This window comes from Amblyomma mixtum, chromosome 2 (genome assembly GCF_055824585.1).
Source record: "Amblyomma mixtum isolate Tamu chromosome 2, ASM5582458v1, whole genome shotgun sequence".
Taxonomy (NCBI): Eukaryota; Metazoa; Arthropoda; class Arachnida; order Ixodida; family Ixodidae; genus Amblyomma; species Amblyomma mixtum.
The window spans coordinates 150,561,780-150,687,823 of NC_143013.1; the positions used below are offsets into that span (position 1 = coordinate 150,561,780).

At 46.6% G+C, this 126,044-nt stretch overlaps 2 protein-coding genes and 1 pseudogene across 2 annotated transcripts; 1 reads left to right on the forward strand and 2 right to left on the reverse strand.

Moving 5' to 3' along the window:
* Positions 1-9,746: 9,746 nt before the first annotated feature.
* Positions 9,747-78,373, reverse strand: LOC149361265 (uncharacterized). The gene is made up of 2 exons (XM_089572641.1): positions 78,248-78,373; positions 9,747-10,454 (listed from the first exon to the last, which is right to left on the reverse strand). The coding sequence occupies exons 1-2, from the start codon at positions 78,275-78,277 to the stop codon at positions 10,095-10,097; spliced, it is 390 nt and encodes a 129-aa protein (XP_089428767.1). The 5' UTR covers positions 78,278-78,373; the 3' UTR covers positions 9,747-10,094.
* Positions 52,871-78,378, reverse strand: LOC149361266 (uncharacterized). The gene is made up of 2 exons (XM_089572640.1): positions 78,248-78,378; positions 52,871-53,801 (listed from the first exon to the last, which is right to left on the reverse strand). Exons 1-2 carry the CDS (start codon positions 78,275-78,277, stop codon positions 53,313-53,315), a joined length of 519 nt encoding a protein of 172 aa, XP_089428766.1. The 5' UTR covers positions 78,278-78,378; the 3' UTR covers positions 52,871-53,312.
* On the forward strand, positions 67,805-77,840 carry LOC149361267 (uncharacterized; annotated as a pseudogene).
* Positions 78,379-126,044: the final 47,666 nt, after the last annotated feature.

The window sequence follows — 126,044 nt, forward strand, 5'->3', positions numbered from 1 at the left end:
CAAAAAACACTGACTACTGCCGATGTTCGCAATAACAAAATCTTCTACGCACGGTTTTTAACTGCAGGCAATTTCTGATTGGAATTCCCTTCCAGAATGTGCAACTCCGGCCTCAGACTTGCTCTAGGCAATTCAAAAATATCTATTTGATTGCAGTATTATGCATTCATTTCTTCTGCGTTGACATTATTCTTGCATTACTTTTTTTCTGTAAAATGGCTTTGCGCCCAGAAAGGCATCGCACAGTAAGAGAAACGGGGTTTTGTATTGGTTACTTTGATGTACTGGTATTTTTTTTCTTCTCCAGCTCTCGGTGTACTGAATTCATGCCATTACATTGCCTATGGTGGTAAGTTCTGTAGTTGACTTGTGCCGTGGTCATTATCCCACTTGTATGCTGTATTCATGCATGTAGCTCCTGCTGAAGTCATAATACTGGTCTACAGCATTGTTAAATAAATAAAAATGATATCTCTTCTTTTTCTGCCCAAAAATGTGTTCTAGCAAAACCACAAATATTTGTCTAATGTTCTGACTGTTTTGCAACGTCAGCAAAAAAAAGTTATGCGGAACGTCACGCATCCCCATTACTACACTACAGATAAGGCAAACAGAAGCATAAAACTGAGGAGAACGGCAAGTTTTATTGAATTTATGATGAAAGTAACTGCTCCTCTCAGGAAAGTGGACGGCAAAACAAATTTGGTCAAAATACTCACTTCGTTTTGTACGCACAGTTCAAAACGTAAAACATGTCAAAAGAATGAAAAATACTCCGTCCTTATTACCTCCGAAGAAGGAGAAACGCTAGCACGAAATTTTCATAATAGTTGGGTTGATCTTCGTTGCTTACGAATTGTGCGCTACGGTAATTGCTTGTAAAATCATAACAATGTTACACTTAAATGTGAGACGGAAAAAAAATACATTTTTTTTCGTTGAGCACTTGGCAAAAGACAATTTCTCTCGCCAGCGGTAAAGCTATGGGGAAATGGTTATATTATAACCGGCTACACTAAATAGATTTCATACACTGCGGAAGAAGCATTTGATTTAGCGAAAATCGTAGCCCTGCCCGCATAAGTCACAGGCGAAATAGAGAATGGTGCTAAGTAAACGCGCTGGAAAATGTGCACAGGCACGGCCGTTGAGTCCTTGTCGGCTGCTAGAATACCAGTAAGGAAGGATGTGAGGATTGTACATTTGTGTAGATCACGGTGAAGAATTTCCCCGAGAGCTTAAAAGCCTAACTAAGGGAAGTGCAGCGACAAGTTAAACTAACGTTGAAATTTAATCAGTGGTCAAACATTTGACACGGAAACAGTTTACAGCAAAAAGCAAGGGTCTCGGAGCGTCAAATGACCGCATCTATCTGAGCGGAGACCGTAGGTTCGGAACAGGGTAGTGGATTGGGATGGGCCGGTGCAGATACGAAAAAATAACTCGAAATTATGACCGGTAAGTATTTTCATTACGGCGAGCTGGTACATTGTGCTTGAAAATGACCATAATTGTGTGAAAAATGGAGAAGAGACGTCATTGTGCACTGTCCTTTATTCACGTGTCTTCTTTTCCATATTTTTCGCATAAGTGTGCTAGATTTAAAGCAGTATGACCGGCAGATTGCTTTCATCAATTTAAAGCAAATTATATAACAATGGCGTCAGCGTCAGTCAGCGTGTGCGCATGCTTGTGCCGGGATTGCCGTGACTGTCACAAGGATGCATATTTAGACTCATGTATACTGTAGCTGCTGTGTAATAATTTATATAAAAACTTCAAGCGGGATTCTTTTGCCCTAGCAATGGAACACCATATGATGCGGCAAAATCGGTAGGGGTGTCAGAGGATTTGAATTTGTTACGAATGAACCTTACAGCTTTTCGTTGCACTCGTTCAAGCCGAGTGATGTTAGCGATAGATTGCGGGAACTAAACAGTGCTTGCGCATTCTAAGAGTGGCCTTATGAGGGTAGTTTAGGCAAAAAGCTTCTTATTTTGAGGGGCCAAATGTAAGCATTTTCTAATTAATAGTAGCTTTCGCAAGGCAGCAGTGGTAACATTGGTGTTATGCGTGTCCCATCTTAGGTCAGAAGTTAAAGTTAATCCTAGGTATTTATGTTCACAGGGCCTTGAAAGCGTTGATTCATTGGTACTCTAGGCATAATTATAAGGCTGCTTTTTCCTGGTGACTGTCATGAAAACGGATTTTTTATTGTTTAATGTCATCTCCCAAGTGTTACACCATTCAACAATTGTCTTAAGAGAGCTGCTTTGCATAGGGTGGTCTTCAGGATTTTTTATCGTTTTGTGCAGAATGCAATAATCGGCGAAAAGTTTTGTTACCGTCAATATGGTTAGTAATATATTTGATAAAAAAATAAAAACAAAACTGGTCCTAGGACAGATCCCTGCGGGACTCCTGATGTAACAGGAACTGGTCTTGATTGAACTTGTTCGAAAGTAACAATATATGAGCGGTCCGTCAAACATCCGTGATCAAATGTAACACATGGCCATCTCCAATCATAATGCGTAGTTTTGATATTAGTTTGGTGTGGTTGACACTGTCAGATGCTTTAGAGAAGTCTAGTAGTATTATATCTGTTTGACTCCCGTCGTCAATACTAAGGGCTAGGTCATGCACAACCTCTGTTAGTTGGGTGACAGTTGATAAGCCACGAAGAAAGCTATGTTGATGGGGCGATAATAAGTTTTCAGTCTCTAGAAAGTGCTTTAAGTGTTTTGCTACAATGTGCTCCATGATTTTGCACGACGTACTGGTAAGTGAAATGGGTCGATAGTTAGAAGGTGAGATTGAGTGTCCGGAGTTTTGAATGCGTAGAACCTTTGCTTTTTTTTCAATCGCAGGTAGCTTCAAGGTTGACGAAATGATACCCAGGTATTTACTGCACCATTCTGCATATGGTTTAAGGAACTGATTTGGGAGGTCATCTGGACCACTTGTTTTCTTTATGTCTAGGTTTAGCAGCAAGTTAGGAACACCATCATCTTTTATATGTAGAGGAACGATACATGGCGCAGATGGGCGGAAACTGTTAGGGAGAATGCCTTTGTCTTCTGTAAAAACAGATTTAAAGAAATCGTTGTGCATAATAGCTTTCGTTTTTTTTCCTCCATTGACAGGTTGGATGTGGCTGTTTTGTATTTCCGAAAGTATTTCCTGAATATATGGGGATTATTCTTAGAAGTGAAGGGAAGGTAACGTTAAAGTACTGTTCCTTAGCATGCTTTGAAATTTGTTTTAGCCTTGCGAGACCACTCGTTAGTTTCAATGATATGGTAACGTTTTGCCCTTTTTCTTGAATTGATCTACGGAGCCGCTTGACTTGCCTTTGTGCGTGAATTACGTCTATTGTAATCCACGAGTTGTTTTTCTTAGGCTCTTATATTTTTCGCGGAACGAATGCACCTATAGAGTAGGTTACGGTATTTCTAAACTGTTCCCACGAGGTGTTCACTTCGGTTGTCTCAGACGAAGTAACGTCGACAAATGGTTGGAATTCGTGCTCAAAATGTGTTTCGATTCTAATGTCGTCTACTTTAGCAAAACTAGTTACGATATGCATGCTTTTCTGACATATTATACTGCTCTGTAATAATAATCGGCAGGTAGGTATACTGTGGTCCGAGATGCCTCCATGACGTGAACCTGAGCACGGTTTTCAGGAAAGTGATCACTGATTAGTATCAAAACTAGGATAATACCAATTCTTCCGTGGGTACGTGTGGGTGTTGAAACAATTTGATGGAGATTAAAATTGAACATTAAATCGATGAGGACCTCTGCAGCTCTTCATGTATAGGACATTGTTGTTCAGTTTATGTCGGGGATGTTGAAATCACCCATGATAATACTCCATGAATTTCGGGCATGGTTCTGAAGGAATTCATGAATTGCATGCTGGCTTCATGTCCGGTAGAAGGACTTGTGTAAGTGCAGCCGGTAACTATGTCTGTATCTTTACAAATTATCTTGCAGAAAACTTCTTTTTCCTATTGTTGCAGGTTAGCGCCCTGTGTGCACATTAGTTGGCTTTTCGCGCCTTCCAAACTGTCGCGCGCGCACTTGTGTGTGTGTGTGTGTGTTTGTGTGTGTGTGTGAGTGTGTGCGTGCGCGTGCGCGTGCGTTCGCGCGTGTGTGTGTGTGTGTGTGTGTGTGTTACTTTGTTGCGCGGATCACGCTGAATTTGATAAGAACTTGGGCAAGCTCGAAGAGAAAATAAGAGCAGATTTTAAAAAGCTCAAAATGTGAGCTACTCGAGAGCAACGCAGGTGAACCCGACAAGAGAATCGTTGGCTTGGAGCAATACTCAAGAAATGCAGACATTGAGATGAAAGAAATCGATATCAACGAAAACGAAGATGTTCTAGACATGGTCTCAGAAATAGGTGGGGCCATTGAAATTACCATCAGTCCAGATCATGTCGAAGCTTGCCACCGAGTACCAACTCGAAACGAAATGAAGCCAACATCATCGTTAAGTTTAGATCGCAAGCGAAGCGCGATGCAACTCTCCGAAAGGCGAAAAGGGCAGGGTTACTTATGCTGACTTGCGATGTGCTGACTTCGAATCCAATTCTGGTTCCAGGCCAGTGTATGTGAATGAGCATCTGTGTCCGGCACTCAAGAAACTGCTTGGGGCGGCAAGCTAAAGGAAAATTCAGCACAAGTGGAAATCGGTTTGGTCATTCAATGAGAAAATCCGCGCCACAGCCACAGCCTTTAGCCTCTGCCGCTGCAGCAGATGCTGTAACTGCTCTGCTCAAATAAATCTTTTCAATTCAATTCAATTAAATTCAAAGCAGACACAAAAATCAAAGATCATACAGATAGCAAAAGAACGCGACCTTGACTGATAACTAGCCCAGAAGTAGCTCGGTAGTAAAATAGTATACTATCAGAATTGTTTATCAAGCCTTTCCTCCACCAGAATCAGTTCCAACCCCTTCCTCACAGAGCGTTTCTCTCCTTCATATTACCACCCAATCAGCAACTAATAAGGATGACGCCATCTGTCACAAAATTCGACGCACTTTTGAAGCAGAGAAACAAAAACAGCGCCGCGCGGACGCATCGCGCCAGCGAGCGCCGTAAAACGGGGGAGGAGGAAACCCCTGGAGAACGACTAGCCTTGTGTGTGTGTGACTGCCCCCTCCACCACCGCTCGCCGGAAGGAATGAGTCAGCCACGGCGCCGATTTCTCTAGAACGTCGAAGTTGTTTGTGCGCGATGTTGGCGGAAAGGGCGTAAGCCTTGCGTGCGCTATGACATGTCCCCCTCCTCTTCACTTGCACGTTGGCGGCGGCGCTAAGCCAGAAATTACGCGAAGCTCCACGAAGTGACTCCCGGCTTTTGAACAATGAGTACGCGCGTCCGGCTCGACAAGGGAAAGGAGACTGCACGGCCGACGTTGCCTCTACGTGCGCGCCTACTTTGGCGCCTTGAAGAAACAGACGCGGACCAAGCCTATATAAGAAGGGCATTGACCGCTGTCAGTAATGGAGTCGAGATAATTGAAGGATCAGAGCAAAAAACTCGCTGTCCCCATTCCCTTCCCACGCCCCATTTCCCTTTCCGCTACTTCCCAGGGGAGGTCAGGGGAGCCTCCCCGGGCCCGCTCTCTCGGCTGTGGGTCGCTAATGTAGCATTTTCCCTAATATTTTATTTTTCCACCCACGGGTGGTCAAATTACAACTTGCCTACGGGCCTCCTCTTTTATTTTGCAATTGGGTTAAGCCTGTTGTGTGTAAACGGTGCAGGCAGGGGCCTATTATTTTTATTTCCTTTTCGGTTGCTCCAACCTATTCAATGTCAGTTTAGTCTGAGCCGCACTTTAAGCTTCGGAGAAGCGCGCCCCTTCGACTCCCGGGAAAAACACCACTCGGCCAGCCACGGACCAACGAGGCAACGTGCGCCAGTCTGCGGGACGGCATCGTCATGGACCTCTGGTCGTCGGACGTCGCAGTGCCCGCAGAACAAATTTTGTTTTATTTTGTGGCCTCTCTCATGTGTTAGTGCACTTTAGGTGCAATATCCTCTTTGTATTGTAATCTCTTTCGAGTTTTACTTCGCAGGAGTTGAATTGTTTTGTTAATCACTTTGTATGTGTTTGTACTAGTGATGAAGTTCAGAAGTGCAAGATGCCAGGCTAGTTGGTAATCCATGATCAAAAACAGCGCAAGGAACGGGACGAAAACACGAAGGAAGAAGACACAGACACGGGCGCTGACTAACAACTGAAATTTTATTTCGATGCAGGACACATATATAAAGTACAAAGAGGGGGGTGTGTCCAAGGCGATCCTGCACAATCACCGAAACAGTGTAGTCACGTCCAAGGGTAAAACCGATAAAAAGGTGAAAAGGCCGAAAGAAAGACAAAAACCAATGAGTACGCAACCAGGTCGAGCGCCTGTCAACCGCCGGATATCCCCTGAACGTTCTGATGTCCGTGGCCGGGTCCGTCGCCAAGAAACAAGGATCACATGACGCGCAGGAGGCGTCCAACAGGGAGAACAGAAGAGTGGTCGTAATGCCCTACATTCATGAGGTCAGCCACCGCCTCAAAAAGGTCGCGAAACGTTCAGGGGTTGACGTCGTCTTTTCAGCGCCAAACAAGCTTTCCGCCCTATGCCCGAAGGTGAACAAACCTCTGATCGCCCGTGGTTGTGGGCAGACTCATTCGGAACAACTGGTCCCCTGCAAAACCGGCGTAGTCTACTCTCTGCCCGTATCCAGTGGGAAGAGACACATTGGCCAAACAGGCAGGTGCCTCAACATTAGGCTTCAAGAGCACAGGAACAATGTAGACAGTATTGCAATTTCCGGGCACCTTGCCAAGCACTGCAAAAAGTGCAAACGTAAGGATGATGATCCGGACAAAACCTGTTACCCAGATTTCAATCGCTGCACAATTCTTACTAGAGGACGGGATAGGATATCCAGGGAAATCGCAGAAGCATTCGAAACCCACAACGCAAAGGAACAATGTGTGAGTACACCCTCCCTGTGCTTGTCGCAAAAAGAATTGGATTTTCTTAGAGGCAGGGTAAATGTTTAATCCTGTTCTTAAATGCCACTCTCTGTCATTTTTGTTAATCACACTGCGCCGCGATTTTAGTCCCGTTTTTTCACCTTTAGTTTAACGCTGTTTTTTTGACTTTGGGCTATGTGCATATCTGTTTTCATCGTTTTCATCGCTTTCATTCACCGTCCCGGCCTCTTACACCTTGGTTTTATCGCTTTTTGTCTTTCTTTCGGCGTTTTCACCTTTTTGTCGGTTTTACCCTTGGACGTGACTACACTGTTTCGGTGATTGTGCAGGATCGCCTTGGACACACCCCCCTCTTTGTACTTTATATATGTGTCCTGCATCGAAATAAAATTTCAGTTGTTATTCAGCGCCCATGTCTGTGTCTTCTTCCTTCGTGTTTTCGTCCCGTTCCTTGGGCTGTTTTTGATCATTTTGTACTAGTGATTATGGAATCCTCTGTATCGTCTCATTGCTGTATAAACTTTATTTTGTTTGTCAACCTTTGACTCCGACCTATTCTCTGGCTTGCGACCGGCGAAAGCTGGACATCAAACCAGCAAAAACCTCTTGTCGCTTGTAGCTGATATCCGCTGAGCTTGTCACGCTGAGTCGAGGGCATCTCCTTTGAGTCCGAGACCGCTACCCCGACACACTCTAAGGGTATCTGGGAACGCACACTAAAGTGCGCGAAGTTGGTTGATACCGTCAGTAATCTTTTCAACCAGTTCCACTTTCAATTCAATACTATAATGTTCACCGAAACTTGGTATTTGTAGCTCATATATAACATTGACGGACACAAGGGGTTCTTTCTAAACCGACCAGGACAGAGAGGTTGCGGTACTGCCATTTATACTGAAAACTCCAAAAAGATACAAGCTATTGATGGAATATACAAAACTAACCGTGGATTATGAAATATTGTCAATATAAAACAATAACTGAATATTATCAGTTGTGTACCGCCCACCCAGCGGCAATATGATTCGCTTTTTGAACTTCTTTGAAGAGCTTTTTGAATATACCTCTGCAATGCATTTACAACTTATATGTTCTGGAGACCAACATAAATGCGCTATAGCGCATTTATGTTTTCTCCAGAACATATAACACAACACAACTTTCGACTTTATTGCTAGGCTGTCTGCAACTGGTTTCATGAACATAATTTCTACGCTACTCATATGACATTCTCAATCGTGTCTGAAGTAGATTTAATTATCATGCACATCGAAACGACTGTTCAGTGTGCCGGTAGAGTCGCGTCTGATGTAAGCGATCATTTTCCGGTATTCATGTTTTATTCCAGACAAACAAATGGCAAAAAAAGATTCATTCGCGGAAGTGTTCTGTTTTCAGTGCATAACACCTGACGCAATAGAATCGTTTAGAAGTGATATAAATGCTTGTGGATTTGTCTTTTCTACTCGAAAAAAAGAAACATGGCAAAGGCATATTCCGTTCTGTCAAAACGTTTGCACGTATATAATGAAAGCACATTCCCTTTAGAGCTGGTACGCCATCGAGGAAAATAATAAAACCATGGTGGCCAGATATCAGTGCTGATGATAAAGCATAAAAACAGTCTATACCGCGCTTTTTTGCGCCCGCGCACTGCAGAATCCCTTGAAAATTGCATGAAATTCAGCAATAAACTCAATGCTGACCTAAGGCGGGCTAAGTTCGCGTATTATCACCAGCTATTCTCTAATGTTTCAAGCAAACACCGTAACATTGCCTGGAATGTCACAAACAAAGTCTTGGACTGAAGTGGTTCCCACTATCACTCTGATAGCATCGTTGTTAATGGGCAGGAATATACTTGCAGTAGCTAGCTGATTACTTTAACCAACACTTTGTCACTAAAGGTCATACATGAAATACAATACATCCCGCGACACATAAACCGGATATAGTCTTCAACACATTTCACAGCTTTTTCCTCGAACCAACTGACTTAACGGATGTGTACACAGCATTGAGTCAGCTAAATAACTCTGCTGCTTTAGATTGCGACAACTTACAAATCGTCTCTGTGAGATCGGCAGAGACGATAGCTTAATGCTCTCGTGCAGTGGCCAACGATGCTCATGTGTTCACGTTTCCGTGGGTTCGAATTCCAGTCTTTCTTTCATTCAGCTATTTATGGTTGGCCGAAGGTCACCCCCAACGTCAAGCATCGCACAATCTGGAGGGCCGGTTTGACTTCGTGATGTAGTGGTTCGAGCAATAAGATTTGCGCAATGACGGCATCGGAGCGACGAAAATCGCACCGCACAGCGGCGCAGCACCATCATTTGCGCACACACCTGGCACTTTTGTTATCGGCGTGTTCTTCACCGCTGCGCCGAGCGTTGCTGTATGCCGCTCTAGTGGCAGGTAACTAATGGTACTCTTATCTTATCCGCTAGATTAAGCACACAGGGTCCAAATAACGACCATTTTTGTTGCCATTGTAAGGTTTCCAGCAGCCGGGTGTTCCTCTTTTGAAGAGGCAAGCAGAACCCGAGCAAAAACAAAACAGGAAGCGCAGTTTGGTGGAAATAATTTATTGCATACTTTTCAAGACCAAAGATTATTGACGATGCACGTCCTTTATTTTTTGCATCAAGAGTGTGTAAATGAATGATTTCGTAAACATTCCTATTTATTTGTTGTATATACACTGTAAACATTTCTTCGTATACATTATTGCATATATTAAACTAAAAATAAAAGCACTGTACTGCCCCACGCCCACCTAAAATTACAAATCATTCCGTGTGCATGAAGGCAGACAAGCTGAATGTGCCTGCACGATGAGAGCTCCATCCAGCGTTAAAATTAAAACACTGCACATTGCATGCTATGCTACTGTGACGAAAAATTTACAGAAATATTAAGCTAGCGTTGGCCGTTTGATACACCATGTCGGTGTGAGGTAGACTATCGCCGTGATATTCCAGAGCCGAAGTCTCCAACCAGGAAGCTGTTCAGGTCGTAGACAGCATCCATGCTTCACATGAAAACAAACAGTAGCGATCACTAAATCAATAAATCACCCCTTGTAGCCATGGCCGCCGTATCCGCCGTATCCGCCGTAGCCCCCTCCGTACCCGTAGCCGAGGCCGGAGTGGGCGAGCAGAGCACCTCCGCCGCTGACCTTGTGGACGTGGTGCACCGTCTTCACCAGGAAAGCCGGCCCAGCCACAGCCTTAGCAAATCCGGGGCCTCCACTCAGAAGGGCCACGCTGCTGCCGATGCCCACGCCGCCAACGCCTCCGTAGCCAAGGCCTCCATATCCGGCACCACCGTATCCGACTCCGCCGTAACCAATGGCCCCGTAGCCGCCACCGTATCCGACCTTTGGAACAGCTGTGACCACGGCCAGTGCAGCGAGGAGGGCAAAGAGAGTAGCCTGCGTATATTTTTGTTTTTAATTCTTGAGTCGTAAAAGCTTAGGTATGGAAAATAAGCCTCACATCACTAATATGGTATCGTAAGATTTCACAGTAACAATCAATATATCCATCGATGCCAAATAAATAACACACACCTTTTAATGGAAAAAAGAAGAATAGCCTGCTACATGAGGATACATTTTCAGCGGAACCTGTTTCCATGCAGCAAGCCACGAATAACAATTCGGCTTATGGTAAATCGAACTTTGAGAGCTTATGCTTAGTTGCGTGATAGCTGCAACAACTATACAGCTTTTTCCCTGGCTGTCCTCGCAACACCGAGTTGCGGAAATAAACCTTCAACCTTAAATATTCACAAAACTTCGAAAGTGCATTTCCGTTCCCATCCTTAATTTTTTTTTTTTGAGATGCCGTACAGTGACAGCGTATTTGGGATGCTTAATCGCTTAAGTGTAATATCTTTACAGCACCTTCAATCTGCGATTGTCTGCCCATGAAATGCTCAAAAGCAACTCCCGATATGAAATTAATTGTTCAAACGAGAAAGAGCCGGAAATAAAAGGCACTTTTAGTAGTTCATCAATCAATAAGGATTTTCAAATCATTCCAGATTTCCGAAAAACATCACTGTTGGAGGACGAGCACTACCTACAGGTAACCATACAGGCCTAGAAGGAATCAGTGTGCATATGTTACGAGACAGAGTATGACCACACGAGGAGTAACACTAGACGCAGCGCTCACAACGGGCTGTCGATCAGAAACCACGTGCATAAATCCTCTCGCAAGACCTTCGGCTTGCCGCCGTTTAACAAGATCTGGTGCAGGCCTGATAGGCCGCCATCTGACCCAGGCGTAGAATTTTGCAGTGATCCCTAATTGGAATGTTGAGCTGTGAAGACACTCATATCTTACGCCTGGAAATCTTACTCAGGGATATTTTCCAAATAAGGAAAGCACTTCCATAATTTAAGATATTAAGTTCACGAAGCCTGTTCTTGGCCACAAATTCTTGAGAAGCGCATTTTTTGACGAGAAATTGTTTACGAACCAAGTTTTTTCATATATTGTAGGATTCCGCAATAACAACCCATATATTGGCGTATCTTCTCTCGGCTGGCTGGCATTTTTTTCAGATTCACATATTTAGGGCGTCAAAAACATTCCCCTTTGTTTTTCTTTGACAGGCTTAAATACTAGGTCTATCGATTGACAAACTTTAAGAGAATAATATTGCTTCGTATCGGAATAGACCATTCCCTTTAATATTTTCGCAACAGATTATTCTAATACTAAACATGTGTTTGACACATTGGTGTCAAACAATCCAGATCTTGTTAAAAGTGCGCTTTCATATGCCAGGGTGTAATGAAGAAGGGCTCGGAATTAAAGCTACTTGAATTAAAACTGTCATTTTGTGGGAAACATTTCTGTTTGATTCCGCATCGTACAGCACTTTTCACACAAGTAAAATTTGTAACAATAAACTGTCATCCCACATTAATCCTTACCAAGGAGTTCATGGTGGACGTAGCAGTAACCAAAATGGCGTCAACTGTGTTCTCAGAATGACCCAGGTGCGCATATATACTCTATGGGAAGATTGTTATCAAGGGAGAGGTCAGAATGGCGCCATTGCATCGGGGTAAAGGCGGTAAAAAAAAAAGGCGCCACACGCGAACGAAAAGAGGACATTTGGACTGCACGTTCTTGGCGGCTATCTTTACGGATGGCACGTGCATCACAGCTGAACCTTGAGAGATGGTGTCCAATGAAGGAAGGGTGCATCCCAGGACGTCTGAGAGGCCTGCATGTGATGCAAAAGGAAGGACTGCTTTTCCCCGTGAGTTTCCATGCTTCTAGGTAGGCCGGCAAGCACGTCATCGGGAAGACAACCAAAGTGCAGTAAGGTCGGAAAGAAAAAGTCTCGAAATAGCGACACACCAACGACCGCAGCAGATGCCTGCACGGCTTTGTAATCAGCTCTACTGTTGCTCACGGAAGCGCCTGTTTGGGGTGAGCTGGAAAGCAGAAAGAGGCTAGGAAGAGCGGAGGGGGGAGGGGGGGATGCATCGGAGACTGGCTGACATGTTTTCTTGTTCACAACACGCAAAACGATTGCTGTAGCTAGCCTGACTTTATCAAAGGTAGCTTTCTCCAAGTAAACAGGCGTTTCTCGAGGTTAAAGAAGTAAAACCGATTACATGTATTACATAAGCGCTGCGCTGATGTGGAACGCAGACTTTGTATTTCCGCCTATCAGAAAAAAATTTTGTAGCCTCATCAGCGTGATATTAGGAAAGGGATGTCCCCTTTTACGCAATTAATTGCAACTGTAGATGAATTAACAATGACATTAAGAAGAACAGAAAGGTGGGCGAGTTGGTTGTTATCCATTTTTTAACAGCGCGAAAAGACGACGACGTTTACACACACACAAGCGCAGCGCTCGTGTTGTTGTGTGTGTAAACGTCGTCGTCTTTTCGCGCTGTTAAAAATGGATAACAATGACACTTGGTGATGGTGATTCTCGTTGAGTAAACGTGCTACCGATAAAAATTTCTAAAGCGTTCGATAAATTTGAGCACGGAAAATCACTCTGTATTTTAGAATTCATTCTTGACACTAATTTGCTGCGTCAGTTAATAAGTTCATACGTCAAGGACAAAGGCGAATAACTAGATTTGAGCAAGTTGGTGCAAAACCTGCGTGGGTCGTCTTTTTCAACAAGGATCAAATCGCAGAAAAGAATTAAAATTTTTGAATTTCTTGGATGTAATCTCCAGTGTGCCGCAGGGCAATGTATTAGGCAGTGTGCTCTTCCGTTACGTGACCGCGTATGAAGCTCATTCGGGCGAAAATCTATTTGCGTTGAAGTAGTTGGCACCAAGTATCGGAATCAATCGATGGCTGTGAAACATTTGCCGCCCAATGTTCCGGATATTGTCATACGATTCAGCGTTCCGTGCAGCACAAACTTACTAGTTATGTTAGAGCCAAGCTCGTGGCAAGGATTGGAACCAGCGTCCTATAATGGGCGGAACCAGCGACCTATAATGAGGGCTGCGAAAAAAAAGTACCATGCACCGTTCGGGTGTCCACCAAGAAAAGAGAGAGTCTTACTGCGTTATTTCTCTTCCCCAAAAAAGTCATTTTCAGTTTGTCCAACGGGCAAGACGACGCGCCTTACGGGCGATGCCGTTCCGTCGACTCCCAGGCAGCGCTGCAACAGGCTGTCGTGTTCCACTCATAAAGCCGAAGCTTAAACGCCCTCCAAAATTTAACATATTGTTCAATAAACGGAGATAATTACTGACTACGTTTGCATTCCCCTGTTTGCAGCTGACTGAATTTTTTATATAAGCATAGCCTCAGCTACTTACCACAAGGTTTCTCCAGCCATCTATATATTTTTTTTATAGAAAAGTGGTGCAAAGATTGGGGTATGTACCTTAACACGCAGTGAACAGTGCTTCTAAGAGTGATGCGTAAGAAGTATATCAGTTCAATTCTGTATCTCTTGCACAACTGTCTTATTTTCGTAAATATATGTACCTTGGTGGCACTTTTGCCAGTAATCTATCTTGGAGTACCCATATTTTAAATATTTGTTCTGCTTTCGCAAAACTTTGATTTCTACGGCGTAAAGTCAAAGAATTTCCACCCAGTCTTAAAGTTCTAGCTTAGAACGCATATGTCATGTCTAAACTTGCGTGTCCGTTGATCGTCTAGGGCGCTGACACTGAAACAGATAACTGAGCAGGCGCAGAGAAAAGGTTTGATGTTCATGCAGGAACAGTATTTCACTACGGCTATGATTGCCAACAATATACCTTCACTAGCAACCCGCAGGAGGATGACTGGTCTGCAGTTCGTATATAAAATTTTAAACATCCAGCTAAACCTCAGCCACCCGCCGTGCCTGACTGTTCCCAACACTAGGCATCACTGAAAATATCATCACAAAATACGCTGACTACAGTCAATGTTCGAAAAAACAAATTTTTTTACGGACCGTTTTTAACTGCAGACAAATTTTGATTTGAATTCCCTTCCAGAATGCGCATTTGAGTCATCAAGCTTTCATTAGGCAATTCAACAATATCTATTTGGTTACAGTATGATGCATTCACTTCTTCTGCCTTTACATTGTTCTTGCATTTTAAGGCCAAAGCCTTTAATGGCTCATGCTCGCGGTGTACGTCCTTACGCTGGAATCGTGCAACTGTGGCCGCTCCTCCGCGCAGCGGCGCAACCTCTTCTGTAATTTCTTCTTTTTCTTCTTCACCTCTTTATCTTTCCTCAAATTCATTTTCTTCATTACGGATTCTCTTTCTGTTTCTTCTTTCACTCCCAGTTCCTCCTTTCCTCTGAAAACGGAAGACGGGTGTCCACCAAGATATGCGATACAGTTACTGTGTAATTTCCTCTCCTCAAATACAATTTTTATTTTCTTCACTATGGCCCCCCTTTGTCTTTCTTCTTTCACTCCCACTTCCGCCCTTCCTGTACGCCACGGATCGGGTGTCCACCGCGACGGTTGCTAGGCAACGGTTCTTGCGGCCGTAACAACAACACAAAAGCGCGATTCAAGCGTCCACTGACCAAGGTAGCCAGTTATGCGCGCTTCCTTTCCTTAAAATGATCGGAGTGTAAAACGTCAACACCAAAGCCAATGAACGCAATGAAAGCCGAACGGACAACGGCGACGGCGACGCCGCAAAATGGGCGTCAAAGAGCTGCACTCTAAAACACTGCATCAAAAAAGCGACCGCAGTCGCCGAAGACCATAAAAACCGCACATTCGGGAAGCCCGCCACGCGCCAAGCGGTTTGGGGAAGCGGCGGTGGGTTGGCCACGTGGCTTTAGCCAAGCACACTTTAGAATTTGTAAAGTGTGTTCGGTAATTTTTCTTTTTTTGTAAAAGGACTTATCGCCAAAAAAGACAGCACACAGTAAGAGAAACAGGGTTATATATCGGATACTTGGATCTGCTGCGATGGCGTAGAGGTAGAGCATCCGCCTCGCGTGCAACAAGACCGGGGTTCGAATCCCGGTGCAACGCAATTCTCCACAGGATTTAAAAAAAAAACTCCGCATGTCGATGGAATTGCATAACCAGGCCTGGAGTGCAGCCTGATTTCGGTGACCAGAACCGACAACGCACTTCCTCATCAGAACGGGATTTATCCACCCTGGTGTAGTACCTGGCCGCAACCTTCTATGAGCAAACCAATTAACCCTCGGCCCTCAGTCCCCAGCGGCTGCGGACCAACTGACCAAGGCGGCGATCAGATCTGTGAAGCAGCGGAGGGTGATAAGAATCTCTGGCTCCGGACAGGCCGCCATTGGAAACTGAACCTGGCAACGTTTAACGCAAGAACCTTATCAAGTGAGGCTAGCTTAGCAGTGCTGCTGGAGGAATTAGCGGATGTTAAATGGGCCGTCATAGTGCTTCATAGACGTCATAGGGACGTCATAGACCAGGTGGTAGGTGACTATGGCATAGGTTCTAGGAATAGTAGGGGAGAGTTGTTAGTAGAGTTCGCAGATAGAAATAATTTACGGATCAGGAATACCTTCCTCCGCAAACGAGGAAACAGGAAGTTGACGTGGAAGAGCGCCAATTGTAAGACTAAACTTAAATAAACTTCATAATGTCACGACCGACGTTGTGCCCGAGCATCAATGTCTGACGTTCGCCCAAGCGGCACTTCCTTGAATTAGGCACCAGACAAGCCCGTTTCAGGCAGTCCAGTGAGGCGTTCGTTGTTCTCGTTGAACGTCTGGCCAAAAATGGCGACATCATCGAAGCAGCACATATAAATCTGCCATTTCAAGCCTCGTAGGATCGCGTCCATAAATCGCTCGACAGTTGTACGAGCGTTGCAGAGGCCGGAATTCATTACGTTAAACTAAAAAAAAATCATCCGGTATGATAAAAGCAGTTTTCTGTTTGTGTTCAGGGTGTACAAGGATCTGCCAATAGCCCGACCGTACATCGACGCTGTCTATAGCATCATCAGACCGGGGAAATGAATACACTTCTTTCTTTATGTCAGCATTCAGGGAGCGATAGTCCACGAAAAAACACCATTTGCCATCTTTCTTCTTGACCAGAATGACCGGGGCTGCCGAAGAACTCTTGGACAACACCCTTTTGCAACATATCCGAACTTGTTCACTGATGACCTGGCGTTTTGTTCGCGACACTGTATACGATTTCTTTCGAATGGAGAGTGAGTAACCGGAGTCAATCCGATGCCCCGTGTGTGACATGGCAATGCTACGTGAACCGCTGGGCTCAAAAAAGTAAAAAAAAAATGGACGAGTATTTGACTAGCTAGGCTCCGAAGGCATCACGCTCGGCACTTTTCAGAGATATTCTAATCATCCGACAAAGTTGTAAGAGAGTGGCTGGAGTAGCAGCAAGTTCGTTTGGAGTGTCAACAACCAAAGCCACCGAAGCATTGCCGTCTTGGTTAAACGTGGTGATCATCACGTCAACAGGAAATACCATCAGTTGCAAAGAACAGTTGATGGCCCACAGTTGTGCCGGCCCTGGAACACCGACACCGGACAATGCGGAACCGCAATGAGTTTCTTGGTGAATTTAGAGTAGAGAGGTGCCAAGGAATCGGAAGCACGACTGGGGCATGAAAGTGGGACGCACATTATAGAAAGCGGTGGCACAATGGTATCTTTGTATACGCAAAACTCATCTCGAGCCGGCTTCTCCTATAAGAGGCAAGACGTAAGGTAACCGCGAACGCCGAGTCCACCAGAGCGACAGTCGACATTTGCGCCACAAACTAGCAGAAACTCAATACCTACGATAACATCATGCGCACAACTCGGAAGCACTGCAGATTCCGCGGCACGGCGAACACCCCGCGCCTAGCAGCACCCTTAGTGCAGATGATGCTGGAATTTTCTATCATTGAGGCTGGTGGTAGCATAGGAAAAAAAAATAGATTTTTTTTACATTACAAGTGTCAGAAAGCAGTGCGTGTAATGCGTCCCAGCTTATCAGATGTCAAAGTTCGTGAAATGTAAAAAAGCACACTTTGCTTGCGGCTGACTTTTTGAATGCCCATATTAAATGCCCTTTCAGTCTTCAATAGTATACTAAATGATCATTGTGTTGATCTGTTATGAATCATATTCATTATATGGGCTTTATTTAGGTCTGTCGTATATTCTCATACAGAACCAAATGCAGAGCAACTGATATTCAGTGCGATAGCGTTAAAGGCGCCGTTCGCCTGAAAATTTGGTGTCGGCGTTGTGAGAGAAAAAGCACGGACATGGCTTTCACAGTTGGTCTTATTATCTCTCTACCCTCCTCCTGTGTGTTACCTCCGAGGCTGTTCGGGGTCCTGCTGCAAGGGGGTGCCTTTGAGTGCAGGCTCCCATGCATGCGACCACCGGAAAAAGAAAAGCGGCGGCCGCCAAAATTCACGCAGTAATCGAGACTAGCCGACTCCATTCTTCCATAACTGCCACCATATGTGTTTCAGAACTAAGTGATTTTCTTTAGGCAGCGTTCAGTGCCGCAGAAACAACCCTACAACAACGTACCACTGCCAGGGAGGCATCGCTCAACACCTGCCGCCGCGCACGGAGAGAAGTTGCTGTCATTCATCCGCGCTCCGTTCTTTCCGTCAGCGACGCGGGTGCCGCCGCAGCCGGAGTTCGCCTTCGGGAGGTCATTGGACCAAGGCACGGGACGACCCTGGCTGGCTTCCTGCAGTGCCATCTGCTGCTGATTGAATAAAAGCCAGCTACGTGTGGTAAATTACACGCCCACTTGTCGGTGGCAAGGCGACCTCAGGAAAGGACCGTTTAGGGAGAGTTATCCCTCTGCCTCAGCCGTGGAAGAAGATGGAGAGTGGAGGGCTGTCAATGAATGCCCAGCTCCGGCAAGCTTGAGAAACCAGCCAGTGAGCGTCGTTGACTGGACCCAAAGGCAGCGGCCAAGACAAAGTGCCTGCGATTGGACAAAACAAGGCGGGAAGACGACGGGAGAGACTATCAAAAGCGCCTCGATGCGTTCATCGAGGAGCGATTTACGGAGCCCCTTCCCTGCTTTTAATTTCTTTGTCTATGTATGTAACCCATGTTGGAAGTATGGGAGTTTTCGCTTGCTTCTCCAACTCCCCGTATCCTGCCCACGTTCCTTCCTTTCCCGGCACGGCAGCGGTGTTCCTCTACCCGATGCCTGGTGAAACACGCTACCAGCACTGCGAGTTCTAGCAACTACAGGTTTTCCCACTGAATTTGATCCTAGTGCCAGTGGAAATAATCTACGCGCTGACTGATATAATCTGCGCGCCATGAATTTACTCCGAGTGCAAAACATTTAATCCACGCGCCAGCGTATTTAATCCAAGCGCCAACTCAAACAATGTGAGCGCCAACCAATTTAATCCCAGTGCCAACGCAAATAATACGTGCGCCAGCTGTTTTAATCCAGGTGCCAACCAATTTAATCCACACTCGAAAAACGAATGCTGTGGAAGACTCCAAAGCATAGAACACGAATGCCAGGAATAAAGATGAGATAATTTTTCAAACCACTGAGCGAAGTGTCCACATATTGCATAGCTTTCATCAATATTATAACCAACACTGCTTTGATACAAGCGCCGTTTAAAGCGCACAATATCAGCATTAAACAGCTGCACAGGGGCTCAGTGCTATGGCTTACTGGCTCTTTATTATGACCATAGAACGGAGGAGGGCACAAATGCACACACTGTTTATAATGGAACATTGAGTCCACTGTCTTCAATAAAAGGTGCGATTATTTTGTCAGATAGCCAAAGAAAGTGTTAATAAAGCGTACCTTAGATTAGCCCTACGTATTTTCGTGTGAAAAACTGTCTCTCCTGCAACCGAGAGTAGAGTAAGCATGAAATGTTTACGGGCATAACACGGCTTAGGTAGGCAGCCGCGAACCCTGGCGGCCTTGTCGCTTTCGGGAGCGGCCGCATAATCATGGCGTTGTCGGCAGGGGCGAGCAGTCTTCTGCTGTGGCCTATCACTCGCAAAGCCATCGCTTTCCGCAAGACGCTTCCTACCTCTCCTTTCATCAGGCTCCATTGCTCGGCTTAAGCAGCTGTGACGGTGGCGGCATTGAAATGCAGGACGACGCAGAAGCGTACGCGGACACGAAGAGACGCAGGCCTGACAAGAATGTATATGCAGCGCGTTCGAAACTGCCTAAAGTGCGTAGAGGCGAAACCGTTTTCCGCACCACTTTGCCTGTGTGATACTGGTGACGTCACCACTGGATTACATCCTCCTCCCCACCCCCGCCTATACCACTCCCAACAAATCCTCTGGAGGCCACTCCAGACCCGAACTCTTCCTACCCCTCAGCTTCTATCCTACTTCCGCCATGTTTCCCCAGAGTGCACTCTCTGCGGAGAATCGCACGCCACCCTGGACCACATCCTCTTCGGCTGCCCTGCCGATCCTCCCCCGCAGGGACAGCCCGCCATCGGTACATGGGAGGAATGGGAGGCCCTCCTTGCGTCGCAGGACCCGGACGCGCAACTTCGCTGTGTGAACCGGGGTGCCAGTGCCATGGCCCTGCGCGGCCTGGACACATGCGCGTAATGTGAGGGCTGTGCGGTGGCCCTGAGACCTTGCACGGTCCAAACTCGCTTGCTTAATAAAGTTTTCCATCCATACGTCACACATAATTGATGAAATAATGACAAATTACTAATTAGTGACTAATTACTGATTAATGTCTAAATACTAATTAACTGCTAATTAATGACGCTTAAGCTTTGCCTTAAGGAGTGGAACGCGACAGTGTTTTGTAGCGCTGCCAGGAAGTCCACGGAACGCCTCCACCGGTTCTGCGCGATGCCTTGCCCTTTGAACGCGGCGCTTTTTGAGGAAAGGAAATTACGCAGTAATTCACTGTCATCTCGGTGGACACCCGAACTAGACACCCTACCCGAACCGCACCGTACAGGAAGGGAGGAACGCCACCACCCGTTCGGCGCGATGCCTTGCCCTTTGAACGCAAGGCTTTTTGAGGAAAGGAAATGGCGCAGTAATTCTCTGTCATCTCGGTGGACACCCGAATCGCACCATACAGGAAGGGAGGAACGCCACCACCCGTTCGGCGCGAAGCTACCGGCGCTTTGATGCCGGTCCTGTAGGAGGGCTTAGAGAGTCTCGTTAAATCTCGTGTGGTGCCCGGATGCTCTCGTTTCAGCTCCCGGATGTGTGGAATTGAGTGCCCGGATGAGTGGAATTCAGTGTCCGGATGTTGGCTCTCAGTCTCGGCGTGACGTCACCACACTGCCGACAACGGGAGCTAAAAGCATTTCATGCTTAAAAGGTACGCAGCCAATGATGGAAAGTTCCAAAGCAGAAGGCAAGTTTTGCGCTTCCATTTCCTGTGGATTGTCGTCTGCTTTTGCAAAATATGCTAGGACAACAGAAAAAGACATAGATATGTGCACACGTTACTAGAAATCTGTGAACTTTCTTTTTCAAGAAATGAGATTTATTTCACAGGCACGTAAAAAGCATTGTTAAAAACACAGAAGACAAGAAAGTTTCAAAGCAGACGGCTTTGTGTGTGCCGCATTGTGGCTGCATTTGCACAACGGAGTAGAGCCGGAGGGTGGTGGTACGCACTCGTATACTATAAGCAGGTGATAGTGTACGACTTTTCCTTCATCTCGCATGGGCATTAACGCACAGTATTTTCTTCCATGGAAGCCGATGAGCCGTGCTCTTACGTCCTAATTGAACACCGAAAACGAGGGTCGCCAATCAAGCCCCCAGATGCACCAAGAAGAAAGAACAGCAAAGTCTCTGAACATGACAGGGCCAGAATTCTCGACGTGTCAAGACGTGGATGAGATGTGAAAAAAATGGCAGACACGCTGGGCATCAATTTAAAGACAACAAGGTCCATTGCAGCTACCGATAGAGAGGTGCTGAAGAAAGGCGGAACGTCGAAGAAATTCGGAAATGAGGTTGTAGCGGCTCTCAAAAATATTGTGGACAACAACCCTGCTTTCACGCTAAAGCAAATAAAGCAGCTGGTGGAAGAAGAATTGCCCAGACTTGCCATCAGCTCAAGTAGCATTGATCGCCTACTGGATGCGCATGGCTACTCTATGAAGTTGGTGACTCAGAGGCCGATCGATCGCAACAGAGAAGACGTGAAACGCACCCGCAAAGCATATGCGCAGTGGCTGCAGTGTCAAGGACCCCGCTTGTGCAGGTTTTACGTTGATGAGACCAACTATAACGTATGGTTCAGTAGCGTGGCTTTTTGGGCTTGTTGGTACATAGTTCCAATATACTGTAGCGCAGCAAAAGACGAGGACACAAGAGACGAGAGACGAACACGTATGGTGTTCAAGGAGCTTCGGCCGTGCGGTTAAGGGGCAACCTGCAGTGCAGACGACGACTGGCACCAGAGGCGCAAACCTTAACATTATCGCCTGTATGTCATCAAATGGTGTCATACATTGGACTGCTGTCGACAAGGTTCACTGGGTCGTGTTTAACGAATTTTTGAGCGATATATCAGCCCGTGTTGAAAGTGAAGAGCCTGGTTCAGAAGCAGTTTTTATTTTTGATAATGCCCCCGCTCACAGCCATGCGGAACAGGCAATCCTGGCCAGTCAGCTGCACTCAATATAGAGGCTGCCTCCCTACAGCCCATTTTTTAACCCTATAGAGGAAGTGTTTTCGAAGTTAAAGTCTGAAGTCAAAGCTTTCCTCAGCAAGCGGAGAGACTTGGCGCACACCACTCCGCCCGGACTGACTAAAAGGGAGCATCGGCGCAGTTTGTTGCTCGACGCTGCTCGACACTGTATGCAGCAAGTACAGCGAGTAGAGTGCGCTGCTTTCGACCGCCATAACTTTTTTACACCAGCAGCTTTGCGTCAAGATGACATGTAAAAAGTGTGAGGTCCCACTTTGCGCTACCTAATGTCCTACCGAAAATAAAACTGCATTTCAAAGACGGCCGCTTCTGTGCTTGTATAAACTTAGATTGTTAACACCGCTATAAGGCAGCCGCCAGTAGCTATTCTTGACCTAGGCTGTGAGCTCCGGTGTAGCTTCGCTCACTTTCCCCTTTAAAACTAAATAAACCGTAAAGTGAAGAACAGTTACTCCGGTTCTATGACTCGTCCCACCTGGAAGAACTCTGTATTACACTACTACCGTTTTGTTTCTGCTAGTGGTGTTGAATCTTTATCACAGCCTCCCGAAAACATTTCGCACCGGTTGCATGAAAACGGCCGGCAATATGAAAACAGTATGAAGGCCGTAATTGTAACTAGCATGCAGATTCAGCGCATAAGACAACCCAGAATCAGCAGTGCTTTTCCAACTAATTAATACACGACAGTCACAAGCCGCAAGAGTTGCATCAAATACTGGGGTTTAACAGCTGCTAGTGGCTCTTTGATGTTGCAAGGTATGCGAAGAAAACGAAATAGTTCATGAGAATGTGACTCACAGGCTCGCATGGTGTCAGAAATTATCTTCGCTTTATTTCTGGCATTCGTGCTCTGCGCTCTGGAATCTTCTACCGCATTCGTTTTCTGCATGCGGATTAAATTGGTTGGCACCTGGAATAAAACAGCTGGCGCTTGTATTATTTGCGTTGGCACTGGGATTAAATTGGTTGGCGCTGGTATTGTTTGAGTTGGCGCTTGAATTAGATACGCTGGCGCTTAGATTAAGTGCATGGCACTGAGATTAAATTACATGGCAGGCAGATTATATCTGTTGGCGCTCAGATTATTTCTTTTGGCACTAGGATTGAATTCAGTGGGAAAACCTGTAGTGGCCAGCGATGGTGTGAAAGACGAGTCGTACCAGTACCACAAGAGCAACCTAGGAAACAGGTGGTCCGCCTAGGTCGCTTCACCTTGTGGCGTCACCCCAACCTTCCCACCGGATAGTGAGCTAACTGCCCACCGTGGAAGGTGGCAGTTAATGATTGGTCACTCGGAAAGAACTAGGTGGTAAGCACAAGAACCTCCTTTGGCAGCACCTGCCATCGTAGGGCAGTGGCGCATTGCTTAACCGCTGCACCACTGCGCCGGGAGGGGTATGAGGACTCCCAGGGATATACGAATGTAAATTAGAGAATGACCGTCTGCATATATGGGAATTGACCTATTGCGCTATCGCGGCTTACCCTTAAGGCGGAGCTTAAGTGTGCCCTTAATTTATTTTTTTGTGCTTAACTTGCGTTATGGCATGCAGAGGTAGTGCATCTTTCTGAAAAATACAGTAGTTGGCACTTGAAGGCCGGTGCGTGGATTGTTTAAATAAAGTAGCGGTTTAATCCTTTCCGCCCCAGTATTTACTCACTGCTTGAGCGCATTCGTGCTGTGCCGTGTCTAGTCAGGCGTACACAGGCGTAAACAAAAACGTAGGAATTTTCACGGCAAGCAACGCGACAGACGGTCGACAACTTTGGATGGGCCCACCCGAAGTGGACGGCTTCCAGAGTTGCACGTGATACTCCGCTTTTCCCGCGCGCTCAGTAGCAAGGGTGCTGTGCCGACAAGTACTCATGCGGTAGGGTTTTATGGCGAAAGCCTTTAATGGCTCATACTCTCATCCGTTAACAAAGGGCGTCACGCGCATTTAACTCGGAAAATAAAAAAATAAAACTAATGGTCGCTTCAGATAGAGGAGAAAAAAATGAACCTAGAAGCCAAGTTTGATGACTTCATGTTAATTAGTTAATTAACTATAGGCAAAAATGTCCAAGTTTCGTGGAAGTAGCGCGGTCGTTGATATAGCCACGGTAAAGGTGTGACGTCACATTCACCGGAAATCTTCGCGGCATAGCGACAATTCTCCAAGAATATTCAGAAAAACGTCGAATTTGTGCCAAATTACATAGAGAAATGTGTAATTAAGCGTCATTAACACTTAAGATCTCCGAAAGATGTACAATTGGGTATCGATATAGCCACGGGAACGGTGTGACGTCACATCCACCGGAAGTCATCACGGCATAATATCGTCGGCTTTCGCCTCTGAACACTCCAGTTGCAAAGTGTCCACGCAATTTTCTGCAAATTATACGAATGGTGGTTCTGCTGCACAATGCATAAACATTTTTATTTGCGCTAAGGACTCTTCATGTGCAGATGAGTTACGTCTTCTCGTTCCTTAGCTCCAAGCCGGGGCACAGAAACAAAACATTTACGGTGTAAACGACCTCTCACCCTCCCGTCGTATTGCTCATTGGTCGGCTGGCAGAGAAATTTAGAGAACATTGAAATCAGTGGCAAGCCGAGCCGTACGGCGGCTTCGAAAATATGAGACGCAGGAATTTCAGCAAGCTCAACAACAGACGTAATGCTTTCCGCTGGCTCCAGTGTTCCCAGCATACTTCGGCCTCAAGGCAGAACTTTCAGAGGCTCGCAAAGAGTTATTTCATTCACGGCACGCCGGATGATTTCGCATGCGTCGATTTTATGACACTAGTACTGGAGCCCGCATGCAAACTCTAGAATTGCAATTGACGTGACAACTGTGTGCACGTATTTACTTTACTGTAACTCTCCTTTCTACAGCCGAGTATTTGGCCACGATGAAAAGGCAGCTCCAGAAATGATATACTGGCATATACTTGATTTTGAAAAGAAGAAATAAATGCGGAATCAAAAGAACAGTAAAGGACTAGTACCTTGTTTCCCGAACTAATGTCCGCACCTGGTGTATAGACGACAGGTATGAATTTATGCTCAAATTAAGTTTTTTAGATCGTCTGCAGATGTTTCAGGGAAGTAGACCACATACGTGCACTTGTCACATCGATGCAAAATTCTTTTGCTGCTACTCGATTTTCCTTCACTTCTTCGCACGCTCGGCTACACAAATGTTGAATGAATTATTAGCGTGACATTTTTTCTGCTGGTCCTCAAATGTCTCCACTGCAGCGTGCGCGTACTTTTCGTCACGCTGGGTATTGTTTCAAAACTTACTGTGACAAATTGAGCTATCCTGTCGATATTTCTTCATGTTCACTAAAGAACTAAGATCTTTTGAAGATATATTAGGGAGCTAAGAGCTCAATATTGTTATGTTGTTAACTTTTGTTTTATTTTTTTACAATACTGCGAGCCGCCTTTTGGCGGCTAAAGCAGGAATGGGCAGAGTATAGTGCATTAACAAACAAACAGGCACGCACTTGGTGTACATTGCGTTATGGGAGAAAAATAAACAGAAAAAAAGATACAAGGGACCATAGACGCGAGGCCGGCGCATAGTTTACGTAACTGCTGTGCAATTTACGAAGATAAGGGACCGCCGCCGATGATTCACACGAGAAGAGAACAGAAGGGATGCAAAGAAAGCATAAATGTTCCTACTGATTCGGATTCAGTAACGTCGGGAGGCAGTGTGTTCCATTCGAGGATGGATCTCGGGAAAAAAGAATGGCTATATGAATTTGTTTTACATTGAGGAATTAAAATGTTTTGGTATGTTTTCGTAGAGCAGGGCTTGTAGTATTATAGTGCACGTAATGATAAAATCCAGTCTGTTGTTGCTGTTAGTGATATTGTACAGTTGTTCTAGGCGGTGTGTTTTGCGGCGCTACTCGAGCTGTGAAAGGTCCGATAGCGTAAGAAGACCGCTAACTGAGATAAGCCCGCCGTAGGCATGATAGATAAACTGGAGAGCTTCACGTTGCACTCACGCAATATGGTTGACTTTTGTTTTACTATGCCTACCCCAGACGACGTCGCTATGCTCGAGTAGTGCACATATGAGGGCATGTGTAAGCAACTAGTTTTGTCTTTGACGTGCATTGTTTTAATTTATGTGTTTGCGTCCAGAGCCTTTGAGTGGCGCCTGAGACTACCTTCTTAATGTGAGCGCTCCATCTTAAATTTTGTTCAAGTATAAGTCCTAAATATTTATATTGGCTAACAGATGTAATTTCATTATTGTTAATTTTGTACCTGAAGGCAAGCGGTTTATTCTGCGCGATAAAGTCATGTGGGCCTACTTAGCCGTATTCAAGCTCATGTCCCATTTGCGACACCAGTCAGCGACAGCCGTAAGGTTATCGTTCAACACCTTAAGATCCTCAACTGTTCCGATGCTAAAGTAGGCAACACAATCATCGGCAAAGGAACGGCAGCGCACAGGAGATTCAAATGACAGATCATTGAGATAAATAAGGAAGAGTAACGGGCCCAGCACAGATCCTTGTGGGACCCCTGATAGGACAGCCGCCAGGTCAAGTGTGGACGTACCAAGTTTGAGGTATTGATAACGATCGGATAGGTAAAAATGGAGCCCCTGCCTGATGTTGTTAGTGTTTTAACTGGTTTTTTAGCTTCATTTGTAACTTGGGATGTGAGACAGAATCGATGTAGGTGGATGTTCCCTATTGTCTTCTAGTTCGTTGCTGACAGCTCATTAATGTTATCCAAGGGGATATTTTCTATTGTTTTGTAGTTCGCAACTGAGAGCTCAATAATGGCATGTAAAGGGATGTTTCCTGCTCTTATGTAGTTCGCACAAGTTCCATTGTGTCCGCGTGCATGTGCTGTACGCAGCGTCCAAAGAAGAGTGTATTAAAATGCAAGAAGGAGCAACAGTGTGAGCGTTTTCTCCGCAGGAAGCACCCCAAGGGAATTTCAGCAAATGAGCGTGGATCATTGTGGGAAAATATTCGCTTCGAATCATTCCAATAGGAAGCATCCATGCGTCAAGGAATAATAGCGCTCCACGAAAGTGGTAGCGAAATGAAATGAGTGAGGATTTGTTACTTTAAGCGGAATAACGTGATTTGTTCATTTTATTATTACGAGTAATTTCTTTCCTCGACAGGCGCGATAATCTCCGGTCTCATCGGCGCTTTAAATCATTTGTCTTCGTAACCTTCGGCTCGAGATGGTCCGTACGTCTGGCGCGGCTGGTGACGACGTAAGCACATTCTAACGCGATTTGAAGATGATGACATCAAGCTTAATCTACCCGGATTACACTCCTTTAACGGGGCTTATTTTCTCTAAAATGCTGCAATAAATGCATGAGCTGAGATAGCCGATAAATTCCTCTTTCCTGCACCGTCAAGCCTGTAGTGGCGTAAGCGACCAACACGCCGGGAAAAAAAAATCTGTTTCAGACTGAATTAACGTGATAACCTTCAAATCGCCTTAGGCTGTACCAACCGAATTCTAACGGAGTCTGCTTGCGGGAAGCGTAACAAATTCCTGAATGCTAAAGAAACCGAGATCCAGGAAGGGTGGCCTTGCTAGTTTCGTGGCCGAACCCCGAGGGTCTCTTTTTTTCGCGTAACCGTGCCTTCCTCCGTTGGCCCAGTCTTGGAGCGCTTGCCTTCTCTTCTTCCGTCGCGCTGTCCTGTTTTCTCACTCTCTGCCCGTTCTTTTTACAGTTCTCTGTTTTTTTGTGGCGGAAGCTGTCCTTCCCTGTGGTGAGCGCCGTGTTCGCCTCCAGGTATCAATGCTCGGCCTACATACTAGGCCAAAAGACGCCTTTGTATACGTACGGGAGGGAGAGCCTGATTTTAAAACTTGCTACGCGCTACTGTCCTGCGCTTTGCGCTTGTTACTTTTCCTCACCTTGAACAGGAAAATTCTTATTCTGCTCTTGCGTAATAAGAGTCATTTAATCAACTTTTATAAAACCTGAATAGCAGCCTCGTTACACCTTCTGACGTAGAATTGTTCGAACCACTGCAAATCTTTCAACGGCGCTGAAACAAGGGATGCATGCGCTCCCTGTGCTCCTAACGCTTCCAGAAAAGCTCATCCAGAGCAACACACTCATTCTTTAACGTAAAAATTTTCATTCGCGCGTTGCCTGCGATAGACGAAAACAGGGCAGGTGTGGCAGTTACTTGGTACGAGCCTTGAGATATACGAGGGGGGACCCAAAAGAAACCGAACTGAGAGCGCGCTGCCACTCGTAGACTTAGTAGAGAGTTCTACCGCTAGATGGGGTTAGTAGAGGCCTTCACGAAATAGCTGTGCAGACGACATAAATTTGTAGGCAAACATTCGAGCGTAGTGTTGTGTTTCGCTTGCAGTTATTTTGTTCTGCCTGCGAAATCTTTATGGCAAATTTAAAAGAACAGAGAGTGTGTTCGAAGTTTTGTTTCCTGCTTGAAAAATCGGCAACGGAAGCTTACCAAATGTTGCAACGGGCTTTTAAAGAGGATGCTATGAGCCGCACACAAGTTTTTGAGTGGTTTGGGCGCTTCAAACGTGGTGAGATGAGTGTCGAAGACCATGCTCGTTCTGGGCGTCCTTCAACGTCTCGAAACGACGAAAACGTTGAAAAAATCCGTCAAAAAATGAACAAAGATCATCGTTTCACGATCGACCAAATTTCAGAAGAGACAGGGATGAGTTGGAGCTCGTGTCAGCGAATTTTGACTGAGTAGTTGCAAATGAGACGTGTTTCTGCTAAATTTCTTCCTCGCATTCTCACACAGGATCAAAAGAACATTCCATTAAATTTGAGTCGGGATTTAAAAAAAGAGATTGAAAGTGATCCAAACTTCCTGACCAAAGTCATTACAGGTGATGGGAGTTGGTGTTAGGGGTATGACCCAGAAACTATGCGAGCGTCAAGCCAGTGGAAGTCTGCCAACTCTCCGAGACCAAAAAAAAACAAGGCAGTTGAAGTCGAATGTGAAGACAATAATGATCATTGTCTTTTGCGACGTTCGTGGAATTGTGCACCAAGAATTTGTTCCCCCTCTCCAGACTGTTAACCGGCACTTTTATTTAGAAGCTCTAAGACGTCTGCGAGAGGATGTGCGGAGGAAACGCAAGGAACGTTGGCGATCAGGTGACTGGTTCCTTCATCACGACAACGCCCCCGCACACACGGCCTTACGAGTGACCCCCTATTTGGCCTCTCAGGGATGGACTGTCATTCCCCACCCTCCATATTCACCAGACCTAGCCCCGTGCGACTTTTTCTCTTTCCGACAATGAAGAAAAGTCTAAAAGGGAAGCGTTTTGGTGATGTGGAGGCCGTACAAACAGCTTCGCAAAGTGCACTGAATGATATCAAAGTTGAAGAGTTCCAGAGATGCTTCAAACAGTGGGAAGGAAGACTTGACAAGTGCGTCGCACTTAATGGAGAGTACTTTGAAGGTGACTGAAGGAATTTTGTGCAATAGTTAATAAATAAAGTTTTTATGCACAAAATCCGGTTTCTTTTGGGTCCCCCCTCGTATACCGTTCCAAAGGTCTGCAATTTTTTTTTCTAATAGTAGCGCCATGAATTCTGTGAAGAAACGTCGGCAGGATTCTGCTTTTCCGCAGAGCAACAACGCATGCGGTTACTGAAACCACTCCCGTACAGCTCCTAACAACCCGGCAGTAACAAACCACTGTTCCCCGAATGCACTAGGCACAGCGAGAGGGCACGTCGACTTCAAGCACTTAAAGCAAACGCTGCAGTATCACACGTGCAAAAGTTCTAAAACCTCGTCCAAGGAATATTTCTATGTTTGCAGCTTTCTACTTAGACCTGCTTTGATCCACGGAAAGATTAGAAAACCTACCAGCCCTTCGCTTAGAGTAGAGCTCGAAGGCGGAACGCAATGTAACCTAAATGCCGAAGGTGAGCGATCGCGGTGTACGCCTGCTGATAGTTCGGACGACAAGGAGTCCCTTCTTGCAGCACTCTCGACACAACATGGCCAGCTGTCACCACCTCTCTGCTGATTAGGCGCTTGGCCATTGCCGATGCGCCCAAAGCTCACAGCTTCGCCGATGGGCTCACAGCTGTGTCGCTGTATATCGGGTGTTTCTGCTAATATTTTACACAATTTTCAAAAACAAGTTTGTTGAGTTAGAAGAGCGCATTTGTCGGCACAGCGGTGTCGTCACCATTATCAGCCTGACTACGCCCACTGCAGGGCAAAGGTCTCTTTCATCTCTCTCCAATTAACCCTGACCTTCGCCAGTTGCGGCCACCGTATCCCCGCAAACTTCTTTATCTCATCCACCCACCTAACTTTCTGCCGCCCCCAGCTACGTTTGCCTTCTCTTGGAATCCACTCCGTTACCCTTAAGGACCAGCGGTTATCTCTAATTCGCATTACGTGCCCTGTTCAAGCCCATTTCTTCATCTTGATTTCACCTAGGATATCATTAACTCGCGTTTATTTCATCACCCAATCTGCCCACTTCCGGTCTCTTAACGTTACGCCTATAATTTTTCTTTCCATAGCTGACTGCGCTGTCCTTAACTTAAGCTCTACCTTCTTTGTCAGCCAACATGTTACTGGCCCATACGTGGGTACCGGTAAGATACAGCTGTTGTATACTTTTCTCTTCAGGGATATCGGTAAACTGCCATTCATGATCTCAGGGAACCTGCTATATGTGATCCACTCCATTCTTATTCTTCTAGTTATTTTCCTCTCATGATTCCTATCAACGGCCACTACCTGCCCTTTGTAGACATATTTCCTTACTACTTCCAGCCCCTCCCTAGCATTTGCGAACTGCTGTTGCCTAGGTAGACTGTTGAATAAAGTTTCCGACAATTTATTTTTTAACCCCACCGTTCGGCGCTGCTAAACTTTTAATCGCGCTTTGCAGTTCATGTCCTGAGTGACTTAGCATTGCAATGTCTTCAATGAATCACCGATAATTGAGGTATTCTCCATAAACTCGTATCCTCAACTGTTCCCAATTCAGGCCTTCGAATGCCTCCTCTAAAAAGGCGATGAATAGCATTGGCGAGATCGTGTCTCCCTGCTTGACGCCTTTTCGTATTGGAATTATATTGCTGGCTATTAGCGATGTACCAAATCACAAAACAGAGTATGCGTGGTTGCGTGCTAATCCCGTTTCCTAACAACCAGCTCTCCTTTTAAGGACGGCTTGTCGGTTCTACTCTCTTATGTGCAGAAACGTTTTTAAATAGTCTATTACGTATTGTAAAGGACATGCCTTCTTCTGCCTAGAAATGTCCCCATATTTTTTAACCAACTACCACCGCGTTTGTTTTGCGCGACTGGCACCAGTTACCTATCCTTCTGGCGGATTGAAGGGATAACCAACTATACGACAACTTTTCTCTCAATATGCCCCGTGGGTTGGAATGAAGACACCATCGGCGCTCTGTAACTACCATGGCCCAACGTTACTGGCGAGTGGGTCAAAATGTGGATGCTCTTGACGCATTTTACGCAGCATGAGAGTACCACGAACAGGCAGCGTCTGTAAGCTCAAGTTTGGAGAGAAGTGAAAAAGTGAATTAATTCTTACCAGACAACACCTGGTTGCTGCGCGGGTGAAGCTGCTGGTTTGTTGTTTCAGATATGCTCCTTACACGATGACTTTAAGGGCAGCCATGCTCATCTCGTCTTAAATTGCCCACATTATAATTGCTCACACACGGATGAAATTATTTTCGGTGCAGTTACTTTATTTTTGTTATATGCAAATTTGCAGAGTTAAGTACGCTATTGCGGAGTCTGTTGCGAGATAAGTGGCAGCTATGCTCTTACAACCGCTCCCTTTCCGGTGCCACGGGCTCGTGGACGCGTGAGAACTGCTTCCCTGGCAGCGGTCGCTTCGAGTTCGGAGCTTACGTCCTACTGGAAACAGATTGTGAAACGGAACACACTAAACGCTGTCTTTTTAGACTTGTGCGTTGTGATCAGCCCTTCGTTTGCTTGCATTATTTCAGTTTTTGCGCAAAGCGATTTCGTTTTCTTCAGTATTCAAGCGCTGATTCTTTGAATTCCAAATTGAGGAGATACTTATTTTGTCTAATATATGAATTTCAACTATTTAAATCTCAGTGCGGGAACCCATGACAGCGGGTAGAGCACTGGACGAGACATGCAGATGTTATAAACTCATTTGACACTGGTGTGGCGTGCTTTCTTTTGTTGTACTGTAAAAACGAGTCCTCGAATGTTTCCCGGTTCTGAAATAATTTCACTAATTTGACAAGTTTGCTCTGGTTGACTTTGTTTCGTAAGATCTTGCGTGTTTTCACATCATATATACAATTTATTGAGATATGAGACGCAGAACTGAAATGTGCCATTGATTACTGAGCACGCAGTGTACACCAGCGCCGCATACTGCAAAGCACTTCGCTGTGCGGTTCATAAACGCAGGCTTTTTTGTCCCAATCTCTGTTTTTTATAGGCGTTCTTACGATGCTGCCAAATACACAAGATATCTGGTTACACTTCTGGCACCAAAGATCAAGGGCGCAATGAAATATTACGAACCAGCGACAGCTCTAAAAACGCATACCACGTGAAAATTGTTTTGTTATAGCCACTGAGGAAGCAACAGCAAGAGGTTTCTTTTCTCATCAAAATTATAAAGACTGCTTTTGCAAGCAGAAGGCAAGCATACCGCGAACAGCGCAGCTTGCTAATTCTGTTGATGTTACATGTCTCGGTGTGCTAGTTTCACGCGCACGAAACGTGTTTAAGCGCTATTTCGAAACGCGCATGCGCAGAGTATGCGCTAATTAGATCTATTCTCTTGATACCTCTTGTCACATTTCGGAAGTCTACACAATCTCATTTTGCAGCTCGGTCTATCCTTCACAGCATTTCTGTTAAAGCCGCGGCGTCAGTATACACGGCGCTGCTGGGGTGGTAGTTTTGAATCCTACGTTTGATGCGCACCGTGCGTGGTAACGCTTTCGGTACATGCACTTTTGGTCCCTATTCGGTGGAATGTGGCGCCGCATTTTCGGCCGTAACAGTCGCTCAGGGAGCCGACTGCGCATGAGTTGAGCGCTTTTTCCTGGCAATAGACGCCCCCGACATCTTCTCGCGCCAATCAACCTGTACCCTTCTTTCCTTCATTTGAGCCATCATTCAACATTCAACAATACAAAGGGGAACAGCAATGCGAAGTAGACTTGAATTTTTAGGTGGACGAAAACAACACTGTGGAACTGGCCTTCGCAGTTCCACAAGTATTTACCCGCACGAGGTGTAAGGTGCAACCAGCTTCGTAGCCGGCGTGTTATATCTCTCGGAAAGATGCACTCTCTGCAGACGGTGCATTGACTACGTACAAATAAAAAAATTCAAAAGCATAGTGAACGGTAAAAAGTTTTATTCCTTTTTCCGTAAAGTGAGAATCATAGATGATGCACAAGCCATGTATTATACACGAGTCATATGTATGTTGAGTATTTTTCCGTGAATGTCGATGTACACAAAAGTATAAATAAATGTAAAAGGCGGTGGATACATCAAATTAAAGAAAAAACCTTTTTTTGCAACCATAACTTTAAAAATTAACAAACCTTTGCTGTCGATACTTGAAGCAGCCATCAGCCACTAAATACGTGGAATGCTGGAGAAGGACTAGTGTTACCAAAGCAGTTCGCTTTCAGGTACTGCGCAGTACATCATGGCATGCTGCTGTGACCGAACTCTAGGTGTTGTATAACCCAAAACTTGCCGATTAGACAGGCCGTATCGGCGACAAGCGGGTTTTCGGCAGTCATATTCCGGAGCCTGGAATACGGTTGAATTACATCCCGGAAGGCACCACGCTGACGCCAGGGTCGTATTCGGGGCCTACGTTATCCATGAACAGAGCGTGAAATAGATGGTAATTTGATAAACAGTGGAACTAGCCCTTTTAGCCGTAGCCTCCGTAGCCGCCCCCGTATCCCACGTAGCTGGCCCCGTAGCCTCCGTAACCGTCTCCGTAGCCATAGCCCAGGCCACAGTGTGCGACGAGCGCTCCTCCGCCGCTGACCTTGTTGACAAGGTGCACTGTCTTCACCGCGAAGGCCGGCCCAGTCACTGCCTTAGCGAACCTGGGGGCCTCCCCTCAGAAGGCCCAGGCAGCTGCGGATGCCCACACCTCCGACGCCGCCGAAGCCACCAGCACCAAAGCCTCCGTAACCCATGCCGTCATATCCGAGACCACCGTATCCTAGACCGCCGTATCCGAGACCGCCATATCCGATTCCGCCGTAACCGGCTGCTCCGTAGCCGCCCCCGTATCGTACCTTTGGAAGGGAACGGCTCTTACCATAGCCAGGCAGCCAGGAAGGCGAAGAGAGTAGCCTGCGTATTTTTCGTGTCTTACTGTTAAATGGCAAACATTTCTCATTTAAGGACAGTACAGAGCCCCTCATTTCTGCTGGGTTAGATCCGGAGGATTTTCGCCCACTTTATGTTAAGAAACAATGCTATACTCTAATGTCTGAATGTGCTGTGTGACAAGTGTTCTAAAAGCCACTAATGAGGAACGGGTTTCCGATCTTTTGTCGGTTTTTTTTTTAAAGATTATTCCAGAACTCGTGTACTTATCTCCCCATTAGCGTTGCCGTCATTTTCTCGTGAACGCTATCGGGCAGCTTTGCATAATTTTTCCTGTTTTCGAAATTAAATGACAATGGCGCGCATATGGGGTGAGCGTGGGTCGAAGCTGTCAATTTCTACAGCGACGTTTAGGTGGAACCTGAAGGCCATACTAGACGCTTGATGTACTGCAGTAAGCTGATTGCATGAAATGCATTGCCGTACGAGGGGAAAAGTGCATACACAAAACATATCGAGAAAAATTACACAATTTTTTTCACTACTACCACAACCGTAACATGAGAAACGAGGTACGACATTTAACATCACAGATCTCGTAAATATTACTATATTAATACCTAGAAAGGACAGATGAAAAAAACATCAGAACAGGCTAGAGAACTGGTTGGCTAGAGCTGCCGGCTCGTGAAAATTACAGCATCTCCATTACTGCGTCCTTCTGCTTGCCGCGCGTGACACTAGCCACTGCGGATTGACAAAAATTAGTGTGGGCTATTAAAAGAAATAAAAATAATAGCGCTCGGCCCGCACCGCTTAAAGCACAACGGGCTACTGCGGATTGACAGAGAGAACGCATTGTTAGCTCTGTAAATAACAAGCAACTTTAAAAAAAAGCATGAGGCAATAAAATATAAAGCTAAATATAGAAGCCACAATGCTTATCGCTGGTATTCAGAAAAGTATATCACGAGATTGAAGTTATTATTTATGAGTTAGGTATATTGAAAGAAATAAATAATATTCATCTCGGAAACCTAAGCAGAATTTACTTAAAGCAGACAAAATAAGGATCAAGACAGACTCCGAATAGCTACGAGAGTTCTTGCTGGAGTATATAAAATAGGCCATTTAGGCGCCAAAACCTGCTTTAAACGCTCTTTCATATGCAAACTGAAATGGTAGATAACACCGTGCAACACAGATGGATCCATGCCGAAGAGTTCATCTTTGAAGTGGCAGTACCCAAGACTGCGTAAGCTGTGGTCACAGCGCTTTCACGCCAAATATACAGGCCGTTTAAAGTTAGATTTACTGATCTCTAGAAAAAAAAAGCGAAACGCCGTACGCTAATGCCGCTTTTGCGCCTTGGTAATACGGCCAGGCGGACACATATTGGGGTAATAATTGTCGGTATAAATTCAGTGATTAGCTAAAAATCATTAATTAAATTCTTGTTGCCTGAAGTTAGCATGCATATTTATATTGACAACTTGCAGGCATTTGCTTTTCAGGGCTATTTCCTTTCGTACAATTTTAGTAACACGCCTGTTCCCTGAGATACGCACGTCTAAAATTTCGTCCAAGTTCGTCTAACTACGCATGCCAGACCGCGGTTGTCGGCGTGAAGCACCTGCCTCGAGTGAAGCAGCCGTTGCGTATGGCACTCTGCCTTGCAAGAGTGTACAGAGAGCGGCGACGCGGAAGTCTTTTCGTTCTTGTCAGCGTTTTCCTTCTTGGCACGCGAAACCGATGAACCACTGTTCGGTCGACGAGAAAGGAGCGCTACTTCTTTAAGCAACTGCTTCAGTTGGTGGAAAGACGCGATGCCGCTCCGCTTTAGATTTGGCAGGCAGTGAAACACCGCCATACCACATTGCCCATTTTTCTTTGTTACTGTCGAAGGCCTTGACCTATTAGAATCATTTAAGTGTGCAGCCCACAACGAAGGCAATACATGCCGGAGGGCACTACCTCAAATTATTAAGTCAGGTTTCCAGGTCATCGGGCACATGCGGAAAACTAACCTTGACGGTTTTGTTACGCTCATTGACTGGAAAAGCAGAGTATGACGGACTGGTCTATTGCACTGGTTCTTTTTGAAGTAAAACAACATTTGCAAGCGGTCATCACAGAACAAAAGTGTTCCTCGTATTTGTCTGCCGGCAGCTTGACTTCCGTCATTATAGTGGCGGAGGGGAACAAAAAACTCGCGAAAAGAGCAGTGTCAGTACAAGCTTTACGTATAAACATTTCATAAATAGTATAGCACAAATGGTCATCAAATTCCGTGAGTTATAATGCTTGTTACCATTACTTTGAAAGGGAAGTTTTGGAGAAGCTCCTACGGTTAAAAATGCTCGAAATACCGGCCTGCCACGCCAACACTGCACATGAGCCGCTATCGCATCTTGTTAACAATTCTACAGAGTACTCGGCCCATGCTCCTACAGGCAGACACAATTAAGCTCTTCATGTAGTTGATATCAGCGGGCTCCATGGCATATACTTAATTTTTCACACAGCCCAGCGAAAGAAGTCTAATAGGGAAAGATCAGGAGATCTGGGAGGCCAAAATATCTCTCCTTCTCGACCAATCCCCTGCGTAGGAATGTCTCTATTTAACAAATTCTTCGCAGTAGAAGAGAAGTGTGGTGGGGTTCCGTCGTGCTGCAACCACAGTTGCCGTAGTTCCCGAAGAGAAAGGCTGGAGGTGAATTCATCGACGACTCCAGCAAGAATGTAACATGCATACTTTTTTTCCATTTAGGCTGTCTTCGAAGAAGTATGGCCCAACAAGCCTGTCCTCGATTAAGCCACAGCAAATAGTTATCCCCCAGCCGATTTGATGATTTTGCTGAAGCAGCCAGTGGAGATTTTCTGGGGACCAGTAGTGAGCATTGTGCATGTCCACACTTTCATTTCTTCAAAATCCAGCCTCGTCAGTCCCCATCACTTTTTCTAGGAAATGCTCATCTTGGTCAAGCTTTATTAATACCGGAAATGTACTTGTTTCTGAATATGAGTGCAACTCAAGTCGTGATGAAGGCTGACATGGTAATAAGGATGATAGTTGAGCTTTTTGAGGACATTCAGTATTGTTGTGACACTTTTCCCGCATAGTTCAGAAATCTCCCTGACACTTGAATTTGGCGGTAGACTCACATAGACAAGGACATAAATTTCGAAGTCCTCATTGATGATCTTCTTCTTTCGCTATCTTTTTCGGTGAACTGAGCCTCTTTTACATAAACGTCTGAAAATATTGTAAAATGTTGGCTTAAATGGAACTTGCGTATTCGGATGGCGAGACGCGTATAGGCTCATCGCCTCTAAGGCGTTCCCATTCATCTCTGCCATCGACAGCACAGCATCGACCTTTTCTACTGTAGAGTGCCTTGACCCAGCCATTTGGCAACGCAGAAGACTCGAACGCAGGCCTTGGTTCTTTCAATGGCATGGCGGTAGCAGATGCAGTCGTTCGCAAAGCCCGCTCAAAACAAAAAAAAATTAAGTTGTTACCACTGGTTACAAAACGAGACCCGTCGCTTTCACCACTTTTGTGAAAATACAAATGCTCGTCCCGTATATTACAAAAAAAAGCGCATTCAGCACATCACCTCATAGTCGTTCTTCGATTTTCCAGCAGTTGCTCAGATGAAGACAATGAAGGGCACTCAAATCCGACGTGTGTGCCGTATATCTTCGCTGCCACAGTACAGCACTCTAACAGCAGGTCGCAGCGAGCCTCGCCGCGAAGTTACAAAGCCATCTAATCCACCAGAACAGTGATTCATCGGCTTCGCGCGCCAAGAAGGAAAACGCTGCCGAGAACGAAAAGACATTCGCATCGTCGCTCGCTGTACACTCTTGCAAGGCAGAGTGCTTCACGAGGCAGGTGTTTCACGCCGAGAGCCACGGTCTCGCATACGTAATTGGACGAACTTGGACGAAATTTTAGACGTGCGCATCTCAGGACACAAGCGTGATAGAAAAATTGTACAAAATAGAAAAGCACTGAAAAGCAAATGCCTCCAAGTTCTCAGTATAGATATGCGTGCTAACTGCAGGCAACAAAAAGTTAATGTTTTTTAGCCTATTATTGAATTTATGCGGACAATTATTACCCCAATTTTTGTCCGCCTGGCCGCATTGCCAAGGACCAAAAGCTGCCTTAGCGTGCGGTGTTTCGCATTAAAAAAAAAACAGCAAAGGCTAACTTTGAACACCCTGTATATATCCTTAGGCGAGGTTCGCGGTCATACGGATTGAAGAATGGCGTGATTGCACTGCGGAAAGTGCGGTCGAAAAAAAATGAACCCTGTGAGGAAAATCGGCGCCTTGATGTTGCACGCATTCGACCGCTATCTTAGATGAGGATGCCTACTGTAACGTCAACTGCATGGAGAGCACGCCCGTCGAGAGGAGGAGGCTTTCCGTGTGCGTGTACCGAAAAAGCAAATCCAGCTTCAGAACGCGGCTTCGTACGGAGTTCAGTGCATTAGCATATACGTGATCGGGAAGAAACCCGATTTCAGCACAGTTCCGGCGGGGGACGCCATCTGGAAATAGCCATATACCAGGTACTACGCATGACGACCAAGCCAAACGTTCGCCACTCCTGTCGCAGGTGAAGGGTAAGTATTTCTACAGGGTTGGTGGCAAAAGCTAGTGGTGGTAGACGTTTCTGAAAGGTTTGCCTTTTTTTGTAATTTTGTTAGCGTGATGGAGACCACTGCAGTTGCTAACGGTGCTGCTGTCACACGAAACGCTCTCCTAGTAGACCGGCCGGCGTAAAGATGGAAACAAACAAAATTGATTGCTGCTGTTGCGTAATTAATGCCGCAATCGAAAGCACAGATTCTGAAGTTTGATTTTTTGAGCGGATAACAGCGCCTTTCGAATACTATACAGAACTAAAACAACTTGCATTATATCGTGTCTTCAGTGCAGCTCCAACAAAGAGGAGCAAATTAAGCCATGCCTTAGGTTTTCGACTTAGCAATCTGCAAGGAATGAAACGAGAAGCACGCGGGGGATGGCAATTTTTTAATCGAACTGATTAAAAAATTTAAGAGTAAGTGCGAAATACGCCAACCGGTAAATCAACTGAAAGTTTGATGATTACGTTTTTTTTAAGTAATGCAGCAAGGCTACTCTTTCTTTAGGCAACTAGCCTTTTAGAGTGACCGTTTAAATTATATTATTATAGGTTCTATCCACAAAGGCTATTTACATAGGCATGTCAACCGCAGCCTGGTGCGTCAGCGGCAGGATACTGAACGTTCTCTATTTTGTTCTGCGCTCGCACTTCGTTGTTCCTCAGGGCCGATGCGTAGTGCGTGACAATATTTTAGTAGCGGAATGTGTCTCTAAATAAAACAGAAGATATTTTATTTTCCAAACGCATGTATTATGCTTAGGAATCCAACAACTATGGTGACGACCGCGGGCGGCAGCATGATGAGATATTAAACACCTCCAGAACAACCGAAATTGAAGACGATATTGTTACGTAGCCGTTGGGGCTCGTAACCGAAAGGCATTAATGGGGGGTTGACCTGGACGGCACCGGAGAGCAAGCCAAGAGCACCCAGAGGAGGCCGGGACCGATCCTCCTCTTCTTTCGCCCGCCGGTGCACGCGACTTGCGAAGAGCAGCCGCCCAGCGGCTGCTTGTGGAAACGTGGCAATATTTGTGCCATCATTAAAGTGACATAGATTTTAGTGTCATCTTTACCAGCCCTGCTGCATGCACTGCCGGACAGAAGCGTTTCCCATTGATCTGCAATAAGGCCGTCCAGCACCAGCTGCCAGCCGCAACAAAATTTCTACTCATCGGTCCACCTAACTCTGACTCGGATTTTTACATTTATTTCCTCTTCACTTTAACTCCACCACCGCAAGGAAGCTTTGGTTGTTTCCTCGTTGCATCACAGTCACTGGCTATGCGAGCCTTCTTTCGACTAGAATAGAATCAGCCAATGAGTGATGTAAGTTCAGGTTCTTTCTGGCTGGAGTTAATATGAAAAAAAAATGGCTTTTGGGAAAAGAAATGGCGCAGTATCTGTCTCACATATCTCACTGGACACCTGAACCACGCCGTAAGGGAAGGGATAAAGGAGAGACATAGAGAAGAAAGGAAGGACGTGGTGCCGCAGTGGAGGGCTCGTGAATAATTTCCATCACTTGGTGATCTTTAACATACACTGCCTGCACACCACACGGGCGCCTTTTGCGTTGCGCTTCGATCGAAACGCTGCCGGCGTGGTCGGGTTCGAACCCGGGTACTCCAGCTAAGTAGCTACCGCGGCGGGTGAGTTAGTATAACCTTTCTGTAAATCTGGCTGCAATTGCTGCTCTTGCCTAATTACCTTGAGTGTGATCCGTAACCGACTATGCTTTCATCTTATCTCAATAAGGTTACCTTGGTCATTTTCATGTCCGTCGCCCTCTGCTTGGCGCTCTTTTTAATACCAAGCTTTATAATCAACTATGATTGTTCTCCTATTAGGTAAGTGCTGAAAACAAGCAGAAGTTCAGACTCCTTTGTAGGGATGTTTGGAAAGCTCTCACTCATGACATAAGAATACTACTTCTTTATTCTCGTTCTACCAGCTGTCTTTCTTCGCAGGGTCCTCATCTGCGGTGATTACTTGGCGTGCATAGATCTGCACAGTTACCGAATGCTACGCTGCTTTCATGAATGGTGTTTCTCACCCGTACTATAAAATCTGGGAAAATATTTTTTGCCCTTACATACAGCTCTTATATATTAGAGAAAAGCATTTGATTAACAAGCGATATTAGCATTCGCGATGACATAGTTTAAGCGGGGTTTAGTGAAAGCCTGTAAATATGCTAGGAAATATCTACAGAGAGTGCACAGTTGCCGTCGTCTATTGCGAAAGTATTGGCAGAGTGACATTTAAAAGTGCTGTCATGCAAAGCGGCATTCTTCGCGCTGTTGTTGACAGATTGCTAATAAGAAGCATAATATGTTCAGTTGTGTTCAGTTTTATGACACATAAGCAGCTTACGCTTTTATAGGCAATGTAGCGGCGAAAATATCTCTGTTTTGAGTCATATGGCACGACATGTTTCGAAATTAGAGGATATGTAAACCAGTTCATTCCTATGGCAATCGAAAGGCATAATGCAAATCTGTTATTTCACTTTCTCCTAGAAGCAATCTGAGATGGAACAGAACGTGTTTGTTGTAAAATTGAGTAAAGTGCTTTTTTTGTAGTTGCCGAGGTTCTGAGCGTGAGAATGAACTGGGGTTTACTGTGACCATGCCTCTGCGTGCTTTATATGTTGTTTTCTCTCGTATCGCTAGTAAAACTTTCACAAGGGTGGAAATTTGGGCAAGCGCCTGTGCTGTTGGTGTGTGTTCTCTCCCCTTGTGTCCGTCGTCCTGGTTTCGCGCTACTCTTATGTTACGCTAGTAAAACATTGAGCGCAAAATTCTGTGTGTGCTGTTCGAAGGCAGCATAAAACCCCTTCAATAAGGCGTTCTTGTTGTATACACGGTTTCTATTCTCCTAGGATCGTGTTTATCATGTGAAATTTGTTATCTCATTATAGGATTCGAGTATCTATCATTTAATTTGCTTGTTACCTACGCAGTCATTGAAAGGCAGGTTGACTTTTTCCACTTAGGCTTTCTGAGCATGCGCAGTACATTAGTTTGTTCTTTCATTGTCACCCATGCCAATAATACTCAGGGCTTAATCTGATTGTTTGTTCCTTCGTTGTGTCCGTTGCTTGACTGCGGATTATGTGTCCTATTCGTGCGCTTCAAACATTTTCTGTCGACTGTGAACCGTCTAGGTTGAGAGGTGTGCAATTCTGGCTTTTTTTCGAATTCAGGGTAATTTTCAATATTTTTTTCTGGTGAGGGGAAGTGTGTGAGAAAGAAATCGCAGAATGCCGGCCCACTGTACCATGGAGTAGGTGAGTTGACCTTATGGCCAATACCTGGCAGCGCGTCCAGGAAATCCATTTGCGGGCATATATCTTCCCAGCACATTAGCAAGGTTCTAATTGTTAAACTTTTTTTTTCTGATTGTTAGAACTCATTAGGAACAGTTGTTTCGCTTAAAAACCACGTATGCGGATATCTCCTAACGTCACCCGCGATGCCGAGCATCACCGTGCATCTTTGTTCTTCAGCGCCTGTCGTGAAAACAGTGACGCTTTGAGAGCCCTTGAAGTCCACAGCAGAACTTTTTGGCACATCCAAACAGACTGATCTGCATCAGCGATCTGTCTCAGCTCGCATCCCTGTTTTATTCTACGCACTTTGAAAGAACCATGGAACTACAGTAACTTATCCTCTTATTCGACTTGTAGCCTCTGGCAAAGCGTCGTTCGTCGTTCGACATCGTTCGCTGGTTCCGGGTGAACTTTGGCTTGCCTTGAAGTCCGGTGGCGTGACATCCATATGGCGGAAGATATAGACAGGGCTTCAAGGGTACTGTCTCAGTTGATTACTCGCAGCAGTTACTCCTGGTGCCGCGAACGTAAGTGGCGAGCTCCTTCTCAAGTTCCGGGGTATTTCCTGGTTTTCCGCGTAACTCTCAACCTGTTTGCTGAGGCGCAACGAGGTGATCTTTTTGGTGATTCCAAAAGCGCACGTACTTTCCGTCGAGGTCGTACCTGAGCGCAGCCAACCGACTGCGTTCTCCGGCGTAGCCGTTTCACGGTTCGCACTCCACATCACCCAGTCCGCTACACGACACCTCAGTACTACCCGGGCACGGTACTACTAGGCGCAACGCACGCTGCGCATTTTAGTTCGGAGCAGTCCAGTTTTCTTTTATTCCTTAAAGGCCCCCATTCAATGCGTGTTGTATAAGGGATGGGATTAAAGTTGAGTATAAGAAAACGAACACCGGTGATTATTTAACAGTGAAAATGATCAGTTACACAATATTTAAAAGTAGGTTGCGAAGCAATGGTGACAATGTCATAGGGTAGCCCGTTGAAGTCTATAGCTGCTTGAAAAAAGAACGAGGCAGAAAACGTAGTACTATAGGATGGCGGGCACTAAACATGAAATGGATGACTGGTGCGGTGAACTATGTGCGCTGCGGGTGTGATATACAGTGCTTGATTGAGAGCGGAATAAAAAACGTGATAAAGGATGAGGCTTGCAATGCGGCGACGTAAAGAGAGGGGCGTAAGTCCAGATTTTGTTTTCAACGATGAAACACGCCATATGAATATGCGGAATGAGTGAGTCAGGTGACACGAACTGGAAGAGCTTCCAATGCAGTGATTAGATATGCTTGATGTGGGCTCCAGATGGGAGATGCATATTGTAATTTAGGTCTTTAAAGGAACTTATACGCAAGCAATTTTACAGGTGATGGAGCAGATGGAGGTGCCGCTTAAAAAAACGCAGTATTTTGTTCGATGCTGAAATGATGTTAGTCATATGAGCGCGCGAAAATAAACTCGAAGACAGGGTGTCTTCTGGATATTTATGTATAACGCTCCTAGCTGAACTGGTGTATAGAAATAAGTAACGAATGGGATAGATAGGGATTTTGACGGCATTTGAAGGACATCAGTTTACATTTGGTAGGATTGAGGGACATCAGCCAATCATCCCACCAATTCAGTACGCCGTTAAGAACTGTCTGGAGAGCGTGTTGACCATGGCAATCATTAATGGTGTGAGGAATAAGAAAATCATCAGCGAACACACGAATTCTAAAGGAAGCATGCAGGGGTAAGTCGGTAATATATATTATAAATAGAAGAGGACCGAGGGGAAGCCCGTGCAGAACGCCTGTGGTAACTTCGAGGGATTCACAGAAGTGGCTGTTAAAACAGACTGGCTGAAGATTGGTTAGGAATTGTTCAATAGATTTAAAAATATCGGGATGTAAGTTCAGGTGGGCAAATTTAAATTGTAGACGCCGTTGAGAACCTTGTCAAAAGCTTTCTCATAATCTGTAAAATTTATACGAATGATTATGAAAGATTACTCATTTCTGCACAGCCACAATAAGTAATCGTCCCGTGTGTGTCGTTTGTAAATGTAACGTCCTGAGGATGTTTAGGATTTAGAACTTGCTAGAATTGCTTAGATTGCCGATTATTAGGTTCTGTATGTCATGATGATAAAATTAGTATTTCTCGTTACGAAGAGAAAGTGGGATTCTGCGGCTTTGAAGTATTTTTTTTTTTCATGCGGTAGGCGTGTCGTAGCGTTTGGCTGTATGAAACAAACAGCAAAGCGGAAAGTTGGGCAAGTCCGTCCCGTGTGTTCCCTGTGCGCTATTTTTTACATCATGAACTGTATGAAACAATCATTTCTTTCTGTTTTCGATTCGTTTACGCTCCCGGTAAAACATGGTGCACATGAGAACAATATAAACAAGGTTTATATTATTCTTTAAGATTAACTAGTTTTCATGAATAGAGACAGTGTGAAATGCGGATTCGTATTCAGGAATAAAGGCGTTAAGACCTTCAGTTATTCTGTAATGGGTTTTTCGGGCACAGAACACAAAGCACAGCACGGCACAGAGCACAAAGCGCTGAACGGTGTCCACCGGCAGTCGGTCGTTCCAACAGCACCAACAGGAAGCGCACCATCACAATTCCAATATAATGGCCCTTACTGCAGAGACGCATTGTTTTGTCGGATGTCTGTTTTTGGTAGAGGTAAACGAGTATAGAGCAAGCATCACTTTGTGATGCCTCATTTTAGAGATCACAAAGATCATGTAGACTCTAATAGAGGATTTACGTGACTGGACAGCCATGTAGCAGTGACAGTGATGATGATGGACTGGAAAAGCAGCTGGCAGGATGCAGTATTGCGATAAGGGGGCTAGGTCGTGACGGTTCGTATTGTTTTCTGTTCTTCCTAGTGTCTAGGTTGGCGCCTTACTCATTACCATGTCCTGCACGAGCATATGTGTTACTTTTCACTGAGACGAGAAGAGTATAGTGCAGGTGTCACCTCTTCGCACACTTGCGCGTGCACTCCCAGACACCCTTAGAGCGTGTGGGAAAAGCGGTCTCGGTCTCAAAGGAGATGCCTCTCGACTCAGCGTGGCAAGCTCAGCCAGAAGTCAGCTACAAAAGTCACAAGGGGGGTGGTCATCGGGAGCTCAGCTTTCGCCGGTCGCAAGCCAGAGAAGGGGCCGGAGCCAAATGTTCGCACACAAAACAAAGTTTATACAGCAAGGAAGAGGACAGAGAGGATTTCACAATTACTCGCACGAGCATATGAAAGTGATTTACATTACTATGCAACTCGTGCAGAGTAACATTGGAGAGCTGTTCGCATAGGAAATAATAATTGCGCCTATAGTGCACTAACACAAAAGAGAGGTAAACAAGCAAACACAAATTGTTCACAGGGCAGTGCGACATGCCGACGACCAGAGGTTCGCGAAGAAGCCGTCCCGCCGGCTGGCGCAGGCTGCCGTGCTGGACCATAGCTGGGCGAAAAGCGGGCGAGCTTCTCTGAAGCTAGAACTGCGGCTCGGGCTGACAGAGCGGTCAACGCCCTTTATATATAGATGCGCTCCGCCATCTAATCATTCTTCGCACCAAGGCAGGCGCACACATGCACACAGAATGAGCTGTGTAATTTCGTGCTCCTTTTGGCGCCGGGCGCGAGTCCCCATTGGTCAGGCGCGTAGACTGGCTTCGAGAAGCTTCCAGATCTTTCTCGCGTTGCGCTGCCGCCGGAGCGCGAGTGAAGGGGAGAGGACTTCACTTAGCATGGTCAAGGCTACGCCCTCTCCGTCAGCACTGAGTAGAAATTACTCCAACACTCCGGAAGAAACGACGATCCCCGCTGACGTCGTTCCTTTGGTTCGCACTGCCCAGCGAGGTGGAGAGGGCAAGCAACACACGCAAGATTGTGCGCTATCCTTGGTTTCCTTCTCTCCTGTTCTAGCGGCGTGCGCTGGCGAGATTGGTTCCGCGCGTCGCCTGTTTTTTCGAATATGCGCCGAATTTTGGGGCAGCATGGCACCTGAATAATTGAGACCACACACGTGGGATTACTCAATGTGAGCTGACATCGCGCAGCACTCTGCAATATTTTGTTTCGCATTCTCGAAATACAGGCAGCGCGCCTGTGGCCAAACTTGCGACCATGGGATAAGCAGCCGGGCGCCAAGGCCACTGAGTCACCGAGGCGGGTAACCGGGCATGACAGCCGAGCAACTGTGTAGGAGAGGCAGTGTTGTTTTGCTTACGGACTTGCGCTGACATTGTACTTTATGCGAGAGAACTCTAATACTTGGGACAATATTTTTCTGCATTTTTGCTGCTGCGTGTTGTATGTAGCTCCAGTTCCATTAAATAATATGAGGTTTTCTAGCATTGATAATCCCAAAAACACACCTCACGCTTTCTTTGGTAGTTCTTTGCTTCTCTCCTGTTTGCAAACCATGTTTTGTCAACGCTTAAGAATTCCCGATGACTGGATTATTGATAGCTTGGCTGCATATGTAACGCATGCTTTAAATGTTTTATTTATTTCGCCTTTTCTAAAGTTTTCTAAGTGCTCTTAGTATAACTTCAGGGGTTGCCCTATACAAAGCCTCGTCGGCTAGGTGAGCTGTCGAGCACCAGGGTTTGTGAGTAGAGAGTGACCTTGTACTCATATCCAGGTAGCTCATTTCGTTGAAAACATTATCGAATTAAATATACCCTTTATAGCTTCACCTTCCCTACATATATGTTTTATTCCCCCCAAACATGAATGTGCGCTAAAATTTCCAGCTGCAAGGTGTGGCTCTGGTAATAACTGCAAAAGTTCATACATTGTTGCTTTTACGATGAGTGCACGATAAACAGAGAATATTGTTGTCGTTTTGATACTTCGAATAGGCTCTGTGATCGATACTAATTTCGTTTCGATTTTCACTTCGCGAGTAGCGATGTTATTTTCCACACTAATAGAGTCTCCTCGCCTGGTCTAGGTAGCCACGAAATGTTTATTACATTGTTGTACTCCTGTGCTGGCGATTTAATTAATCTCTAAAAAGCATAAAGCTACAGAAGATAGGAACTCTGAAGTAAGAATTACTGAACTGTATTTATTTAGCTCTCCGCCAAATTCATTCCAGCAGGGTATGTTTAAATGCTCTTTGGCTTTGGTTTGGTTAATGCTGTTTTACAACGAGATCCAACTCAAGCTAAAAGAGACTGCATTGTGGAGGGCTACAGGTAATTTCGATCACCAGGGGTCCTTTAATGTGCGCTGAAATCGCGCAGTACGTGGATCGCAGGCATTTCGCCTCCATCGAAACGCGGCCCCCGCGGCCGACATCGAACCTCCGTTTTTCGGGTCAGCATCCGAGCATCATAACTAGTGAGGCACCGCTGCTGCTCGTGGCTGCTTGGGGTGTAGGAGCGCAGTAAAAATAACATTTGTGGCGCACGGGATGCGTGCTTTTTGGTATCTGTCCCCCTACAAGGGCCTCACCACCCCTACGACGGCGATATTGTGAAAGCAGTTTGGGTAGTATCCAGAGACTTGAGACAATATAGGTTGCTGAACAGTTGCGGAGGTACAAAGTTGTGCGATCTCTCCTCCCCTCTGTGGTTTCCAGCCCCAGAGTACAAAGGTCGGTAAGGAATTCACACGGACGACGCTGGTGACACACCTGAAAATTTGTGCTGGATCTAGAATCGCGAAGAGCAGGGAGCACGTGCGTGTAAGAAGGCAATGCTGATAAAAAGAAAAAAAAAGTGGAAAGTTCAGTGATTAAAAATATCTGCCTCTCCCGTAACCGAGAGTAGAGTAAGCATGAAATGTTTACGGGCATAACACATTGGTTGTAGATGGTACTAGTCACAATCTTGAAATGAGTCTAGCGTTCAACACGCCACATCACACAAACTGTGCACTGGTCCATGTGGACGCAATCGTTTCCTGTGAGTGTCTGAGAAATCTCTTCCGCCCTGCCTCGTCAGCTGTATCCGGTTTCTGCCAGGCTATATTGCTCGGCTTAAGCAACTGTGACGGTGGCGGCATTGAAATGCAGGACGATGCAGAAGCGTACTCGTACACGACGAGACGCAGGCCTGGCAAGTATGTATATGCAGCGCGTTCGAATACTCCGCGAGTGTGTATACATCTGCCTGCCAAAGGAGGAAACGTCATGAACTGAAGTCCCAGCGGCCGGTCTTTTACATGCGTGAGTGTGGGACCGCTGCGCCATCCTTGGAGACGGCGTGGAAGCATTTTTCCGCCCAAATCCCTTCTCGCCCTGTAGCTCCCCTCTTGCTCTAAGCGTCCCTCGCTCTTAAAGAGCCGTGAAATCGCGCACGGTGCTCGGATGCTCTCGTTTCAGCTCCCGAATGTGTGGAATTCAGTGCCGGTATGAATGGAATTCAGTGCCGGGATGTTGGCTCTCGGGATCGGCGTGCCGTCGCCACACTGCCGACAACGGGAGCTGAAAGCATTTCATGCTTAAAACACTGTTATCTTGCACTATGTCCCATTCACGAATCGGTATTCTTTACAAGAGAATTTGACAGATATATCGCTAACGCAATCAGTGCCTGACTTTTATTTCAAAAGCTTCCAAGATTTCGCATTCAATCTGCGTTTTGCCTCGGCCGATGATTTCACATTGCTAAGTGTGGGAGTAGAGTTTTGGCATTTGTTGCAATGTTTTGGGAGGTTGGTGCTATTATCTGGTTGCAGGGATGTGCGGTGCTGTGTTAACCGGTTCTCCTGTGGGTGGCTAAGAAGCGCTAGCACTTCCACCGGTTAACAAGTGCTTTTGACGATGATAGCTGGAAGATGATCACATGCAAGACCGTTCATGTTGTCGTTAACCCTGTCAGTGCACGTCTTGCATATGATACTTCCACTGAGGCCTGGGTGGCTCTGCCGATATCACAGTGTATGTAGTCTCGGCAGGCACCAAAGGCCGTTGTGGTGCAGCGTCCCTACGCTCCGTGCCAGTGTATGTGGTGTTTTGAAGTATGTTCAACCGCCTTCTTGGTTCTCGAAAAGTGGTGTTCTCTTACCTTGAGGTACATGCTTCGGCACGGCATACGTCGGAGGTGCCGTCGTGAGCAGCACATTTACGCTAGACTGGCTGACCAAGGCCTTCGTCCTGTTAGTAACATTCTTGGATGCCTGTGTGTAAAAAAGATTCTAAAAGCAGTCGTGACCATAAAGATTTTATTGTGTCCAGTATTCATTGTGCCCAGTATTATGACCTTTTCTCAGTCCGGGGACGGAAATGAACTGTAGAAGGACGGCAGACTGGGCGAGTAGGTGTTCCACGGTGAAAAGAAAATTCAAATAGCGCCAGACAACAGGATCAGAAAGAGGAGCAGACAAAAACCTCCTCCTCCTCTTTCTGGTCCTGTTGTCTGGCGCTGTTTGAATTTTCTTGTCACGACTAAAATCAGCAGTACTGGACGCATACACAAGAGATGGAATTCACACAGACGACGCTGCAGACGCACCTGAAAATTATTACTAGATCTAGAATCGGGTAGAGCACTAGACATATGCGCCTGAAAACGCAATGCTGATAAAAAAGCTAAAAAAAGTGGAAAGGTCAGTGATTAAAATTACTGTTATCTTGCACGTGGAGCTTACGACCCATTCACGAATCGATCTTCTTTAGAAGAGAATGTGACAGAGGTATCGCTAGCGCAATCAGTGCGTGACTTTTATTTTAAAAGCTTCCACGATTTCGCATTCAATCCGCGTTGTGCCTCGGCCGATGATTTTCACATTGCTGAACAGGGGAGTACAGTATTGAAAATTGTTGCAGTGTTTTCGGAGGTTGGTCGTATTACGTGCTTGCAGTGATGTGCGATGCTGTGTTAACCGGTCATTAATGCATTGGCCAGCCTGGCCGATTAAGGCCTTACCACATGACAGGGGGAAATAGTAAGTAACGTTGGTAGCACATTTCGTGAACATTGTTTGGTGTTTGACTTTACAATCTTCTTTTGTGTTCTTCGCAGAGATACGGGCACATAATGACGAAAGTTTTGTGGTTGCTGAAAACACAACGCCCACACCGTTTTCATTGCCACTTTCTGATGCTATGCGAGTAGCGTAGTTGTCTTTGTCCAATCCTTTTTGCACCTTCCTGCACAGTCCGGTCGGTAATTCGCGTATTGGTCGACTCACTCGATTGTACAGCGCGAATTAGAAAGAAAAAAACAAGGTCACCTAGAATGAATAAATAAGGCAGTTAAGAACACTGAAAACAATGTCACCATCAGCACCTTGACTTCCAAGCCACGACCTTCAGCTGAAGGCATTTGCAAGCTTGTTGTGATTCTGTTTGCTTCATTGTGGCCAGGAAGAAAAACTGAATTGAAAATTAATATATCTGAAGGTCTGGGGGCCTTCCGATTACCTTCAGCCGTTTTTTTTCCATTGCATGCTGAAATGCGTCAAAGCGGGTTTCGGAAACGAGAGCGAGGACCGAATAAGGAAATCCGGCAGCCGAAAGCCGGCTTATCTGCGCATTAAAATTCTCAGCCATGAGACGAAAGCAAGAGGGAAATTAATAAAAATATTTTATCTGCTACACGCTTACTTGCCTGCGCGTACTTTTTGGGCTGCTGGCTCTAACACTAACACTTGTTAAGCGTCTTTCCCATCTTTCATTTATTTACCCGCATGTGTTTCTTCCTCTATTAGATTATTTGCTGATAACTGTGTGCTTTATCATAACACCTCCAGTGACAGCGACACCTTCACTTCACAATCCGATCTAAACGCAACAGGTGAATGGTGCTCTTCTTGGTTAATGTCTTTAAGTCTTTCTAAAACCAAAACCGCTTCCTTCACCAGTCAAGTAACCCGGTTTGAAAGTTCTTATAAGATTAGCACTCAAGCAATCGAACTTACAAATACATATAAATATCTTGGACTCCACTTACAGTCATACTGATATTGGCATCACCACATCAATCTGACCCTTGTCTCTGCTAACCGCTTATTCGGCCTTCTTAAACGCAACCTTCAACACGCTTCTGCCCACTTACGCAAACTTGACTTCACCACCTTAATCCGCCCTAAAATAGAATACGCATCTGCCATCGGAGACCCCGACCAAACTTGCCCCCATAAATAACATGGAAGGCTTGCAAAAGCGTGCGGCAAGTTTCATTTATTCAAAATATTCAGGAAATCCCACTGCCACAGCTTAAAACGCACACGCTCAATAAAAAGACCTTGCTTTCCGCCGTAAACTTGCCCGTCTTTCACTTTTTTATAAACGTTATCATCACCCATCGCTGCATGAAGATTTGTTTCAGGTACCTGCCGCCAATTTTCCACGCCGTGATCATCCTTTTAATGTGAAGCGCACGCCATGCCGCACATTCTTTTTCGCAAAATCATTCATACCACGCACGATCATCGTTGGAACAGCTTACCATCCAAAATCGCTACTGAATTTAACACACCTAAATTTCAAGAACACACCTCCGCTTTGGATACCATCTAACGACATCAACAGTTCTATCAATGCCATCTTTTGCCATCCCATATGTTATGATGCGCATGTTACTCTATATATTTAGATTTAGTAATTCACCTGTTGTTGTTATTGCACTCGGCGTATTTCTTGTTCGTATTTGAAATTTATTTGCATGACCGAGTGTAATAATTTGTGTTTTATTGTGTGCTCTTTTTTCATGTCCCATTAAGTTTCCTTTCTATTGCCCTCCCCCCCCCTCTTCCTTATGTAGTACCCTCAAAAGAGGGCCTTTAAGGGTATTTTGAGTAAATAAATAAATAAATAAATAAATAAATAACGCTTCACTCGTACAAGGTGTGACCTTCTGCCAACAAAACCACTTGTCCTCGCTTGTGTGTGTTTATCCCCTTCCCCGTAGCCGGTGTCGTTTGGACTCAAACTTTTTATTCAATTTTTTAAAGGTGTTAGGGCTGAAAATGAGAGACGAACGATAAGTTTTCGTATTCCTGAATGTATTGCCTCTTCTTTAGTGTCTCATGAGATCCGTACATCTGCTCAGAGCACTTGTAGGGTCGTTGACGAGGAGGACGTTGAGCCTTTTAATCGTGAACTTTGTCATTGTTAGCCTAGATTTTCTCTTTGAAAACCACGGAAGAAGTGATAACGGCCGGCGGCCAATGCAGTGACCACCAGCGTATTCATCCTTTTCCGGTCTTAGAAAGATATTGGCCTCCCAACGACATTGGGGAAGTTGCCAAGAAACTGGACACTGTAATAAGGCCAATTCAGGGTGAAAATTTTTATTCTGTATTTCGGAAAGAAAAAAGCCGCATTGATGACCGTCCATGAGGTTTAAATACGAAGTGTGATGAAATCCTTCAACTCATGTCTTTTGTCTTGCTACTTTTGCTGGATCAAATAATAAAAGTATTTCGTCACCAAGCATCATGCTTCTCATCACCACAATTAGAAACAGGTTAAAGCAAGCCTAAATTAATATTTCTTTTGGTTGAGTTTGTGTTGCACGCCTAGAAGTAACAATCGCTAATATTAGGCTGCACGGTAAGTGCACTCGGCGCCTGCCAAATACGCGGACAGTGGTTGAAGGGTAAAAGCCCAGCAAGCCTTCGCGTTTCAGCGCAGTGAAATACACATCATGCAACTATCATAGAACTCAAGGCACGAAGTGCTGCGGGCACTAGGGACTGCACGGGCTGTATATGACGCGGAGGTAATGGTGCCCATTCAAGGCTCGGAATTTGATTCCCTGCCATATGGTAGCTATGGGACCCCTCGCGCAATGACAAAGTCGAAAATAAATTGCAATTTTTACATTAATCAGCCTTTGTAGCCGTAGCTCCCGTATCCGCCGTATCCCCCGTAGCCGCTTCCGTAGCCGCCCCCGTAGCCGCCACCGTAGCCGCCACCGTATCCGCTCCCGTATCCGCCCCCGTAACCACCGCCGTAGCCGCCTCCGTACCCGTAGCCGAGGCCTCTTCCTGCTCCGAGGCCAGAGTGGGCGAGGAGGGCCCCTCCGCTGTTGACCTTGTTGACGTGGTGCACTGTCCTCACCAGGAAGGCAGGCCCAGCCACAGCTTTAGCGAACGCGGGGCCCCCACTGAGGAGAGCAACGCTGCTGCCAACGCCCACGCCGCCAACGCCTCCGTAGCCAGCGCCACCAGCGCCCAAGCCTCCGTAACCGAGGCCTCCATATCCGAGTCCGCCGTAACCACTGCCACCGTAGCCGCCCCCGTAGCCGCCACCATATCCTGCTTTTGGAGCAGCCGCGACCACACCCAGTGCAGCGAGGAGGGCGAGGAGAGTCACCTGCGTATTTTTTAGTGCGTGAGCATTAAAGGCGACATGTGGCGGAGAAAGTGAAGCTTTAGGAGTGGAGCCCCGTGGACCGGGTAAGGTTACTCTGTCAGGCAGGTGTAATAAATAAATCTTGCTGGAAGCAATGCCATCAGTACACAGCTGGAGCACCATTTTCAAGACCGTCTCAAAAATGTCAAATAACTGATACGAACTCACATTTCATTCTTTTCCGACGCAAAACAAAGTTGACCAGCGAAATATTGTAGGCATTCCAGAATTAGCATACTAATGAAACTCTTTGACTTTGTCGAAAACAGAAATGTAGCTTCCACCCTCATATTTGGTGTCGTTTCAGCTTCCGTCTGACACGTCTCTTTGGTTTTCTGCTTCACCGCATTTGTGTTAGTGCGTTTATCTTATTAACTTCAGCTGGTGACCATTTCTTCTCTGTCTCCTCTTCTACGTCCGTTTCTATGCGCGGTACACGCGCCAAAACTAATATGCGTTTTTAGGATATATTTTATTTTATATTACATAAGGAATCGCACACAAAGACGCGTAGAGGTAAACTGTGTTCTTCCTCAAAAGATGCCGATCTGCTAAGGACCTGCTTAATTCAACCGAACGGTAGCCATTGGGAAAAGCTTCTCATTTGTATAAAGGAATTTCACACTATTGGTTAGAGACACGTTTAACAAAAAATTATATCAAAATATTTGCTCACTACTTTGTTAAGAAGCAGAAGGAGGTTTAACGTTAGAGCCTTATTCAGTGAAGCTAGCCTAACTGCAATGTACGAGGAAATAGAGGGTATTAAATGTGCTCTCAAATGGCTTAGTGAAGTTAGGAGAACAGGTAAGGGGTATACATAGTAAAGGGCGGGCACATACTTTGCTATTGCGGATTAACGGATAGACGAGAACAAGGTGTGGGGTTCCTCATCAATCAAGATAGAATAAGCTTTCCTTTGTAGCCGTATGGCTGCGCTCGGGTGGACGTCAATGAGTAATTACTCCCTTATTACAAATTCTACTCCACCTTAGGGGATTCCCCTAAACATTTGACCAATCAAGATATAGCTGACAATGTAGAGGAGTTCAATAGTATTATCGAGAAGGTGGCAGCTATCGTTTCAGGCTCAATAGGAGGTACAAGCTGGAGGTAACCAGGTTCGGGCCTACGTGTCGGCATCCAGCAATGATGACCAGATCGTCGAGAGCTTCGTTGAAGACATGGAATCGGCAATGAACAAAGTAAAATCACAGTGCAGTGCACTGATGGGCGACTTCAGGGCGAAGACAGGCAAGACGCAGGCTGGCGGCCAGGCGGTTGGCGAATGTGGGATAGTTTCTAGGAATAGCTGGGGAGAGTTAATAGCAGAGTTCGTAGATAGAAATAATTTAAATATCAAAAATACATTCTTCGCCAAACGAGAGAATAAGAAGTGGACGTCGAAATGGTGGTGAGACTAAAAATGGAATAGACTTCATAGTATGCGCGCGCCCTGGCATCGTGCAGGATGTGAAGGTCGTGGGAAAGGTGCGTTGTAGCGGCCACATGATGGTAAGGTGTAGAATTAGCCTAGATTTCAAAAGGGAAAGGAAGGAACTAGTGAAGCGAAGCCCATTAACGAGTTAGGAAGAAATTGAGGGCTTCTCTACAGAACAGATATTCGGCTTTAACTATGGATGGTGATCGCAGTGTTAAAACGATTTATGATAATCTCACGGCTGTCATTACCGAGTGCGCCGTAGAAGCGGGGGACAGGATGGTTAGACAGAATACCCTCAGGCTATCTCAGGAGACAAAATATCTGATTAAGAAACACCAAAGCATCAGGGCGCCTAACCCTACAGACAGAATGGAACTAAGAGAGCTATCGAAGTTAATATATAGCGCAAGGCAGATGACATAATAAAGTTTATTATCGAGAGCACCAAGCAAGCTCTAAAGAACGGAGATAGCCTGAAAGCGGCGAAGAAAAAACGAGGCGTAGATAGAAACCAGACGTATGCGGGAAGAGATAAGGAGGGCAATGTTATTAGCAGTATGGATAGGATAGGGAAAGTAGCCGAACAGTTCCACACAAATCTACACAGCAGCAAATGTAATCAGAACATAGATAAAAGAGACAGCAGTGCACAACAATTCCGCAATTGAAGATATTCACAAATAAATGAAGTGCGCAGAGTATAACAAATCCCTATATATAGCCTACATTGGTTACGACAAAGCATTTGACCCAATCGAAATCTCAGCACTCATGCAGGCATGGCGGAATGAGGATGAAGAAGAGCATTATGTGAAAATCCTGGAAGATATCTAGAGCAACTGCACAGCTTCTATAGTCCTTATAATGTCGGCTATAAAATTCCAATATGGAAGGGCGTCAGGCAGGGAGACACGATCTCATACTGATCAATTCGCGCTACAAGGAACATACACACGGAAACACAAAGGGACGAAGCGCATATGTGTATGTTCCTTGTAGCGCGAATTGATCAGTATGAGCCACCGACTAGCCCCCGCTCTTGCATTGTTAACACGATCTCGGCAATGCTATTCACCGCCTGTTTACAGGAGCCATTCCGAGGTGTGAGATCTGAGTTGTGAACAGCTGCTGATATGAGATCATGAAGAATAATTAAATAACCTGCAATTCACGGATGGCCTTGCCATGCTAAGTGACCCAAGAGATGAATTGCAAAAAATGATGAATGATTTCGACAGGAGAGCAGAATGGTGACTCTAAATATTAGCAAGCGGAAAACCAAATTAACGTTCAACAGTCTAGCAAGGGGGCACCAGTTCGCAATTGTTAGCCAGGTGCTGGAAGCAGTGAGGCATATGTCTATTTAGGGCATTTAGAGATCGCTGATCCGGATCATGAGAGGGAAATAACTAGAAAAATAATAATGGGGTGGCGCGCATATGGCAGGTTCTCCCAGATCATGAATGGCAGTTTATCGATATACCTCAAGAGAAAAGTATACATCTTACCTGCGCTCACCTATGGAGGAGAATTGTGGACGCTAACGAGAAGTGTTCAGCTTAAGTTAGGGACAACGCAGTGAGCTATGGAAAGAAAAATGATAGGTGTAATGTGACGAGGCCAGAAGCGGGCGGAGTGGTTTAGAGAACCAGCCCCGGGATAATGACATCCTTGTCGAAATCAAAAGGAGGATATGGGCTTGGACTGTCCATTTAATGCTAAGGCAAGATCACCGCTGGTCCTTAAGGGTAAAGGAGTTGATTCCAAGGGAAAGCTGGCGTAGCAGGGCGCGGTACAAAGTTAGGTGGGCACATGAGATTAAGCAGTTTGCAACTATACGGTGGGTTCAGATGGCAAAGTACAGTTAATTGTATAGACATGATAGAGGTCTTTGCCCTTCAGTGGGCATGATGATCATGATGGCGAATCTAATAAACAGGGAGATATATCGACAAGAGCAAATACTGTTTCAAACGAACTATGGAATGAGCTGGAACGACACTGGATGAGAAAAATATTCAAACAGGGCAATGAAAGCTGATGATGGTTAGGATAAAATTCGTCTTGACGAGTATTCCGCTTGATTACTCCGTATACAACGTTTTGTGTTCCAATTCTTTCTTACCGAAGAGTTCATTCTTGACGTTGCAGTACCGAAGACGGTGTCAACTGTGTCTCCAGGGAGTTCCAACTGAATATATATACTCCTCGAGTACTGTTATCGGAAGCGAAAGATGAGGGCGCCATCAGTGCACATTTAAGACGCCGCCGAGGAATTTAAAGCCGCTTCGCTAACCGGGGCTTCCGGCTTGCACGTGCTCGACCGTCATCGTCCAAATGGCACGCGTTATTGCGCGAAAAGCAGAGAAAGGACGTCCACCTCCGGAAGGATACTTTCCTGAGAAATCTGACAAGCCCGCTTTTTCTTCAAAAAGGAAGTGAGATCCCTTGACAATCTTTGCGCACTGCTAGGCATTTTGGCAGTGAACGGAACCGGAAATGATCTTATTTTTAAACCGTGTAGGAGGAGTAGCGTGTCCAGAAAAAGCTAATGTATTGACCTACAGATTCCAACGATCACACGCGCTCACCACTTCTATCTCTAAGGATGGCTAAGTGTTTTGGTAAAATGAAGAGGATTTTTCATACGCACTTACGAGTGAGTTCTCGTTTTGTACTTCGTGGCACAAAAAGCATCCCATTCACTAATGGACTGTTTCGAATCGGCATCATTCTTCCCGCGCAGAAAAGGATTTGGTGATTATCACCAGCAACGCGGTTGTACCACCGTTACTTCATCTAGGAAATAACGTTAGATCCAGGATATACAGTTTGTTTTTTGCGTAGCCTTTTGTACCTTAATGTTGCACCAAGAAATGATTTTGCCCAATGACGTTACCAATCTGCAGGCGAAGCCTTACCGCTAGGTATCGAAAAAAATAAAATAATTAATATATTACGCCCTCGTTTCTAAAAAACTCTAGCAGAGGTCATAATAATTATTGCATAAAATCTAGAATAATCACATGAGGTAACACCAGACAGCACGCAAAACTTTTAGAGAACAAGGCAGGCACCAAAAGCACTTCTGAATGCTATTTTTCAGTTCCTGAAGTTAGCCTTCAAGCCTATAATTTCTTTTTTTATTATTATAATCTCTGCTCTATATAGCAACCAACAAGCGCTACTTAGCAGTAGTAGTTAGCCATACAATATCGCTAGAGAGAATATGCCGGAAAATGCCATTGATGTTATAACGAATACCGTATTGGTGCAAAAGCATTCTACCGAAGTGTAAACCCCGAGCAAGATCTTGCGATAGTTGAATGCTTGCGGTGTTTGTGGGCGTGTGTGGGTTGAAATAAATAAATGAATAAAATTAAATACCCGCGAATAGGGCCCGAACCCTATCTTCGCTGGCCACTGCGCCCGAGCGCTAGGCTGTCGTCGCAATTTTTTGTTCCAACTTGCCAATTGCTATACGAGGCCATGCAAGTACTGGGAGTGGCGATACACAGATTGTTTACAAAACACGCAGATAGTGACTGCCGTGCACTAGCCTGACAGAAAACAACGCAGCTAAAAGGGCGACAAAGATAGACAACAGATCAGCGGCGGAAATCAGTCTGGTAGAAAGCCGCTTGTATCGTAATTGTCTCTGCGTGGGAGTATCATTACACTGAAATGGCTTCCGGCTGAAACACGATGTTCTGCGGTGGGGTCGCAGCTCTTGCGGCCCCTTTCACCGTCCACGCCCAGATGGAGCGCCACTCGCCGAGACGAGCAAAATGGCGTGCATCGTTGAAAGCGGTCTCCTCCTTAATTGTCGGAACATTAGGCGCTCCTCGAAAGAGGTGTGTCCACCAAGCCTAACCGAAGTGCAAGAGCTATACACCAGTTTTGCTGCTCCCGACAGTACCTCTCCACGAAATTGGCATTGCGATAGTAATTTTTTTTAGTCGCCTGGTAAGGAGACGTCAAGAGGAAAACTGAGTTACAGAATTCATACACATTGCAGAAGTGCCAACAGGCAGAAAAATAAATCACATCTCAACAAAAGTTATTCTAGTAGTTCAGGTTTAAAAACGCCGTCGAGCTGTAACTTGTTTGGAGTACCTGAAGGTTATCTTGAATACTCAGCGATTTTCCTTACAATATAAGTACAAGATGGCGCACAATTCTGGGCTGCGCGCGCCTAATGACTTACCTATTGGCTTAAAAGACCTACTGTCTGGTAAGCAGTCGCGAAAGAAGGTACTTAAATATTTGAAATGCAATATTTCGAAAGAGTACATCAGCCCAGCTGGGAAAAAATTTGGGATAGCGAAGCATTTTGAGTGTGTCACTAATTCGGGCTCGTAGTAAAGATGTGCAGAATGATGTTTATTATAGTGCAAGTTTTCTTCTGGTTTTCGTCTTTTGTAGTCTCCATAACAGACTACGGTTATCCAATATGTGTTTCCAACAATGGACGGTATATTTGAATCTTTATGGATCTGGAGAAAGTATTTTTTTAACAAATCAATATTTCAGCCGCCGACTACAATATAACAGGCGTTCTGCACATGCGAGCACCATATTAAGCAACCAAGTATTTTGTTCACAACTGCATATATTTGCTCCCTTCCTGAGTTGATTGAGTTTATTGATTTATAATAATTAGAAGGTTATTTTCATTGCAAAATGATTACTGTTCTTTGGGGGATAATTGGAAATAAATTTTGTTGGAGAGAAGGGAAGTGTTCCTGTTTGATGTGTGCTTAGCGCGAGCCGCGTTAAAACGCATGATGGACATCGTCCTATGCGATTTCAAATGTCGCCAAATTTCCGACTTCTTTTGACCATCACTTGGAGCAGCGGCGCGCTGTGCTACAAGTTCTCAATGGTACTCACCTTCCCGCTATATTGGAAAAACGTCTTTTTGGCTTAGAGTTACAGCACTGGCTTCTACTTGTTAACTAGCGCGAATAAAACAGCGGACATAGAGCTAGAAGCAGACGGGACACACGCTCGTTACAAGAGCTGTTTTATTCGCGCAAGTTAACATGTCGTACCCAGTGTCCCAGCACCAACTAGCCCAACTTTCTTGTTTAAGAGTTACTGCAGTTCCTCGGTCATGGCGTAAGCGCAAAAGTCGTTCGCCCGGACAAAGTTAAAACCGCTGCCATCTCTGGTTTATCGCGACCACTTTACAAGAAGGAAGTTCCACGTTTATTGGGTCTGTGGCCTTTCTACAGACGCTGTGCTCACCATTCGAAAAGAATCGATCAATCGTTAACATGGTTAAGAATTACGCGTCTTTCCTGTGGCGAAGCAAACAAGAGGACGATTGATTGATCGCGAGTGGTTGCTCCGGAAGAGCAACGGTGGCAGCACACAAAATCGCAGGGCAGTGACGCAGCCTTTAAACGCCGCACCATTGCGCAAGGCGTAGTGTTAGGGCTGCTATGGACATATGAGTCTAAAATAAAAATCCGCATGCATGAGCAATAACTCAGTAACGATATCGCTTTAAGGCGGGGCCTAAGTGTTCCTTCCAGTTTTGTTAGGTCAAAAAAGCTCCGTTTTAAGTGGAAGTAGCGTCTTGATCACTACAATGCTGAAATCTGTCCACAAAGGACAATTTCTCTTTCTCCTCAGAGTCATTTTAACGAAGTTTATCATAAGTAACTCCCTGTTTCGTAGTTTGTTTCTATAGGCTCAATACGAGGCATAAACTGAAGGTGTGCCGGCCTACTAGCTAGAACCCAGCCAAGATGAGATCGTCGAAAGCTTGTACGAAGACGTGAAATCTGTAATGTGCAATGTAATTCAGCAAAACTTGTAGGTGCACTAGATTGCGCATAACTTTTCTGTAATCATATATTAGCGCTGATAAAAGACACTCACGAAAAGGCCGAGAAAGGCAAGGACACGCGATAACTCTCATTTGTGTTTATTACAGTCAGACCAGTAAATATATAAGAACACCATGAATACATGATATTGTCACGTTGTAGTGACGGCAGTCCAGCGGCCAAGAAGACACTAACAAGACTTGCAAACGGAGCTCTTTATTTGGGCTGACTTGCGCCCGCAAAAGAACTCAATCACTCGGCGGCGGCGTAAGCAACAAACGTGCTCGTCAGTCGTCGAACTACGAATGCTCGCCGCTCGCGGCATCGCTCAATTTAAAGCCGGCAAGGAAACTTCCAGATAACAGGTCAAGATCATCTACGGTAATCCGGAAAAACCTAGACGCAGCCTTTCATGGCTGCGAACAATCGAGATTAATCTGGTCGCTTCTCGCGTCACGAACAAAAGTGATAACGACCCTTTCCTGCTGCCTTGAGCGTGAACGAACAAACGCTGCAATGATACGTGGCAATATGCGCATTAGTGCATAACAAACGTAAGAAGTGAAGGTGGGCTAGTTGGTGGTTGACAATGTAGTGCACATTGCGACAGTGCAAAACGACGACGGACGAATAGAGGAAAGTACAGGACAAGACGCGCAACTTCAACTAAGGTTTACTACAACGCAAACCACATTTATACAAGATTCGTAATCGCACCTGGTAAACAGCAGACACCATCGCATTATACAAGCAGGTGGGCACGCGTGGCTCATGTTAGCATCAAGATACTTGAATTCTTTCTTGGATAACGATACTGAAGTGGAGCTTATGCAACAGACATTTTCTTTTTTTACGCAGTTGGCTTCAAAAGTTTCCCTGCTAAGCTGGGTCGTTGATTTTTTTCAGGACATATGTGTCGCGGAACCTGGGCGTGCAGTTACGAAAATGGCGACAATGGTTTGCCAGTTCGACGCCCCCGCCAATGATTCAACGGCTGCGCGATGCTCCTGAAGCCTAACATTCAGGCAACGTCCAGTTTGCCCTAAGTAGCAATTCCTACATGTGAGGGGTATCTGGTACATCACCCCAGTTTAGCAGGGAACGAACCTGTCTACGTGCTTAGTGTGGCACTAATTCTTTTTTCCACTTCCCTGCAGCATATTGCACATGTCCGAAAGCTTTTTGGGCCCCGTGAAGACCACTGGGACATTACATTTCATGCGAACTTTTTTGAGGCGATGGGAAATCTGGTGGAAGTATGGAATAGCCACGGGTCTCCGGCTTTGCGGTTCTTCGCTTGGCCAGTGCTTCGGTGGGCATCGAGCTTCCTTGGCAAGGGCTTCTATCACCGAGGTGACCATCTCTCGAGGAAAACCAGCACTACTCAGTCGTTGTAACTGAAATCGCACGCTATCCTGCATTTCATGTGGACAAGACTTATCAAGAGCAGCGCGCAGGCAGTTTTTTGCTATTCCCCTTCTAATAAGCTTTGAATGAGCTGACTGGTGGTTTCAAATACTTTCTTTTTGAGCCAGGCTGGTACCTCGAACATATCTGGGTTCCACTAGTACTAGTGAGAATACATACGTCCAAAAACTGCAAGCATACCAGCGATGGCAATTCATAGGTGAAGCTTAGCCCAAAGGGACACTCACTGAAGATTTTAAGGATTCAGTTCACTACTGTAATGGCTCCTTCTGGAGATACCCCTTTCAAGGATATGTCATAATCATCTACACATCTAAAAATCTAGCCGAGTGGGCTGTGTAGAGGCTTGCAGCGATTCGCTTGTCACAATATGCAAAAAGATGTCACTTAACAATGGAGCAATATATGAATCTAGGCACACACCATGTTTCTGAATGAAATTGTTTCCCTCAAATTTGGCTATGGTCGAAGCAAAATAAAAAAGGAGCATTTCTCCAAAGTCATATACAGTCATTCAAGTCATCCAAATCACTCAAGTCATCCGCACACCATACATGACTACGGCTCAGTGGCTTTTATTTATTATTTTATTTCTTGTACACCTCAAATGCCCCTGAATAGGGGTATTACAAGAGGGGAAACAATACAAAAAATGAATCTGAAATGAATGACATGGGGTTTAAAACACAACATTTTCAATGGCTTTTTTAAAATGGACGGGGCTGGTGTGGAGTGCGGCATCGGCAGGCAGGCCATTCCAGTCTACTGCAGTGTGGGAAAAGAAGGAAATGAAGGTGCGCAGTGGTGCGTGCGCGGGGGGGATAAACGGCTTTGCTGTGACTGGTGCGAGGAGACACGTGATGAGCTGGTTTTAGATCTGCAAGGGATGAATGATAAAACTTGTGGAAAAGGATTAGTCGGCAGATTTTGCGTCGCAGGTAGAGGTCAGGCAGGTTAGCTCTTGTCTTCATGGCAGTCACACTAGAATGATAAGAGTAGTCTGAATGAATGAATCTAGCTGCACGGTTTTGCACTGATTCAAGTGCTTTAGTTAGATAAGGAATGTGAGGGTCCCAAACTGCGCATGCATATTCCAGCTTGGGACGACCCAACGTTATGTAGGCGAGAGTTTGAATAGACGAAGAAGCTACTGACAAATTACGTCGTAAGTAAGACAGGACACGATTAGCTTCATTAGTAATGGCAGTGATATGGGTGGACCAAGAAAGATCATGCGATATGTTAATTCCCAGGTACTTACATGTTGATGTCGGAGAAATAACGGAACCGCAAAGTACGTAGCAAGGAGTTGGGTAAGTGCGTCGCCGATGAAAAGAAATTAACGAAGTTTTTTTCACATTCAAGGACATTAACCATGTTTTGCACCAAGTTTCTATGTGTGAAAGGTCATTTTGGAGGGCATGAGCATCGGCTTGATGGTTAATAGGACGGTAAATAATGCAATCGTCGGCAAATAGGCGAATGGAAGATGAGATGTTTGAAGCAATGTCATTTATATATATTAGAAAGAGTAGAGGACCAAGGACAGTACCCTGAGGCACACCTGAAAGTACGGGAGACCTGGAAGAGGCGGTATTGTTAACATACACAAACTGCTGGCGGTTAGTTAAGAAATCACATATCCATTCATATATGCGCATATCAAGGTTAAGACACGAAAGTTTTAAAAATAGCCGTTTGTGAGGAACCTTGTCAAAAGCCTTTTCAAAGTCTAAAAATATGGCATCAACGGGAATGTTATTATCGAGGCTAGAAATAAGATCATCAATGAATAATGCTAGCTGAGTGTCACAAGAGCGACACTTACGAGTGTCACAAGAGCGACCTTTTCAGAACACATATGGCATGAGTGTGGATGACATTGTAGAAATGCTCTGTTTTTATCTTGCTTCGACCATAGTCAATTTTGAGGGAAAGAATTTCATTCAGAGGCATGGTGTGTGCCTCGGTTCACTTATTGCTCCATTGTTAAGTGACAACTTTTTGTCATATTGTGACAAGCGAATCGCTGCAAGCCTGGACAGAGCCCACTCAGCTAAGATTTTTAGATATGTAGATGACTATGCCATTTTCTTGAAAGGGGTATCTCCAGAAGGGGCCGTTACAGTTGTTAACCATTTCTTTAAAATCATCAGTGAGTGTGCCTTTTGGTTGATTTGACCTAAAATTGCCATCGCAGGGAAGCTTGCAGTTTTTAGACATATGTATTGTTACTAGTACTAGTGGAACCCAGGTGTGTTGGAGGTACCGGCCTCACTTTAAAAAAAAATATATTTTAAACCACCGTCGCATAGCCAGTCTTGTCCTGTTTCACAAGTTCTTTTATTCACCACTAAAACAAGAACCCGACATTTGCGCACTTCCACAACGCAGGTCCCATCGCATCGGTCATTCTCTTCAAGTTTTGTCATTCTCTTCAAGTTCAACTCATTTTTTCTCGTGCAGCAGCTGACTGGAACGGCTTTCCCTATAATATTGCTCCCATAACATGTTCATCATCATTTTCAAGCACTGTCGATCCCTGCATTTTGTAAACCCCCCCCCTTATGTAACACCCTGGAAAAGGGATTTTAAGGAAAATAAAGTGAAGTGAAGTGAAGTGAAGTAACTGCACGCCCAGGTTCCGCGTCACAATTGTCCTAAAAAAATTAACGACCCAGCTTAGCAGGGAAATTTTTGAAGCCTGCTGCATAAAAAAAGAAAATGACCGTTGCATAAGCTCCACTTCAGTAACGTTATCCAAGAAAGAATTCAAGTATCTAGATGCGAACTTGTGCCACGCGTGCCCACCTGCCTGTATAATGTGATGGTGTCTGCTGTTTATCAGGTGCGATTACGAATCTTCTATAAATGTGGTTTTTCTTGTAGTAAACCTTAGAAGGAGTTCCGAGTCTTGTCCTGTTCTTTCCTCTCTTCATCCCTCGTCGTTTTGCGCGCTTGCAATATGCACGCCATTGCATAACAAACAATGGTAAGCCACAGAAGCATGGCTGGAAATAAAGAGTGAAGAGAGTTAGCACGTGCCCTTGTCTTTTTTGGCCTTTCCTGAGTGTCTTCTTTTCAGCGCTGCTATTTCATTTTAAAAAAAGGCGAAGTAAAAAGCCAGTATACAGTACTAATGGGAGACTTCAGTGCCAAGGTCGGCAAGAAGTAGGCTGGAGAGCAAGAAGTGGGTTAATACAGCACTTAGTCTAGCTATAGCAGAGGGCCTTTAATAGTATAATTCGCAGAGGTAAAAAATTTACAAAACAGTACTGCCTTCTTCAGCAAATAGAAGAAAACGAAGTACACATCCAAAAGCCCCTTTGGCGAGACTGAAAATGGAACAGACTTTATACTGTGCGCTCACCGTGGCATCGTGCAGGATGTGGAGCTCCCGCATAAGTCGCCATCTGAGGACCAATAAAGCGGTAAGAGGGGCCAGTTGGCTGATATTCATATTGCAAAAAGGGAGGTACCGCGCTCAAAACACTCGAAGAAAATAAGTGGACTGGACGCGAGCAGACTCGCAACTAAAATTTATTTGGTGAAAGATGGCGTTATACATTGACCAAGAAGACATCACGCTCTGAGGTCACTAAAACACCGTAATGCTTTCGTCATAACCTTGGTTCTAAAATTTCATCTTACAGTCAGTAAGTATGACGGAAGGGCCGCTAACACAAACACGCGTTTTTTTCTTGATAACATACGCCTCGAAAAGTTCTCGTGTGCGGAGGTCCCTGTGATGGTGCCGAATCGTTGTTTTGTCAGCAAGTGTAAGGCACACTTTCTCCTTATGTTTTTCGGAGTTTTTCTGTTTCGAGGTTCCTGCAGCAGCAACTCTCCAAACTGGACCGCCAAGATCCATTCCTGGCGCCTAATTCGGCAACAGTGGGGCGATATCTCCAGAATAATAAACCAGGCGGATGACATTCAGCATCCATGTTGAAGGTTTATTTGTTTTATGCAGTACCCCAACACGAACCTATTACAGCTGCTTAGGGTTGTTTTACCAAAAATAACGACGAGCAAAGTTTATGGACGTGTAGTATTTATTGTGTGTAGTATTTACGAAGGGAGGGAATGCCCGATCGCCTTCCTAAGCACGAAACTCAGTCCGACCCAGATTCGGTGGGCCACAATCGAGAAGGAGGCCTACGCAATCATCTGGGCGCTGACTAAGCTTGAGGCTTGGTTGTTTGGTGCACAGGTACGGGTGGTGACGGATCATAATCCGCTTAAGTATCTCACCCTCACCAGCCCACACAGTGCCAAGCTAACTCGCTGGGCTCTCGCTCTGCAAAGGTTCAGTCTGACAATCGAACACAAAAGAGGCACCCAAAATGCTAACGCCGATGCCATGTCAAGCCTGGTGGCTGCCAACTGATGGTGCTTCACCAGGGCAGAGGTAGGTAAGGGGCTTTGGAAACTCTGACGGGGCTTTGTCATTGCGTGTGTTTGCGGGGGCAGGGGGGTATTATGCCTGACGCCTCTTCGTCGCGTTGTTTCGCTTATTGATGGTGTGGCTGCATTATGAAGGCTATGCAGCACACTTGGCGGGAAGGTGTTATGCTCCTCAGCGCGACGTGCATCATCGGAACCTGAGAAGACTGCGAGTTCCCCTTCGAATGCACCGGCGGCGGTCAAGGGTAGACGCAAGCAACTGGGCCAGCCGCACATTCCGGCGAGCGTCGCTGCGACTCGGTTTACTCGAGAGCGGTTGTTGTGGTGCGCGTCTTGCAGTTTGTTTGGGCCGGCAGCGCTTCCCGCGAACCTTGGAGCGTCGGCGGCGTCGACACGCGCGGCTCAAGTGGTTCGAGTGCATCTTGCTGCGGCCGTTTACACTCTTCGACGCAACGTGTGCGGCCCGGGCGTAAGGTGACGACACGCTGTCCGCGTGGCGGCGAGTGCGATCAACAATAGCTTCCGGCGGCGGGACCTCCCACGTGAGATGAGCGGCGGGTAAGGACCTCGCTCCCCGGAATGCGAATCTCGCGCGTCTCTGACACTGGCGCACGGGATGCAAGCCGCGGACTCCGAACGCTGGAGCGCATCTCTCTGCGGCCGTTTACGATCTTCGAAGCGACCTACGCCGCCCGGATGTAAGGCGACGCCGTGTTCTCCATGCGGCGGCAAGTGCGATCAACAAAAGCTTCCGGCGGCGGGACTTCGCGCTGGAGATGAGCGGCGGGTAACAAGAACCCCGTTCCTTGGGATGCAAGAATCGCCTGTCTTCGGCAGTGGTGCGCGGGATGCGAGCCGCGGACTCCGAACACTGCGTAGTGCGTGACGACCGCGGGTGAGTGCGAAGAGAGTCGTGATTGGTGCAGTGCGTGCGATTGCGAGGAGAAACTGTGACGAAACGTTTGGTTCCGTCCAGATGTATCAACCTCGGGTCTGATTGGCGGGGTTGCATGTTCTTTGTCTGGCCAGGCTATTTAATCGCTGGCCTTGGTGTTTTAAGGGAGAGATCGAGATGCGATAAAGGATTGAAACTGTTGGTCGGGCGTCCTAGCAGTCCTCCAAGGTGCCCGGCAGGCACACCCCAACAGACCGCCGGTCAGCGAGTTCGAGCACGGCGGGTGAGGGGAGGACCTCTTCGAAGGCCTGAAGCTCAACAGACCGTCGCCTCTTGAGACGAGCACGGCGGATGAGAGCTGGGCAAAGGCCTCGAATTTTAACTGGCGCAGTCGGACAGGACCTGCTGTGACAGAACTGGAGTCTGCGGGAACGACGACAACACCTGACCTTGACAGCCGCCTGGAAGGCCGGATCAAGCCGAGACACGGCGATCCACGCCAACGGACGCTGCGGTGATCAGGCGAGTACCCCTTTGGCGTCTGTGGGCGCATGCAATGCCAAAGCCCTGGGTTTTGAGAAGCGATAGCGCTAAGCAAGGGGCCAATATGGAAGAAGGCGACCAGTCTGAAGAGTTGACAGCCGCGGGCAAGACAGGCGAGGGCGATGTAGACGCCGCACTAGTAGCGACGTCGGAGCAGCTCGCATTGCTGCAGTTGCAATTAAAGATTGTAGAAGCGCAGACGGAGAATCAGAAATTGATTCTAGATACAGAGCGATTGCGACGGATGCAGAGCACGGAGGCTAGCAATAGCGGAAGCACCACAGCAATTAACACCGGCGCTGACGAAGATAGGAGGCTAAAATATGCCAGCCAATTGAGGGGCGTCTTGGCACCTATGCCGAGTCACGAGCGGTTAGTGCCTGGATGGTTTGAGGAGGTGGAAGCTACCTTATACTCATACGACGTCCCGACCGAGTGGTGGGCCGGACTGGTGTTGCCGAGGCTGAGCGGAAGGGCGCTGGGGCTCCTCGTGCGGTTGTCAGCAGAGGAAAGGAAAAATTTTGCCTTTCTGAAAGATAAAATTCTTAATGGCCTGAGACTGTCAGCTGCAGAATACAAGAGACTATTCTCGTCAAGCAGCAAGGCAGCCGGCGAAACTTGGGAGCACTTTTCTGTACGACTGGAGAATTCCCTCGACTATTACCTAGACAGCTGTAAAGTGTGCACGATGGAGGACTTCAAGCAACTGACGGTAGCAGACCGACTGAAGGAATGCTTAGGCGCCGATGCGAGGGCATACGTTGCCCTGAATAAGAAAAGGGGATTCCTTAAGCCTAGCGACCTTGTCGAGCTCGCAGAGGAATTCGAAGAAAGTCGGAAGTATAGATCATCAGTAGGATCAGCTCCGGGGGCAACGGGAAAACACTCTGCCGAGAAGTGGTCCGCTACGTTGTCTCAATCGGGAAGCAGCACAGCTGAGGGGCGTCCTGGGCGACAGTGCTACCGGTGCCACGAGAGGGGCCACTTTTCGAGGGAATGCCCGAGAAGAGGAATGGCCGCAGCACAAGATGGAAGCACCAGTCGCAAAGGCGAGAGGCAGATTGTTGCTCGTGTAGGCGTTCCATTTATTGAGCAGCGCAAGGCGGAGGCAACAGGCGACACAAAGAAACAGGTGAAGAAAGAACTGTCTCAATAGAAAGCGCGGGTCAGGAGCTCAGGGCCTTGGTTGACTCAGGTGCCGACGTGACGGTCGTTCCTAAGTCGCTGTGCCGGGAGTATGAAAGCGCGGGGTCAACACTGAAGCTGACAGGAGCGTTTGGGAGTCAGGTAGTCGCCGAACTAGCTTACGTGCCATTGAAGGCAATTGAAGGTGCACCCCTAGTGTCGTTTAAACCCTCTGAACGTGGAGTGCTGTGTGCTCTTACCGATGAGCTAGTCGCAGGCGTAGACGCCCTAATTACGCCTGGGGACTATGAGGAGCTCCTCGGGGAGAGAGTAACAAGTCATTCAGGCGGGATAAGAGCGGAGGAATTAACCACCGACGAACAAGAGAGGCCGGATACGAGCCTTCGTGGCGATGATTAAATAGCGTTCGCAGTAGAGGCTGAGCCCGCTATCAGCCAAACCGAAACGAACCAGACGGCGAGGCAGCAGTTCCGCAACGCACAGCTGGCTGACGAATCGATAAGTGAGTCTTGGGCGCAGGCAAAAGAGGGCTCACACGGCATGCTTATACAGGACGAGCTGCTTTTCCACCGAGAGCCAGTTGCCGGACGCCAGTGTTGTCAGTTGGTGCTACCATCAGAACCGCGCTCAGAGGTTTTAAGGTTAGCGCGTGATTCGGTGTGGGCAGGGCACCTGGGTGAACGAAAAACACTGCAGCGAATAAAGGGGTCGTTCTACTGGCCAAGCATAGCGAGAGATTTGAAGCAGTACTGCCGTACATGCCGCTCGTGCCAGGTGAAGGCCCCTGCGCGCACTCTCGACAGAGTGCCAATCACGCCCCTGTCTAGACCAGACAGTCCGTTTCAAGTTGTCAACATCGATTGCATAGGGCCAATTGAACCACCATCCATGCGCGGGCTCCGGTAAGCGCTGTGCGTGGTCGATGTAAACACCCGGTGGCCCGAGGTAGTTTGCTTGCGCGCGCTGACGGCGAAGGCAACGTGCGAGGCGTTGCTACAGATCTTTGCACGAATGGGGGTGCCGGAAACGGTGTGCTCTGATCAAGGCAGAAACTTGACGGCTCAGTTGACTAGGGAGCTGCTGTGCAGGCTAGGAGCATGCCCGAGATTCTCCACGCCCGACCACCCACAAAGCAACGGACTGGTTGAGCGGTGGAATGGGACTTTCAAGTCCATGCTATTCCATATTGTTGAGGAGCACGGCAGGGATTGGGATCGATTTGTCCCGTTCCTGCTATGGGCGTACAGAGAGGTGCCTAACGAAACGACGGGCCGCTCTCCGTTCGAGCTAATGTATGGAAGGGTGCCAGTGGGCCCACTCTCCATTTTGCAAAAGACATGGAGTGGAGACTGGTCCGTTGCCGACTCTAACAATTCCAGCCGAGCAATACCTTTTGAAGCTACGGAATAAATTAGCTGAGGTAAATGCGAGAGCCGAAGGCCACTGTGCCGAGGCGCAGAGAAAGTACGCCAGTCGCTACAATCTCCGTGCCACAGATAAACACTTCGCTGACGGAGATGAAGTGTTGTGGCTCGAGAAGGAGGGTCAAGGTAAATTGATGGGAAAGTGGACAGGGCCGGCGAGAATTGTACAAAAGCTGCGGCCCTACAGTTACCTGATCGAGTTGGAAGGCGGTACACGCCGATCTGTGCACGCCAACAAACTAAGAGCGTATCATGCGCGCGTTAGCGTCGTGGGGACAGTTTTCGAGGGGGACAGTGACTTCGGTGACGTTCCTACATTCCCAACGCCGTCTGGTCAGGGTAACACCGTGTCGGCCGAGGCTTTGGACTATCTCACCCCGTCGCAACGGAGAGAGCTCACCGCAGTGCTCGCTAAGAACGGGAAAGTGTTTGTTAGTAAGCCGGGTAAGTGCACCGTCGGCACACACAGGATACGGCTGAAAGCAGCAGCTGAGATGGTGGCCGGACACGCTTACAAGGTGCCAATGGTGTTTCGGAAGGAGGTAGAAAGGCAGGTCGGCGAACTGCGTGAGTGGAGACTGATATTCCCGGTAGAGAGCGCCCACGCACATCCCGTGGTATGCGTGTCTAAGAAGGATGGTGGCTTAAGGCTGCGCTGCGACTACCGTAGGCTCAACAGTATTACGGAACCGGAAGCATTCCCCATGAACATACCATCGAAGCTTTTACTTCAGGTTGCAAAGGCGCGTTATATCACCCTAACCGATATGCTAAGGGGGTATTGGCAGATACCATTAGATGACGAGTCCCAAGCTCTTACTGCGTTCGTAACGCCGGTCGGGCAATACGCGTGGAAAGTAATGCCTTTTGGGCTCCGGAACGCCAGCTCCACGTTCCAGTGAATCATTAATGAGGTGTTAGCGCCACACAGAGACTATTCTTGCGCTTACATCGATGACCTGGTCATCTTCTCCGAGACATGGGAGGAGCATCTGAGGCACATTGACAACGTCCTCAAATCCGTACCGGCTGCGGGATTCACCGCAAATGCAGCAAAGTGCCGGTTCGCGAGAAGTGAGGTAGAGTTCCTCGGTCACATCGTGGGGTCGGGTAAGCATATCGTCAATCCGACAAAGATACGTACTATTGAGGAGATTCCATCGCCCCAAACGAAGCGGCAGCTAAGAAGCTTTCTGGGGTTGGCGAACTACTACAGGCAGTATGTTCCAGAGTATTCGCGGGTCGTGCTCCCTTTGACTAATCTGACAAAAAGACGGACCCCTCAACGACTTCCTTGGGATGACGAGGCGCAGAGGGCTTTCCAAAGCATTAAAGAGTGGGGCGCGCAACTTCACTCTATGCACCAGACCCTAGCAAGGAATTTATCCAAGCCACCGATGCCTCTGATTACGCCGTAGGAGCATGTCTCGCACAGTGCGACGACGAAGGGAGGGAATGCCCGATCGCCTTCCTAAGCACCCAGATTCGGTGGGCCACAATCGAGAAGGAGGCCTACGCAATCATCTGGGCGCTGACTAAGCTTGAGGCTTGGTTGTTTGGTGCACAGGTACGGGTGGTGACGGACCATAATCCGCTTAAGTATCTCACCCTCACCAGCCCGCACAGTGCCAAGCTAACTCGCTGGGCTCTCGCTCTGCAAAGGTTCAATCTGACAATCGAACACAAAAGAGGAACCCAAAATGCTAACGCCGATGCCATGTCAAGGCTGGTGGCTGCCAACTGATGGGGCTTCACCAGGGGCTGAGGTAAGGGGCTTTGGAAACTCTGACGGGGCTTTGTCATTGCGTGTGTTTGCGGGGGCCGGGGGTATTATGCCTGACGCCTCTCCGTCGCGTTGTTTCGCTTATTGATGGTGTGGCTGCATTATGAAGGCTATGCAGCACACTTGGAGGGAAGGTGTTATGCTCCTCAGCGCGACGTGCATCATCGGAACCTGAGAAGACTGCGAGTTCCCCTTCGAATGCACCGGCGGCGGTCAAGGGTAGACGCAAGCAACTGTGCCAGCCGCACATTCCGGCGAGCGTCGCTGCGACTCGGTTTACTCGAGAGCGGTTGTTGTGGTGCGCGTCTTGCAGTTCGTTTGGGCCGGCAGCGCTTCCCGCGAACCTTGGAGCGTCGGCGGCGTCGACACGCGCGGCTCAAGTGGTTCGAGTGCATCTTGCTGCGGCCGTTTACACTCTTCGACGCAACGTGTGCGGCCCGGGCGTAAGGTGACGACACGCTGTCCGCGTGGCGGCGAGTGCGATCAACAATAGCTTCCGGCGGCGGGACCTCCCACGTGAGATGAGCGGCGGATAAGGACCTCGCTCCCCGGAATGCGAATCTCGCGCGTCTCTGACACTGGCGCACGGGATGCAAGCCGCGGACTCCGAACGCTGAAGCGCATCTCTCTGCGGCCGTTTACGATCTTCGAAGCAACCTACGCCGCCCGGATGTAAGGCGACGCCGTGTTCTCCATGCGGCGGCAAGTGCGATCAACAACAGCTTCCGGCGGCGGGACTTCGCGCAGGGGATGAGCGGCGGGTAACAAGAACCCCGTTCCTTGGGATGCAAGAATCGCCTGTCTTCGGCAGTGGTGCGCGGGATGCGAGCCGTGGACTCCGAACTAGTGCACTGCACGGGCTCGGGCCGGCCCGAAAGCCCGGGCCCGGCCCGGCCCGCGGGCCGGGCCGGGTCGGGACATGATCTGTTTTGCCGGGCCTGGGCCGGGCCCGGGCCTGAAGTTGCGGGCCAGGGCCGGGCTCGGGCTTAAAGCTGCGGACCCGAGTCGGACTTGGGTCCGTACAGAAACGGCTGGTGTCCGACTATTCATTGACTATTGCAGAGTGAAGTACACAACTGCGGCATTGGAGCAGCGACACCGATGAGCTATGGGTTATAGTACTCGCTGAGAAAAAGACTAAACTTTATTGATTGACTTATTTATTTCCTTATTTCCACGCCACGGTGGCTTAGTGGTCAAGGCGCTTGATTACTGAGCCGGGGAACCAGGGTTCACTCCTAGCGTCGACGGCCGCATTTCTATTTATGCGGCAAGCATGACAGCCATGCAATTTGTGGTATCATTTCTCGTTGAAGAAACCCAGGTGGTCGAAATGATCCGGAGCCCTCTGCTTCGGTGCCTATCACAGCCTGACTCCCCTTGGGCGCTTAAGCATCAAAAACATAGCTTTTATTTTAGAGCTAGATTTTTTATCATGTGAGAATATTCAGAAACAAAAGCGCGTTTGATTTTCTTTTTGATCAGCTGACCGAAACTTCTCGTAAATGAAATAGCCACAAAAGCTCGCGAGAGTTTGTAAATCTCATCTCATAACCACATCTATCCCACCTCGCTTCTTCAGCCTGGTATCATGACAAGTGTTTTGCCTTGTAAGTTATCACGTGGTTCGCGCCGTTATCTTCTGCTCCACCAGTAAGAGTAAAATTCAACCGGTCTTAATTAGCCATTGATCGTCATCTCAAACATACCTATACACAATTAGAAATGCATTCGGGAAGAACATATTAGTTTAGGACGCTTATAGTCTTCAAAACACACAGCGTGAAATACTCAAGCCTTTTAGCTTTTTGTTTGTGCTGAAAGCCGACCAGTTCGGCTATGAGTTCAACATCTGTGATCGCGTTCTCTAAAAAAATGTCATCCCACTGCTTGCTAGGCATCTTTAATGTTTATACTTCCGGGTGGCAAAATATACCTGATTAATATCATGGGGGAATGCAAAGTAGTCTATTACGCGCCTTTGCAGCCCTTTTTATTTGGTTCTCGGAACTTCCGAGTTCATCTTTGCGCACCTACACGAGATCACTGTCCAAAATAGGGGCCTGGCGAGCACTACTCTTAATTACTTCCTTCTGGCTTTCTGCAAGCCAAACTGTGGTTTCAGAACCTTTGTCGGCCAGTTTGTTATCGGTCTAGTAGCAGTCTACTTGCTCAAAGTATATCTCAAGCGTTACTGTAAAATGGGCCGGGCCGGGCTTCACTCCGGGATTCACGGGCCGGGCCGGGCTCGCTAGAGCGATAATTTAGCGGGCCTGGGCCGGGCCCGGGCTTGAAGCCGCGGGCCTGGGCCGGGCTCGGGCTTCAGGTCTCGGGCCCGGGCCGGGCTTGGGCCTCAGATTGAGGCCCGTGCAGTGCTCTACTCCGAACACTGCGTAGTGCGTGACGACCGCGGGAGAGTGCGAAGAGAGTCGTGATTGGTGCAGTGCGTGCGATTGCGAGGAGAAACTGTGACGAAACGTTTGGTTCCGTCCAGATGTATCAACCTCGCGCCTGATTGGCGGGGTTGCATGTTCTTTGTCTGGTCAGGCTATTTAATCGCTGGCCTTGGTGTTTTAAGGGAGATATCGATATGCGATAAAGGATTGAAACTGTTGGTCGGGCGTCCTAGCAGTCCTCCAAGGTGCCCGGCAGGCACACCCCAACAGACCGCCGGTCAGCGAGTTCGAGCACGGCGGGTGAGGGGAGGACCTCTGCGAAGGCCTGAAGCTCAACAGACCGTCGCCTCTTGAGACGAGCACGGCGGGTGAGAGCTGGTCAAAGGCCTCGAATTTTAACTACAGGAATTGATTCAAAAGTTTTAAAGCTATATTAGCTGCAGAGTAGCAAGCGTCCTTAGCAAAAGCTTTTTGCGTAAAGTTGATAGGGCCCTCATTTACAACCTAGATGAAATTGCTATTCGCGCATTTCGGCATGAGGACGACTAGCTTATTTTTGTTAGCAAGGGTGGGCTAAGGACAACGTTTTTGAAGCGAAAAAGGTTTTCAAGAATCGAGGCTAGGTCTCAACTTCACGCCTCAACTGCCCCAAGAAAGCGAGCTGCTGTTTTTTGATACTCGTTTGTGATTTGAAGCAGCCCACACAACTGGTTTTTTTTTTCCCTCGATCCCAAGAAGCGCCCATGAGTTTTTCTTCGGGACAATTAAAAACAGTAAAGCATAGCATTGTCCTGTCTAGCATTGATGCTGCCCTACAAAAATCTTACGTCTACGTAGTGGCAGAGAGCGTTGAACATCAAGTGATTAGATTGAAAAGCGCTGGGTACCCAAGCTCTGTGACTGCAGCAGCCTACTAAAAATTGATTAGAACGGTTAAATGTGCTTTAACTGCTCCTCCTCAATACAGTGACCCGGACCGTTAGAAATTTGTTCTGATTCCTTACCAGCGTAAGGTGGCAGGCAATCAGAAGAATGTTGCGCCGCGCCCTCTGGTCAATGTCGCGTTTTCTGCGACATTGAAAGTGTTGTGCGTCGCGTATCTGCCGAGCTGTACACCCCCCTTTCCCCTGTTTGCGTTACGTCGATGGCTCGAGCGATAGCCATTCTACACTGCTGTTTCTCCGAAACCCCCTTTCCACCTTTCGCTATATATTGACCTGTGCTGCCAGAAAAAACAGGTCATTCCTCGCCAGCCGTGTCTGCGTCTGCTTGCCTTCGGCTGGGCGCTGGCGGTACAATAATGGCGACGAGTCCGCTTTACCCACGCCAACAGGACGGATCCCAAAGTTACCCGCCTTCAAGCTGACCGCGGAGCGCAACGGTAGCCTACCTACAGTTGCCGGGTTTCGACAAAACAAAACAGTGGAAGCCTTACATAGCCAGATCTGAATCATATTTCGAAGCGAACAGCGTAACGGACCCAACTAAGAAGAGAGCACTATTGGTTTCGGCGTTGTCTGGCAAGACAGTTTAAGTGCTAGCTGGTAGAATAGCCCCACATGCGCCAAACGAATTGACGTACAAGGAAGTCGTTCAAAGCTTGGATGAGCACTATGATCCGAAGAAGCACGAGATTACAGAGAGCTACAAACTATTCAACCGCTCACAACTTCTGAGCGAAGACCAAATCACGTTTCTTGTTACTATTCGGCCAATAGCAGACAACTGTAATTTCCGCACGTCCCTTGACCGCATGTTAAGGAATCGGATTGTGTGCGGTGTACGTTCTATTTCCCTGCGGAAACAACTGCTAGCAAGGAAAGACTTCGGAAGAAGCTGAGGCATTGGCACTTTCTGCCGAAGCCGCAGAGAACGATGCTGAAAGTATGAAGCCAGAATCAGCGCCTTTGCTTAAGCTACAAGCCTCCAAACAGCAGTCGGTCCAAACTTCAAGTGTTCACCTTTTGCCGCAACAGTATGGTAGATGTGGTAGCAGAAAACAAGACGACAGCAGCTGTAGTTCGATCAGAAAGATGTTATCGCTGCAGTCGCCGTGGTCATCTTGCAACGATGTCTCGCCGCACAAGCGATAAAGGCCGCGTCACGCAAGTAATGAAGGGAAAATTTGGCCCTCGAAGAAGCCGCGATTGAGGACGATAGTGAAAGCAGTGAAAGCGCGAATTTGTGGACTTTGATTACTGCACAAAAAAGCCGTCTCGAGCCTCCGATACGCCGCACTTTTATTTGGAATGGTGTGCAATTTCCCGTGAAAGGGGATACAGGGTCGCTTGTCTGCGTCATTGCTCCGGATGTTTTTGACAAGTATCATGAACAGTTGTTGGCGCTTAAGCCTTCACATGTGAAACTATCATGTTACCTGGGGCCACTGCCAGTTCAAGGAGAATTGCATCTGTGTGTGCAATACAAGACTGTCTCCGAGAGCTGTTCGCTGATCGTGCTGAATTGTTCCGGACCAAACCTTTGTGCCCGTGATCTGATTTCCTCACTTGAAAGAGCGGGGGTTCCAGTTCTCCAGTCATCAGCAGTGCGCTTCCCAGACGCAGCGCAAGAAATTACAGGAGCGATAAACAACATAGTCGGCGACTACCACGACGTGTTTTCCGGCGAACTCGGCCTTATCAAGGGTCCTCCTGCCTGCCTGCAACTGAAGCCCGAAACCGTGCCGAAACTCTGTAAGGCAAGATCAGTTCCTTACGCATTAAGAGATAAGGTATCGCGAGAACGGGATAGGCTGGTTGCTATTGGCGTCTGTCACGGGTTCGGCGACTAGTCGACATCATCACCGAGTCCGGACAATGAGGGGGTGGCCGTTTGATGCCCGGCGTAGCCGGTAAGCAAACGCAGTGACTGAGACCGAGGCGTGTTTAAGAGGTAACAACAACAAAACAACGTTTATAGTTTCGATTGAACAATGCGGCAGCTTTTACAGACACAATTTACATTCTACAAAACAATTGCGGAAAGCACATAACAGTAAACACACTGAATTAAGTTATACATTGAATATTTCTACACCGGTAAGAACACAAGTGAGAGGCCAATTAGATAAAGTCGATCAAAAATCAGGAGGTGAACAAACATACAGTAAACCGGGAAGCGCGGCTGCAGTCCATCCCAAACACGCAGTCAGTGCGGCCCCCGAAGGCGACGTCCGTCCAGGGCAGCTTACGGTTTTGAGGATGCGGTGCGGCGGCTCGGAGACCCGGGAGTTCGCGGCGGCAGCGTTTCCACCGACGAGCGGACTGAAGTTAGTTTCCATACGGCCCCCTTTTAAAGCCCTCGGGCGCTAGCGAGCGAGCACTCGCGGCGCCACAGCGTCGGCGTCGAAAAAACAAAACACCAAAAAGCGCAACGAGAGCACGTAGGCACCTACACTTTGACTCTGCATGGCCGCCATCTTGGAGGAGGAAAAAATTAACGCACAACTAAAAAGAAGCCCCAGGCTTCGACTCTCGATTCGGTGACCTTGGAAACGCAAAAAAGTAAAACACAACCAAAAAGCCAGTCACGTAGGCCGCAACTTCTTTCCCGCTAATGGTCAGCTCTAGGCTTTGGCAGTATCGGGGACGAGTTTGAGCCGCCTCCGCTTTCGCAACGCGAGGGGTTGTCTACATAACTGAAAAAAAGCGTGCATGCATTCTTGCTCTTCCCGAGACACATACAAAGAAAAGCGGACGCATCAGTTTTATACAAACAAAAGTAATTTACAGGCTGCCGCCACTTCTGTGACACGGCCCCCCACTTTCGGAATATTATCCGATAATATTCTAGACCCACAGAAGTCGGCGAGCAGACCTGTGCACAGATATACAGCGCGTAACAGAACCTCTTATATAAAACTAGCACGCACACACTACAAGTCACCGTGTATACATGCACCATAATACTTGAATAAATTAATAGCGAAAATTAATAGCGCGCGACAAATCTACAGCCTGCTAAGAAAATCAGCACCGACATTGTCCTTGCCCTTTATATGCTCGACGGTAAACTGATATTCTTGGAGCAGCAAGCTCCAGCGCAGGACTCTGCTGTTTAGCTGTTTGGCTCTTTGGATGTAGCTCAGTGGTTGGTGGTCCGTCTGAACTAAGAACGGTACACCATACAGGTAGGTGGAAAACTTCTGTATTCCCCAAACTAATGCTAAGCACTCCCTCTCTATTGTGCTGTAAGCTGCTTCCCTGGGGAGCAATTTTCTGCTCGCGTATGCCACCGGGTGAAGCGTTCCGTCATGCCGCTGCATTAGTACCGCGCCAAGGCTGGTATCAGAGGCGTCCGTGCGCAGCACAAACTGTTTGGAGAAGTCTGGCAGCCGTAGTATCGGAGGGCTTGAGACCCGTCGCTTGAGCTCTTCGAAGGCTTCCTGATGGGCCGGCGTCCACCTTACGACGTTCCTCTCTCCTTTTCTCGTCAGCTGGGTGAGGGGCTCGCTTATTCTTGCATAGTCGGGTATGAAGTCGCGGTAATACCCCGACAAGCCAAGGAAAGCGCGTACCTGACGCTTTGTTCGAGGAGTTGGCGCCGCCTGTATCATGTCGAGCGTTTTACCGAGTGGTGCCAGCTCACCTCTGCCAATGCGATGCCCGAGGAACTCGATGCTTTCCATCCCGAATTCGCATTTGCTTGGTCGTACTGTCAGGCCGGCCATCTCGATTCTCGCAAACAGCTGCCTCAGCGAAGAAAGATGCTCCTCCCACGTATCACTGGCAACGAGGACATCATCATAATAGTGCTGCACTCCGGGAATTCCCTCCACCACTCTTTGCATCAATCTTGAAAATACTGCCGGGGCAGTTTTTATGCCGAACGGCATAAAACGGAATTGAAAGAGACCCGATGTCGTTGAAAACGCCGTTTTGGGCTTGGACTCCTCAGTCAATGGGATTTGCCAATATCCTTTCGCAAAGTCTACCTTTGAGAAGCATTTCTTCTCTCCGGCTGCAGCGAAGACCGCGTCCGCTGTGGGCATTGGCTCCGAATCGGCAACCAGGACGTCGTTCAGGCGTCGGAAATCAATGCAACGCCGGTTCGTGCCTTCAGGTTTCTTCACCAAGAGGACCGGTGAATTGTAGGGTGACTGGGTCTTCTCGATTGTTCCCAGTCGCTCCATCTGCTGCATCTCTCTTTCTACGCCTTCTCTCGTCGAAAACGGAAGTGGGTATTGTCTTACCTGGACCGGAGTGCGGGTAGTATGGTCTAACCGGCACTCGGCCCAGTCCGTCTTGCCCGGGACGTCGGAGAAGATGCGAGAGTGTTCTGAAATAACTTCTCGGGGCTGTCTCCGTGGATCCGCCGTCCAATCATCAGAAAGCTTCACATCTCGCTCGCCCTCTGATTGTTCAAGCGCCGGAACAGGAATGGCTCCCTCGCTGTCCGATTCGGTGACGCGGCAGATCGCGTCGCACACACGTTCTGTTGGCTGGCTTTCCCGCTCTTTCTCTCTAGCCTCTTTCTTTAGTCGCAGATGTTCTATTTTCAAACGCATCATCTCTATCTGACGTTCGTCAGCTGCCTTCGCGGCCGCGCGCCGCTGCTCCGCTCTCTCTCGGGCACACGCCCGCTCTTCGCGCAGCTTATCATCAACCCATTTTCTGAGCTCAGCGTTTGTCAGCCCCAACTGGCTACCCATAGCTATCAACCTTTCCAAATCCATGCTTCTATCTCCAAGCACACTTTCAATAACACAGCTACAAGCTCAGCACAAAGCAAATCCTATTGATACACGACACCTCTATAAAGTCGGCACAGTTCAATACCTCAACAAGTCTCCCTCTCAGTTCACCACGTTCCCTTCGCATCAAACGTCCTGTCGCGGACGCCAGTTAATTGTCACGGGTTCGGCGACTAGTCGACATCATCACCGAGTCCGGACAATGAGGGGGTGGCCGTTTGATGCCCGGCGTAGCCGGTAAGCAAACGCAGTGACTGAGACCGAGGCGTGTTTAAGAGGTAACAACAACAAAACAACGTTTATAGTTTCGATTGAACAATGCGGCAGCTTTTACAGACACATAATTTACATTCTACAAAACAATTGCGGAAAGCACATAACAGTAAACACACTGAATTAAGTTATACATTGAATATTTCTACACCGGTAAGAACACAAGTGAGAGGCCAATTAGATGAAGTCGATCAAAAATCAGGAGGTGAACAAACATACAGTAAACCGGGAAGCGCGGCTGCAGTCCATCCCAAACACGCAGTCAGTGCGGCCCCCGAAGGCGACGTCCGTCCAGGGCAGCTTACGGTTTTGAGGATGCGGTGCGGCGGCTCGGAGACCCGGGAGTTCGCGGCGGCAGCGTTTCCACCGACGAGCGGACTGAAGTTCGTTTCCATACGGCCCCCTTTTAAAGCCCTCGGGCGCTAGCGAGCGAGCACTCGCGGCGCCACAGCGTCGGCGTCGAAAAAACAAAACACCAAAAAGCGCAACGAGAGCACGTAGGCACCTACACTTTGACTCTGCATGGCCGCCATCTTGGAGGAGGAAAAAATTAACGCACAACTAAAAAGAAGCCCCAGGCTTCGACTCTCGATTCGGTGACCTTGGAAACGCAAAAAAGTAAAACACAACCAAAAAGCCAGTCACGTAGGCCGCAACTTCTTTCCCGCTAATGGTCAGCTCTAGGCTTTGGCAGTATCGGGGACGAGTTTGAGCCGCCTCCGCTTTCGCAACGCGAGGGGTTGTCTACATAACTGAAAAAAAGCGTGCATGCATTCTTGCTCTTCCCGAGACACATACAAAGAAACGCGGACGCATCAGTTTTATACAAACAAAAGTAATTTACAGGCTGCCGCCACTTCTGTGACAGCGTCATTTCGCTTGTAGAACATTCGGACTGGGCAGCGCCCATTGTGCCAGTGCTTGAAAAGGATGGGACGATCAGACTTTGTGGCGGCTTCAAAGTAACCCTGAACGCAGCGTGTGCAGTTGAGCAATACCCATTGCCAATTATTGAGGATATGTTCGCATCATTGAGAGGAGGAGAGTATTTCGGCATACTTGATTTGCGAGATGCGTACAATCAAGTACCCTTGGAAGAAGCGTCTAAAAGCTTTGCGTCATTAACACACACAGAAGACTGTTCGGTTATAATAGGCTTCCGTTCGGAATATCATCTGCTCCAGCTATTTTCCGAAGAAAAATGGATGCGGTACTCGGCGGCTTATCAGGCGTTCAAGCATACCTCGATGATGTACTCGTTTCGGAGACACGTGGACATTGAAAAAGATGTACTGAAAAAGATTTATTTATTTGAGCAGAGCAGTTACAGCATCTGCTGCAGGGGCTGAGGCTAAAGGCTGCGGCGTCTGACGAGGCCTCTGTCCCTCTGCAGCCGACAGATGTGCAATACAAATTTGAGCATAACAAGAAGGTAAGCCACATAATTAAAACAACTGTGGATAAATTATGCCATTATAATAACAACATTAACAGAGTATGATATGTACAATAAAATGCAAGGATATTATACAGAGATTTTGTTCAGTATACAATACTGAACACTTATAACACTTATAACAGGACACTTATAACAAAAATAAAGTGAAAAACCATGGTACAAGAGAAGGATACATCCTGTGTATGCATGTCATAAGTGCTCGTCACTCCCCGTACAAAACACCTGATATTATTAGGACATCTTTAATGTGCTTTTTGAATGTGCTAATACTAGATGTGAAATTCAAGTTACGTTCAAGTTTATTAAGAATCGAAGCCACTTGATAAGGAACTGCTTGTCTACCATAATTGGTTCTGGTTTTCGGCATCCGTCTTTTATTGTGTCGGAAAGGATAAGTAGAGTTTTCTTCCCTGTCGCAAATGTGCAGCTTCCGGAGTTGTACGAACTGAAGTAGTTTATAGTAGTATAGCTGGTCGGCCCTAAGCATTTTATATTTTAAGAACAAAGGAGAAGTTTGTAGGAGCTGGTAACGTCCACAATAATTTTCATAACAACTTAATATCTTTTTCTGCAGTATTGTGAGCTTATTGAGATTACCTTCCCTACACCATCCCCCCCACACCATCATCCCATATATTAATTTTGAATACAACATTGAGTTGTACAAAAGTTGTTTTAGCCATAGAGGAATTATGTGCCCTACTTTGTATAAACATCCTCCGGTTCGTGCTAGTTCATTTGTTAGATGATTCACATGTGGCGTCCATCACAATTCTTCCTGGAACCATACGTCAAGGAATTTTTGCTATTTAACCGAGGAAAGACATTGGTCATCAAACTTAAGTGTTATTGTATTGTGCAGTGGTTTGTTAACTGGGCGAAATACGATAAATGTCTTTTTTGAATTCAGTTCTAGCATATTTTCCTTCAGCCAGCTGGACAGGTGTACTAGGTAGTTATTTACTTTGCTTTCGAGTGCTGTTATCTCATGCGATGTGAAAAACATTAGTGTCATCTGCATACATAATGATCTCTGGTGATTCAGCTGGGTGTTTTCACGATATCATTAATATACGCGAGGAAGAGCAACGGTCCTAATATCGATCCCTGTGGGACACCCTGAGTTAGTTTTAGCTGTGATGAGCTTGAGCCATTAATGAGTACTATTTGATAGCGATCTTAGAGATAAGAAGATAGAAGTTGCAGGGCAACACCACGTACACCGTACATAGGTAATTTATGTAGGAAGATGTTGTATTGGATAGAACCGAACGCTTTTTTAATATCGAGAAAAAGTCGTACTATGTATTTTCGATCCTCTATGTTAGAAATTATTTTATCCTTAATGTATAACAAAGCCTGCTCCGTTGATTTCTCTTTTCGAAAACCATATTGGCTTTATGTAATAATATTATGTTCATCAAAAAATGACACTAATCGGTTATGAATTGCACGTTCCAAATTTTTTAAAAGCGTTGACAGGACGGATATAGGGCAGTAATTTGCTAGGTTTTCAGGGCCCGCGCCTTTATATATTGGGGTCACTCTTGCTACCTTTAACTTTTTTGGAAAGACTCTTGTGGACAACGTAAGATTTATAATAAAGGCCAAACTAACGGATATCACAGCAGATATATACTGCAACTCAATCGGGCCGGTGACATCGATTCCAGCAGCAGCATTATTTCTAACTTTTTTATCAACATTTCTAATTCGTGGGGAGGTCTTGGGCGCATATAAATGGACTCGCATAACGGTGCTATGGCCGATACTGACTGATCAGTACAGTTCATTGTTGTACAAGCATTCGAGCCTACTTTAATAAAATGCATGTTCATAGCATTGGCGAGAGCATCACCGCGCGCAGTCTTGCCATCAATGGTGATTTCAGTAATGTTTAAACACTTTTTTAGTTCTTCCAGTGAGTGTATTTACTGCATCCCACACCTTTCTAGGATTAGCTCTTATGCTATCGAATTTACTATGGAAGTATTCTGCCTTACCTTTCTTCAAATCGGGTGTTGGTGCGTTCTGGTACTTTTTAAATTTCAAAAATAAACCTGGGTCTCATTTTTGTAAAAATTCGTGGTAAACTTTGTCCTTTGTTTTTATGCGACTGTAAAGAAGTGAATTCATCCATGGTTTTCGCAATTTTTTGTTTCTACGAGAAATGACGTTTTCTTCTGGAAATGCCACATCATACGAGGAACGTAACAACGTGAAGAATATATCGAAAGCTTTGTTAGCATCTTTTTCTTTATAGATGTCACTCCAATCAACTCCTTCTCTCCCACGGGCAAAGCACTGCAGAGTTTCATCAGTGATTTTTCGACGCGTATGAAGCAGCGCATCCGGGTCTTTCCTGGTTTTCTTTTAGGATACCGCAGTAAAAAATAGTGGCAAATGGTCGTTCAGGTCAGATGAGAGCACTCCCGAAAAAAATTCATGAGGTTCTAAATTTGTTACGCATATGTCTAACAGTGTTGTACTCTGTGTAGTTATTCTTGTTGTCATGCGTATGCTGTTTGCGGAATCGTATGTAGAAAACAGAGTTTTTAGTTCGCTGGCGTGCAAGCCATTGGAAGAAAGGTCTATGTTTATATCTCCCAGAATAACGCATGCATATTGTTTTGTACCGACGAAGGAAAAAAACGTGTCAAGAAATTGCAAGAAGTTTCTTTTGTGCCTCATTGGAGGACGATACACAACCAAGATCACAAACTTCCCAACTCGTGCTCCTAGGCATTCAATATCTGGTGATATAAATGAGAAATCTTGTAATATTTCATACGTGAGCGTTTCCTTAAAATATACAGAAATTCCTCCGCCTCTCTTGTGCTCGCGATATACATGCCGAGGAATATAGCCGGAGAAGAGTGGTGCATCATCAGGAGTTGTAATCCATGTCTCGGAAAAGGCCAGGATGTCATAATTGATTTTGAACGGTTCGAAAAACGTATTTATATCGTCACTTTATGTCACGGGTTCGGTGACTAGTCGACATCATCACCGAGTCCGGACAATGAGGGGGTGGCCGTTTGATGCCCGGCGTAGCCGGTAAGCAAACGCAGTGACTGAGACCGAGGCGTGTTAAGGGGTAACAACAACAAAATAACGTTTATAGCTTCGATTGAACAATGCGGCAGCTTTTACAGACACATAATTTACATTCTACAAAACAATTGCGGAAAGCACATAACAGTAAACACACTGAATTAAGTTATACATTGAATATTTCTACACCGGTAAGAACACAAGTGAGAGGCCAATTAGATAAAGTCGATCAAAACTCAGGAGGTGAACAAACATACAGTAAACCGGGAAGCGCGGCAGCAGTCTATCCCAAACACGCAGTCAGTGCGGCCCCCGAAGGCGACGTCCGTCCAGGGCAGCTTGCGGTTTCGAGGATGCGGTGCGGCGGCTCGGAGACCCGGGAGTTCGCGGCGGCAGCGTCTCCACCGACGAGCGGACTGCAGTTCGTTTCCATACGGCCCCCTTTTAAAGCCCTCGGGCACTAGCGAGCGAGCACTCGCGGCGCCACAGCGTCGGCGCCGAAAAAACAAAACACCAAAAAGCGCAACGAGAGCACGTAGGCACCTACACTTTGACTCTGCATGGCCGCCATCTTGGAGGAGGAAAAAATTAACGCACAACTAAAAAGAAGCCCCAGGCTTCGACTCTCGATTCGGTGACCTTGGAAAGGCAAAAAAGTAAAACACAACCAAAAAGCCAGTCACGTAGGCCGCAACTTCTTTCCCGCTAATGGTCAGCTCTAGACCGGCAGTATCGGGGACGAGTTTCAGCCGCCTCCGCTTTCGCAACGCGAGGGGTTGTCTACATAACTGAAAAAAGCGTGCATGCATTCTTGCTCTTCCCGAGACACATACAAAGAAACGCGGACGAATTAGTTTTATACAAACAAAAGTAATTTACAGGTTGCCGCCACTTCTGTGACACTTTACTTTTTGATACTTCGAATGTTCACATGCATTGCGGAAAGACTACTATCTCTGTTGCTGTGCTGGTTATTGAATTACTGGGTGCTATAGTAGCTACACATGCTTAACCTGTAGCGTGCTCGTGTGTTTGCTGGTGTTTCGCTTGCTATTCTTATGCAGTAATCAGGGCCAGGTCCGCGTGACTAGCGATTTGAATAGCCGACCCATGTTCTTCTTTACGGGCAAGTATTTTTCCACCTGCAATCGAAACGAACTTCCAACCGTTTTCCTTCTTTTTCTTGATTGCAGCAGAAAGCAGTACCTTGTTTGCCTGAGTTAGGTGTTCATTGAAAAAAATTGGTTTTCCGGTTTCATCACCCAGCACAGTGGTATCAACTCTTTTTTTTTTCTACATTTGTTCAGAACGTCATTTCGCTTGCTTCTGTGCACAAACCGCACGATGATGTTTTGCACATCTGAATTCTGCGTACGAACCCAGTGGCATGCATCGATATCAGCAGTATCAACTTTTTCACCAGAATGGTCACCTATCTTTTGAACCACAGTGAGGGGATCAGTTCCGGAGGAAACACCTTTGATTTCTAGGTTGTTTAATCGTTGATATTGCTCAAGGTCTTTACATTTGCGCGCTAAGCGTTCGTTTCCTGCCTTCAGTTCCTGGTTCTTTCTGAACATTTCTTGCATTTCTTGCCTGAGCTGCTTTATTTCATCGGCTGTGTTCTTTACTTCGGTGCAAACATCAGTGCAGAATGAAACATTGTCTTTTAGCTCACACATTTCAGCCCTGAAGTCACGCCTAAAATTTTCAAATGCGGGTATCAACTCTTGCAGCTCCTTCATATCTGTGGTTTCTTTTTCAGACTCTTTTTCCAGCGTTTTTCACGTTCCCCTTCCCCATTCTAACACATCATGCAGCAAGGGCAGTATTCAGCAGCAGTGCACCACAATAACAGACAAAATACATAAGGTAGAAACAGTCGCACACTGGAATTCTCACCTGAAAAAGCAGAGAGCAGAGAGTGTTCCTTAGACAGGTGTGGTTAGCGCACTGCCGACGAAATGCGTGGTGGGCTCGTTGCGGATGCCTTTTTATGCCGTGAGCGGCCCCGGAAGCGCTGATAGCCTCTTCCCCTGTAGATTTCCGTGACGTAGGTATGGCGTTGCAAAGGATGATCTTGCTATCAGAATGCTATCTGTCTGGAACACGGCGAACGGGTTTTTGCTGTGAGGTAGCACAGAATGCGTCGTGCAGAAAATCTGCAAAAGCAAAAAGCACAGAGTGTTCCTTAGACAGGTGTGGTTAGCGCACTGCCGACGAACTGACATGAAAGCGTATGCCTGAAAATGGTGGTAGACCGCTTCCGAGAACACGGAGTTAAGCTGAGGTATAATAAATGCAAGTTTCGGCAGCCAGCCATTGATCACCTCGGCCATTAGATAGACATAGAGAGCCCGACCGAGAAGAATTTGAAGGCAATTTTTGAAGCACCTCGCCCAAACAACGTCGCTGATCTGCGCTCATTTTTAGGGATGCTGACCTTTTATTTTAAATTTTTGCCAAACATGCCCTCTCGGCTTTCTCCGCTTAACAAAGTCCTGGAGAAGGAATCAAAATTCCAGTAGGGACAGCAGCAGGACACCGCCTTCTACAAAGCAAAGCAAAGGAAAGCAAGCTCAAGTCCTCGCACATTTCGATCCCTCTAAAGAGTTGAAGCTGGAATGCGATGCTTCCCGTATGGTGTAGGCGCAGCGCTTCCCCATACAATCGATGGCATGCACAAGCCCATTGGTTTCCGGTCGCGTACCCTGTCTGCAGCTCAAAACATCTATCCTCAGCTGGAGAGAGAGGCGTTCGGCGTCTCTGCTGTTCGGCGTCAGAAAGTTCCGTGATTACCTTCTAGGTTGGAACTTTACCCTTGTGACGGAGCACCAGCCCCTTTTGAGGCTACTACGGCCTGACCACCCGACACCACCTCTGGCCGCAGCGCGCATCCAACGCTTGGCGTTATACTTGGGAGGCAACCGTTACAAGCTGCACTACGCGCTGCGGAAAGAACTCCTCAACTCCGACGCCCTCAGCAGACTGCCACTGCGGTCTACGGAGACGGATGATATAGGTGAGCCGCCGGAATACGTTTCTGCTCTCGAACATTTTGACGACGGTGTGGTAACAACACATGAGTTGCAGCAGCTATCGGCATCTGACCCTACACTCTGTACGGTCAAGCATTATATAAAAGATGGCTGGCCCAAAAGTGTGAAACAGCTGGAGGAAGTAGTGCGGCCGTATTTTCACCGCAAGTTAGAGCTGTCTGTAGCTGATGGTCTCTTGTATTGGGGGCATCGCGTTATCATACCCGTAAGAGCTCGGGACAGACTCTTAAAATTGTTTCACGAGACTCATCAAGGCTCGTCAGGAATGAAGGGAGCGGCAAGGTAGAAGTTTTGGTGGCCATGATTAGACCACGATATTGAAGAGTTGTGAGCTCAATGCCCTAATTGCGTCCAAAACATGTCTATGCCGCCTGCAGCACCCCAAGTCGACTGGCCCCAAAGGCAGAAAAATGGTCGAGGATTCATGTCGATTTTCCCCGACCAATAGCACGAAAGATGATTTTAGTTGCCGTGGAAGTACACACGAAGATGATCGAGGCCATGCCAATCACACATGCCACAGCTTCTCGCGTCATGTTCAGTAGATTTGGCGTCCCGCGAACCGTCGTATCCGATAACGGCACGCAGTTATCTAGCAAAGAGTTCACTACTTTCTCAGCAAAGAATAATATAATGCGCCTACGAACCGCCCCTTTTCACCCGCAGTCTAATGGAGCGGCAGAAAGAGCAGTCCGTACAATTAAGGATGGACTTCGGAAAATGGCGGAGGAAAATTTAGAAGACAACCTGGTCAGATTGTTGTTCAACTACAGGAGGGCTCCCCAGAAGTCGGGGAAATCACCGTCAGAGTTACTACTGGGGTACCAATTGCGATCTCGCCTAAACACATGTTATCCTCCAGCTTCTTCAGAGTCGCCGCAGGAGCGGGATGACTGGATGGTTCCCCCGGAAAGCAGCGTGTACGCACGGAACTACGGCGTGGGAGAAGGTAGACGCCGGGACGTGTGACATCAGCGTCGGACTCTCTCATGGTGGCTGTCCGAACTCCAACTTCCTTGGTCAGACGCCATGTTGACCAAGTACGCCGTCGACACCAATCTCCCTCGCCTAGCTTACCCACTTCACGAGAGACTGATTAGTCCGTGCATCCTGATCAATCATTACTTTCGTCAGCCACAGGTTCCGAATTTCAAGAGGTCGTTGCTGCAAGTCCCCGCGAAAGACTCATGGCAACAGTACCGCCGTCTTCACCAGCAAAAGTGGCCACCCCGGAGCAAGTGCGGCGGCGCTCTACCAGGCAGCGCAAGCCAGTGCAGCGGTCCCATTTTTAACAGAAGTGTTGCGCTTCACGCATCTGCCAAGCTGTACACCCCCTTTCCCCTGTTTGCGTTACGTCGATGGCTCGAGTGATAGCCATTCCACTCCGCTGTTTCCCCGAAACCCCCTTTCCACCTTTCGCTATATATTGGCCTGTGCTGCCAGAATAAACGTTCATTCTCCGCCAGCCGTGTCAGGGTCTGCTTGCCTCCGGCTGGGCGCTTGTGGTACAACAGAAAGTAACCTGTTTATGTGAGCAAGTCCTGGCATAGATTGAAAAGACGCCTAGCCATAGCCTTTTTGTTGGGAACGTAAATCTTAAGTCACGTTATGTTCCCTGCGTGTGCGCTGTGGTGTACGGATTTCCAGTTTCATTCGGGCGTGTTTATGTGGGGCAGTCGGGCCTTGTGTTAATATCTGTTTAAAGGAACATTTCAACAATCTGTCATCTGACGAGCATTCCTACGGTGCAAAAATCAGCAAGGGCTTGTGAGAAAGAGACAGAGAAGGTGTGTCTGCCACGTTTGAGACCGTTTTAGTTACAGCTGCACACGACAACTTTTCGAGCCGAATGTTGCCAATTAAAAACACGTGTTTGTGTTCGCAACCCTTCGGTCCTATTTACAGATTGTAAGGTGAATTTTTTGGATGCATGGTTCTGGCGGCAGCGTTACTGTGTTGTTAAATGACCTCAGACCAGGATGTCGTCTTTTGTTTCAATGTATATATGCCATCTTTCACCAATTAAACATTAGTTGTGAGTCTCCGCCCGTCCTGTTCATTTCTTTTGTCCGTGTAATTTTTAGTGCAGTACCACACTTTTCGCAAGATACTGTAAGGACCACCGGATGGTGGGGAGGCCTCGAATGAACTTACACTTGAAGAGGGAACGGAGGAAACTAGCGAGACAGAAGCCCGTTAATGTGGTGGCTGTAAAAGGAAAATCAGAAGAATTCATGCTCTCGTTACAGAACATTTCTTCGGCCATATCTGAGCATGATGACCTAAGTGTTCAAAGAATGAACGATAATATCACATCTATAATTAAGGCGTGCGCGGTAGAAGTAAGAGGCAGAATGGTTAAACAGGATACTGGTAAGCTCTTTCAGGAGAAGAACGACCGGATTGAGAAATGCCAATGCGTGATATTCTCTAATCGCACAAACAATATAGAACAGGCGGAGCGATAAAAGCTACTCAGTTAGGTGAGATTAACTGACATATGGTTATATATTATGCAGAGTATCGAGCATGCTGTGAAAGTTTAGAGTGAGCCTAAAAGGGGAAAGGGGACACTAGGCATCACCAAAAATCACATGTATGGGATAAGAGACAAGGAGGGCAGTGTGATTAGCAATATGGAGGAGACAGTTAAAGTAGCAGAGGAGTTCTGCACCAATATACACAGTCGCCAATGTAATGAGGGCGACAATGAGAGAGACGGCAGCGCACAACAATGGGATATCCAGGAATAACGAGAGAGGAAGTAAAGCAAGCTTTTGGAGCAGCTGGTGAGGATCGGGTAAAAGCAGATCTGTTGCAGGAAAGTGATGTGATATTGCTAGACAAATTAACAACCCTGTATACGCAATGACTTATCCCTTCGAAGGCTGCCGTGATGGCTCAGTGGTTATGGCGCTCAGCTGCTGATCCGAAAGACGCTGGTTCAATCCCGGCCACGGCGGTTGAATTTCGATGGAGGTGAAATTCTAGCCGCCCATGTGCCATGTAAAGGCACGTTAAAGAACCCCGGGTGGTCGAAATTTCCCTAGTCCTTGACTACGGCGTCCCTCACAGCCCGAGTGCTTTGGGTCGTGGAACCCCTGTAAACCGAACTAAATTTATCACTTCGAACGCACTGGAACCTTAGAAAAATGCTATCATCATCTTAATCGACATGAAGGTGACGTCAAGAACTTGAAAAATTATGAACTGATCAGCTTACTGACCATTAGCTACAAGGTATTCACTAAAGTAAAAGCTAATTAAATCAGGACAACCTTAGACTTCCTTCAGCCAGATGACCAAACGGACTTTCGTAAAGGCTACTTGTCAATGGAGCATACTCACGCTACTAGCCAGGTGATAGAGCATATAACCAACATGATATGCAGACTTCGAGAATTAGAGAAAGCGTTTGAGTTACTCGAAAGCTGAGCAGTCATGTAGGCAATATGGACTAATGGTGCAGAACAAGGTTGTGTAAAAATGGTGGCAAATTTCAATAACGGCTACGCCGCCTATTTAGTGCCACATAAATACAAGCATAAAATTTCGATAAGGAAGGGTGTCAGGCAGGGAACCACGATCTCTTCAATGCTATTCATTCCTGTTGGCATGAGGCATTCAGAGAACTTGATAGCAAGAGTTTGAGATAAGAATTGAGAGAAAATACCTTAGTAGTCTGCATTGCGCTAATGGCATTGTCTTGCTAAGACACTCAGGAGAAAAACTGAAGGGATAATTAATAACTAAAAAGCGGAGCCCCCATATCATTATTATCCTGGCTATGTGCACCGCAGAGCAATGGCGACCCATGTTTCTCCAATTAACCCTGTTTTGCCAGCTGCTTCCACCGTGTCGCCGTAAACTTCTTAAAGGGAGACTGAAGCACTTTTTTTTGAAAATCGGGCTGTTAGCGGCATCCTATAGTTTTTCATGCTGTATACTGGAATATCGCATCCAAATAAGGCAAAAACAAGCGCGAATTGCCTTTTTTAGCCGAAATATGCAGTCTGTGCCGCGGGGCACGCCGCGCGGCGCGCCGCCGCCCGTGATTGGTCAAGAGAGGTCGTGACGTCACTTTGAGGACTGGAGAAGCTGCCGATGCGGATCCGGCGCTGCGTTGAGTGCAGATCGCAGCTTTCCGTGTCGTTGTAAAAGCGAATACGGCGACTATTTTTTTTTACTGACCTCCGAAGAAAAGGATACTACAGGTTGCTCATTCTACGTATCGCCTGAAACCAAAAAAGACACAAGCAAAAAATTCTATGCCTAGCACAAGCATACGCCAGCGTCAAAGACGCGATGCAGACCATGCGTAAAAGGTGCCAGCACAACCTCGGGTCGTATTCTCGGAAAGGAATTGGTGCGAACAATACTCAACTCAATTACCACCACCGAACGCCTCCTGGCTCGCCCGGAAGAGCGTCATCCTAAAGAAAAGGCCCAAAGCACTGTGTACAAAAAATCCTGTTCTCAGTACCCGGCGTTGCAGGTTGGGGCAAGAAAGTATTTGAAGGAAACGGTGAAGGAGCACAAAGTTGGTGTCAAAATTAGTGAAGCGCATAGGCCAAGCACTGCGAGGCATGTGACCACAAGATAGTGACGCAATCATAGTGCGCTGGAAACCAAGCCAAATACGCGCACAAGGCTGCTGCTTCACTCATGGCGCGTTCAGCAGATGCCATAAAATATTAGTCGCTGCCTTGGAAACGTTCGCCCTTCCTAGATTTGCAGTTCAGGTTCAGTGAAGTAGTTGCCATCTATGTGTGTGTTTAAAAGCCAAGCTAGCTGCAACTCACCCGCTGCCTGAACTTGATGAAGAAACCGAGTAAGGTTGCGGTGTTTTCTTGGAAAAACTGGGTTGGCATTCATTTCTCTCATAAATTTGCATCCGAAATCAACGTCGAACGCTTTCATTTTAATTGCTTAGCTACGATTAAACGAGATACCGCATATGAAGAGCTTCGATGCTTGCTTGCTTTGCTTTATTGTGCTTTGCTCTGCTTGCTTGCTTGCTTGCTTGCTTGCTTGCTTGCTTGCTTGGACACGTCGAACCGAGTATAAAATCACTAACCGAGCCTTGCTGAGCACGTCTCAGGTGGTCTGGCCGCACCTAAGCTGAGGAGAGCGACACATGCTTGAGCCACTATAAGGTTTCTTCATGGGCTAAGTGAGCATGTTTCTACTTTTAAAAGAGGCGCTTCTTCGGAATGATGACAAGCCTCTCATGCGCGAGAAAATCGAAGGAACTGTGTCATGGTTCAGCCGCGCCTTTTCGACAGAAATCTCCAGAGGTCACATTAGGGACAAGCTCTGCATGTAGCCGCTCTTACGAAAGTGCTTCGAGCAGAGTAGGCTTGCTTTGGTCAGCTTGAATTCTTCGTCACAGCAGTGAGCGCTTGCGCTGCGAGCTTTTGATCTTGCTAAAAACAGTGGGAGACGACACAGTCTCGGCGGTATTTGTTCATGGACACGAACGCAGAGTAGTACCTCGTGTTGAATCTGATTCTCAAGGTCGGCTGACACGCTTTGTACGTCACAACGCACGCAGCACGAGAAACAACGCGCGCTGAAAGCTCGCTCGGGTGCGCCGAAGTATCCCCGGCTCCTCAACGTGACGTCACGTTGGCCGACACGGACGAGGTTTCCCTCTCCGCTGTTCTCCTCTCCTACGCTCGCGCGGGGTCGCGGGAGATTTGAACATCGCGTTTTTAATTGGTGATTGCGCCACTGTTTTAGCCAAAATCGAAAAAATAATTTCATAGACCTGATCAACAATGACACTACTTCAAAACCCTAAAAAATTAGCTGATTCGAAAACCGCCTCAGTATCCCTTTAATCTCATCCTCCCACCTAACATTCTGCCGCCCCCTGCTTTGCCAGCTGCGGCAAAGCCCTATGCGGATCCGAAAATTAATACGCAGAAAACAAATGGTGAACTGTCTCGAAAGGGAACAGCAGCTTACGATTCGTAGCGAAGCACTGTAAGTGGTTAATTGAGTAATACTTGTTGGGGGGCTAGTTGGTGCATGTTTCCAGACCAGGGTTGTAGCGCCGAAACAGACAACACACAGCAAGATAGACGGGACAGGCGCAACTTCCAACTGATTTATTCACCGCGAATGCGAATGAATATAAGACAAATAATCAAGAAGGGTAGCAAGAACCACACATGCGCGGGAGGGTTGTACAAAATTTGAAGAGATAGGCGGGTCACACACGTGTATCACCCCCTTGCATCTAAAAAAGCAGTTTCATTCTTATATATGGCAATTGAGGGGGTACTAACACAGTCGCTACAGTTGCTTTTGATAAAGAAAGCCTCTAACAGTTCATGTGCTGTCTGGTCCCTACTTCTACTTAATACCTTCGTTTCTTTCAGATTTGCTGAACACTTAATCTTTCTTTCTTCACTTAATACATCTACTTAGCCTCAGCAGTGATGGCAGATCCGGATCACAAGATAGAAGTAATTAGAAGCATAGGACCAATAAGATGCACATTTAGCAGGTACTCTGAGGCCTTGGAAAGCAGTTTGCCAATATCCTTCAAGAGAAAAGTGTATAACAGTTTTATTTTACCGGCACGCACCTATGGAACAGACGTGAATGCCAACAAAAAGGCGTAAATTTAAACTGTGGACAACACTGTGCACTTTGGTAAGGAAATGACTGGACTATGTCATGTGCTCAATCAGAATTGGAGTATGTTGCGACTCTGTCAGGAGTGTGACAGCGGCCAGCCAAGCAACATGGAGCCGGTGCGCAGAGAGATTGGGCCGACACCGAACTTTCCGTAGCCAGGGCAAAGTTACGAGGCAGGGAGAGAGCAAGATGGGTTGGGGAAGAAACGCGCGCAAACTATATTCTTGTGAAATCGAGATTAAATAGGCTTGGGTAGGAGACGTATTGCGGTGGTAAGATAACCGATGGTCGTTAAGGGTAACGGTCTGGATTACAAGAGAAGGCAAGCCTTGCAATGGGTGGCAGAAAGTTACGTGGGCGGATGAGGTTAAGAATTGTTTGCGCGGATAAACTGGCATACCTGGCACAGCAGAAGGTGCATAAGATAGATACTGTAGAGGCCTTTGTCCTGCACTAGGCATATATAGTCTCGCTGGTTACGACGATGGCTACAGTAATCGCGGATAGAAATAGATTGACCTTACATTTCATTCAATCAGAAGGACCTTTCCAACTTTCGTGAAGGCTACACCGCAGTTTACTATATTAGCGTGGTCTGGGCAGAAAAGAACCAACCTATATACGTAGCCATCATGCATTAGGAATAAGCATTTGACGCACCAGGAACCTGAGCAGCCATAGAGCCAATATGTCAATGGAACGGGGAAGAGGCATGTATGAAGATACTGGCAAATATCCATACAGTATGGTTCCAGAGCGCTCACTGTCCTTCCCAGGGAATGCGATAAAATATTGCTCTTGAAGGCTGTCAAGAAGGATACACGATCTATACAGTAGTTTTCACCGAGTGCTTAAAGGTCGTATGCACACAAGAGGAATAGGAAGAATTGGGGATAAAAGCTAATTGATAGTACCTAAGCATTGGCCTATGACGCTGGCTCGCTAACTAACAAAGAGCGTGACAAGCACTATGAGATGATGAATGTCAGGAAAGTTTCTAACAGCTTTATCCTACTGGCACCTGCTAACGGGCAGAACAGAAATTAGGAGAGTAACGAAACAATTACACTTAAACTAAGGACAGCGCAGCTCGAATCTGAACGAGAATGATAGGTGTAACGGTGAGAGGACGAAGATAATTGGCCAAAGAGCAAAAGCGAGTCACGGAAATTGTAGTGAAAATGAAAAAAGAAGACCACGGCCAGAGCATGAAGCTAATAGGCAAAATGACCGACGGTCATTAGGGGTACCGGTGCGAATCCGAAAGTATAATTGTAGAAGGGGCTGGCATAAAATAATGTCGCAGAAGTTTAGGAAGTCTGCGAAGATAAGGTGGCCGCTGCTGACACACGGCGAGCCTAACTGCAAGGATATGGGAGAGGCGGTTGTTCCCAGATGTTAGGGGGGTGACGATGGCAATTATTATGCATACCCATCCTAGGCTTCATCACTACTGAAACATATGTTTTTAGAAGACAGACTCTTCCTGTAGAACTCACGACTGCTTCGTTTGGGGATATTGGTGGTCAATTCTTCTACTGTGTTGGGTGAGAACCGAGTTTTAAGGAAGGCATGCAGTATAAGAGGAGTATATCAGACTCCCATTGCTGCTTCTCACGCTCGCATTGCTATCAATGTCGCGGCAAATATTCTTCCTTTCCCTCTCCCGTGTTTTTGGTGTCGCCTCGTCAGCACTAAATCCGAAAGCTAGCTGTACCGTCGGATGTTCTGTTCTAGAGCCCAGAGCTTAGGCGCCCGTTTCTGCGTTTCGCGGCGTCGCCGTCGCCGTTGTAACCAGCAGCGGACACCCTTTAAGCTGCGGAAGCAATGGAGCGGGAGCTTCGAAAGGATAAAGTAAAAGCACAACCTTCTCCCCTCCTTAGCAACCGACGCGCCAGTGGAGGGAGCAGCTGTGCATAGCGACAGCGACGCCACACAGTAGCAATAGAACGAGCGCGCGCGTCGGCGGTGGCAGCTGCACCGCCGCTCCTTCGCCAGACGTCTCGTTGCAGTCGAGTGAGTGAGACACCTGGCTCCGAAGCGACCCAGTGATTACGCTCCAAGCGGTCCGGGGACGCGGCAATGAATAGACCGCAAGGCTTTCGTCGAGCACACTTTAGAATTTCCAGAGGGTAAAATTTGTAAATTGATTTCTGAGGAAAGAAAATGCGCAGAATCTGTCTCATACATCTCGATGGACACCTGAACGAGAGGGAAGGCGCATAACTGCCCTCTTGGAACAGTGGGCACCTCAATCGTGCTTTAAGCTACGTGGAGGTAGTGACAGATGTGCGCTGCATGCTTTTGCATCGACAACGTTGTGCCAGAAACGCTGCCACCTGCCAGGGTGGCAGGGTGGGTGGAGACTTTAATGTAGGTATAAAGACAATCGGGAATTTCTTACTCTCGCTCGTAACGGCTCCCACAGCTGTGAGAACCTCGCAAAATACTTGCACAGGCCTCGTCTTTGAGATCCAGGCATTGGTGTAGCAAGTAGAGCATATATCCATCTATTTCTCCGTCCCCAAAGCTTCTTTCATGACAATCACTGCCTGTTAGAGGAGTGTTCCTTGAAGCAGGAATATGTGTGAAAAAAAAACAATTTGTGTGCAATTTTGCACACATGTCTTGCTCTAAATCTTTGCCTCAGTCCATCGAAAATCTGAAAGAGCTGATGAACTGCACTCAAATTTCGCATTAGGAAGTAACGTAATCAACCGCAAATTTTTTTTCTGGCACAGTCAGCCCAAGGATAGGTCAAAATGTTGGCCATCCTAATCTCCACTCTGAGATGCTCTAGTATATCAATGGGCCTGCCCTTAGCAAAAACTAATTCGTTTGGAATATATGGTTGGCTATTTAAATTATATTTTAAACATATTTTGTATTCATGAATGCACTAAAAATATGTAGGAAATACGTTCCTGAAATTTCATGCTTGGTATTCGAAATATATTCTTGAAATGTGGCAAAAACACCTCACTTAAAGCATACTTCGAGCACTTTTCAAATGCGTGAAAAATATGTATGCAGTTTTAGCATCTTGTCTGTGTATTAAAAGTGTATTTTCGGAAATATGAAATTAGTTCATCCAAAGTACACTTCAATTCTAAAAAACGGGCAGTCCTTGTAAACGTATATGTGTGCAGTTTTAGCATCTTGTCAGTGTATTAGAAGTGTACTTTGGTAAATATGAAAATAATTCATCCGAAGTATACTTGAATTGCAACAAACGGGCAGTCCTTTTAAAGGTATTTGCAGCACACTTCTAGCTGCCGTTGAACAGTCGAGTGCATTTGGAAATTGCATTTGCGTGTTGTCAACGTATTTGAAGTGTACTTCCGGAAATACGCAATTAATTCGTCCAAAAAATACTTAAATTCTAGGAAATTGGCAGTCCACCTTTGCATATTTGCAGCACACTTCGAGCTGAATTTGAACAACCTGATGCTCGAAATTGAGTTTAGGGAAATCGCATTTTGGTGTTGGCAATGTTTTTAAAGTGTACTTTCGTAAATACGCAATTAATCCGTCCAAGTATACTTCGATTCGAACAAATGGGCAGTCCGGGTAAACATATTTGCTTTACACTTCAAGCTACATTGGAACAACCTAGAACTCGAAAGGACGTTTCAGGGAACAGTGAAAACACTCCGTTTCCTGTCGTCCTTTCGTTACAACACAGCAATCATAGCGCGGGATGAACGCAGGGCAAAGACGTGACGGGACGAGAACGCCTGCGTTGTTCCCGCGCTATGATTACTGTGTTGCAATGAAATACCAACCTGGCCCAGCCTTTTCTGTTCTGAAGTCCTTTCGTTTATGGTAACTTCTAGCAGTTCGGTGGCGGTGCTCTCGGAATAAGGGACTCAACTTTTTTACGGTTGCTTTTGCAGCCTTCTGTCCGCCGGTATCTGCTTTCTTCGGTGACGGCGTTGCTTTCATCGGTCACGGCGTTGCTTCCATCTCAAGAAAGCTGCGTACAAGTCCTGCGTATCGCCGACTAATAAGGACCGGACATCTCGCCCACTGCACACATTGGGACGACGCCCACTATAAATGTGGAAAAGTGCCTGCAGTCGCTTCAGTTCAGTGGCGGTGCTCTCGGAATAACGGACTCAACTTTTTACGCTTTCTTTTGCAGGTGAATTACATTTTGAATTTCATTACCCTCCTTCCTTTGTGCACCGCTGCCGAACACAGCAAGTGATATTGTGCTATATTTGCTATTTGAGTGGCAACTGTTGCAGTGATGACAAAAGATGGTAAAGACATTGCTAAACAACTAGATGAATTTCGAAGAGAGATGCGAGCTGAGATGCGGTCTCTGAAAGAAGGCGTGAAGGTTTGCTCGGATGCGTGTGACGGTGTCACAGAAATTCAAAAAAGATATGAAAGAACTGAAGCTGGAAATTAGAAAGCTTCTTGAGAAAAACAAGATGCTTGAACAGGAAAACAAACAACTGCGGGATAAGCTGGATGAAACTGAGCAGTATAACCGGCTCAATAATCTGGAAATCAAGGGTTTGCCTGGGAGTTGTGATGAGATATCAGTCGTCAAGCAAATTGGTGAACAGCTGGATGAGGTAATCGATGACAATGACATTGATATCTGTCACAAAGTTGATGTACCAAAATCAAGGGCAAAGAACATAATTGTCCGTTTCACACGCAGAGCTAAGCGTAATGCGGTTTTGGCCAAAGCAAGGAAGACACGGCTAAGGACTGAAAAGCTCGGTTTCGAAGGAACAGCTAAACCGGTGTACATAAATGAACACTTGACGCGGAAAAACAAGCAGCTACTCGGGGCTGCTAACTCCCGAAACAAAGATGTGGGATGGAAATTGGTGTGGTCAAGCAATGGAAAGGTTTTGGCCCGTCGAGCCGAGGCAACCACAGTCTTGCATATCAAGACGGTGGCCGATGTGGATTGCATGACACCGAGCTCGCCTATCGGACAATCAAGTGATAATTCTGGAGTGCCAGAAGATGGTGATTTCTCTCCGGGCATTTAAATGGCTGTACCGATCACATGTTTTCATTCCATGTACACGTTGTGTCGCTTGATCTAACACCATGAATGGAAGGATGTGTGATTCTAATAGATTTAAGGAAGACATCTTAAAGAATGCCTGGGTGCGTAGATGACTATCTTTGTTTCACTTGAACACCCGCAGTCTCCGAAAGAAGGGAGACCAACTAGCATTGCATCTAGAAGAGCTATTCTGGGAATTTGATGTACGTTGCTTCACGGAAACTTGGTATATGAATCAATCTGATGTTTATCATTTTGACGGTTACAACCACATGGGTTTATTTCGCTCTTGAAAAAGAGGTGGTGGGGCTTGTTTATACAAGAAAGTTGGTTTAAATTGCAGTTTACTACATGACTTTTTTGTTATGACCGATAGTTTTGAAATACTGACAGCAGCTTGAAGAGATACCGTTATTATTGTTGTATATAGACCTCCTTCGGGCAAAACAATGGTTTTTCTTGAATACTTTGATGGAGTAATAACGCAGTTGTCAGTTTCTGGTCGGTTTGGAATAGTTGTTGGGGATATTAACATTGATCTGGAAAGCGTTAGTAGTGTACAAAATGAATTCTATACTATGTTGCTTTGTTATGGTTATGAAAATCGTATAGGCAATGCCACACGTGTTACTGCAACATCGGAAACTCCGAGTGATATCTGCTTCACTAATCTCGATTCGGACCGAATTGTTTCTGGGGTCCTTGCGGCAGATATTAGTGATCACTTGGTTATTTTTTGTATTTTAAAAGACCTTTCCTCTAAGAAAGTTAATGAAACACAGTTTAAAACGAGAAAGATTAATGATGATACCTTGCAAGCTTTTAGAGAATTAGTTCAGGAGGTCGACTGGTCTCAGATTATTAACGAGCAAGATTCAAACATTAGTTCAATCTATTGTACTCTGAGATCAAAGAGCGGTACTCAAAGGCATTCCCAGCGTATTTTTGGAAAAAGACATGAAAGGGCTCGAAAGCCATGGATGTGCCCCGCGCTGTATGGTAAGATAAAACAAAGAAATAAATTGTTTGAGGACTGGCGGAAGCACAAAGGTGAATGAAAATTTAAGGAGTTTAAAATATATCGCAACAAAGTTAATGCAGAACTAAGGAAAGCTTAACGTGAGTATTAAAACCATAAATTTCACAGCGCGGATCAACCTCAAAAATTTTGGAAGGTCTACAAAGAAGTCACCCATATGACACCTGAATTCACTTGTCTCTCGGAGTTAAACACGCAGGGTGAAACATTGTATGGTGTTAAACTTTGTGAAAGATTTAATAGACATTTTTTGACAGTTGCGATGGACCAGATGCGGAATAGATCAGATTTAGATCCAGTCACTTACATTAATACTTGTACACAAGGCACGCTTTTTTTACTCCCTACTGATGAAGGCGAGATCAAACGAGTTATTGCTTCTTTAAAGAGCAATAGTGCTCCAGGTACTGACGATATTAAGCCACTGCCAATCAAGTCAGTAGCCTCAACTCTAGCCACCCCGCTTGCACATATATACAATAGTATCCTGCGCAGTGGACTTTTTCCAGATGAGCTTAAAATCGCACGGGTAACAGTGATACATAAAGGCGACTCAAAAGACGATCTTAACAACTACCGCCCCATATCGCTATTAAGTGTTTTTGCGAAACTATTGGAATGCCTTATACATAAACGACTTGCTGCATATGCAACTGATTTTCATTTAATCTTTCCCAAATAGTTTGGCTTTTGCAAATATAAGTCGACTGAAAGAGCACTAATTCAGATTAAAGAGAAGATAATCGAGAATATCGAACAAAAGCTTTTTACAGTTGGTATCTTCCTCGACTAAAGGAAAGCGTTTGATTCCGTAAACCACCGCATACTAATCGAAAAACTAAATGCTCATGGAATTCGGGGACATGCCAATAACTTAATTCAAAGCTACTTAAGTAATCGAAAACAGTTCGTTAAACTGGGTGATTATGTGTCCGAATTGAGAACTATAAATAAGGGTGTACCACAAAGGTCAACCTTAGGTCCGCTTCTCTTTTTGTTCCATATTAATGATATTGAATATATTCCTTTCACTCAAGAGATACTTTTGTATGATGATGATACAAATGCTTTATTTTCCGGATCAAAATTGAAAGAAATAGAAGAAGCAGCCAACACTTGGCTATGTAACTTATTGAACTGGCTTATTAGCAATGATTTGCAGTTAAATATCAAGAAAACAAAATATATCCTATTCAGAGCAAGAAACACACCTATTGACTACGTGATTAATCTCACCTTCCACACTGAAAGTTTGCAGCAAACAAAAACCATTAAATTCCTTGGTGTCCACTTTGAAGAGTTTCTGAGCTGGAATGAACATGTAAATCATTTGAAATTAAAAATGTCGAAAGTAGGAGCATTATGGAAGGTGAAGAACCTGATTCCAACTAGGTACAGATTAAATACATATTATGCAATCATCGAATCCCACTTGATTTACTGTCTTTTCATCTCGGGGAAAACAACCAGAGGTAACTTGCAAACGTTAACAATCATGCAAAAGAAAGCCATTAGGGCTCTGGAAAGCTTAAATTATAATGAGAGCACAAGCCCTTTTTTCAAGAAACATGGGATTTTTTATCTTGAACAGCTCTATTTATACAAACTTGCACTCTACAAATACACCCAAAGGAAACAAAATTCTCACAGCTTTGATAATACATATCTCATGAAAAATGATAGCTTTTTCTTCAGGAAAATAAATTACATATTACCACGTTTACGAACAAATTATCGATTACAAAATATGAAATACCGTATTCGCAACGCTTTAAACGAGAACGCGGTGTTAGCAGAAGCTATCAATAATCCTTCTATTAATACACTGAAAAGATTCTAGCGAGAAGTTTTCATTGTGTGGTTGTATTTGGCTTCACGGGTTTTGTGAATTTCTATAATGTGTACATTCTTTCGAGTGACTACTTTTGAGTGGAATGGGCTATATTTGATATATGTTAATCATACTTATTTGTTGTACATTATTGATGATAATTGTCCCTACTGATGGATTTTGTATTTTTCTGGTGGTTTCTGCACAGGATTTTTCTAAAACAGTTTTTATTTTGTTTAAATATTGGCACGAGTGTTGTGCACAATTTCAAACATCATGTTAACTTCTTTTCGCTGAAAGTGCTTTGTTCGTTTTTCTTCATTAATTTATGATTTGTTTATTCGGAGTGCATCGCTACCAACTTTGTTATGGGGTCAGGGGACCCAGCCAGGTACAGGTTTTGTACCTTTTGTTCCCGGCCGTTAGTTTTCTGTACTGAGAACTAATATGTTATTAAACTCAACTCAACTCAGGAAGGTAATCACCACTTATTTACACTACGTGCGGAGAACGTAATAGCATGATACAACTTCTTTTCGCTGAAAGTGCTTTGTTCGTTTTTCTTCATTAATTTATGATTTGTTTATTCGGAGTGCATCGCTACCAACTTTGTTATGGGGTCAGGGGACCCAGCCAGGTACAGGTTTTGTACCTTTTGTTCCCGGCCGTTAGTTTTCTGTACTGAGAACTAATATGTTATTAAACTCAACTCAACTCAGGAAGGTAATCACCACTTATTTACACTACGTGCGGAGAACGTAATAGCATGATACCGGCAAAGGCGCCTTGGGTATTTCCGGGCCCGAATATGCCAGCGAAAAGGACCACGGCCGGAAAGGCCGACCGGCTCCCTTAGACGCCCGTGTTTCTGTTGGTTAACAATTCGACTCCTGACCTATTTCTGACGCAAGTTTCCGATAGCAATTCTGTTCTAGATTACCCCCCAATTCGAACGCGATCAGTAGGGCACTTCTCGGATAATTTTTGGGCCCACAGTCTTTGCGCAAAAAAACACCTAACCTTGCAAGATAGTGCATCGCTCTCGGTGGGTATATACAGGGTGTCCACGCTAACTTTAGCCAAGGGTTAAAATATAAAATATTTGAGGTAGGCCAGGGAAACCACATACATACATCTACAAACCGGCTTGCACATTATAGGCAATTTTTTGTCTGGCAATTAATTAATTAGCAATTAAAATAATTTTTCTAAATTCGTAAATATTGACTTTAGGCAGAAAACGTGAAAAGCAAAGTTGGAGAGCACCTTCAGAAACCCCCATTCTATTTGTTTACGGTAATGAAAACCTAACGTGTATCTTTTTTCCGAGCTCCAAAGAGAGCCCGCGAAATACAAAAAAAAATCACGTGACTAGCGCATTCGCGCGCCACGATTGTGCTGCTCTCAACCGTGGCTTGAGTGAACGAAACCAGCTGCTGGCAAGGCGCGACGACCTCAGTGCGCCGGCAGGCCGATATGTCAACGGTGGCCGCGACGGCCGCGCGAGCCAGTCTACAAGCGTGACGGTGCAAGTTGTGAGCTATGGAATGGTCAAAGGTGACAAACGCAAATGCGACGAGTTTTATTCGCCACTGCGAGGCAAAAGAAGATAGGCAAGTATTTTACTTTTCTTTTGCCTCTCAGTGGCGAATACAACTGGTCGAATTTGTGTTTGTCACATATTTGGCCATCCATGTCATAGCTTACAATGCACGGCGCGTTCGCTGAAACTTTACTGTAAACTTTAGCAAGACTTTAGACTTTAAAAAGGTGTTAAGCAGGTGAGCTGGATAATTAGAATAAAAAATTGCTGAGGCTTCGCCTTGGTTAAGCCTAGATAATTGCGAAAGCAATATCCCCTTGGCTACGCTATGTGTTTCGCTTATGTGTGGTGCACATTGCTATTGTCTGTGTGTACCCACGAAATGAAAGGCCGTGAAGTTGCAGCTGCGGCGCGCTGAAGATCCGACTTGGTGCCCCATTTCTCGCTCTGGTATGACGTCAATAGTCACATGACCGACCGCCAGTTGTCGTTCGACCGCGAAGTCTAGCTGCGGCGCGCTGAAGAACCGACTTGATGCCTCATCTGTCGCTCGGGTATAACGCCAGTAGTCACATGACCGACTACTTACCGTGAAGGGCAGGCTGCGGTACCGCAAAGAGGCGACATCTGGCGAGCAGGCGCTACTTTCCTCTACAACCGTTGGCGCCTGGGTGTCTTTGGATGACGTCATACCACACGCTGCAAAACACATCCATTACCGCAGCAAGGCCTGCAAGCTCTTGCAACTTGTAGGACGTCAATCGGTTGCCACCGTTCGCAGGTGGTCGACCAGCCGCGAAGTTCTAGCTGCGACGCGCTGAAGAGCCGATTTTGTGCCCCATCTCTCGGTCTAGTATGACGTCAGTAGTCACATGACCAACCGCCAACTGTCTTTCGGCCCCGAAGCCTAGCTGCGGCGCACTGAAGAGCCGACTTGTTGCCCCATCTCTCGCTCTAGTATGATGTCAGTAGTCACATGACCAACCGCTAACTGTCTTTAGGCCGCAAAGCCTAGCTGCGGCGCGCTGGAGAGCCGACTTGGTGCCCCATCTCTCGCTCTAGTATGACGTCAGTAGTGACATGACCCACCGCCAACTGTCTTTCGGCCGCGAAGCCTAGCTGCGGCACGCTGAAGAGCCGACTTGGTGCCCCATCTCTCGCTCTAGTATGACGCCAGTAGTGACATGACCCACCGCCAACTGTCTTTCGGCCGCGAAGCCTAGCTGCGGCGCGCTGAAGAGCCGACTTGGTGCCCCATCTCTCGCTCTAGTATGACGTCAGTAGTCACATGACAGACCGCCAACTGTCGGTTGCGAAGCCTAGCGGCGGCGCGCTGAAGAGCCGACATGGTGCCCCATCTCTCGCTCTAGTATGACGTCAGTAGTCACGTGGCCGACCGCCAACTGTCTTTCGGCCGCGAAGCCTAGCTGCAGCGCGCTGAAGAGCCGACATGGTGCCCCATCTCTCGCTCTAGTATGACGTCAGTAGTCACATGACCAACCGCCAACTGTCTTTCGGCCGCGAAGCCTAGCTGCGGCGCGCTGAAGAGCCGACTTGGTGCCCCATCTCTCGCTCTAGTATGACGTCAGTAGTCACATGACCAACCACCGACCATGAAGGGTAGGCTGCGGTACCGCGAAGAGGCGACACCTGGCGTAGTATTGCTTTCGCAACAAAACAGGTAATTTCACCAGCAGTAATCAAACCATTTATAATGAAGGCAGGAAACTAGTGCTGTAAAATTGTCTATTACGGCCCCCCATAGTACCAAAACTATTTTATTGAATGCTTTGTAATAAACTGTTGATTCTGAATCTATTCCCGTGATGAAGGCAAGCAGCAGTAAAACATTAACATTTCATGTAATCAAGATTCAATAAAAAACAAAAAAATGCCAACGAATTAAATAAAAACGATCTCACGCTCCTCCCTTAATAACTGAAAAACACCAATGAAATAATGGTTAGTGTAGTTGATATTGGTAACCGGGGATGATTACATATTTTATAATATTCAATTATACAGGCAGAAACATTGACACACTAATTTGAGCTGGTTTCCAATGAAATGAAGGCTATCTAAAACACCTGATTCGGAACACAATGAGGTATCCGTAGAGGTAATATAACCCGCTGCTTCTTGAAAGAAACTATGACATTATTCGAACAATTATCTTTTTTAACAGTTTTGATTTTAAATATTTCGTCTGCTCACTAAAAGTATAAGAAAGCATAGTATAACACAGTTCCATCCTTTCCGCAGAGTTCATCCTTGATGTTACAGTATCCAAGGCGGTTTCAACTACACCGACAGTGAGTTCAGGCCAATAATTATACTGGCTCTCCTTCAAGGAATGTTATCTGGTGCCACTTAGACGGTCCGTTCGCCCGCGGCCCGCGCACTACGTGTTCATGCGTCAGCACTTTGAGAGGCGCGCTGCCGGCCGCCATCCATCCATCCAGCGCGCCTCTCAATGTGCTGACGCATGAACACGTAGTGCGCGGACCGCGGGCGAACGGACCGTCCTGTGAGTGAAGTCAGGAATCAGTTCACTGCAGAAGAGTCGGTCGAAAGCGGCAACACGGCAAGAAAGGTCCGCCTGATTGGTTTGCACGTACTCAGCCACTGTCGTAACAGCTGGCGCGTGCTGCGGTGATAACTCTTGGAAAAGCACGCGCGACATAACAAAGATAATTTCCACAGACCTTAGAGATTACCGGTGCGACGAAAAAGCCTTTGTAATGAGTTCTTGCATGCTGCTATGTAGGTCGGATCGCTCTCAACGGGAAGTGAGTTGGTGTATTTAAAGCTCGAGTGCGAGAACTACTCCGCAAAAAGTAAAATGGGAAATACTCGAGATGTTTCCTGTTACGCCCTAGCCTCTGGAATCGCGAGGAATGTTCAGCGATAATGCAAAGTGTGCATATACGGCGATAAGCGGCTTTGAGTGGCTTATACGTTTTTATTCTAAGCACGGAGGGTACTGCGGCTTCTAACGGTCTTTTAACAGGGAAAATATACTCCAAGTGGGCAGTGGGTCGTTGCGATTACACGGATAGCATGTTTATTTTATTTATTTATTCATACTGTTAACCCTCTGCATGAGGGTCATTACAGGGAGGGAAACATATACAGACACAAGCGCAATTCTCTTCGCTAAAAAAAGAAACACTTAAATGCACAGAATTACAGATTTGCACAGCAATCTTCCAGGAACGCGTTCACACCTATCACAAATTTGTCTACATCTGTTTGGTCCACAACGTCACTTGGTAGTTGATTCCAAATTTCTACAGCATAGGAAAAAAGGAGTAGCGATAGACATCAGTACGTGTAATAATAGGTTGTAATGTTACGTTTATTACGTAACTAAGTCCGTCCGATGCAGTGCGAAATGAGAATAATTTCCGTGTGGATGAAACAGTAATCAGGGTAAATGACCGGAGACACTAAAATAAAAGTTGAAAACCGTTTATTTTTTCGGAAGCCTCTAGAGAAAGCATGAAACACTTCGTTATTTTGTTCCCCTCAATGAAAAAAAAAATAGATATGTCATAAGAAAAGCTCAACCAGGGGCGCTATGCTGGAAGGCCCGAGTTTGCTGAAACTCGGAACTGAAAAGTATTAAGTGCAAGTGGGGACTATATTCCGCTCAGTAGAAAGAGGGTGCGTCTTTCGGCTCTGTAGGTTCTGCGCCTTCGCGACGAAGTTGTCGCTGAGTTTAGTAGTTTCATTCTGCCTTTGGAGAGTATCTATGGTGTTTCGTAATAAACATCTGTCACCTCAGGCATGGGAAGCTTTTCTTTTGGAGTGCAACGGCCAGGATCACGGAGCTTCCATTACGTGTGAGCGCTACTTGACTCACCCAAGCTGAGATGCGAGTGGAAAATCATTATTATTTAACACGGCAGTAGCTGAATCTCAACACGCGAAGAGAAATTCACTACACAGTCATTAAAAAGGTGTGCCTCATCAAAGCTTCGATCGGGAAGCCAAAATGTCCATTATTTGGTCTTTGAGCCGAAGCTGGCCTGTGCTGTGCAACAAATATTTATCCTGCGCATTTTTCTCCATTACTAATCACAGAAACGCCAATGACTTCAGCTCCATCCCCTGGCTACCTGCGCAGTTCGCTGACTTTCGCACGAAAGCTGTGGCTGACGAATGGGAAAAGGGCAACAGAAGAACTTGGTGAACGAATCGATGAAGAATCAGGACCAGGCATGCCTGAAGGAAAAGATGATACGAACGTTCCATGTGGAACCAGCTAGGTGAACTGCTATCGGTTAGAGTCTCTCCAGCTTTCTTCTTTTTGACCTGCCCTTTCTTCTTGCATCGGGTGCCGGCACGTTGTAATTTTACTTTGTCTGCAACAGTGCCGAACGACGTTCAGGAAGCTTGGATGGTACTTTTCTGGTTCATGTTATAAGAGGCAGCGCCACTGCTATGTAGAACATGTATACCCCTGCAACCATTATGTTTGCATGCAACCAGGTCGGTCCAGGCAGGCCCAAGCAGACCGGAAAAGGCAGGCAAATGCATTCAAAAGCAGAGCAAAGGCTGGCAAGCACGCAGGCAGGTAGCGACACCTAGGCAGACACTCACTCTGGTGTGGTCGCAGGAATGATGAGGAATGGCTGAATGTCAGGATTCTGGTTAGTGTCCCTGCAGCGACGGCGTAGCTCAGCAGGGACAGCAGGAGGAATACTCCCAAGGCCATGGCGTTCCGGCTAAGAAGTAGTAATACGTAATGTTTTAACATCCACGACGGATTTGGAAGTCTCTTTGCGGCATCAGCGAAAAGGAAATCACAGTAACGCGCTCATTTCATTTGCGTTTCAAGAGCACCTTCATTCATGTTACCTCTAACTAATAACCAGTGCTTTTCTATCCCATGCTGCCTTTCGACCATAATAGGGCTATTGATAGGCGACGCAACCCTGCCAAGTGGTGCTGTGTTTGCGACTGACTCAACACCTTCGAAAAGGAAGTGGTGATACTAACCGACCATACATTCTTTGTTGCAAACCACACTGCCCAATTAAATTTATACCCGACTGTAGGCCTAAGAAACCGCCGCGAGGAATTTAAAGTGAAATTTTTCCTCGTGTTAATATCCCGTTCTCGTGGTATTCGGCGCCTTCAAAACTTGCAAGTGCTGAGCGAGATTGGCTGAAATGCATGACTACTTTTAAAGATAAAGTTGAATGCTCTAAGGTGCCTGTAAATATCTTTGTGGATAAAAGATTTATTCGCGATGTTTACCAGAGATATCCAAAGCAGCTTCTTGCTGGTAGCAGCGCTGCCGCTAGCAACCCCGCTAGGCAGTGAACATTTAGCATAATGCGCGCCCAGATGCCATCTAAAGGTTATCTGTGCATGCACACTGATGGTGCGTGGTATGCGGCGACCGGGAGGGCTAGTGGTAGGAGCCATACCAAAGGTCTCTAGCTTTAGTACAGCGCGATCCGGCTTTCGCTATTGTGAAACTCTGAGGCGGGGATCTAGCTTAAGGTGGCAGATGTGCGCTCATGTTAATGATAGGCGGCTTTTCTTTATACTTGCTAGCTACGAGTTTCTGGGCACAGCACTCTCAATCCTGGCATGTTACCTCGAAAACCCGCTTGCCGTATGTTAACGTAAACTCCATAATTAATCAACCAGACGAACTACAGCTGGCGTTCTGCAAGCAAGCATTCTTGGCACCCTGAATTTTTGTCCTTATGGTAAAGGGATTGTTACTTTGCGCGCAAGTTCTAAACATTTTATTCATGCAAACAGCGTAACTCTGTTGTTGTCAACAAACAGTGTTGTCAACGTAACCGATTTTGCAAGTGTGCCTTCAAGCTATTTGTAGATCTAGTCATTTTCACATTACCTGCAAATAATCTGCCTAAATCACAAGCTCCTAAAAATGCAGTCCCCATCGCTGCACCTTATCTCCACTGCGACTCAGAAGGGATTGACGTTGCGGGACGCATTCGTGTGCTTGTTTCCCATTTTACGGGTCAGTTGTGCTTGCGGGACCATGTAAACGTAGCGTAACTGAGTTTCCTCCATAACGGGCATTATAAATTCCTATAAGCGTCACTTCTTAGTCAAGTAAAACTATTGCTGTATAAATCCATCCCCTTATTGCACTTAAATCATTGCCTAATTTAGCGGGAAACAACTGCTTAAGGTAATAGCCATAACATTTATCTGATTGAGAAAACACTCTTTCGACTTCTACGTAACCGGGGCATGTCCAGCCCAGCAGCTTTTTGACGAATATCCCGCTGTTGAAACTTTGCCTTTTAGATTGAAAGCAGCTTGATACATAAAAAACTGAAATTTTAAAAAACACCTCCCAACTAAACCACTGTGCAGGCCTTCATACTAACACACATCAACAATCAAAGCAGGCAGTCTTTACTGCGTTATTTTGAAACCTGTGCTGTATATGGCGCACTAACTATTATAAACAAATTGTGACGTGCATTGAATAGACCCCGAGCAATTGATGACAAAACAACTGTATATTGGCCGCAAATCACTTTTGAAACTGGTTCCACTGCTGTAGCTACCTTGGGACCCCTCCATCACTGATTTTTTTTTTGTGGATGTGTCGTTGTATTATGGCATTGCTATCCGCTTCCCCTAAGTATTGGAGGTGATGGACTGTGTCGAGCCGCTCTCGCAACGTTTATCCTCAGATTTCCTGAGCGAAAGTCTAAAAATATTCTCGGTTCCATTGTATTACTGCTTTTCCGGAATGGATCACCTTTTCAGTAGCAGCAAAATTGGAAATGCTACAATGAAGAGCTGGAAGATCCAAAGGTGGGCAAAAAGGATCTGTAATTGGGGAAAAAAAAGAAAGTTGACAGCTCGCAAACACTGGTGCACTCTAATGTGTGCCTTGAACTCGAGATAAAACGCAGCAATTACTCGGACAATTACGGGCACTTTAAACAACCAGCTTGTGTTTCAAGCTTTTGTACTGCAGCTGGACAGCCTGACGCGCAAGCTTCATGCGAGGAACTTTTTGGTACATTTTTGTTGTTATAGCTTATTTTAAACGGTTAATTAAAAAAAAACAGCAATGGCAAGTACATGGCGCTAGCAAGCGTAATCATTGGATTTTGCGTGTCAAATGCCAACTTCGCTCTGTGCGTCAGTACGTCGTTACGAAGGGATGGGTATAGGCAACCAAATACAAGAAAAGGATCGACCATTAAATTGAAGCATAGTCCAAATTTCGCCGAAAGCTCGTCTGGCGAGAAAATTACACCGTTTTAAAAACACACACTAGCCGAAAGGAAGAAAAATGGAGTGAAACAAATAATGTTACGGGACCCGTTTTGTTTGTTTTACTCAATTTTTCTTCTTTTTGGTGAATTTATGCTTTTAAAATGGTCAACTGAACCATGTTATATTCATTTTGAAATTGAAGTCACTTTAGGCCAATCAATGAGTAAAGTTTACTCAATTTTAATTTTTATGAATAGTTTGGAAGTATTATTCTAAGATCGCCGACTATAAGGCCAATCCCCCGTAGAGTCGTAGACCATCGATCATGTGTGAACAATAATAAGAAAAAAGGGCACTGGAAAGCCCACTGTACGCAGAGAGGTGGCAAGAATACAGTAGTTGGCAACAAGAAGTTATGGCGCTCATGCCGTGGTACTGAAAAATAAACTTGTTGGCAGATTTGCCTGTCTGGTGGAGTTTCATGGCTTATAATGGCTTTGATGGCTTCTAAACGTCGGGTTTTAAATTAAAATTTTGGTTGGAGATGTGTCAGAGTTTATCCTAAGAGTGTAGTACTACTCCGACAAGCAATCGGAGGAGCAAACAACATCAATACCACAGTGTTGCCATCTGCTAAATGGGTCTGAGGCAGGAAAATTTTGCGATTATGGATTCATCTCACGACTACTTCTTCGTTTAGATAACAAGGACGCTTTAGAAAACGTCAATTTCCTTGCCACGGAAGAACAGTGCCCAGAGGTACTGAATATGCGCCCAGCTTCACTGCCGTATTCGTTGTGTCCGCCTGTTGAACGGGCTCTTGGAACACATGAATGCCACCGGAAGCGAACTAAATGTGCCTGAATCATGGCTTTAGGAAGGCCAATGCGGAAAGAGCTAATAGCGGCACATTTCGCAGCCCAGTACTTGCAACGCCCTCTCCGTACGGACAAAGAACTCAACCAGTGCTGCCGAGAAGTGAATCCCGCTTGAGCGTTATTCCGTAGTGGATCCGGCCGCACGGTTGACCCTGCTGCCACATCAAACGGCGGGAAATAGGTGTGGCATTGCGTTCGCATTCAACTGTACTGTCGAGAATCTTCGAGAACTGTGCCTTCGTGCAGAAAAGTTGTTAGTGGCGCATGTGTGGCAGAAGCGGCCTCACTGGAGTGCGACATTATGAATATCTCGCTTAGAGCACGCGCAGGGCCTCAATCTGGGGCCCGAGCCCGGCCCGAGCCCGAGACCTGAAGCCCGAGCCCGGCCCAGGCCCGCGGCTTCAAGCCCGGGCCCGGCCCAGGCCCGCTAAATTATCGCTATAGCGAGCCCGGCCCGGCCCGTGAATCCCGGAGTGAAGCCCAGCCCGGGCCCGGCCCGGCCCGGCCCGTTTCACAGTAATGCTTGAGGTACACTGCTCACTCTGAGCAAGTAGACTGCTACTAGACCGATAAGTAACTGGCCGACAAAGGTTCTGAAACCACAGTTTGGCTTGCAGAAATTGGTTCTTCTTAACCCAGAAGGAAGTGATTAAGAGTAGTGCTCGCCAGGCCCTCTTTTGGACAGTGATCTCGTGTAGGTGCGCAAAGATAAACTCGGATGTTCCGAAAGCGAAATAAAAAGGGCTGCATACGCGCGTAATAGACTACTTTGCATTCCCCCATGATTTTAATCAGCTATATTTTGCCGCCCGGAAGAATAAACATTAAAGCTGCCTAGCAAGCATTGGGATGACATTTTTTTAGTGAACACGATCTCACAGGTTGAAATCAAAGCCGAACTGGTCGCCTTTAAGCAGAAACGAAAAGTTAAAAGAGCTGAGTATTTCATGGTGTGTGTTTTGAAGACTATAAGCGTCCTAAACTTTGCGATGACTAATGATCAATGGCAATTAAGACCCCTTCTGAAGGAACCAGCGCACAAAACACAACGGACAAGAAAAAGGCGGAACACGACGGACAGGAGCGCTGAACTTACAACTTTATTTCGGAAGTGCAGATGCAACGTATATATATAGCCATGTCAGGGGGCCGTGCCACACAAGGAAAGAGAGAACAAGTGGAATCTACAAGGTCATGAAGAGACAAGCGACACAAGCAAACCAAAAATCTTAACTAATATAACAAGTGAAGGTGAGAAGTTTAAATGGAGACAAGAAAAACAACAGGGAAAAAACTAGGAAAAAAACACCAGACCTCGTGAAGATGAAAATTGATACTGAAAATAAAAACCGATAAAAACAAAAAGGTAAAAACCAATAAAAGCGATAAAAGCAATAAAGTTAACAGGGCAATGGAAATGAAAAACATAAGATGCCAACAAGTAACACGACGAAAATACTAACAGCCTTTTTCTTGTCCGTTGTGTTTTGTGCGCTGGTTCCTTCAGAAGTATGTATTACCAACTAGCCCAACAACAAGTGTTGCTCAATTAAGACCGGTTGAATTTTACTCTTACTGGTGGAGCAGAAAATAACGTGCGAACGACGTGATAACTTGCAGGGCAAACCCTTGCCATGACAACCAGGCTGAAGAAGCGAGGAGAGATAGATGTGCTTATTCGATGAGACTTACAAACTCTCGCGAGCTTTTGTGGCTATTTCATTTATGAGACGTTCCGGTCAGCTCATCAAAAAGATAACCAAACGCGCTTTAGTTTGTCAATTTTATCATATGAGAAAAATATAGCTATAAAATTAAAGCTATGTTTTTGGGGCTTAAGGGCCCAAGGGGAGTCAGGCTGTGAGAGATACCGAAGCAAAGGACTCCGGATCATTTCGACCACCTGGGTTTCCTCAACGAGCAATGATACTACAAAGTACATGGCTGTCATGCTTGCCGCCTAAACAGAAATGCGGCCGCTGAGGATAGGAGCAAACCCTGGTTCCCCGGCTCAGCAATCAAGCGCCTTGACCACTAAGCCACCACGGCGTGGAAATAAGGAAATAAATAAGTAAATGAATAAAATTTAGTTTTTTTCTCAGCGCGTACTATAACCCATAGCTCATCCGTGTCGCTGCTCCAATGTCGCAGTTGTGTACTTCACTCTGCAATAGTGAATGAATAGTCGGACACCAGCCGTTTCTGTACGGACCCAAGCCCCACTCGCGTCCGCAGCTTTAAGCCCGAGCCCGGCCCAGGCCCGCAACTTCAGGTCCGGGCCCGGCCCAGGCCCGGCAAAACAGATCATGTCCCGGCCCGGCCCGGCCCGCGGGCCGGGCCGGGCCCGGGCTTTCGGGCCGGCCCGAGCTCGTGCAGTGCACTAATCTCGCTGTCTGAGATCGCGGGACGTTACCTCTCCGGTGACGTCATAAGCGGTGAAAAGCAGTGTGAACGCGCTCCGCACAAGCGTTGGCGGAGTCTCTTCGTTGATTTGTAAACAGCAAAACTCGTATGAAACAGTGAATTGATCTTTATGATTAAATAGGATTACGGGCATTTTTACGGATGTTTTTCAGCAGGAATTTCCAAAGCGAAAGCTTTGGCGAATCTCGCAAAAGGGGTTGCAGAAGCACAAAAGGCTGCTCAAGTCAGACTCATTGGCGACTGGTGGTGGTGAAAACATTTATTACGAATGAGCAGGAGGTATGTTTGGATCAGCCCGTAAGGTACCGATCCTTACAAACACTAGGTGGAGGTCCCTAGTATGGGACCCCAGTGGCGGTTGCCGCCGCCCGGGCGCGCCCGACTAAGGCTTGTTGGGCCTGTAAGTCGTGGCAGCCGAGCAGGGTCGCCTCCCAGTCCTTCCGGGTTGGGTTGGGGATGGGGGGAATAGCGGGATTGGAGGGGCAGGCCCACACCATGTGATAAGTGTCAGAAGACACTGCACTACAGTGTGGGCAGCTGCCGCTAAAGGAGGGATCAAAATGTTTTAGCGCTGCGGGGCACAGCAATGTATTGGTGAGAAGGCGGAGAAGGAGCCGCTCATCCGCCTTCTTAAGGCCTTTACAGGGGCTAGGGTAAAGGCGATGACAATTTTGATAATATGTTGTAATATCTTTGAATGTATAGACCGGATTAAAATCGGGTTCCTGATCGGACGGGGAGGAGAAAACAGCCCGGTGAGAGAGCGCGCGGGCGGCTGCGTCTGCTGCCTCGTTTCCTGCCAACCCCTGATGAGCAGGGGCCCATATGAGGTAACGGTGTGCGGGGTACGTATCCCGTATGCAATTTTGGTATATTCGATAGGCTAGGAAGGGAGTGCAGCCTTGTTCGACGTTCCGACAGGCCCCTCGTGAGTCGGTGATTATGTATTTTGAATTGGAATGTGAGGCCGCGAGAGCAATCGCGACCTCTTCTGCTTGTGTTGCACTGCGGGCTCTGAAAGTTAGGCCGTTAACTGTGTTTCTGTTGTGAACTACCGCGGCCGTGTACCATCCCCCGCGGTGAGGGCCGGAGGCGTCCACGTAGTATACACCTGTTTTGTTGCCATAATATCGGGCTAGCGCTTCCGCTCGTGCCAGGCGCCGACCATTATGGTCTTCATGTGACATGTTTGCTGGAAGAGGCCGCACGTGGAGGGCACGTCTCCACAGTTCCGGGATGCGAAACCTGTCTTCCATTGGAGGGGTGTGTTGGATATGGAGTCGAGCAAGAAGGCGGCGACCCGACTCCGTTAGGGACAAGCGCGTGTACTGGTTTGTAAGGTGCGCCTCCCGGAGTTCCCGGAAAGTATTCACCACCCCAAGAGCCATAAGCCGGCTGTTTGAAGTGGCGGCTACGCGTCATCGCAGAGGAAGTTTTTATCTATTCGTGCTCTGCCTGGACCGGTGTAGCGTTGCGGGAAACAAACACAGTGCTCAAATCTCGAAGAAACCATATTGCGAGGCATCGAGGGCTCTTCACGGAAGTCAGACTCGATTCTGGATGCGACTCACCGGGCGCTTGCAATCATCGATCCGTTTTCCTGCAACCGCTCTCTGCTTCTACCATGGCTAGCACAAAAAGAATCGGGGAACACGTGAGCTCCGCTTTAAAGGTATGACGAAATAGCGTTAATGGATGCCTTCAGTGCCCTGGGCTCCTGTTTGCTCATCATTTCGTAGGCACAGACACTTTCGGACATCAATAAAACTTGGGTTGGGCCTAGTTGGTACATGATGTTGTGAAGGTGTAGGTTGCGCAACCAAGGGACGAACCACGAAGAAAGACACAGAGACACACACAAGCGCACTAACAACTGACACAAGCCAGCCCCTCCCCCCAATCCCCTTCAATTAAGTCGATCGAACGGGTCTTGGAAGCTAGGAGAGGGTATTTTACTCAGGATACAAGGGCTACGAGCTCAATTATCGTCTCACCCCAATCCTATTTTAGCGCAGTTGACTTATTGTACATCATTACTTGACGTTTGAGTAATGTCGCCGCTTTATATGCACAATTGACGTGACATTTTAATGAATTTTCATGTCCACCAATCGATAGTCACTACCTTATCGACGAATCCGCATTTTTTGGCACGCTGCCGCCGATTCCTGCGCTTTACGGGACCCTTAACGCTGTTGCATTAAAAATTGCGAATTATTATCCTCACGGCAGTAAGAATGTACAGGTCTAGCACGTTTTGTAACTGCAGCAATTTCGGCGGTGCTTTTACTTTATATAAGTTTAATGACTGCTCGAACCGCGCGCCGCGTCCCTTATCCGCGCTTAGGTAACTCGACGAGCCTCTAGTTTTCGTACCGCGTCGTGTATCTGCCTTCCACTATTTTGAATGACAGACCCCAGATGCTATTCCTCATGGGTTACAGAGGCAACGCGTTTCTGGACCAGGTCACGTTGCTTACGAACAGCATAATGAGAACGGTTTCTGCTTGACGCGTTTCCGCTAGTCAATGGCACCGACCTTGCGGTGACTGTCTGCGACATCCACTCTCCGCTTCATTTTCGCCGTGGGTCCCGACTGTATGACGCTCGTGCCAACGTCCCGTAGCGTCACGTGACACGGCTCCTTGCCCCCAGCTCATAGTGCATCTCCTTTCCTGCGACACCGGTCCGTCCTACAAGGCTTGAGGGAAATTCTCGACCTGGAAATTAGCGACTCTCCTCCACTATCTGTTTTCTCTTGTAGTCTCTTAGCCTGCCTACTGCGCGGGTTGCACACTGCACTTTTTGTAGGCCGAAGCGCGCTTTCCGGCTCAACACTTCGGCAGGCACAGCGAACGTGGCTAAGTGTGTGCTAATTTGCCGCTTAGCAAAGGTGAAAAAAGCGAATGCTTCTCCCGTTCACACGTACTGTTTCCGCTGCTGAGCGTGTTTTTCACAGCGCATACGACTTTGGTATGAGAGGATGCTCCCGCTCTAAGCACACTTTGCCCGAAGGATCTTTCATTCACAAGTTGGATGCCACTCTCAACTGATTCTATATTGCCGACGGCATATTTTTAGACTTCGCTAAAGCTGAAGTGTCACCAGCTGACACTGCTAAAAATAGGCATGACAGGCCTCGATGCTAAAGTGCTAAAATGGCTGTAGCGCTTGCAAACTACTGCCTACAAACTGTTCTCGCCAACGTTGTTAAGTCCTCCCTGCATTTTGCTATCTCCGGTGCTCTTCAAGGGTATTGTCCGTCGGCCTTTACTATTTCAAATAAATACGAACATTAACTACTCGCCGAACCACGTTTCACCATTCATACAGTTAGCAGCGAACGACTACGTAACTTTCCCCAAAGTAACATCTCATAACGACGCATGCGCTTTACAGGCCGACATTACCATCGTCGGTGCATGGTCCAATGAATGTTGTCAGATTAAAAAAAATTGTACATATACTCTAACAACTGTCCCGACCTATGTTGCACTGCTTTATTGGGGAGTTTTTGCACTGATATCGCTTTTAATGCGGGGCACACGGTGGAAATAGCACGCGCAAGCGAGCTCGCGGCGCAGCAGCGAACACCGTCGGAATGATCGTTTTCGATAGGCGTCCTCTGCCCAATCTTAATCAAAAATTAACTCAGCCAATAGGAAGTGGTACGACATACAAGTAGACGTGCGGCCTCTGCTTTATAAGAATGGACGGCGGTGTAATGCTGCCATAATATATTCTTCTCTCAAAAGCGCGTTTGACCGTGCAATCGGCTCTGCGTAGGCGCCTACTCGTCTCAGTTTCAATTTTTTTAGCGCAGGCAAGCTTAGAGTTAATTTCGGAGTTACTATATATCTCGAAAACCTCGCGGGGAAACGTTAAAAGGAACCCGCTGACGGTAGCCCCTTACTATTTGTTTGTAAATAACAAGGTGAATACGATGCCATATTTGCGCACTGTAACATGGTTGTGACGAGAAGAATTTTGATGTAGGCTTAACTGTTTGGGATGAATAACAGCCATAAAAAATGGCTTTTAACAGCTGCCTCGCGCGCAGCTACAGCGCTGCACGACTCACTAGAATGTTCTTTGTTTAAGTGATTATCATCTTCGGTCAGCATACGCAAAAATGGCTTAGAAGAGTACATTGTCTTCAATCGTGTAATTGCCATGCATAATGCGAAGCAGTCTGGACTGCCGAAGTTCATTAAACGCTTTGGGTCCGAGCAGCGGGAAAAAAATTCGTCCCGAAAAACAAAAACTCGAATTCACGCAGTCCTGTTGTAAGGAAAACGTTGTTCGTTTAGGAAGTTGCGTCACGCGAAAATCGAAAACTAAAAAAAGTATGCAACTATGTTTGACGGAGGTCTTGGCATGCGTTCCCAAGTATTATCCAAGCAGATATTGAGTATTCAAGCGATTATTGGGATACTATACCTACGCACAGTAACGACCGATTTTGGTATGAACGCTGCCAGAACAAATAAGGCTAGCAGTGCGCGCAGCATGGACCCTAGTCCTGCACCACGAGCAGCATGAACACCGGGAGCTTCAACAGCGACAACCGCCCCTTTAATACCGAGTTCGTGAGCGAAGGAGTACAAATGCAACAAAACAAATACGTCCAGCGGTGCCCGCAACAAGAAAGCTATACCTGCACCGCGAGCAGCATAAACAGCAGAGTTCAAACATGAAGCGCAAGTTTTGAGTCGAGCCCGCGAACAAGTCCGACTTACACCACGAATACGCCACGTAACGCGCTCTACATCAAGGCTACGCCTGCACAGCCTAGCAGAGCCAGCAGCGTGAACGGCGGGGCTGAGACAACGAAAATCAAGGCTTTCGTAGCCCGCGAGTCAACAAATCCATCTAAAACCTTGCCAAACGGCATTAACTTCTAAGAAAGACTGATCGCTCGCGCTTCACACAAAATTCTCCGAAAAAAAAAAAACGCAGCTGACAACTTAAGAGCGGCACTCGCATCGTGAAGACGCGGATCCAGTTTATTATCAACGCTCTCCCGGCCGATCCTATGCATTAGCCGCATTGCTTTTTGCGGACGGATTGACGAAAAACCTTTCCCACTGCCTCCTCGGTTGTTGCGTCCGCAAGCGCAGCATAAGCTCGGCGCCGCCGCAGCGCGCAGACACCATCAAAGCTGGGGAAACGGCCCCGCCAAATCAATGTTGCACCAGAAGGAAACAAAGCGGGATTTCTACCCCTGACGATGACGCCGGTGTCTGCTGTGGAGCCAAAAAGCGCGCGCTAACATTTGACCACGGCGCCTCAACCGATCAGAGGTTCGATTCTCCGGCGGTGCACTAGGAGAAGGGAAGTGTGGAAGAGTCAAAGCTTTTCGCTGCTCTTGCTTCATTGAGTTTGAGTTTGAGTTTATTAACATTTTAGTTCTCAGTACAGAAAACTAAGGGCCGGGGACAAAAGGTACAATACCTGTACCTGGCTGGGTCCCCTGACCCCACAACAAAGTAGGTAGCGATGCACTCCGAATAAACAAATCATAACCTAACGAAGAAAAACGAACAAAGCACTTTGAGCGAAAACAATTTAGCATGATATTTGAAATTGTGCACAACACTCGTGCCAACATTTAAACAAAATAAATACTGTTTTAGCAAAACCTTGTGCAGAAACCATCAGAAAAATACAGAATCCATCAGGAGAGACACTTATAATCAATAATGTACAACAAATAAGTATGATAAACATAAATCAAATACAGTCCATTCCACTCAAAAGCAGTCACTCGAAAAGAAAGTACACATTAAAGAAATTCACAAAAACTGTGAGCTTTTGAGGAGCTTTAGCCCGACGTTGGCATCGAGGCACCCTAGCCCGACGGAGGTAGCAGCGCCATGGTACGGCCCCGTAGCCGCTTCTTGCGCCGGAGCCATGGAACATGTATTTTTGACCGCGATTGTACCTAGAGCTCTTACGGGTGTCCAGTGCGCATGCTCCGAACACGGAGGGTGTATGTGAGTCTCACGGCCGTCTTTGAGATTCATATTTTCGCGTTGTGGTCTTTGCGGTGCTTCTTATGCAGTATTGACAACAAGGCGGCTCCCTGCCCGCCCGCTACACAGCGGTTACAGGTTCGTCGCTAGTCCCTTGATGACATCTCGTGTTCGAAACTGTTGTATTCTCATTCACTTTAACTGATTCTTGCTCTCCCATAAAGTTTGAAGTGACAAAGAGCTTTTGTTTCCCAAATATAAGGGCGATTTTTCAGCTTTTAAGCCTGACGAAGTAGCGTTTGTGGTCGTCAGACCTAAGCTACGACGCAGTTCGACTGGCTTGGATTTCACCCGTCTTTCATCAGAGGGGCTACAACAGCATAAATATCTCTTAGTAGATGGGGCTAGAAACAACCTGCGGGGTGCGTCGCGTAATACGTGTAACTGTAAGGGCTACAAACCACATGCGCGTAGGCTACGCAGACGTCTCGCGTTTGCGTACAACTTTGTACGTACTCTCACGCCCAGTATGACTTCCAACTCTCCGGAGCGTGCCGCAGAGCGCCGGCGGGCGAGCTCGCAGCGAAGTATGCGAAGCATGCGGGAGAAAAATGCGTAGGTTTGACCACTCCAGAGATGCTATTTGGCCCTCAGCTAGGGCGTTGCAAGAGCGCTTTTCGGCGCGTCCGTTTATCGCTTCAATGAACGATCTACTTCGCGAGAGAGGAGGAGGGTAGGGGAGGGCTCAAGGGCGACACGTATGTGTGGAATGGCTAGAGTCTCGCCTTTTGCCTCACTGCCTTCTTAGTAGCTCCGCCGCCAGAGCGCTGCGGAGTCGGTGGCGCGTTGCAGGCTATACTGCGCGTGATAGTACACGATATTAAAACTACCTATATATCGAACAGTATCCTCTGCATGTACAGGCACGAGCAAGATGAACCTGGACACCATGGTCGCTGCAAAGATTGTTTTTTTTTTGTTCTTATGGGGTTTAATGTCCCAAAGCGACTCAGGCTTCGAGGGACGTCGTGGTGAAGAAATGCGGAATTTTCAACCGCATGTGGTTTTTTAACGCGCTGTGACATCCGTCAAGCGCTAAATGTGTTCTTCAAATGATACTAAAGGAAGCATGAGTACACAGAAAAAATTGGCAGAGGCTTAGCTTGGTTAAGCCCGGAAGGTTGCGAAAGCAAATCACGAGCAAGTTTAGCGACTACAGTAGTCAAAGGGGCTCAGTGGATATGGTCCTCGGCTGCTGGCCCGAAAGACGCGGGTTGGATCCCGGCCGCGGCGGTTGAATTTCTTTGGAAGAGAAATTCTAGAGGCCCGTGTACTGTGACATGTCAGTGTACGTTAAAGAACCCCAGGTGGTCGAAATTTCCGGAGCCCTTCACTACGGCGTCTCTCATAGCCTGAGTCGCTTTGGGACGTTAAACCCGATAAACCAACCAAACCAAACCTGTAGTGAAAGGCGAAAGCCTGAGTGCTGCACGGAACGCCGGAATTAGCTTAAAGTGCTGTTGAGGTGTCCACTAAACCACGGAGTTGGTAAGGCGCCTTTCCATTCCTCCAAATCAACGCAGTCTACACCGGTCTATGTAAGAGCGCATCAATGAACGCCAGAATTAGCTTAAAGTGCTATTGAGGTGTCCACTAAACCACAGAGTTGGTAAGGCGCCTTTTCTTTCATCCAAATCAGTGCAGTCTACAACGCTATGTCAGAGAGCGTCAATGAAGGTGGGAATTAGCTTAACGTGTTATTGAGGTGTTCACAAGACCACAGAGTTGGTAAGGCGCCTTCTCTTTCCCCCAAATCAACACAGACTACAACGCTGTCTATGTCAGAGCACATCAATGAATGCCACAACAGAGTCCAAGCTAAAGGTCAAACGTGGATCCGCCGGGACGACGCTGAAGGCTCAGAACCTAGCGCAGTATTGCTTTAGCAGTGCAAAAAATCAACATGGCACTGTAAGCCAGTAGCACACTCATGTAAACAGACACTAGAGTGTCACGTGGGAAGCTTACCTCTGGATCCAGGTCATAAAAATTCTTCGTCTGGAGCAGCAAGTGCCCGATCGACTATCTCCTCGTGAAGTCTGGCAAGAAACGCCTTTGTTTCTGGGCCGGTGACGAACAAAGGTAGGATGTAGAAGCACATGAGGATGAAGAACAGGGGAACACACACTCTGCGGAAGTGGGGAGCATGGAGGTTACAAAATACGCAGTGATTTTTCGACGCACACTACTGCTTCATAAAGATTCCCCTTATGTTACACATACAATTTCTGAAGTGAGGCGCAATTAATTCTCTAAAAAAATTCAGGGGGCACTTTGACTGTCTAAAGTGGGTAGAGACGAAAGCGTTTTCCGCACCACCTTCGCTGTTTCTGTGGCACCGGTGGCGTCACATATAATTGAGTACTAATTACTAAGTGATGACAAATCACTAATTAATGGTTAATTACTGGTTAATGTCTGAATACTAATTAACTGCTAATTAATGACGCTTAAGCTTCGCCTTTAGGAGTGGAACGCGACAGCGCGTTGTAGCGCTGCCAGGGAGTCCACGGAACACCACCCGTTCAGCGCGATGCCTTGCCCTTTGAACGCAGCGCTTTTTGAGGAAAGGAAATGGCGCAGTAATTCTCTGTCATCTCGGTGGACACGTGAACCGCACCCTAGAGGAACGGAGGAAGTGGGAGTGAAAGAAGATAGATATAGAGGAGCCGTAATGAAGAAAATGAAAATTGTATTTGAGGAAAGGAAATTACGAACTGTCTCACAAAATTCAGGAGGGCACTTTTTTGACCTAAAGTGTGGTCACTGATGCCCCTAAGAGTGGAACACGACAGCGTCTCGCAACGCTGCCAAGGAGTCCATAGAACTCCATCGCCCATTCGGTTCTACGCCTCGCTCGTCAGTAAATTGGTTTTTGAGGAAAGGAAATGTATCTGTCTCTCATTTGTCGGTGGACACCTAAACCTCGCGGGAAGGGAATGGAGGAGGATGAGAGTGAGTGAAGACACCGTATTCACTAGACGCGCCTTTGTTCATTCCAAACCATCGAGCTGGCATGGCGGAGTGGATAGCATACTCGTCTCTAACGCCGAAGACCGGGGTTCGATTTCTGAGCTCGACCAATTTCTTATTCGGTTTTATTTATTTATATGGCCTGACTAGTAAAGCTAATTAGGCTGATTGGGTAATTAAGCAATTAAGTAAGCTCAGCCCCACTTACTTGGAGCATCACTATACGATCCCTTCAATTGGTTGCACGGTTACTAGCCAAAGTACAATTGGCCCCGTTTGAAATTCGCACACTGTGACGCCACGACCGTTTCCACCAATTGAAAAGCGTGAAATGTTCTGTCGACAACTGCTGCTTACAACGATGAGACATTAAAGCCTTCCGCCTTAAAATTCACATCAATGACGCAACCGCTCTGATAGCTTATAGCCGGTCGAGTTGGTTTCACAACCATAAGTAAAGTGGCGCAAAAAAAGTTGCCTGAGGGTGAAATGAAGATTGGACAGGAAAGAAACGAGATGGTAACGGGACACGAAAGAGGCAATCATGTCGACAAAATTTGGAGCCTTAAAAAATGTACCTGGGCAAATAACCGATCACAGACATGACCAAAGAAAGATATTTACGATTCTCATTCAAATATCTCGGTATGTGGCCTGCGCGCCTAGCACAAACGAAAGGGGAGACGCAAAAACAGCTCCGGCGGGCTCTGCACGGGTACCAAGGCACGACGGCGCAACTTGCGGACACTTTGTGCGACAGGTATCTCTGCCGCACAAACGACCCGGTTGGGCCCGAGTACACGTACTACGGCAAGCCAAATCAGGATTTAGACGCCCCTTTTGAGTTGCATGACCTTAAGGCGGCCCTGGCTAAAATGCGCCGAGGTGGGGCACCGGGTCGGGATCGCATAACAGTGAAACTGTTGGCGAACCTCTCCGACTGTGCATATCTCCATTTGCTACAATACATAAATCAGATCTGGGATGGGTGTCCGCTCCCACTCGAATGGAAAACATCCCTTGTAACGTTCATCCCCAAAGCAGGTAAAGCCGTGACTACGGACAACTTGAGACCAATCTCATTAACCTCGTGTGTGGGAAAGCTCATGGAGACGATGGTTCGGGATCTCCTCTCTCCATACATGGAGGGTAAGGGCCTCTTTGCAGACACTATGTTCGGGTTCCGCCCGCACATGTCTGCACAGGATGTCCTACTCCAACTACACAGGGACATAATACGACCCACAGCCATGCAACAAAACGACAAGGCCATTCTCGCCCTCGATCTTAAGGGGGCGTTTGACAATGTTAAACATGCCACCATACTCTCTAACTTGAACACCACTAACTGCGGGGCGAAGGTCTTCGCCTATGTCAGAGACTTCCTCTCTGCGCGTCAGGCACTCCTCCGGATCGAGGACGAGGAGTACGGCCCGTACTCTATGGGTACACGAGGTACACCACAGGGGGCGGTGTTATCACCGCTCCTTTTCAACATCGCCATGATGCACCTGCCCGGCCGACTGGCCCAGGTAGATGGCATAAAACACGCACTCTACGCAGACGACATTACAATCTGGACCACCGAGGGGAGCCTTGGGGAGATAGAGGACACCCTTCAGCAGGCCGCCACCATAGTCGAAGCATATGCTGCCGACTGTGGTCTCCAATGTGCTCCCGCCAAATCAGAGCTTCTACACGTCAGGACAAACCACAAGGACAACACGT

Excerpts from the sequence above, each read along its gene's own strand:
- LOC149361265 (XM_089572641.1), bottom strand. The coding sequence starts at position 78,277 with ATGGACTGCAGCCGCGCTTCCCGGTTTACT. Across the intron at positions 10,455-78,247 it reads GCCGCGCTTCCCGGTTTACT|GCTACTCTCTTTGCCCTCCT; the intron begins GTATGTTTGTTC and ends AAATATACGCAG.
- LOC149361266 (XM_089572640.1), bottom strand. The coding sequence starts at position 78,277 with ATGGACTGCAGCCGCGCTTCCCGGTTTACT. Across the intron at positions 53,802-78,247 it reads GCCGCGCTTCCCGGTTTACT|GTGACTCTCCTCGCCCTCCT; the intron begins GTATGTTTGTTC and ends AAAAATACGCAG.